At 44.4% G+C, this 144,179-nt stretch overlaps 1 protein-coding gene, 2 long non-coding RNA genes, 3 other non-coding genes and 1 pseudogene across 12 annotated transcripts; 1 reads left to right on the top strand and 6 right to left on the bottom strand.

Annotated features, from left to right (window-relative positions):
• Nucleotides 1-38,852: 38,852 nt before the first annotated feature.
• Nucleotides 38,853-46,771, bottom strand: LOC139277541 (uncharacterized). Its single transcript, XR_011596107.1, has 6 exons — nucleotides 45,993-46,771; nucleotides 39,718-39,770; nucleotides 39,486-39,530; nucleotides 39,283-39,351; nucleotides 39,142-39,195; nucleotides 38,853-38,958 (listed from the first exon to the last, which is right to left on the bottom strand). It is a non-coding gene; the product is annotated as an uncharacterized lncRNA (long non-coding RNA).
• LOC139277862 (small nucleolar SNORD12/SNORD106) lies at nucleotides 39,019-39,110 on the bottom strand. The gene has a single exon (XR_011596172.1). It is a non-coding gene; the product is annotated as a small nucleolar SNORD12/SNORD106 (small nucleolar RNA).
• On the bottom strand, nucleotides 39,595-39,682 carry LOC139277860 (small nucleolar SNORD12/SNORD106). The gene has a single exon (XR_011596170.1). It is a non-coding gene; the product is annotated as a small nucleolar SNORD12/SNORD106 (small nucleolar RNA).
• On the bottom strand, nucleotides 46,128-46,219 carry LOC139277861 (small nucleolar SNORD12/SNORD106). The gene has a single exon (XR_011596171.1). It is a non-coding gene; the product is annotated as a small nucleolar SNORD12/SNORD106 (small nucleolar RNA).
• A 2,899-nt stretch (nucleotides 46,772-49,670) lies between the features above and the next one.
• On the top strand, nucleotides 49,671-49,808 carry LOC139277743 (U2 spliceosomal RNA; annotated as a pseudogene).
• An 8,846-nt stretch (nucleotides 49,809-58,654) lies between these two features.
• Nucleotides 58,655-62,268, bottom strand: LOC139277041 (uncharacterized). Its single transcript, XR_011596023.1, has 4 exons — nucleotides 62,192-62,268; nucleotides 59,638-59,985; nucleotides 59,168-59,321; nucleotides 58,655-58,915 (listed from the first exon to the last, which is right to left on the bottom strand). It is a non-coding gene; the product is annotated as an uncharacterized lncRNA (long non-coding RNA).
• A 4,497-nt stretch (nucleotides 62,269-66,765) lies between these two features.
• stau1 (staufen double-stranded RNA binding protein 1) lies at nucleotides 66,766-115,852 on the bottom strand. 7 transcript variants are annotated; one of them, XM_070896121.1, is made up of 15 exons: nucleotides 115,665-115,849; nucleotides 104,162-104,449; nucleotides 99,942-100,066; nucleotides 97,492-97,648; nucleotides 97,046-97,181; nucleotides 91,867-92,038; nucleotides 89,996-90,094; nucleotides 86,194-86,406; nucleotides 82,656-82,799; nucleotides 82,422-82,568; nucleotides 82,247-82,346; nucleotides 73,996-74,327; nucleotides 71,452-71,574; nucleotides 71,184-71,269; nucleotides 66,766-69,083 (listed from the first exon to the last, which is right to left on the bottom strand). In XM_070896121.1, exons 2-15 carry the CDS (start codon nucleotides 104,367-104,369, stop codon nucleotides 68,996-68,998), a joined length of 2,130 nt encoding a protein of 709 aa, XP_070752222.1. In that variant the 5' UTR covers nucleotides 104,370-104,449; nucleotides 115,665-115,849; the 3' UTR covers nucleotides 66,766-68,995. The 7 variants fall into 7 exon arrangements, with proteins under 7 accessions (XP_070752222.1, XP_070752223.1, XP_070752221.1 ...); XM_070896122.1 differs by having other exon boundaries at nucleotides 82,247-82,325; nucleotides 115,665-115,848; XM_070896120.1 differs by lacking the exon at nucleotides 66,766-69,083 and adding an exon at nucleotides 69,125-70,385 and having other exon boundaries at nucleotides 97,513-97,648; nucleotides 115,665-115,852.
• Nucleotides 115,853-144,179: the final 28,327 nt, after the last annotated feature.

Here is a 144,179-nt window from a genome sequence, read left to right as displayed (position 1 = left end):
ATGGGCTGCCTTTAAAGAGGAGACAGTCGAGGCACATTCCCACTAGGGGGAAAGATAGGCCAACTAAAGTCAGAGCTCCCTGGATGATAAAAGAGATAGAGAGTAAGATGAAGCAGAAAAAGCAGATGTCAGGTCTATTTAAAAAATAGGGATTCCTATATGGTTATGCGAGGGAAACTTTGATGAAAATAATACTGTGTTTAAATGATTGTATGTTTCTGCTTGAGACAAGTAAGGGGTTAACTTGAACTGTGTAAGTTTAGTTTCCTGGTCATATTAGAATTTGAGACAAAATGATTTAATTACTTAGATTAGAGGATGCATAACATCCCACATAGGGGCCCATAGCTTGACCGGCCTTGCCAGGCTGAGCTGCCTGGTGCTTGCATGTTAGCTTTTGACTTTGTTTAATGTATTTTTAATTTGGCCAATGAAGGTCCAACCTATGTTTCTTCCAATATTTTTTTTTAATGTTTCTTCCAATATTACTAATAACCATATTATAATGCTGTGGTAGAATTTGGAGTTCGTTTAATAGAAATACTTGTGAAAAATATGTAGAAGTGAATTGGTGTAGGGACGTAAAAAGTGGATATCTTTGGGTATTTAATGATTCATTTCATGGTACAATCGTTTAATAATGAAATTAAATAGTTAGTTTGCATGGCCAGCTGCTTCAACATAAATAATTGATAACAAACAGTTTCAACAATGGGGCCTCTGAGTGAAGGAGTTTGAAGGCCAAACTTAATGTGTCTGGGCTGCTGACTCCAGGCCAGGGAGGACAAGACAGGATGAGATAAGAGTTTCTAGGACCGAAATTGCCCCACACTGGGTTTGCAGCGCATAATTTGAATTAAGTGAAAACTTAGCACTGGCCGAGATGGGCGGGAGGAAGATTGTAAATTCATGACTTTATTTCCCAAATCAGAGAGCTGCGTTGTTGGAGTGCTAAATGGCCTCCGCATGGCGGTAGAGGAGTGAAAGAGAGGCTGAAATGCGCCGATGTCACTTAACGCCAAGCTGACGCATCACAATGTCCTCCTCCTTCTCTTAAAGGGGAGGGCCGCTGCAAACTCTGCAGCCATTTCCGTGGCACCTCCTGGGCCACCAGGGTGGATTTCGGCCAGGCGCCGCCATTGTTGTGATAGCTGCAAAAAAAGATGGCAGCTGCGGACGGGGCACCCCAGCCACCGACAGCTTTGCGACTCGCAAAGCTATCGGTGGCATCGCCCAGCACCAACCTCGCTCTCGCAAGGTCATTTCCCCCACGGAGCGACGTCATCATTTTGCGTGCTGCCGCCCGGGTCGAAAACTATGGGGCGCGGTGCAAAGCCATTTTCGCCGCCGCCATCCTGGGGGCAATTCCGCGTGGGCCGCTTCCGCTGCCTGCCCTCAGCCGTAAAGTCCTAATCGCCCCGTTAGCACCTCCCGGAGGAGCTAACGGACTTTTCGGAATGTGGGTGTACAGGGCATAATTTGAAAATTTGCAGATGACACAAAACTTGGAATTATAGTGAACAGTGAGGAGGATAGTGATAGACTTCAAGAGGACATAGACAGGCTGGGGGAATGGGTGGACACGTGAGAGATGAAATTTAATGCAGAAAATGCAAAGTGATACATTTTGGTAGAAAGAATAGAGGAAATATCAATTAAAGAGTACAATCCTAAAGGGGGTGCATGAAGATAGAGACCTGGGGATATATGTGCACAAATTGTTGAAGGTGGCAGGGCAGGTTGAGAAAGCAGTTAAAAAAGCTTAGGGGATCCTGGGCATCATGGACAGAGGTATAGAGTACAAAAGTGTGGAAATGATAATGAGCCTGTATAAAACACTGGTTCGGCCTAAACTGGAGTATTGTGTCCAATTCTGGGCACCGCACTTTAGAAAGGATGTGAAGGCCTTGGAGAGGGTGCAGAAATGATTTACGAGAATGATCCAGGGATGAGGGACCTCAGTTACGTGGATAGACTAGAGAAACTGGGGCCGTTCTCCTTAGAGCAGAGACGATTGAGAGGAGAATTGATAGAGGTGTTCAAAATACTGAGGGGTCGAGACAGAGTAGATCGAGAGAAAATGTTCCCATTGGCGGAAGGATCAAAAACCAGAGGACACAGATTTAAGGTGATTAGCAAAAGAACCAAAGGTGACACAGTGAGTGGTTAGGATCTGGAATGCACTGCCTGAAAGGATGGTGCAGGCAGACTCAATCCCTGCTTTCAAAAAGGAGTTGGATAAGTATCTGAAAGAAATATATTTGCAGGGCTACAAGGAAAGGGCGGGGGAGTGGGACTAGCTGAGGTGATCTTGCAGGGAGCCAGCATGGGCTCGACAGTGCTATAACCATTTCTATGATTCCATGAAGCACCCAAAGTTGCTTTCTGCCTCACCCTGCTCTAGATCTGCCAAAACAATTACCAGGGGAAAGTTGCCAGAAAGCCCAGACCATGCTTGACAAATATTCTAGAGTTTTTTGAGGATGTAACTAGTAGAGTGGATAAGGGAGAATCAGTGGATGTGGTGTATTTGGACTTTCAAAAGGCTTTCAACAAGATCCCACACAAGAGATTAGTGCGCAAAATTAAGGCACATGGTATTGGGGGTAATGTATTGAAGTGGATAGAGAACTGGTTGGCAGACAGGAAGCAAAGGCCCCAAGTTTCCACATGATTTGCTCCTGATTTTTAGGAGCAACTGGCGTAGAACGGAGTATCTTAGAAATCGGAATTCTCGTCATTTAGTTTGCTCCAGTTCTAGTCAGTTAGAACAGTTTCACTTTGGAACAGAATTTTTTTTTCAAAAGGGGGCATGTCCGGCTACTTACGCCTGATTTCAAAGTTTCGTGAGTGAAAACTTACTCCAAACTAACTTAGAATGGAGTAAGTGAAGATTTTTGTACGCTCGAAAAAACCTTGTCTACACTTTAGAAAATCAGGCGTAGGTTACAAATCAGACGTAGGGAATGGGGAGGGGGTGTTTAAAGGGAAGTTTACAAACATTAAACACTTCAGTTTTACAAATAAAGAGCCATCATCAATAATAAATGATAAATACATCAATAAATCAACCAATAAATCAATTTTAAAAAATTAATAAGAAATAATTTTTTTTTTTAAATCAATAAATAAAACATTTTCTACTTACCGACTGCAGCACCGGGAGCCCTCCAACAGCGTGCTGGGATGCCCGCCTCAGTGTGTCTCTGTCAGTGTCTCTATCTCTCTGTCTGTCTGTGTCTGTGTTTCTGACAGCGAGGGGAGGGGGGAGAGAGAGGGGGGAGAGAGAGGGGGGGAGAGAGAGGGGGGGAGAGAGAGGGGGGGAGAGAGAGGGGGGGAAGGGGGGAGAGAGAGGGGGGAGAGAAAGGGGGAGGGAAGGGGGGAGGGATGGGGGAGAGAGGGGGGGAGGGAGGGATGGGGGAGAGAGGGGGAGAGAAGGGGGGAGAGAGGGGGGAGAGAGGGGGGAGAGAGGGGGGGAGAAGGGGGGAGAAGGGGGGAGAAGGGGGGAGAAGGGGGGGAAGGAGATTTGGGGTGGGGGGAAGGAGATTGGGGGCGGGGGGGAAGGAGATTGGGGGCGGGGGGGAAGGAGATTGGGGGCGGGGGGGAAGGAGATTGGGGGCGGGGGGAAGGAGATTGGGGGCGGGGGGGAAGGAGATTGGGGGCGGGGGGGAAGGAGATTGGGGGCGGGGGGGAAGGAGATTGGGGGCGGGGGGGAAGGAGATTGGGGGCGGGGGGAAAGGAGATTGGGGGCGGGGGGGAAGGAGATTGGGGGCGGGGGGGAAGGAGATTGGGGGCGGGGGGGAAGGAGATTGGGGGCGGGGGGAAGGAGATTGGGGGGGAAGGCTGAACGGGCCGTGCCCAAGACTTCGGGCAGGGCCCGTCCCCAGCACCAGCTTTACAGGTAGGTGGTGTTGGGTCGGGACGGGGGGGTGGTGGGAGGGAGGTCGGTTCGGGGGGAGGGAGGTCAGGTCAGATCCAGTCCTGAGGCGGGGGGAGGGCAGCGGGTGTTGGGTCCGCTCCGGGGGGCGGGGGGGGGGAGCGGGTGTCGGGTCCGCTCCGGGGGCCGGGGTGGGGGGGTGGAGGGGAGCGGGTGTCGGGTCCGGTCCAGTCCGGAGGAAGCAGGAGCTGGCCGTGGGAGGAGCCTTATTCACGCAGCCCCAGTGAGGCCATTCGGCCAGGGCTAGGGTCTGCGTGCTTCGGCCCCTCCCACACAGTTTTGGGCACCTGGAGCTGCTGCACATGCGTGCCCACTGTAGCGCGCATGTGCAGAGGTCCCGGCACTGTTTTCAGCGCAGGGACCTGGCTCCGCCCCCTACAGCTCGTGCTGCGCTGCGCCGAGCGCCAAAGGACCTGCAGGGAGGTGGAGAATACGGAGGGTTTTTTTAGGCGCACTTTGTGGCGTGAAAAACGGACGTCCAGGTCGGGACTGCGCCGTTCTAGGCGCAGCTCGAAACTTGGGCCCAAAGAGTGGGAATGAACGGGTCCTTTTCAGAATGGCAGGCAGTGACTAATGGGGTGCCGCAAGGTTCAGTGCTGGGACCCCAACTATTTACAATATACATAACTGATTTGGACAAAGGAATTGAATGTAACACCTCCAAGCTTGCAGATGACACTTAGCTGGGTGGCAGTGTGAGCTGTGAGGAGGATGCTAAGAGGCTGCAGAGCGTCTTGGACAGTTTAGTTGAATGGGCAAATGCATGGCAGATGCAGTACAATGTGGATAAATATGAGGTTATCCACTTTGGTGGCAAAAACAGGAAGGCAGATTATTATCTGAATGGTGACAGATTCGTAAAAGGGGAGGTGCAACGAGACCTGAGTGTCATGGTACATCAGTCACTGAAGGTAAGCATGCAGGTACAGCAGGCAGTAAAGAAAGCAAATGGCATGCTCGCTTTCATACCGAGAGGATTTGAGTATAGGAGCAGGGAGGTCTTATTGCAGTTGTACAGGGCCTTGGTGAGACCACACCTTGAGTATTATGTGCAGTTTTGGTCTCCTAATCTGAGGAAGGATGTGCTTGCTATTGAGGGAGTGCAGCGAAGATTCACCAGGCCTAACTCCCGGGATGGCAAGACTGACATATGAAGAAAGACTAGATCGGCTGAGCTTATATTTACTGGAATTTAGAAGAATGAGAGGGGATCTCATAGAAACATATAAAATTATGACAGGACTGGACAGGTTAGATGCAGGAAGAATGTTCCCAATGTTGGGGAAATCCAGAACTAGGGGACACAGACTAAGGATAAGGGGTAAGCCATATAGGACCGAGATGAGGAGAAACTTTTTCACCCAGAGAGTGGTGAACCTGTGGAATTCTCTACCACAGAAAATTGTTGAGTCCAGTTCGTTGGATATATTCAAGAGGGAGTTAAATGTGGCCCTTACAGCTAAGGGGATCAGGGGGTATGGAGAGAAGGCGGGAGTGGGGTACTGAAGTTGCATGATCAGCCATGATCATATTGAATGGCGGTGCAGGCTCGAAGGGCCGAATGGCCTGCTCCTGCACCTATTTTCTATGTTTCTATTAAGTTAGTGGTAATGGATACACTGATGGCCAGACAACACATCAATATTAGAAGCTCCCAACTGTAAACCCAGTCTTATATGACAATTGGACTTAGAATATCCCACGTAGAGTAAAACTTTCCATATCTCAGTTTATGTAAGAGTGAAAGGGTTCTCTCCAACACTATCCATGTGTTCTTCTAGACAGGTTGACCAAGAGGTGGTGTTAACAATGTTCAAGCAAATCTCTCTAGACTGTGCATTCTGTCTTCCTAGACAATGATTACGTAGAAATTACAGCACTGATAACAGGCTATTCGGCCCAACTGGTCTGTGCTGATGTTTATACTCCACATGCGTCTCCTCTCATTCCATTTACCTCATCTCAAACTTTCAGCGTGTCCTTCTATTCCCTTTTCTGTCGTGTACTCATCTAGTTTCCTTTAGAAACCATCTAAGACATTTGCCTCAACCACTTCCTGTGGTAGCAAGTGCCACATTCTAACCACTATTCCTGGTGAGCTCCCAGTTCTACTAGCATCCTCGATTAGTAAAGATATTTCTCCTTATTGAATGTATTAGCACCTATCTTGTATTTATAATTGAAGGCCCCTGTGGGCCACCAAGCCTAAGGGTTGCTGTGACCACAGCCCGGCACTAGGACGGAGTGCCGGCCTGCACAATCGCAGCCCGGACCCCGAGAAAGGAGCGGCGAATGGCTCAATTGGTAAAGGGGGGAAAAAACAATGATGGCGGCATGCAGCGCAGCCTTTGAGGTTCACCCTGCGATGGGTGACCGGCCCGGTTCACAACTCGCAAGGCTGGCGCAGGCATCCAATCAGGCAGGGTGTAAACTGACAGGCCAATCTAACCCGGACAGGTTCCCGTTGGTGAGTTAGGTTAAAATTGCCCCCAGAGTTTTTCAACAAGTCAGCATCACCTAGCAACAGGAATCGTTAACTATACAGATATAGACTGCAGAATGCTCGCAGGGAAATACGACTTTTCAGTCAAGAAACTGCAATTGTTCACAAAGAGCACCCCCTGCTGTAGATTTGGCCTCATCCTGCTCTGCACTGATAACATTGATGGACTGCTCCATAATCTAAAATAACTTGTTTTCACTATTTACTCCTGATATCCTCTCTACAATGTATCAGCTTTGCTCAATTGGCAACAATCTTACTTCTGCGTCAGAAGGCCGAGGATTCAAACCCTATTTCGGGACTTGAGCAAATAACCTACACTGGCACTTCAGCGCGATACTGAGGAATTGCTGTCTTTCAGGTGAGATGTGAAATCAAGGTTCTGCTTACTTGTTTAGGTGACGTAAAAGATCCCATGACACTATTTGAAGAGCAGAGTATTATCCTGCCAACGTTCCTCAATCAATTGGCCATGATTTTAACCTTACCCGCCCAGCGGGAATGATGCGGGGAAGCAGTTAATCGCACGAAAATAGCCTTAACGCCTCATTGCTGCCAGAAACCTGCTGGCCACCATTTTTACGGTGGAATTGACTCGGGTCACACAATGCACCCGCCGGAAAGAGGCAAGTGCTTCGTAAAGAAATTCAAATATGGGTCTCCTGACGTAATTTGGACCCTGACTCAATTTTAACTGGGTGAGTCAGAATCCCGCTCAGCAGCAAGCCCACTAAGTAAACGCTAGTGGGATTAGCTTCACACACCCATTGACATGGCTGGAAGCTGAATTTAAAAGGACACTCACCTGCAGGCATTTAGGTTATTATGACCTGTGTGACGTTGTAAGTGGTGCATTTCCACAGCAGTTCTCAGCTTCTAGTTTACGTTTTTCTGATCCCTCCCCCATTAAGAACTCATAGTTTACCATGGGTGATGTTTTTGCTTCACTCCTTTGGAAGAAGGAACAGGAGCAGCAACTGCAGTAGCCAGAAGAACCAGGACAAGCTGGAGGCGGACCTGTCAGATGAGGGGTGCTGCACAGAGTTACAATCAGGGCCATTAACCCCTAAAAAAAACAAATTAACTGTCCGTTCACTTGTTTCTGTTATCTCACCGTGTGCCAATTGACTGCTGTGTTTACCTATAGGACTTGTCTATTCGCAACACCAAAGTTCTGATTGGTCCCCTTGAATGACAAGACCTGATTGCTGATTGGTCCCCTTGGAGGACAAGACACACCCAGCATGTCTCTCTGGAAAGTGTAATTATAGCACTGACTGGACTTAAGTAATTAATTGAATGTGAAACATTCTAAGAAAGTGATACATATAAATGTAAGTTCTTTCTTTCAAACATTTCAATCACACAATGAATCGTTTTTATAAAATGCATTGTCGCACATAGCAAAATCCCACAAACAGCATCTAATTTGTTTTTGCTTGTTGAGGGAAAATGTTGGTGCCATGTCCACCCTCAACCACCAGAGGGCACCTTATTTTAATATCTTACACCAACAGTGCAGTACTGCACTGCTGTAAGCTTAAATGTTGCACAAGTGGTGCTGGAATGTACAACCTGATTCAGAAACAAGAGGCCCGAGTTTGGTCGACTTACCGTCGACTGGTCTCGATGGTTTTTGGGCGCTCTCCCCTCCGAGCGAGTTTGCTCAAGTCCCCACGCTGGCAGGGAGAGAAGACCGCTGGGTTCCGTCCGCTGGCGTGCGCCGGCGTGCAACACCCACAAGAGTCCTCCCGCCTGCTGCGTCCCCAATTTGGTCCAGGCGGTCCTCTGCTCCAGCAGCAGAAGAGACCACCACGTGGAGGGAGGTCTGACCTGAACGGTAAGTATGAAGACCTGCAAAAAAAGGTTAGTGCACGTCTTTTCTTTATTTCTTTTGCAGGGATCTAGGTGGATGGGGTCCCCTGAAGGATTTCTGGTGTTTTTTTTATTGGTTTGAAAATTTTTTATTTTACCAATTCCCCCCTCCCCGGGCCCGACTCTATCGGTACTTTGCCGAGGATTGCATTTACCGCCCAGAATGGGAGCTACCGCCCACTGCCACCCAGAATCTGCGTGCAAGGCCCATTTTTGCCGCCGGGTGGTCTGTGCCACATTTTGTCATGGAACTTCTGCCCAACGTAACGTCAGGATCTCAGCGGCCCTTTGGACGGTACTTGGGTGGAACTTAGCTTTCACCAAACTCGGGCCCTAGGAGGACTACCAGCTGAGCCAAACTGACATCTAAATAGACCAGACCACGAGGGGCAGCTTTGAGGGAGCAACATGTGATGCCGAGCAGCGAACCGGATTAGGATAAAGATTGCAAGGCCCTTTTAAAGGCAACCGGCATCCAGAACAATTAAAGGGACAGTTCCACTCTTTGTACAACGATGCTGGTGATACTAATGAAAAAGATGTAATTAACAAATGCAGGTATCTAAATGTAACCTCGCACAGAGCTGCTGATAGTACACAGGAAAGTGATGTAATTGACAAATGCGAAAGTGTAAAGACAAATAACAATGTCGAGTCGGCTGATTGCGGTTGGAACCAATGTATCATGAATGCTAATGATGAAAATGAGATGTGATGCCGGGTTCTACATGCACGCCGACAAAGCCAAGGGAAACCTCCCGTGGGAAGCACCCAGGTCCAGCGGGCTACCCAATCATGTAGCCTGTGCCTCCGGGACCAATGTGATGCCCCAGGGAGGGTGGCCACACACACAGGGGCAGCGATCAATGGATGGCACAGGCACCACCACTGGCATCCTGCCCCAGATCTGCCCTACCTCTCTGGCCACCAGGGCCAGCACTGGGAGCAAGAGGCCAGTACCCTGCAGCCCTCCCAACGGGACCTGGTATGACCAGACTCCCACCACCGCTGAAGGGCAGCAGGGAGTCCCTGCAGTCCTCAAAGGAGGACAGGGAGGCCACACATTCCTGTGGTTCTGCCCTCCACTAAGCAATGGCTAAGGCCGTGAGGCACAGCCAGGTGAGCAATCCATGCCCACCCTGCCGAAAGGGGGTACAGTCCGGTTGCTCCAGGACAAGCATCCTCACCCACCTGCACCCACACCCCAGAGGCAAGACTGTAATACCACGTATGTACCTTACCTGTAAAATGTACTTGTTCCACTACTGCTGAACCCAAAAACAGCGATATAACCAATCCGATTCTTTATCCTCTGTAAAGGTACGCCAATGCAGATGTCGAGCCACACACATGGTCTATATGCATGGTGGGGGGCATTGGGGGGGGGTGAAATTGATGTATATAGCCATGGACCACACCCAGAACCCATACAACCCTCACTACAACCTCCAACCGTCCACTGCTGACCATTTCCCAATATCATGGCAATAAGGACTTGGGGGTCCACAGGGAGAGAGCCATTCCCAAGTAAAGACAAAGTGCAAGGCCTTTGGGCACTCAAGTCAAGGGCCAGAGCACACAGTGCAAAAGCCAGTGGCACAAGACTTAGGGGGGGGGGAGTGTTGTTGTGTATGTATTATGTATGTACTGTAACACTAGACCACTGAATGTATCTTCACCAGTGGGTGCTACTGGTGGAGACCTAAGGGTCACCCGCACACTGCAGGTAACCAAGTATAAAAGGAAGCTCACCTCATTGTGTCCTCACTCAGGGAGCTACAATAATGGACTAAGGTCACAACAGTTCAAGTACAATACCCTACTCGTGGAGTCATTACTAGAGTGCTTGCATATACAACACTTTTCATTTACTGGTTTGCAGTCTGTGAGAATTCTTGAATATGATTGGCTGCTTAGACAGCATGCTGACATCACTGCAGCTCTTTGCTGGGGATTCCCATTACACAGCATATCAACTAAGACAAACTTCTCACCAGAGATCACAAGATCTCTGTGAGAATTTCTCTTCAAGGTTAGTGGTGAGCACCTTCGCTTCGCTGTTGACCGCAAATTACAGGCCATTATTTTTTCCATTACTATTTTTAAACTTTTTTAAAAATCCATTGGGTTTAAAATCCAGCAGGGAGTCCGGGGCCCAGCGTCGACGGCAGTCGGGAGCAGCGTCGAGGAGGTCCGTTGGTGAGGCCTATAAAAGGCACAGCAGGGAGTCCGGAGCCCAGCGTCGGCGGCAGTCGGGAGCAGCGTCGAGGAGGTCCGTTGGTGAGGCTTATAAAAGGCGTGACTTGTGCAGCTACAGGGAGAAGGCAAAAAAGAAGTAGAAAGAAACAGAAAGGTGATGTCACAGCCAAGGGGCTAAGTGATTGGCTGGTGATTGGTGAGTAGTTTTTCTTTTTTCTCTACTATAACAGTGAGTAAACTTTAGCATTGTTGTTGCTTATCTAAGGGTTAAGTCATGGCAGGACAGCTCAGTCACGTGTTATGCTCCTCCTGTACCATGTGGGAACTCAAGGACGACACCAGTGTTCCTGACGACGATGTGTGCGGGAAGTGTATCCGCCTCCAGCTCCTGACGGTCCGCGTTGCGGAGTTGGAGCTGAGGGTGGATTCACTCTGGAGCATCCACGATGCTGAGAATGACGTGAGTAGCACGTGTAGCGAGTTGGTCATACCGCAGGGAAACGGTCCACAGCCAGATAGGGAATGGAAGACCAGCATGAAGAGCAGTGCAAGGAAGGTAGTGCAGGGGTCCCCTGTGGTCATCCCCCTGCAAAACAGATACACTGCTTTGGGTACTGTTGGGGGGGATGACTCATCAGGGGAGTGCAGCAGCAGCCAAGTTCATGGCACAGTGGCTGGCTCTGTTGCACAGGAGGGCAGGAAAAATAGTGGGAGAGCAATAGTGATAGGGGATTCAATTGTAAGGGGAATAGATAGGCGTTTCTGCGGCCGCAACCGAGACTCCAGGATGGTATGTTACCTCCCTGGAGCAAGGGTCAAGGATGTCTCTGAGCGGGTGCAGGACATTCTAAAAAGGGAGGGAGAACAGCCAGTTGTCGTGGTGCACATTGGTACCAACGACATAGGTAAAAAAAGGGATGAGGTCCTACGAAACGAATTTAAGGAGCTAGGAGCTAAATTTAAAAAGTAGGACCTCAAAAGTAGTAATCTCGGGATTGCTACCAGTGCCACGTGCTAGTCAGAGTAGGAATCGCAGGATAGCGCAGATGAATACATGGCTTGAGCAGTGGTGCAGCAGGGAGGGATTCAAATTCCTGGGGCATTGGAACCGGTTTTGGTGGAGGTGGGACCAGTACAAACCGGACGGTCTGCACCTGGGCAGGACCGGAACCAATGTCCGAGGGGGAGTGTTTGCTAGTGCTGTTGGGGAGGAGTTAAACTAATATGGCAGGGGGATGGGAACCAATGCAGGGAGACAGAGGGAAACAAAAAGGAGACAAAAGCAAAAGACAAAAAGGAGATGAGGAAAAGTGGAGGGCAGAGAAACCCAAAGCAAAGAACAAAAAGGGCCACTGTACAGCAAAATTCTAAAAGGACAAAGGGTGTTAAAAAAAACAAGCCTGAAGGCTTTGTGTCTTAATGCAAGGAGTATCCGTAATAAGGTGGATGAATTAACTGTGCAAATAGATGTTAACAAATATAATGTGATTGGGATTACAGAGACGTGGCTCCAGGATGATCAAGCTGGGAACTCAGCATCCAGGGATATTCAACATTGAGGAAGGATAGAATAAAAGGAAAAGGAGGTGGGGTAGCATTGCTGGTTAAGGAGGAGATTAATGCAATAGTTAGGAAGGACATTAGCTTGGATGATGTGGAATCTATATGGGTAGAGCTGCAGAACAACAAAGGGCAAAAAACGTTAGTGGGAGTTGTGTACAGACCTCCAAACAGTAGTAGTGATGTTGGGGAGGGCATCAAACAGGAAATTAGGGGTGCATGCAATAAAGGTGCAGCAGTTATAATGGGTGACTTTAATATGCACATAGATTGGGCTCACCAAACTGGAAGCAATACGGTGGAGGAGGATTTCCTGGAGTGCATAAGGGATGGTTTTCTAGACCAATATGTCGAGGAACCAACTAGGGGGGAGGCCATCTTCGACTGGGTGTTGTGTAATGAGAGAGGATTAATTAGCAATCTCATTGTGCGAGGCCCCTTGGGGAAGAGTGACCATAATATGGTGGAATTCTGCATTAGGATGGAGAATGAAACAGTTAATTCAGAGACCATGGTCCAGAACTTAAAGAAGGCTAACTTTGAAGGTATGAGGCGTGAATTGGCAAGGATAGATTGGCGAATGATACTTAAGGGGTTGACTGTGGATGGGCAATGGCAGACATTTAGAGACCACATGGATGAACTACAACAATTGTACATTCCTGTCTGGCGTAAAAATAAAAAAGGGAAGGTGGCTCAACCGTGGCTATCAAGGGAAATCAGGGATAGTATTAAAGCCAAGGAAGTGGCATACAAATTGGCCAGAAATAGCAGCGAACCCGGAGACTGGGAGAAATTTAGAACTCAGCAGAGGAGGACAAAGGGTTTGATTAGGGCAGGGAAAATGGAGTACGAGAAGGAGCTTGCAGGGAACATTAAGACGGATTGCAAAAGTTTCTATAGGTATGTAAAGAGAAAAAGGTTAGTAAAGACAAACGTAGGTCCCCTGCAGTCAGAATCAGGGGAAGTCATAACGGGGAAGAAAGAAATGGCAGACCAATTGAACAAATACTTTGGTTCGGTATTCACTAAGGAGGACACAAACAACCTTCCGGATATAAAAGGGGTCAGAGGGTCTAGTAAGGAGGTGGAACTGAGGGAAATCCTTATTAGTCAGGAAATTGTGTTGGGGAAATTGATGGGATTGAAGGCCGATAAATCCCCAGGGCCTGATGGACTTCATCCCAGAGTACTTAAGGAGGTGTCCTTGGAAATAGCGGATGCATTGACAGTCATTTTCCAACATTCCATTGACTCTGGATCAGTTCCTATGGAGTGGAGGGTAGCCAATGTAACCCCACTTTTTAAAAAAGGAGGGAGAAAACAGGGAATTATAGACCGGTCAGCCTGACATCGGTAGTGGGTAAAATGATGGAATCAATTATTAAGGATGTCATAGCAGTGCATTTGGAAAGAGGTGAGATGATAGGTCCAAGTCAGCATGGATTTGTGAAAGGGAAATTATGCTTGACAAATCTTCTGGAATTTTTTGAGGATGTTTCCAGTAGAGTGGACAAGGGAGAACCAGTTGATGTGGTATATTTGGACTTTCAGAAGGCTTTCGACAAGGTCCCACACAAGAGATTAATGTGCAAAGTTAAAGCACATGGGATTGGGGGTAGTGTGCTGACATGGATTGAGAACTGGTTGGCAGACAGGAAGCAAAGAGTAGGAGTAAATGGGGACTTTTCAGAATGGCAGGCAGTGACTAGTGGGATACCGCAAGGTTCTATGCTGGGGCCCAGCTGTTTACACTGAACATTAATGATTTAGACGAGGGGATTAAATGTAGTATCTCCAAATTTGCGGATGACACTAAGTTGGGTGGTAGTGTGAGCTGCGAGGAGGATGCTATGAGGCTGCAGAGCAACTTGGATAGGTTAGGTGAGTGGGCAAATGCATGGCAGATGAAGTATAATGTGGATAAATGTGAGGTTATCCACTTTGGTGGTAAAAACAGAGACAGATGATTATCTGAATGGTGACAGATTAGGAAAAGGGGAGGTGCAACGATACCTGGGTATCATGGTACATCAGTCATTGAAGGTTGGCATGCAGGTACAGCAGGCGGTTAAGAAAGCAAATGGCATGTTGGCCTTCATAGCGAGGGGATTTGAGTACAGGGGCAGGGAGGTGTTGCTACAGTTGTACAGGGCATTGGTGAGGCCACACCTGGAGTATTGTGTACAGTTTTGGTCTCCTAACTTGAGGAAGGACATTCTTGCTATTGAGGGAGTGCAGCGAAGGTTCCCCAGACTGATTCCCGGGATGGCGGGACTGACCTATCAAGAAAGACTGGATCAACTGGGCTTGTATTCACTGGAGTTAAGAAGAATGAGAGGGGACCTGATAGAAACGTTTACAATTCTGACGGGGTTAGACAGGTTAGATGCAGGAAGAATTTCCCAATGTTGGGGAAGTCCAGAACCAGGAGACACATTCTAAGGATAAGGGGTAAGCCATTTAGGACCGAGATGAGGAGAAACTTCTTCACCCATAGAGTGGTGAACCTGTGGAATTCTCTACCACAGAAAGTTGTTGAGGCCAATTCACTAAATATATTCAAAAAGGAGTTCGATGTGGTCCTTACTACTAGGGGGATCAAGGGGTATGGCGAGAAAGCAGGAATGGGGTACTGAAGTTGCATGTTCAGCCATGAACTCATTGAATGGCAGTGTAGGCTAGAAGGACCGAATGGCCTACTCCTGCACCTAGTCTCTATGTTTCTATGGACCCAAGTTTCCACATGATTTGCGCCTGCTTTTTAGGAGCAACTGGTGGAGAACGGACTATCTTAGAAATCGCAATTCTCCACATTTTTTTTTTCTGCAGTTCTAGTCAGGTAGAACAGTTCCACTTTGGAACAGAATTTTTTCTTCAAAAGGGGGCGTGTCCGGCCACTGATGTCTGATTTGAAAGTTTCCACAGTGAAAACGTACTCCAAACTAACTTAGAAAGGAGCAAGTGAAGATTTTTGTAGAACTGAAAAAACCTGTTCTACACATTAAAAAATCAGGTGCAAGTTACAAATTAGGCGTCCAGAACGAGGTGGGGGGGGGGAAGGGAAGTCATTAAATTCTACAATAAATCCTTATTTATACTTCTACAAATATTATATAAATAAATCCAACCTGAATAAACATTTATAAGCAAAGAAAAGATTAAATAAACCATCTTCCTACCTGTGTGAAAGTGCTTCAGCCAGGGAGAATGCTGCAGCAAGCCTCACAAAACGAGAGAGCCGTTCCCGAACGTGCGGGGGGGGGAGGGGGGGGGGAAGGAAGCCATTCCAGATGGCGGGAGGGAACTGACCGCCGACCGAACGCGGCGGGGTGGGATGGGGGGGGGGAAGGAAGCCGTTCCAGATGGCGGGAGGGAGGGAGGGAACCGAACGCGGAGGGGTGGGATGGGGGGCAAGGAAGCCGTTCCAGATGGCGGGAGGGAGGGAGGGAACCGACCGCCGACCGAACGCGGCGGGGGGGGGGGGGTGGGGAAGGAAACCGTTCCAGATGGCGGGAGGGAGGGAACCGACCGACCGACCGACCGAACGCGGCGGTGGTGGGGGGGGGGGGTGGGGAAGGAAACCGTTCCAGACGGCGGGAGGGAGGGAACCAACCGACCGAACGCAGGGGAGGAAGCCGTTCCAGACGGCGGGGAGGGACCGAACGCAGGGGGGGGTGGGGGAGCCGTTGCGGGCGGGCGAGCGGGGGGAGGGGGGGGGAGTGTGGGACCGACCGACCGACCGAACGCAGCGGGGGGGGGGGGGGGGGAGGCGGGAGGAAGCCGTTCCAGACGGCGGGAGGGAGGGAGGGAAGGAGACAGAAGGCTGCAGGAAGCCTCAGAAATTGAGGAGCCATTACCCGACGGCAAAAGGGGGAGGTCGTCGGGAAACGGCTGCCTCAACTTTCTGAGGCTTCCTGCACCCTTCTCAGTGCTGATGGCAATGTGCTTTTATTAAAAAATGTTCAAAAACTAAACAGCTACAAAGAACTACAAAAATGGCCGAGTGCCAATGTTTCCATCATACTGCGCGTGCGCAAACGCTCCAACGCGCACGCGCAGCGTTGCCGGCAGGAAAAAAACTAATTTAAATAGTAACCGCCCCCTCCTACTTACAAAATCGGCGCGAGTGTAGGCTCCGCCCCCCTGGGCGACGCGCCAAACAGACAAGGAGCTGCAGGGCGCTCCAGAATCGCGCGTTTTTTTTCCGGCGCCGTTTTAGGCACGAATAACAGGCGCCCAGCTCGGAGGCGCGCCCGTTTTTTATCGTGTGGAAACTTGGGCCCTATGTTTCTGTGTTTCCCCTTGGAAGGAGGTAATGCGTGTCTGTCCAGCAGCCCCCACCTAGCTACTCGATGCTAGAATAAGTCCAGAGCTCTCCAGGACAGTAAATCCTTGGAACAAAACACTGCAATAAATATATATTCCAATTCCAGCCACCTTCCCCTCATTTTGTTGAGCAGCATCTGCAACTTATCAGTTGTGCAGACCATTTGTTCTCTTTATTCACAATCAAACACGTAGAGTAGTGGAAAACACATACGTATCTCATTGCTAATAAGGAATGCTCTCGGGCACCTAGATATAATTCCATACGACACTTTCTACTTAAAGGGGGAAACGGACCACAAATACAGATGAGTAAGTGTCACCTGGAAAATATCATCCAACTACCTCAGAACTTCCTGCCATTGTAGAAGTAGGACATGAACACCACCAAAGAGGCAAATGATAGTCATGTGCAGTAGAAGAGTAGAGATTTGTTTTTCTTGAAATATTAAGTTAGTGACAGGATATGTGCAAAATGATGAGGCAAGATGGGGGAATGCCTGCCAGAATATTTTCTAAATGGGAACCTTAGTGGTTGTGAACGTGAACTACTTAGCGACGGAGTTGAATTAATTGCCAAAGGGGCATGATGGCAGGGCTCATTTGATTATGGGCTTGGATCATATTTGGTGACATGTCGCCTTTGTGAGCTGCGCCTGGAAGTGGATACGACTCAGGCCTTGTGAAGTGACTCATCAGTTTGAATTGGCCTTGGCTGGAACTGTAGATATGGAAGCATGGGTACCAGCTGGTAGGAGCTAGGATACCTGTGCCTCCCTAGTGGTCCTCCTGATCCTCCAGAGGAACAAGGGCAGACCAAAGGGGATCCCCATAGTTTCCTATGTCTTGGGTCTAAGACAATCCTAATGTGGTAGGTGAGCCATGATAGTTCCATCCTTCCCCACCGGGCGACAGAGGAAAATGATCCCAGACATTTCTTGGGAGCACGATTCAGTGGTAGGCCGCCCTGCTTTTAATATTTTCCTTTACTATAATGTAATTAATTTTATCCGATAACTCCAATACTCTAATTTATTGTTCTTTATAGCATCACACTCCACCTCCAGAGATAATACATCTTTGTTTAACTGCAATTGGAGAAACACCAAAGGTAAATGTAAATAATTACTTCAAAATTTTCCAACAGTATAAGGACTGAATTAATATGTGCCACTATCACAAGTGAGATTTCTGTCTGTTGAGCTATGAGGTTCACCTGTGAGGAATACCGGAGGCAGGTTAGTGCCTTAAAAAGAGCGTGGAGGCATGCCACTACAGGTACAAGATAAAGTGCGTGCTGCTGCAGGACGACGTATGTGAAGAGGGCGACTGGATTTGATGTTACCCAAATCCAGGTCACTGACTAGAACACAGGCAGATAAAGCAGGAGCGGCGAGGTCAAGGCGAAGGAGTGGTGAGACTTCGTAGAGCGACGTGATCGGGACCCAGGAGAGGCGTGAGTTCAGGCCCAGAAGAGGCGAGGGCCCAGGGGCAACACGGGCCAGCCTACACTGCGATATCTGTGGCCACTAGGTCCGTGCAGCAGAGCTGGTCTCCAGTTGTCTTGGGTAATCCTTGCCACTGGAGCAAGACTTAGCTCTGTCAAAGCCGTATGGTGGCTGGTGTGCAACGGCCATCACATGTTAAAAAAATTCACGCATCTTGTGCCCTTCCAAGATGTAGTTCGGGACCTGGAATGTTAGGTTCTTCATTGAAACACCTGTGAACTCATCCCTTTTTGGCGTGAAAGCAAGTCATCCTCGATTCGAGGGACCGCCTATGATGATGTACTACAATTAGAATTCCAATAGGGTTGAAGTTTTCCTATATTCACTTAACCAGGTCTCGCACACCAGCACCAACCTCCTTCCCCAAACCCAATTAATAAAGGCAGTGACTGCTGCCAACAAAGTTTATATCGCTGCGCATGTGCAGTGTTTCTTTGGTTGTTTGTGTTTGATTATAATACAAACAATTCTGAGGGGTAGCACTGAAGGAGTTTTGTTTTTTGACAATTGTTTAATAAAGTGTTTTGGGCTTCACTCCGGAAACATATTTCACCTCTTGCTATAGATTTATTACCTCGTAAATAGTGAAAAATTACATTAGAAGTTATTGGGGACGGACGGAATGTTTTTTGGTCATATATTAAAAAAAAATTTTGTTTGTCATGGCAAGCTGCATCACCGAGCAAGTAGACATAGAAACATAGAAACAGAGAATATAGGTGTAGGAGCAGGCCATTCGGCCCTTCGAGTCTGCACCATCATTCAATATGATCATGGCTGATCATGCAACTTCAGTACCACACTCCTGCCTTCTCTCCAAACCCCCTGATCCCTTTAGCCGTAAGGGCCACATCTAAGTCCCTTTTGAATGTATCCAACAAACTGGCCTCAACAACTTTCTGTGGTAGAGAATTCCACAGGTTCACAATTCTCTGGGTGAAAAGTTTCTCCTCATCTCGGTCCTAGATGGCTTACCCCTTATCCTTAGACTGTGACCCCTGGTTCTGGACTTCCCCAACATCGGGAACGTTCTTCCTGCATCTAACCTGTCCAATCCCATCAGAATTTTATATGCTTCTATGAGATCCCCTCTCATTCTTCTAAATTCCAGTGAATATAACTCTAGTCGATCCAGTCTTTCTTCATATGTTAGTGCTGCCATCACGGGAATCAGTCTGGTGAACCTTCGTTGCATTCCCTCAATAGCAAAAATGTCCTTCCTCAGATTAGGAGACCAAAACTGCACACAATACTCAAGGTGTGGTCTCACCAAGGCCCTGTACAACTGTAGCAAGACCTCCCTGCTCCTATACTCAAATCCTTTCGCTATGAAAGCCAATTGCTTTCTTTACTGCCTGCTGTATCTGCATGCCTACTTTCAATGACTGATGTACCATGACACCCAGGTCTCATTGCACCTTCCCTTTTACTAATCTGTCACCATTCAGAAAATAATCTGCCTTCCTGCTTTTGCCACCAAAGTGGATAACCTCACACTTATCCACATTATACTGCATCTGCCATGCATTTGCCCACTCACCTAACCTGTCCAAGACACCCTGCAGCCTCTTAGCATCCTCCTCACAGCTCATACTACCACCCAGCTTAGTGTCATCTGAAAACTTGGGAGATATTACACTCAATTCCTTTGTCTAAATCATTAATGTATATTGTAAATAGCTGCGGTCCCAGCACTGAACCCTGCGGTACCCCACTAGTCACTCCTGCCATTCTGAAAAGGACCCGTTTATTCCCACTCTTTGCTTCCTGTCTGCCAACCAGTTCTCTATCCACATCAATACATCACCCCCAATACCATGTGCCTTAATTTTGCACACTAATCTCTTGTGTGGGACCCTGTCAAAAGCCTTTTGAAATTCCAAATAGATCACATCCACTGGTTTTCCCTTATCCACTCTACCAGTTACATCCTCAAAAAATTCTAGAAGATTTGTCAAGCATGATTTGACATAACCTATTGGTGCGGCGAAGTCAGGCCTCCGCTGTTCTAATTAGTTAGCAGCCTCAAGAACTGAGCGTTTTGGAGCCGCAATAGGCTGGTTCCGATGCCAATCATTGGATCTTGATAGCTGATTTAGTTGCAATGCACAGAACAATTCTGCGCAGCTTCTGGTTTGTTGGCAGCAGTCACTCTGATTAATAAATATGACTACCAGCAAGTCACTGAATCATGGCTTTTTCCCCAACAAGACAAACTTGTGTCTACGATTCTTTCACCATCATCATCATAGGCAGTCCCGCGGAATCGAAGAAGACTTGCTTCTATTCTTAAAATGAATCCTTAGGTGGCTGAACAGTCCAATACGAGAACCACAGTCCCTGTCACAGGTGGGACAGATAGTCATTGAGGGAAGGGGTGGGTGGGACTGGTTTGTTGCGCACTCTTTCCGCTGCCTGCGCTTGATTTCTGCATGCTCTCGACGATGAGACTCGAGGTGCTCAGGGCCCTCATGGATGCACTTCCTCCACTTAGGGCGGTCTTTGGCCAGGGACTCCCAGTGGGGATGTTGCACTTTATCAGGGTGGCTTTGAGGTGTCCTTGTAACATTTCCTCTGCCCATCTTTGGCTTATTTGCCATGAAGGAGTTCCGAGTAGAGTGCTTGCTTTGGGAGTCTCGTGTCTGGCATGCGAACAATGTGGCCTGCCCAGCGGAGCTGATCAAGTGTCAGTGCTCCAATGCTGGGGATGTTAGCCTGTTCGAGGACACTCATCATCATCATCATAGGCAGTCCCTCGGAATCGAGGAAGACTTGCTTCCACTCCTAAAGTGAGTCCTTTGCGGGCTGAACAGTTCAATATGAGAGCCACAGATCCTGTCACAGTGGGACAGACATTCGTCAGGGGAAGAGGTAGGTGGGACTGATTTGCCGCACGCTTCTTCCGCCTGACCTCTTCACGCTCGTGCTGTTGAGATTCAAAGAGCTCAATGCCCTCCTAGGGCGGTCTTCGGCCAGGGACTCCCAGGTGTCAGTGGTGATGTCACACTTTACCAGGGAGGCTTTGAGGGTGTCCTTGTAACGTTTCCGCTACCCACCTTTGGCTCGTTTGCCGTGAAGGAGCTACGCATAGAGCAATTACTTAGGGAGTCTCGTATCTGGCAAGTGAACTATGTGGCCTGCTCAGTGAAGTTGATCAAATGTGGTCAATGCTTCAGTGCTGGGAATATTAGCCTGGGCGAGGACGCTGATGTTGGTGCGCCCGTCCTCCCAGGGGATTTGCAGGATCTTGCGGAGACATTGTTGGTGATATATCTCCAGCGACTTGAGGTGTCTTCTGTACATCGTCCATGCCTCTGATCCATACAGGAGGGCGGGTATTACTACAGTCCTGTAGACCATGAGCTTGAAGGTCGATTTGAAGGCCTGGTCTTCGAACACACTTTTCCTCAGGTGGCCAAAGGCTGCACTGGTGCATTGAAGGCGATGTTGAATCTCCGCATCAATGTCTGCCTTTGTTGATAAGAGGCTCCCGAGGTATGGGAACTCGTCCATGTTGTTGAGGGCCGCGCCGTGAATCTTGATGACTGGGGGGCAATGCTGTGCGGTGAGGACAGGCTGATGGAGGACCTTTGCCTTACGGATGTTAAGTGTAAGGCCCATGCTTTCATATGCCTCAGTGAATACATCGACTATATCCTGTAGTTCAGCCTCAGAATATGCGCTGACGCAGGCGTCGTCCGCATACTGCAGCTCAACGACAGAGATTTGGGTGATCTTGGACCTGGTCTGGAGGCGGCGGAGGTTAAACAGCTTCCCACTGGTTCTGTAGTTTAGTTCCACTCCAGCGGGGAGCTTATTGACAGTGAGGTGGAGCATGGCAGTGAGGAAGATGAAGAAGAGAGTTGGAGCGATGACGCAGCCCTGTTTGACCCCAGTCCGGACGTGGATTGGGTCTGTAATGGAACCGCTGTGAAGGATCATGGCCTGCATGTCGTCGTGGAGCAGGCAAAGGATGTCGACAAACCTTTGGGGCCATCCAAAATGGAGGAGAACACTCCATTAGCCCTCACGGTTGACAGTGTCAAAGAGCTTTGTAAGATCGAAAAAGGCCATGTATAGGGGCTGGCGCTGCTCCCTGTATTTTTCCTGCAGCTGTCGCGCTGCAAAGATCATGTCCGTTGTGCCCCGTAGGGGGCGAAATCTGCACTGTGAGTCCAGGAGGAGCTCCTCGGCCACAAGGAGAAGACGGTTGAGGAGAACTCTAGCGACAATCTTCCCGGTGGCTGATAGCAGGGAGATTCCCCTGTAGTTGCTGCAGTCGGCCTTGTCCCTCTTCTTAAAGATGGTCACGATCATCTCTGAGATCTCCCGGCATGCTCTCCTCCCTCCAAATGAGAGAGATGAGGTCATGTATCCACGCTAACAGCGCCTCTCCGCCACACTTTAGCGCCTCAGCAGGAATTCCATCCGCACCTGTAGCCTTGTTATTCTTAAGCTGTTTTATGGTTTTGCCTACCTCGTGCAGTGTTGGGTTTTCACTGAGGTGGTGGCAGGTCGTATGCTGCGGGATGGAGTTGAGAACACCTGAGTCAAAGGCAGAGTCTCGATTGAGGAGATCTTCGAAGTGCTCCTTCCAGTAGGTCCTGACTGCCTCGGTGTTCTTGATGAGTGTTTCCCCGTTCTTGGCCAGGAGTGGGGTGGGGCCTTGGGAGTTTGGACTGTAGATGGCCTTGACTGCAATGAAGAATCCTCGCATATCGTGGCTGTCGGCCAGTTGTTGTGTCTCCTGTGCTTTCTCCATCCACCACCTGTTCCTTAGGTCCCGAGTTTTTTGTTGAACCTCAGCCTTGAGCCGTCTGTAACGTTGCTTTGCAGCTCTCGAGTTGGGTTGTTGCTTGAGGTTCAGAAATGCTCTGTGCTTACGATCTATTAGTTCTTGAATCCCCTGATCATTTTCATCAAACCAGTCCTGGTGTTTTCTGGTTGAGTGACCAAGTGTCTCTTCACAGGCACTGGTTATGAAGACCTGGAGGACAGACCAGGCGCTGTGAGCATTCAGCATCTCAGGGTCAACAAGGCACACCAGATTAGCTGTGAGGCACTGGCTGTATAGGGCTCTCTTAGCTGGGTCTTTAAGTGCCTTGGCATTAACTTTTTTAAGGCACTGCTTCTGCTGTCACCTCTGCTTTGGGGCCTATGTTTATATTGATGATGGATCGGATTAGGCAGTGGTCCGTCCAGAAGTCGTCAGCTCCTGTCATGGCACGGATGATGCGTACACATCCTTGCGATCCCTGGCTCGGACGATGACATAGTCGAGCAGATGCCATGTTTGGAGCGAGAGTGTTGCCACGATGCCTTGGCGAAACAGGGTGTTCTTGATGAGGAGTTCATGTTCTAGACATTTTGTCAGGAGTAGGGTACCGCTGGAGTTGGCTTTCCCTACCCCCTCTCTGCCAATCACGCTTCCCCAGAGGGCTGTGTCTTTGCCGACCCTGGCATTAAAGTCACCTCGGAGGGTCAATTTGTCACCCATGGGGACGCAGGACAGGAATGTCATGAGGTTGGAATAAAAACCCTCTTTAGCCTCATCTGTTGCATCGAGTGTTGGAGCGTACGCAGTGATGATTGTGGCGCATTGCTTCCGGGATAGGGTAAGGCGAAGAGTCATGAGGCGTTCGTTAACCCAGCAGGGGGAGTCTTTGAGGCGGTGGACCGGTTCATTTTTGATGGCGAAGCCGACTCCATGTAGGCGGCGTCTTCCTCTGGTTTTCCTTTCCAGAAAAAGGTGAAATCTCCACCATGTTCCTTGAGCTGGCCTTCCCCTGCCCGCCGGGTCTCGCTTTGGGCGGCGATGTCAATGTCAAAGCGTCTAAGTTCCCGGGCAACGATGGGGTGCGGCGTTCCGGCCTGTTTCTATTCAAATTGTCCATGAGGATCCTGACGTTCCAGGTCCCGAACTTCATATTAGCGAAGCGGAAGATGCCTGTGTGTGAGTTCTTTTAACGTGGGGTGGCAGCTGCACACCGGCAATCACATGGGCTTAGCTGAGCAAGGTCTTGGTCCAGTGGCAAGGAGGTCCAAGACAACTGGAGACCAAGCACTGCTGTATGAGCCTAATTGCCGACGGCGAGGTGTTGGCCGCAAGCTCAGTGCCGAGTAGCGCCATTGATGGAAGGTGGTCCGAGGCTTGGTTGGGGGGCAGGCATTAGGAAGGTCAGCTGTCTGCTGGGGTTCCGAGGGTTGTTTTGGAAAGTTTTTTCCAAGGTTAAAAATATCCCCAAAGGTTTCCAAGTTGTTTTAAAAGTTTAAGAATTTAAAAGTCTTTCCGAATTAATTTTTTTTAAGTTACACAGGAATGAAATGGAGCTGTTGGGGTGAATGCAGCTTTGAAATAGTGCATACTTGAGGGTGAACAGTACCCAGCCCGGGAGCGGAGGACAGACCCAGCCCGGGAGCGGAGGACAGACCTCGCCCCCTCGCCCAAGAGCGGAGGACAGACCCAGCCCGGGAGCTGGGGAGAGAGCAGGTGATTCCAGCCCCTGTGTCCTGCCCTGTACTACAGTCTCGTGACTTGGGCCTCCCGGCTGGACCTCCTGCGGCGACTATGAAATATTCTGTCCAAGGCCGGCATCAAACCGGTCAAAGGGACTTCGGGGCCAGCGCTGAACCGGCCAAAGGGACTCCGGGGCCGGCATCGAACCAGCTGAAGGGACTCAATTTTTTAAAACTTTTAATCAATTTTTAAACTTCCTAAACAATTCTGGAAAACGTTAAAATTTTTAATCAACTTGGAGAACTTTTTTTCTTTTTTTCTAACTTTTAAACAAGGTGATTTACATTTTAGACTTTTTTTTATCAACTTTATCAACTTTATCTATTTATTAAACGTTCAATAAACCTGTGGTTGAGGACGCTAACATTGGTGCATCTGCCCTCCCAGGGGATCTGTAGGATCTTGCGGAGACATCGTTGGTGGTATTTCTCCAGCGACTTGAGGTGTCTCCTGTACATGGTCCATGTCTCTGAGCCATACTGGAGGGCAGGTATTACTACAGCCCTGTAGACCATGAGCATGGTGGCAGATTTGAGGGCCTGGTCTTCCAACACTCGTTTCCTCAGTTGGCCAAAGGCTGCATTGGTGCACTGGAGGTGTTGAATCTCGTAGTCAATGTCTGCTCTTGTTGATAAGAGGCACCCGAGGTATGTGAAATGGTCCATGTTGACCAGGGCCAGGCCGTGGATCTTTACAGCGCAACAGCTGCAGGAAAAATGCAGGGAACAGCGCCAGCCCTTATACATGGCCTTCTTCGACCTTACAAAGGCCTTTGACACTGTCAACCGTGAGGGTCTATGGAGTGTCCTCCTCCGTTTCAGATGCGCCCAAAAGTTCGTCACCATCCTCCGCCTGCTCCACGACGACATGCAGGCCGTGCTCCTTACCAACGGATCCATTACAGACCCAATCCACATCTGGACTGGGGTCAAACAGGGCTGCGTCATCGCCCCAACCATCATCTCAATCTTCCTCACTGCCATGCTCCACCTCACAGTCAAGAAGCTCCCTGCTGGAGTGGAACTAAACTACAGAATCAGTGGGAACCTGTTCAAACTTCGCCGTCTCCAGGCCAGGTCCAAGACTACCCCAACCTCTGTCGTCGAGCTACAGTACGCGGACGATGCCTGTGTCTGCGCACATACAGAGGTTAACTCCAAGTCATAGTCAACATATTTACTTTCACCATCAACCTTGCATTTCTCAAACGTTTCCCCACCCACACAATGGAGGAGTGATGTTTATGTTCCATCAAGTGTTCTACTCGAAGCCTGAGCTAGCCACTATGGATTCATACTAGTTACTACAGTTGGTCTTTCCTAGTCATTATTTAAGACATTTTACAGCTTTAGTTATTTGCTTTATGGACCCGCACAAAGTCCCTTCCACCCACCACCCGTGCTCACTGAACTACATTGGCTCCTGATTCAGAAACACCTCAATTTTAATCTCATGTTTTCAAATCCTTCATTGCCTCACACCTCCCTATCTCTCACTTCCCCCAGCCTTGCAGAAAGCAGGAAACTATAGACCAGTTAGCCTAACATCTGTTGTTGGGGAAATGCTGCAGTCAATTATTAAGTAGGACATTTGGAAAAACATAATACAGTCAGTCAGCATAGTTTTATGAAAGGGAAATCATGTTTGACAAATTTGCAGATGACACAAAGATTAGTGGGAAAGCGGGTTGTGTAAAGGACACAGAGAGGCTGCAAAGAGATTTAGATAGGTTAAGCGAATGGGCTAAGGTTTGGCAGATGGAATACAATGTCGGAAAATGTGAGGTCATCCACCTTGGGAAAAAAAAAGTAAATGGAATATTATTTGAATGGGGAGAAATTACAACATGCTGCGGTGCAGAGGGACCTGGGGGTCCTTGTGCATGAATCCCAAAAAGTTAGTTTGCAGATGCAGCAGGTAATCAGGAAGGCGAATGGAATGTTGGCCTTCATTGCGAGAGGGATGGAGTACAAAAGCAGGGAGGTCCTGCTGCAACTGTATAGGGTATTGGTGAGGCCGCACCTGGAGTACTGCGTGCAGTTTTGGTCACCTTACTTAAGGAAGGATATACTAGCTTTGGAGGGGGTACAGAGACGATTCACTAGGCTGATTCCGGAGATGAGAGGGTTACCTTATGATGATAGATTGAGTAGACTGGGTCTTTACTCGTTGGAGTTCAGAAGGATGAGGGGTGATCTTATAGAAACATTTAAAATAATGAAAGGGATAGACAAGATAGAGGCAGAGAGGTTGTTTCCACTGGTCGGGGAGACTAGAACTAGGGGGCACAGCCTCAAAATACAGGGGAGCCAATTTAAAACCGAGTTGAGAAGGAATTTCTTCTCCCAGAGGGTTGTGAATCTGTGGAATTCTCTGCCCAAGGGAGCAGTTGAGGCTAGCTCATTGAATGTATTCAAATCACAGATAGATAGATTTTTAACCAATAAGGGAATTAAGGGTTACGGGGAGTGGGCGGGTAAGTGGAGCTGAGTCCACGGCCAGATCAGCCATGATCTTGTTAAATTGCGGAGCAGGCTCGAGGGGCTAGATGGCCTACTCCTGTTCCTAATTCTTATGTTCTTATGTTCTTATGCTGGAATTCTTTGAGGATGTAATGAGCAGGAAGGAACCAATGGATGTGGTGTGTTTGGATTTCCAGAAGGCATTCAATAAAGTGTCACATAAAAGGCACAAGATAAAAGCTCACGGGGTTGGGGGTAATATACTAGCATGGATAGCAGATTGGCTAACAGAAAACAGAGTCAGGATAAATGGAATGCCACAGGAATCGGTGCTGGGTCGTCAACTATTTACAATCCATTTTAATAACTTGGAACAAATAGAACAATGAAATTGAGAAAATGACAAGTTTCTTGGTTTAAAGCCCATTATATATAAGGGACAAAGTGTAATGTAGCCAAGTTTGCTGATGATACAAAAATGGATGGGAAAATAAGTTGTGAGGACACAAGTCTGCAAAGCGATATATAGACAGGCTAAGTGAGTGGGCAAACATTTGGCAGATGGAGTATAATGTGGGAAAGTGTGAGGTTATCCACTTTGGCAGGAAAAATAAAAAAGCAAATTATTTCAATGGAGAGAAATTACAAAATGCTGTCATACAAAGGAACCTGGGGATCCTTGTGCATGAAACACAAAAAGTTAGTATGCAGGTACAGCAAGTAATCAGGAAGGCAAATGGAATGTTGGCCTTTATTGCAAGGGGGATAGAGTTATAAAAGCAGGGTAGTCCTGTACAGGGTATTGGTGAGGCCACACCTAGAGTACTGCGTACAGTTTTGGTCTCCATATTTAAGGAGGGATATACTTGCATTGTCCCCAGAGTGAGAAAACGTTAAAGGACTTCCCATTTACCTCCATTTCCTATTGGATTTATAACAAAACATCACTAAATGCCAGTTTGACAAAAAACCATCTACCCTTCAAATAAAAAAAATCACTAACTGAATGGTGTAGTCTGAGCTTATTTTATGCCTTTGGGAAACTAAATGTTCCACCCACACAAAGACCAAAAGTAAAGACTTTATATTTCATTTCTCACTACAATTGGACACAACTGTCTGGAAGGGGCACCCCTGGGTTTCTGGTTTACAAAGCAAGAGTTCCCATGCACTCTGACACATGCCATAACTGCCTGCTGATTAAATATGGGGACTGCGATGAGCCAAAAAAGGCAGTTTATCCAAGGGAACCAATTGGAAATCTGGTGTTGCAAATAGCCATGACCATGTTATCTACCCAGTCGTAAGCCAGATTATCTGCAATGGCTTCAATTCCCACACGGGTTACCTCTGGTGACCCCAAGGATCTATCCTTAGCCCCCTCCCATTTCTCCTAATTTGCAACTAGTCCCATTTACCTATGCTCGCTCACCTAAATTGGCTCCTGGTTAAGCAATGCCATGTTTTAAAATATCTCATCTTTGATTTCAAATCCCTCCATGGGCTCACCCCTCCCCAGCTCTAACCTCTTCCAGCCCTATAACCCATATCTGTGCTGCTCCAACTCTGGCCTCTTGCACATCCAAATTTTATCGCTCCACAATTGGTGACTGCACCTTCAGCTGTCAAGGCCGTACGCTCTGGAATTCCCTCCCGAAACCTCTTTCCTCCTTTAAGATGTTCCTTAAGATCTTTCTCTGACCAAGCTTTTGGCCTTCCATCCCACTCCTTATTTGGCTCAGTGCTACATTTTGTAAATGCTCCTGTGAAATGCCTTGGGCTGTTTTACTACATTGAAAGGAACTAATATAAAGTAAAGTAGTTGCTCAAATCCTTAAGAGGATGTTACCTCCATTTTGGCTGGTTAGAAAGACCTTGATATGTACATTCTGAACCATAACAATTGACAATTACATTATAACCAAGTCACAGATTGTATTCTTTGGTTGAGAGTTTTGTGAAACTGAGGATCACACGAAGCAGTTTCAAAATGAAATGTATATATTGGCTTCAGCAAATGCAAGCAAAATGTAATCATAAGAACATAATAGGAGGAGGCCATTTGGCCTCTCGAGCCTACTCCGCCATTCAATAAGATCATGGACTAAGCTCCACTTCCCTGCCCGCTCCCCATAACCCTTGACTCCCTTATCGCTCAAAAATCTTGTCTATCTCCGACTTAAATATATTCAATGACACAGCCTCCACAGCTCTCTGGGGCAGAGAATTCCATAGATTTACAATCCTGAGAGAAAAAAAATTCTCATCTCAGTTTTAAATGGGCAGCCCCTTATTCTGAGACTATGTCCCTTAGTTTTAGTTTCCCCTATGAGTGGAAATATCCCCCTTGTCGAGCCCCCTCATTATTTTATGTTTCAATAAGATCACCTCTCATTCTTCTAAACTCCAATGTGTATAGGCCCAACTTACTCAACCTATCCTCATAAGTTAACCCCCTCATCTCCAGAATCAACCGAGTGAACCTTCTCTTAACAGCCTCCAATGCAAGTATATCCTTCCTTACATACGACACCAAAACTGTTGTGTATCTGTAAAGCATGCACTCCCATGTTCTGCCACCAGGGAGTGCATCCCCTGAAGGTCCAAGGGATCCCAGCATCCCTTGGGAGCACTGTATATAAGCCGGCCCCAAAGGCCTGTTCCTCATTCGGGAGTGTCTTAATAAAGACTGAGGTCACTGTTACTTTAACCTCCCTGTGTGCAGCCTCATCTGTGTTAGGAACACAATAACTGGCGACGAGTATACGAATCCAAAGCAAAGATGTAGCAAACTGTGGGCATCCTGGAGAAGTTCTCGCAGGGTGAGAACTGAGAAGCCTATGTCGAATGGCTAGACCAGTACTTTGTAGCCAACGAGCTGGACGGAGAAGGAAGCGCTGCAAAAAGGAGAGCGGTCCTCCTCACGGTCTGTGGGGCACCGACCTACAGCCTCATGAAGAATCTTCTGGCTCCGGTGAAACCCACAGATAAGTCATATGAGGAGTTGCGTACACTGGTTCGGGAGCATCTTAACCCGAGGGAGAGCGTGCTGATGGCGAGGTATCGGTTCTACACGTGCCAGTGATCTGAAGGTCAGGAAGTGGTGAGCTACGTCGCCGAACTAAGGCGACTTGCAGGACAATGTGAGTTTGATGGCTACCTGGAGCAAATGCTCAGAGAGTTTTTTGTACTGGGCATTGGCCACGAGACCATCCTACAAAAACTTTTGACTGTAGAGACACCAACCCTCAGTAAGGCCATTGCAATAGCACAGGCATTTATGTCCACCAGTGATAACACCAAACAAATCTCTCAGCACACAACTGCTAGCAATGTTCATAAATTAACTGCAACTGTGTTTGGGAGCAGAAATGTACAGGGCAGAAATCATGAGTCTGCAACTGCCAGCAGGCCTCAGGTGATCCAGAAGACTCAGAGTCCACAACAAAGGATGAATGCAAGGCAATTCACACCTTGTTGGCGTTGTGGAGGCTTCCATTCAGCCTATTCATGCCGCTTCAAAGGGTATGTTTGCAAGAGCTGTGGAACAATGGGGCACCTCCAACGAGCTGCAGACGAGCTGCAAGCTCTGCAAAACCTGCTAACCACCACGTGGCAGAGGAAGATCGGTCCATGGTGGATCAAAGCAATTTTGAGCCTCAGAGAGAGGAGGCAGATGCTGAAGTACACGGGGTGCACACATTTTCGACAAAATGTCCACCTATAATGCTAAATGTAAAATTGAATAGCTAACCCGTAGCCATGGAACTGGACACTGGCACTAGCCAATCCATCATGAGTAAAAAGATGTTTGAGAGACTGTGGTGCAACAAGGCACTCAGACCAGCCCTGAGCCCCATCCACACGAAACTGAGAATGTACACCAAAGAACTTATCACTGTCCTGGGCAGCGCCATGGTCAAGGTCACCTACGAGGGCACGGTGCACAAACTGCCACTCTGCATTGTCCTAGCCGATGGCCCCACACTGCTTGGAAGGAGCTGGCTGGGCAAAATCCGCTGGAACTGGGATGACATCTGAGCGCTATCACATGTTGATGAGGCCTCATGTACCCAGGTTCTTAATTTCCTTCCCTGTTTGAGCCTGGCATTGGAAACTTTTCCGGGACGAAGGTGCGGATCCATTTGGTCCCAGAGGCACGACCCATTCACCACAAGGTGCGAGCGGTACCTCACATGATGAGAGAGAGTGTGGAAATCGAGCTGGACAGGCTGCAACGTGAGGGCATCATCTCCCCAATGGAATTCAGCGAGTGGGCCAGCTTAATTGTTCCAGTACTCAAAAGTGATGACGCGGTCAGGATTTGCAGCGATTATAAAGTAACTATTAATCGTTTCTCACTACAGGACCAATACCCACTATCTAAGGCAGACGACCTATTTGCAACGCTGGCAGGAGGCAAGACGTTCACCAAGCTCGACCTGACTTCAGCCTACATGACACAGGAGCTGGAGGAGTCTTCGAAGGGCCTCACCTGCATCAACACGCACAAGGGACTGTTTATCTACAACAGATGCCTGTTTGGAATTCAGTCAGCTGCAGCGATCTTCCAGAGAAACATGGAGAGCCTACTCAAGTCGGTACCATGCACGGTGGTTTTTCAGGACGACATATTGGTCACGGGTCGGGACACCATCGAGCACCTACAAAACCTAGAGGAGGTCCTCCAGCGACTGGATCGCGTAGGGCTGCGGCTGAAGAGGTCGAAATGCGTCAACATGGCAACAGAGGTGGAGTTTTTGATGAGAAAGATCGCGGCGGACGGCATTCGGCCACAGACGCCAAGACAGAGGCTATCAGGAACGTGCCCAGGCCACAGAAAGTCACAGAGCTGCGGTCATTCCTGGGACTCCTCAACTATTTTGGTAACTTCCTACCGGGGTTAAGCACCCTCTTCGAGCCCATACATGTGTTATTGCGTAAAGGTGAGAACTGGATATGGGGAAAAAAACCAAATAATTGCTTTTGAGAAAGCCAGAAACATTTTATGCTCCAACAAGCTGCTTGTATTGTATAACCCGTGTAAAAGACTTGTGCTAGCATGTGATGCGTCGTCGTACGGAGTCGGGTGTGTATCACAACAAGCTAACGTTGCGGGGAAGTTGCAACCTGTCGCCTATGCCTCCAGGAGCTTGTCTAAGGCCGAGAGGGCCTACAGCATGATTGAGAAAGAGGCATTAGCGTGTGTGTTCGGGGTAAAGAAAATGCATCAGTACCTGTTTGGCCTCAAATTTGAGCTGGAAACCGATCACAAGCCCCTCATATCCCTGTTCGCTGAAAACAAGGGGATAAATATTAATGCTTCAGCCCGCATACAAAGGTGGGCACTCGCGCTATCAGCGTATAACTATACCATCCGCCATAGGCCAGGCTCCGAGAACTGTGCGGATGCTCTCAGTCGGCTACCATTACCCACCACGGCGGTGGAAATGGCACAGCCTGCAAACTTGTTGATGGTGGCGCAGCCCTCAGACTTGTTGATGGCCATGGAACTGTTTGAAAATGATAAATCACCTGTCACAGCCCGCCAGATTGGGACTTGGACCAGCCAAGATCCTCTGCTGTCCCTAGTAAAAAACTGTGTACTGCATGGGAGCTGGGGCAGAATCCCCGTTGAAATGCAAGAGCTAATCAAACCGTTCCAGCGGCGAAAGGATGAGCTGTCCATTTAGGCAGACTGCCTGTTGTGGGGTAACCGCATAGTGCTACCCAAAAAGGGCAGGGAGACGTTCATCTCGGATCTCCACAGCACACACCCGGGTATAGTAATGATGAAAGCGTTAGCCAGATCCCACGTGTGGTGACTGTGACTTAGAGTCCTGTGTACAGCAATGCCGCGTGTGTGCTCAGTTGAGCAATGCGCCCAGAGAGGCACCACTAAGTTTGTGGTCCTGGCCCTCCAGACATGGTCGAGGATCCATGTCGACTATGCAGGCCCGTTTCTCGGTAAAATGTTCCTGGTGGTGGTGGATGCTTTTTCAAAATGGATTGAATGTGAAATAATGTTGGGAAGCACCGCCACCGCCACCATTGAAAGCCTGAGAGCCATGTTTGCCACCCATACTGGTCAGTGACAACAGGCCATGTTTCACCAGTGCCGAATTTAAAGAATTCATGACCCGCAATGGGATCAAACATGTCACCTCGGCCCCGTTTAAACCAGCCTCCAATGGGCAGGCAGAGCGGGCAGTACAAACCATCAAACAGAGCCTTAATCGAGTCACAGAAGGCTCACTCCAAACCTGCCTGTCCCGAGTACTGCTCAACTACCGCACAAGACCCCACTCGCTCACAGTGGTGCCCCTGGCTGAGCTACTCATGAAAAGGACACTTAAAACCAGACTCTCACTGGTTCACCCCAATCTGCATGATCAGATAGAGAGCAGGCGGCAGCAACAAAATGTAAACGATGGTCGCGCCACTGTGTCATGGGAAATTGAACTGAATGACTCTGTGTATGTGCTAAACTATGGACATGGTCCCAAGTGGATTGCGGCACGGTGATAGCTGAAGAAGGGAGCAGGGTGTTTGTAGTCAAACTAGACAATGGACAAATTTTCAGAAAGCACTTGGACCAAACGAGGCTGCGGTTCACAGACTGCCCTGAATAACCCACAGCAGACACCACATTTTTCGAGCCCACAACACACACCCAAAGGATCAACGACATCACCCCGGACCAGTAAATCGAACCCATCACGCCCAACAGCCCAGCAAGGCCAGGCTCACCCAGCAGCCCTGCAGGGCCAACAACACGCCAGCCCAGCGAGGGCACAGCCAATACATCAGAACAGACATTTGTCCTGAGGTGGTCCACCAGGGAAAGAAAGGCTCCCGACCGCCTCACCTTGTAAATAGTTTTCACTTTGACTTTGGGGGGGGGTGGGGGAGTGATGTTGTGTATCTGTAAAGCATGCACTCCCATGTTCCGCCACCAGGGAGCTCATCCCCTGAAGTCCCAAAGGATCCCAGCATCCCTTGGGAACACTGTATATAAGCCGGCCCCGAAGGCCTGTTCCTCACTCTGGAGTGTCTTAATAAAGACTGAGGTCACTGTTACTTTAACCTCCTTGTGTGCAGTCTCATCTGTGTTAGGAACACAATAAAAACTGTACGTAGTACTCCAGGTGTGGCCTTACCAATACCCTGTACAATTGTAGCAGGACTTCTCTGTTTTTTTTCTCGCTCCCCCTTGCAATAAAGGCAAACAATCTATTTGCCTTCCTAATTACTTGCTGTACCTGCATACTAACTTTGTGTTTCGTGCACAAGCAGCCCCAGGTCCCTCTGTACTGCAGCACTTAGCAATTTTTCTCCATTTAAATTTTAATTTGCTTTTCTATTATTTCTGCCAAAGTGGATAACCTCACATTTTCCCACATTATATTCCATCTGCCAAATTTTTGCCCATTCACTTAGCCTGTCTATATCCCTTTGCAGGTTGTGTCCTCACAATTTGCTTTCCCACCCATCTTTGTATCAGAAAACTTAGCTACATTACACTCGGTCCTTTCATCCAAGTCATTAATATAGATTGCAAAACATACAAACATAGAAAATAGGTGCAGGAGTTGGCCATTCGGCCCTTCGAGCCTGCACCACCATTCAATATGATCATGGCTGATCATGCAACTGTAGTACCCCATTCCTGCTTTCTCTCCATACCCCATTGATCCCTTTAGCCATAAGGGCCGCATCTAACTTCCCTTTGAATATATCTAAAGAACTGGCCTCAACAACTTTCTGTGGTAGAGAATGCCACAGGCTCACAACTCTCTGAGTGAAGAAGTTTCTCCTCATCTCGGTCCTAAATGGCTTACCCCTTATCCTTAGACTGTGACCCCAGGTTCTGGACTTCTCCAACATCGGAAACATTCTTCCTGCATCTAACCTGTCCAATCCCGTCAGAATTTTATAGTTTCAATGAGATACCCTCGCATTCTTCTAAATTCCAGTGAATATAAGCCTAGTCGATCCAGTCTTTCTTCATATGTCAATCCTGCCATCCCTGGAATTTGTCTGGTGAACCTTCGCCACAAGTAACCTCTTATGTGGCACCTTATCGAATGCCTTCTGGAAATCCAAATACATTACATCCACTGGTTCCCCCTTATCCATTCCGCTTGTTACATCCTCAAAGAACTCCAGCAAATTTGTCAAATATGGTTTCTCCGCAGGTCAGGGCTATAAAAAGAGCTGGAGCAGGCCACTGCAGCTTCCAGCGCGAGCTGACACAAATGTGCGACGGCTTCGAGGTGGGTGACATAAGGACCCAGGTTGCCATTTAGAGTGTGGGCAGGAGCATCGGCGGGGCCCTGGTACAGCAGAGGAGCAGGAAGGTACGAATGTTTGGTGCGGAGGGAGATCGTGGCGGAGGTGTGGCGAGTGTTTTTGTGGTGGAGGAGCGGTGAGTGATCGTGGCGGAGATGCAGCGTACGGTGCCCAGAACAGCTAAGGACCTAGGGACAGCTCGGGCCTGCCCACACTGTGATGTGTGCGTGCACTAGGTCCATACAGCAGAGCAGGTCTCCAGTCGTCCTGGTTAACCCTGGCCACTGGATAATGGCCTAGCTTTGTCAGGCCCGTGTGGTGGCTAGTGTGCAATGGTCACCACCGTTAAAAAAAAAAATCCACGCACAGGCATCTTCCACCCCCTCAATTGGAGTTCAAGACTGGAACATTGGGTCCTTCATTGAAACATGTGAAAGCAAGTCATCCTTATTCGAGGGACCGTGCATTTGGAAAGCAGTGACAGGATCAGTCCAAGTTTACATAGATTTACGAAAGGGAAATCATGCTTGACAAATCTTCTGGAATTTTTTGAGGATGTAATTAGTAGAGTGGACAAGGGAGAACCAGTGGATGTGGTGTATTTGGACTTTCAAAAGGCTTTTGACAAGGTCCCACACAAGAGTTTGGTGTGCAAAATTAAAGCACATGATATTGGGGGTAATGTACTGATGCGGATAGAGAACTGGTTGGCAGACAGGAAGCAGAGATTAGGGATAAACGGGTCCTTTTCAGAATGGTAGGCAGTGACTAGTGTGGTGCCGAAGAGCTCAGTGCTGGGACCCAAGCTATTTACAATATACATTAAAGATTTGGATGAAGGCATTGAGTGTAATATCTCCAAGTTTGCAGATGACACTAAACTGGGTGGCAGTGTGAGCTGTGAGGAGAATGCTAAGATTGCAGGGTGACTTGGACAGGTTAGGTGAGTGGGCAAATGCATGACAGATGCAGTATAATGTGGATAAATGTGAGGTTATCCACTTTGGGGGCAAAAACACAAAGGCAGAATATTATCTGAATGGCGGCAAATTAGGAAAAGGGGAGGTGCAACGAGACCTGGGTGTCATGGTACATCAGTCATTGAAAGCTGGCATGCAGGTACAGCAGGCGGTGAAGGCAGCAAATGGTATGTTGGCCTTCATAGCTAGGGGATTTGAGTATAGGAGCTGAGAGGTCTTACTGCAGTTGTACAGAGCTTTGGTGAGGCCTCACCTGGAATATTGTGTTCAGTTTTGGTCTCCTAATCTGAAGAAGGCGTTCTTGCTATTGAGGGAGTGCAGCGAAGACTTACCAGACTAATTCCAGGGATGGCAGGACTGACATATGAGGAGACACTGGATCAACTGGGCCTTTATTCACTGGAGTTTAGAAGGTTGAGGGGATCTCATAGAAACATAAAATTCTGACCGGACTGTACAGGTTAGATGCAGGAATAATGTTCCCGATGTTGGGGAAGTCCAGAACCAGTGTAAGGATAAGGGGTAAGCCATTTAGGACCGAGATGAGGAAAAACTTCACTCAAGCGAGTTGTTAACCTGTGGAATTCCCTACCGCAAAGGAGTTGTTGCCAGTTCATTGGATATACTCAAAAGGGAGTTAAATATGGCCCTTACAGCTAAAGGGATCAAGGGGAATGGAGATAAAGCAGGAAAGGGGTACTGAGGTGAATGATCAGCCATGGTCTTATTGAATGGTGGTGCAGGCTCGAAGGGCCAAATGGCCTACTCCTGCACCTATTATCTATGTTTCTATGATGACTGCTTGATTGAATCAGGATTTTCCAAATGTCCTGCTACTGCTTCCTTAATAATTGATTCCAGCATTTTCCCCCAGGACAGTCGAGGCATATGAAGGCATGGGGCATTAGTAAACATTAAGACAAAGGTCCTCCACCAGCCAGTCCTCACCACACAGCACGATCCACGGCATGGCCCTGGACAACGTGGACCACTTCCCCTAACAAGGGCAGGCATTGACGAGATCCAACAGCGCCAGTGCAACCGCTTGAGAAAAAGAATGTTTGAAGACCAGTCCCTCAAAATTGTCACCAAGCGCATGGTCTACAGGGCCATAGTAATACCTACCCCACTGTATGGCTCAGACGTGGAACATGTACAGTAGACACCTCAAGTCGCTGTAGAAATACCACCAGCGATGTCTCCGCAAGATCCTGCAAATCCCCTGGGACAGAGACACAAACATAAGCGTCCTCATCCAGGCCAACATCCCCAGCATTGAAGCACTGACCACACTTGATCAGCTCCGCTGGGCAGGCCACAGTTCGCATGCCAGACAGGAGATTCCCAAAGCAAGCGCTCTACTCGGAACTCGTCTACGGCAAACAAGCCAAAGACGGGCAAAAGGAAACTCAAAGCCTCCCTGACAAGAGTGTGACATCCCCACTGACACCTGGGAGTCCCTGGCCATAGACCGTCCCAAGTGGAGGAAGTGCATTCAGGAGGGCGCCGAGCCCGAGTAGCGTCGCCGAGAGCGTGCAGAAACCAAGCGCGGGCAGCAGAAGGGGTGTGCGGCAAAATAGGCTCCCTGCCCACCCTTTCCCTCAATGACTATCTGTCCAACCTGTGACAGATACTGTGGCTCTCGCATTGGACTGTACAGTCACCCAAGAACTCATGCCAAGAGTGGAAGCAAGTCTTCCTCTGGCATTTTCCCCAATGACAGATGTTAGGCTAACTGGTCTAGTTTCCTGCTTTTAAAAAAAAAAATAGGGGCATTGCATTTGCAGTTTTCCAATCCGCTGGGACGACCCAGAATCCAAGGAATTTTGGTAGACTACAACCAACACAGCCACCATCTCTGCAGCCACTTTTAAAACCCCAAGATGTAATCCATCAGACTTGTCTGCTTTTAGTCCTGTTATTGTACAGAGTACTTAATTAGTGAGGGTGATTGTATTAAGTTCCTCCCTCCCTATAGCCCCTTGATTATCCACTATTGGGATGTTTTTAGTGTCTACCGTAAAGACCAATACAAAATATTTGTTCAACATCTCTGCCATTTCCCTGTTCATTAATTCCTCAGTCTCATGCTCCAGGGGACCACTATTTACTTTAGCCACTCTTCCTTTTTATGTACTTGTAGAAACTCTTGCTATCTGTTTTTATATTTCGTGCTAGTTTACTTTAGTCTCTTTCCTCATTTTTTTTTCCAAAAAAGTCATTCTTTGCTAGCTTTTAAAAGCTTTCCAATCTTCTGTCCTCCCAGTAGTTTTGACCACTTTGTATGCCCTTGTTTTTAATTGGATACCATCCTTTATTTCTTAGTCACAGATGGCTCTTTTCTTTCACACCCTTTCCTCCTCACTGGAATTAATTTTTCTTGAGTTATGAAATATCTCCTTTAATGTACACCACTGTTCAACCATCCTACACTTTAATCTATTTTCTCACTCCACCTTAGCCAAACTCTTCCCTCATATCTTTGTAGTCTCCTTTATTTAAACTTAGCACCCTGGTTTGAGAACCAATTTTTTCACCCTCCAACTGAATTTGAAATTCAACCATGTTATGGTCATTCATTCCTAGAGGATCTTTTACTACAAGATAATTTATTAATCCTGCCTCAACAGGACTGGATCCAAGATAGCTTTTGATATGCTTACTGGAAATATTTTGAAAAAACAAGTCACTTACATGAAATAAAATATTTATTAAAAGTACACTTTACAGCATCAAAATTAATAGAAGTTGCAATGTCTTGTTGATGGCAAAACTGTTACCAGACCTCTTCAAATCCTGCAAGTGGAAAAACACATCGTTAGTGCAGAACAAAAACCTCCTCCAAATTGCAGTTATCTGCTGATGTCAGACTGAAGTTAGCTTTATATCCTCATTCAGCACGATCGATATGATGGGGAAAAAAGTTTTGGTCATCATTCATCAAACAGCAGTAACTAATGCCACTTGTCATCCACGTACCTTCGTTGCACCTCATGTTCCATCACCATGCAGCTAGTGCATTGAGCCCAGGACCTGAAAAACACATTTATTTTAATGTTACAAAATATAGTATATGAAAGTCTTTCATTTTAATATTGAAATGGGTAATTGTTTACATACCTGACAATGGTACTTGCCACATTTTCAGCTATGGGCAGTAAATCATTTTGGGGCCCTTGATCTGGATGGCTAAAGAAAATACAAGATGGTTAGAATATTGCATCACACTGCACGTAATAGCAATTAAACTTGGCTTCAACCAATATTGGGGGAAGGGGGGGGGGGGAAGAAAGGAGGCATTTTATTGCTAAAATCACTCATACCTCAATCTGCAAGATTCTACAGTTGTTTCTTTGGGCTCATCTGACCTGGAAGAAAGAAAAAAATCACATTGAGCAATGCAAAATAAGGAATTTGTCCAAAGTCATTTCTATTCTAGTGTCAGAAGAATTTGGCTTATTTCTTAAATCACCATGTTCGATAAGATGGGGAAAAAAGTTTCAACATCATTCACAAGAATCAGTAACTATTTATAGAACCAAATTGTATACATACCCAAGTTGTGTGCATTGTCACACTGGATACAAATGCATGTTGCAACATCTGGCCTGGGGAGGAAGAAAAAATTAGTTCACTGAAGAGTTCTCAATGTTAGTTAGTTCCTCAATTTCCCATTAATTTTGAAATTCTGTATTGGTACCACCCTCAACCTTCTACAGAGAAAATAATTTACAAACATTTCAAAACCTCAGCACGCTATAGCATCAAGTTGTAGAAAGGACATATCCTCCCAAATCACTAAACCCAATCATATTCTTATTCCAAAATGAGAACAGCTCTCCACCAAGGTCTCGTGCTCATTACTAGTCTGAGTTAACAGAGAGCAGTGAAAACACCAAAAATGAGTTCAGTGACCTGACCATGGCAAGGAAGCAGTATCAAATAGGACTCTTGGCTGCTATCCCTGCCACATTTTAATCATACATGTCAAGGGGCAGGGATTAATAACAGCTTATCCTGCCTGTTGCCATCAAAGACAATTCTTGCCTGCTATCCAGGTTCATTAATCTGCAACATAGAAAATAGGTGCAGGAGTAGGCCATTCGGCCCTTCAAGCCTGCACTGCCGTTCAATAAGATCACCTCAGTACCCCCTTCCTGCTTTCTCTCCATACCCCTTGATCCCTTTGGCCGTAAGGGCCATATCCAACTCCCTCTTGAATATATCCAATGAACTGACATCAACAACTCTGCGGTAGGGGATTCCACAGGTTAACAACTCTTGAGTGAAGAAGTTTCTCCTCATCTCAGTCCTAAATGGCCTACCCCTTATCCTAAGACTATGTCTCCTGGTTCTGGACCCCCAACATTAGGAACATTCTTCCCGCATCTAACCTGTCCAGTCCCGTCAGAATCTTATACGTTTCTATGAGATTCCCTCTCATCCTTCTAAACTCCAGTCTCTCTCATATGACAGTCCAGCCATCCCTGGAATTAGTCTGGTGAACCTTTGCTGCACTCCCTTAATAGCAAGAATGTCCTTCCTCAGATTAGGAGCCCAAAACTGAGCACAATATTCCAGGTGAGGCCTCACTAAGGCCCTGTACAACTGCAGCAAGACCTCCCTGCTCCTATACTCAAATCCTCTAGCTAAGACCAACATACCATTTGCCTTCTTCACTGCCTGTTGTACCTGCATGCCAGCATTCAATGACTGATGAACCATGACACCCAGGTCTTGTTGCACCTCCCCTTTTACTAATCTGCCACCATTCAGATAATAATTCTGTCTTTATCTTTTGGCCCCCAAAATGGATAACCTCACATTTATCCACATTGTACTGTATCGGCCATGCATTTGCCCACTCCTCACCTGTTCAAGTCATCATGCAGCCTCTTAGCGTCCCCTTCACAGCTCACACCACCACCCAGTTTAGTGTAATCTGCAAACTTGGAAATATTGCACTCAATTCCTTCATCCAAATCGTTAATGCATATTGTAAATAGCTGGGGTCCCAGCACTGAGCCCTGCGGCACGCCACTCGTCACTGCCTGCCATTCTGAAAAGGACCAGTTTATCCTGACTCTCTGCTTCCTGTCTGCCAACCAGTTCTCTATCCACGTCAGTATATTACCCCCAATACCATGCACTTTCACTTTGCACACCAATCTCTTGTGCGGGACCTTGTCAAAAGCCTTTTGAAAGTCCAAATACACCACATCCACTGGTTCTCCCTTGTCCACTCTGCTAGTTACATCCTTAAAAAAATTCCAGAAGATTTGTCAAGCATGATTTCCCTTTCGTAAATCTAAATATCTCCCAATCCTCAGGTTTGTTGCTTTTTCTAGCCAATTTATGTCTCTATCCTTAATTTCCCTTGTTAGCCACGGTTGAGCCACCTTCCCAGTTTTATTTTTACTCCAGACAGGGATGTACAATTGCTGAAGTTCATCCATGTGATCTTTAAATGTTTGCCATTGCTTATCAACCATCAACCCTTTAAGTATCCTTTGTCAGTCTATTCTAGCCAATTCAAGCCTCATACCATCAAAGTTACATTTCCTCAAGTTCAAGACCCTAGTTTCCAAATTAACTGTCACTCTCCATCTAAAATGAAGAATTCTACCATATTATGGTCACTCTTTCCCAAGGGTCCTTGCACAACAAGATTGCTAATTAGTCCTTTCTCATTACACATCATCCAGTCTAGGATGGCCAGCTCTCTAGTTGGTTCCTCGACATATTGGTCAAGAAAACCATCCCTAATACACTCCAGGAAATCTACCTCCACCACATTACTACCAGTTTGGTTAGCCCAGTCAATATGTAGATTAAAGTCACCCATGATAACTGCTGTACCTTTATTACACACATCCCTTATTTCTTGTTTGATGCTGTCCCCAACCTCACTACTACTGTTTGGTGGTCTGTACACAACTCCCACTAGCATTTTCTGCTCTTTGGTATTTTGCAGCTCCACCCATACAGATTCCACATCATCCAGGCTAATTTCCCTCCTTACTATTGCTTTAATTTCCTCTTTAACCAGCAACGCCACCCCGCCTTTTTCCTCTCTGCATATCCTTAAATGTTGAATACCTCTGGATGTTCCCAGCTTTGGTCACCCTGGAGCCATGTCTCCGTGATGCCAATTACATCATATTCATTAACTGCTGTCTGTGCAGTTAATTCATCCACCTTATTCCAAATACTCCTCGCATTGAGGCAGAGCCTTCAGGCTTGTCTTTTTAACACACTTTGCCTCTAGAATTTTGCTGTAATGTGGCCCTTTGTTTTTTTGCCTTGGGTTTCTCTGCCCTCCATTTTTACTATTCTCCTTTCTATCTTTTGCTTCTGCCTCCATTTTATTTCCCTGTCTCCCTGCATAGGTTCCCATCCCCCTGCCATGTTAGTTTAACTCCTCCCCTATTTAAGGGACTGCTAACATACCAAAATGTACATGGGATCTAGAGTTTATCCACCTAAACCCAGCTTACTAGAGCATGGTATCAGTAAACTGCTCACTGCCAGAACCACCCATACTAGCTTGGTCATCAACTGCTTTTTAAACCCAGTGTTGATAAAGATGTGTTGTTACGAGGAATGGGTAGTCTTCAACTCCCTGCAATCACATTCTTTTTCATAGAATTGTAGAATGATACAGCACAGAATGAGCTATTTGACCCACCGTACCCACGTTGACTCTTTGAAAAAGCCATGGAAATGTTTCCTTTTTAAGTACTCATCCAATCTTTTAAGTTATTGTAAATTTGCTTCCACTAACCTCAGGCAGTGCATTCCAGATCTTAACACGCTGGCTAATGGTTCTCATGTCACCTCTGGCAATTACCTTAAATCTATGTCCACATTACTGATCCACCTACTAGTGAAACAGCTTCTCTTTACTGACTCTTATCAAAATCCTTCATGATTTGTCAAGACATGTCAAAGTCAAATCTCCCATTAACCTCTGCTGCAAAGGAGAACCCCAGTTTCTCAAGCCTTTCAATTCTCATACCATTCAAGCAAATAATCTCTGCAGTCTCCAACACCCTATCTTCCTTCCTAAAATGTGATACCCAGAATTGGCCACAATATTCCAGCTAGAAGCAAACCAGTATTTGGTGCAACTTCTCACTTTTGTACTCTATGCCTCAATTTACAAAGCCATGGATTTAATATGCCCTTTTAACAGCCTTCTCAACTTCAAAGACTTGATTCCTTACACCCCCAGGTCTGCACCCTCTAAAGTTGTTCCATTTAATTTACATTGACTCCTCACTCTTCACTGAAGCATTACATTTTATCTGCCATGTGTCTGCCCATTTGACCCAATCTATTTAGTCACCCTAGTCTGTTACTAACCTCAACAACCATTCACCACTGCTTTCTGCCTCAGCCAATTTCATATGCATACAGCCACTGCTCCTTTAAGCCCATGGACTTTAAAATTTAATGACTATTGCAGTACATCAAACAAAAGGATATAAACAAATCAACTGCACTACCTTCTCCAGTTATTTCAACAAACTCAAATCAAGTTAGTCAAACATGATCTGCCTTTAGCAAATGGATGCTGGCGGTCATCTATCAAGCTAGATTTTTCCAAATGCATTTATTTTTTCTGGATTATTGTCCCTCAAATTTTCCCACCAATGTTGGGCTGACTGGCCTGTAGTTGTTGGGTTAATCCTCCTTTTTGAACAGGTGTAACATTTGCAATCCTCTGGCACTACTCCAGTTATCAGCCAGATTGCAGCCAGCACATCTGCAACTTCCACCTTTGCTTCCTCACAATGCATCCCATCCACACCAGGCAACTTTGAACACTCCCACCTTTTTAAAAAGTACACCCTTGGTCCCGGATCTCATTTGGACAGGAGAAAGGAAGTCCTTCCAAGTGAGCAATTGCCAAATGTCCCTCAAATTTTACTTAAAAACTATCTCAATCTTTAGCAAAACTAGCACATCACCTTAGCTACCCCAGTGCCATATTAGACATTGACCCAGCAAGTACTACTTACTCTGGGGGTGGCATTGAGAGATAAATTACAACACCATGAACTTGTGGTTGACAATTAAAGGCTGCACGCTACCTTTAACAGCAAGTAGCTCTTCAGGTAACTACTTGCAACCAGAGACCTCTGCATCACACTATTTTGGGCAAAAAAACTACAGTTCAGATAAACCGTCTTCAGCTGTCTATGTCCTAAAGCTCTGGAATTTCCTCCCAAACCACCTCTAACCTAAAGACACTCCTTAAAATGTGATAACGCTCCTGTGTAGCATCTTGGGATGTTTCACTACATGAAAGGTGCCATATAATAAAAGTTGTTGTAAAATACATCCCAAAACAAAATGCTTTGCAAATATAAAAAACAGGTGGCATTGAGATTAGCAATATTCAGTCCAAAATTGGGATTCACTTTCCATCAGCCAGCCTAGTACGGTGTTCAGTTTTGGGTATACCTTAGAAAGGATATATTGGATTTGGAGTATAGCCTTTAAAAAGTTAAATTACAAGGGTTACAGAAACGAGGGCTGTATTCCCTGGAATTAAAGATTAAGGGGTGATTTGATCAAGTTTAAGATATTAAGGGGAACTGATCGGGGTAGAGAGAGACTGCTGGTTGGGGAATCTAGGACTAGGGGAGAGCCTGAAAGTTAGATCCAAGACTCTTAGTTAGAAAACACTTTTACATTCAACAAGTGGTAAAAGTTTAGAATACTCTTCTGCAAACAGTCAATTGTGAATGTTAAATTTCATTCATCAGTTATTAAGGAATATGGATGGGTCACAGATCAGCCATGATCTCATTGAATGGCAGAACAAAATGAATACTTTTGCATCTGCTTTCACAAGAGGGGCAATGCAGACACTGCAATCAGGGAGGAGTGAAAAATATTAAATTAAATGAACAGGCTCCGACTGCCATTTTCCAATCCTCCCTGTCGGAGGACCACTAACACTGTACCATTGCTTAAAAAAGGGAGAAAGGGATAGACCAAGCAATTACAGGCCAGTCAGCCTAACCTTGGTGGTGGGAAAATTGTGAAAGACACAGATCAATGAAGGACAATCAGCGTGGATTTGTTAAGGGAAGGTCATGTTTGACTAACGATTGAATATTGAGGAAGTAACAAGGAGGATCAATGCATTTGATGTAGTCTATATGGATTTTAGCAGTTTTTGAAAAGGTCCCACACAGCAGACTGGTCATGAAAGTAAAAGCCCATGGGATCCAAGACAAAATGGATCCAAAAAAGTGACTCAAGCATTTGTGACTGGAAGGCTATTTCCAGTAGAGTTCTGCAGGGCTTGTCCATTTCTTTGTGGTATATATATCAATGATTTAGACTTGAATGTAGGGGGTATAATTAAGAAGTTTGTCAAAAATTGACCATGTGGTTGAAGGAGAAAGCTATATACTGCAGGAAGATATCAATGGGCTGGTCAGGTGGGTAGAACAGTGGAACTCACTGCATGAAAACATAGTAGACAGAGGCAGAAACCCTCAACATTTAAAAAGTAATTGAAGTGCCATAACCTACAAGGATACAAACCAAGCACTGAAACATGGGATTAGGCTGGATAGCTTTATCAACCTGCATGGACACGATGGGGCAAATGGCCTCCTTCTGTGTTGTAAATTTCTATGATTCTATGAACAGGCTAAATGGCTCAACTCGTGTTCCCATGTGCAATTTACTATCTCCTATGCAAGGATTGATAAGGGAAAAAGCACAAACCATCTTTGTCAAATTGTCCCGAGAACCCAAAATGCAATGTACATATATAGAGAGGAGCAGTCGAATATTTTCTGACATACCTCAAATATTCCACACATTGAGGTATGGCACAGGAACCCGAGTATCGGCATCTGTCCAAACAGCCCTAGGAGGGAGAATAAATGCACATTATTCACTTGGGTAATTGTTATAAATCATCCTATCTTAAATTATTAGCTGGTTTTCAGACTAAATTCGGCTTAAAAGTCGACAATCAGCATCAACGATCTGATGGGGAAAAAAGTTTTAGTCATCATGAAACACCAGCAGAAACATTTGCGGAAAAGACTCAGATACCCAAGAATCCGGATTGCCTGGATTTATATCATGCTGGAAATAAACCAGAGCCAAGGAACGCAGATTTGGGAAGGTGGGATCAGCTTCCATGTGTAGAGCGATGGGACCCAGTGCTGCCCGCCTCCACTGCCCGCGGAGCCGACTCCCCATCGATAACCCTTCCAGAACTTGTGGCCCCTCAACTCCCCCCGCCATCAGTAATCGAGGCTGCCAGGCTCTGGGACTCGCTCCCTAAACCTCCAGGCCAAACCGCCAGCACTGGGGTAGCGGCACACGCAGAGAATCGCCTCAGTGAGACTTCTCTTTAAAACCAGCAATTACAGCATCCAGCCAGGCTGCACCGCCCGCAACTCGGGCACGGCTTCGAAGTTACCCTCCGTGAGGCGAGAGGGTCTGGGCCCAGCTCCAGGCCGGCCTCAGGAAGAGGCCTCCTGTAACTGGGAGGCCGGGCCTCGTGTGCCGCCTACTCCAACAGTGGATCACAAAGTTGTAAACCCGCACTAAAGTTGCTCAGCCCGCTTTAACGAACTACAAAAATCCACCTACAGCTCCGGCGCCAAAAAGAATGGCTACTTGCCGAGCCGCCGCTTATATAGCAACTATGCGCCTGATGCGCATGCGCCCGGCAACGGGGCGTTGTGACGTCTGACAATCACGAGGCACCGTCGCACCAATGACAACCTGCAGCCATCTGAGCAGCACGTGCTCCGGGCCAGCCAGTGAGGGACAAGGACAGAGTGACAGAAATGAGCAACCTAGTGTTCCTTCCCGCACAGACATACAACAAGAACTTGTACTTATATAGCGCCTTTAACGTACTCAGACGTCTCAAGGCGCTTCATAGCTGTGTTAAAAGACAAAACAGATACATTTTACACTGAGTCACATAAGAAATTATGGCAGATGACCAGAAGCTTAATTAAAGAGGTAGGTTTTAAGGGGTGTCTTAAAAGAAAGATAAGAGAGGTTTAGGGAGGGAGTTCCAGAGCTTAGGGCCCAGGCAGCTGAAGGTACGTCCACCGATGGTTGAGTAGTTATAATGAGGGATGTTCAATAGGCCAGAATTTGAGGACCGCAGACGTTTTATGGGATTGTGAGGCTAAAAAAGATTACAGAGATAGGGAGGGGCGAGTCCATGGAGTGATTTGTAAATAAGGATGAGAATTTTGAAATCGAAGATGATATCGCCAAGGGGCAGCATATAAATGAGAAGTAGGAGGGGGCCAAGGATAGATCCTTGGGGGACACCAGACGTAACGATGCGGGAATGTGAAGAGAAGCCATTGCAGGAGATTTTCTGGCTACGATTAGATAGATAAGAATAAGAACATAAGAAATAGGAGCAGGAGTAGGCCATTTGGCCTCTTGAGTTTGCTCCGCCATTCAGTAAGATCATTGACTCCGCTCCACCTCCCTGCCCGCTCCCCATAACCCTTTACTCTCTTATCGCTCAAAAATCTGTCTATCTCCACCTTAAATATATTCACTGACCCAGCCTCCACAGCTCTCTGGGGCAGAGAATTCCCTAGATTTAAAACCCTCTGAAAGAAGAAATTTCTCCATAGTTTTAAATGGACAGCCCCTTATTCTAAGACTATGTCCCCATTTTAGTTTGCCCTATGAGTGGAAATATCCTCTTTGCTTCCACTTTGTCGAGACCCCTCATTTTCTTATAAGTTTCAATAAGATCACCTCTCATTCTTCTAAATTCCAATGTGTATAGGCCCAACCTACTCAACATATCCTCATAAGTCAACCCCCTCATCTCCGGAATCAACCCAGTGAACCTTCTCTGAAAAGCTTCCAATGCAAGTATATCCTTCCTTAAATACGGAGACCAAAACTGCACACAGTACTCTAGGTGTGGCCTCACCAATATCCTGTACTGTTGTAGCAGAACTTCTCTGCTTTTATACTCCATTCCCATTGCAATAAAGGCCAACATTCCATTTGCCATCCTGATTACTTGCTGTATCTGCATACTAACTATTTGTATTTCATGCACAAGGACCCCCAGGTCCCTCTGTACTGCAGCACTTTGCAACTTTTCTCCATTTAAATTATAATTTGCTTTTCTATTTTTTCTGCCAAAGTGGATAACCTCACATTGTCCCACATTATACGCAATCCAAATTTTCACACACTCACTTAGTCTGTCTATATCCCTTTGCAGATTTTTTGTGTCCTCCTCATAATTTGTTTTCCCACCCATCTTGGTGTCATCAGCAAACTTGGCTACATTGCACTCGGTCCCTTCATCCAAGTCATTACTCTAGACTGTAAATAGCTGAGGACCCAGCACCGATGCCTGCGGCACCCCACTAGTCACTGTTTGCCAACCGGAAAATGACCCATTTATCCCGACCCTCTGTTTTCTGTTAGTTAACCAAGTCTCTATCCATGCTAATATATTACCCCCCACCCAGTGAGCTTTTATCTTGTGCAGTTACCTCTTATGGCACCTTATCAAATGCCTTCTGGAAATCCAAATACACCACATTCACTGGTTCCCCCTTATCCACCCTGCTCGTTACATCCTCAAAGAATTGCAACAAATTTGTCAAACATGATTTTCCTTTCATAAAACCAGGAAAGGAACCAGGCGAGTGCAGTACCACCCAGCCGGACGATGCTGGAGAGGCGTTGGAGGAGGATGGAGTGGTCAACTGTGTCAAAGGCTGCAGGCAGGTCCAGGAGGACGAGGAGTGATAGTTTACCTTTGTCACAGTCACAAAAGATGTCAGTTGCGACTTTGGTGAGAGCCGTTTCGGTACTGTGGTAGGGGCGAAAACCAGATTGAAGGGATTCCGGGAAACACAGTCACAGATTTGGGAGGTGACAATACATTCAAGGACTTTGGAGAGGAAAGTGAGATTGGAGATGGGGCGGTAACTAGCAAGCACAGTGAGGTCAAGGTTTTTTTTTAAAGAGGAATGTTGACCGCGGATTTGAAGGAGAGGGGGACAGTACCTGAGGAAAGAGAACCGTTAACAATGTTGGCTAACATGGGAGCCAAAAGAGAAAGTTGGGTGATCAGCAGTTTAGTGGCAATGGGATCAAGGGAGCAGGATGTGGGGCTCATGGACAAGATGAGCGCGGAGAGGTCGAGAGGGGAAATCAGAGAAACTAGAGAACGATGCGACAACATTGGAAAGTGTAATTGGCCACCAGTCACCCAGCATTCTGCCTGCAATGTGCAATTTGATACGGGCAGTACAGCCTTAAAGCTCTGTTTGACATGCACAGATAGTTACGAACGTGTACAGAGTAGTGGTACTCAACAATGCGCAGTACTAACACTCTCCACAGATCAGACAATGCGCAGTGCTACCACCCCGCACAGTTCAGACTGAGTTCGGAGTGCTGAGTGCTTTGAAGTGTTGCTGCTCAGTGGCACTCTCTGCTGGCTCTTTTCATGCATTCTCGCTTCTTGGCCTTTTGGCTAAGATCAAGTGTAGTATCTGCTAATTGGGCATTCATATGCAAATTGTCTGATTGCAGAAAACTTGTTTTTCCGGTTTTGCTGGCTCTGGCCCTTTGGCTTGGACCAAGCACCAATTGGAGAGAAGAGGAAAATCTGCATGTCGACCGACCATTGGGCGGGCCCAGAGGCCCGCCAAGGTGCCGGACTGGCACCACAACAGATTGAAGGCTTCGGCCAAAATACACATCGAAAGGAGGAATCTGCAACCCGGATGGCGGCCAACCGAGCGTCGAACCAGGGCGTCTGAAACACCATCCGAGTGACAGTGAAGAAAATGGAAGATAGGCAACGATCAACCGGGACCTGTTCGTGAAGAAAATCCTACTTGGAACATGCGGCATGAAAGTCTCCGACATCTTCGCCTTGCAGGACCTCCCGAAGAGAGGTTACTTTGATGTGACCTTCAGAACATAGAAACATAGAAAATAGGTGCAGGAGTAGGCCATTCGGCCCTTCTAGCCTGCACCGCCATTCAATGAGTTCATGGCTGAACATGCAACTTCAGTACCCCATTCCTGCTTTCTCGCCATACCCCTTGATCCCCCGAGTAGTAAGGACTTCATCTAACTCCTTTTTGAATATATTTAGTGAATTGGCCTCAACAACTTTGTGGTAGAGAATTCCACAGGTTCACCACTCTCTGGGTGAAGAAGTTTCTCCTCATCTCGGTCCTAAATGGCTTACCCCTTATCCTTAGACTGTGTCCCCTGGTTCTGGACTTCCCCAACATTGGGAACATTCTTTCTGCATCTAACCTGTCTAAACCCATCAGAATTTTAAACGTTTCTATGAGGTCCCCTCTCATTCTTCTGAACTCCAGTGAATACAAGCCCAGTTGATCCAGTCTTTCTTGATAGGTCAGTCCCGCCATCACGGGAATCAGTCTGGTGAACCTTCGCTGCACTCCCTCAATAGCAAGAATGTCCTTCCTCAGGTTAGGAGACCAAAACTGTACACAATACTCCAGGTGTGGCCTCACCAAGGCCCTGTATAACTGTAGCAACACCCTCCTGCCCCTGTACTCAAATCCCCTCGCTATGAAGGCCAACATGCCATTTGCTTTCTTAACCGCCTGCTGTACCTGCATGCCAACCTTCAATGACACCCAGGTCTCGTTGCACCTCCCCTTTTCCTAATCTGTCACCATTCAGATAATAGTCTGTCTCTCTGTTTTTACCACCAAAGTGGATAACCTCACATTTGTCCACATTATACTTCATCTGCCATGCATTTGCCCACTCAACTAACCTATCCAAGTCGCTCTGCAGCCTCATAGCATCCTCCTCGCAGCTCACACTGCCACCCAATTTAGTGTCATCCGCAAATTTGGAGATACTACATTTAATCCCCTTGTCTAAATCATTAATGTACAATGTAAACAGCTGGGGCCCCAGCACAGAACCTTGCGGTACCCCACTAGTCACTGCCTGCCATTCTGAAAAGTACCCATTTACTCCTACTCTTTGCTTCCTGTCTGACAACCAGTTCTCAATCCATGTCAGCACACTACCCCAAATCCCATGTGCCTTAACTTTGCACATTAATCTCTTGTGTGGGACCTTGTCGAAAGCCTTCTGAAAGTCCAAATATACCACATCAACTGGTTCTCCCTTGTCCACTCTACTGGAAACATCCTCAAAAAATTCCAGAAGATTTGTCAAGCATGATTTCCCTTTCACAAATCCATGCTGACTTGGACCTATCATCTCACTTCTTTCCAAATGCACTGCTATGACATCCTTAATAATTGATTCCATCATTTTACCCACTACCGATGTCAGGCTGACCGGTCTATAATTCCCTGTTTTCTCCCTCCTTTTTTAAAAAGTGGGGTTACATTGGCTACCCTCCACTCCATAGGAACTGATCCAGAGTCAATGGAATGTTGGAAAATGACTGTCAATGCATCCGCTATTTCCAAGGCCACTTCCTTAAGTACTCTGGGATGCAGTCCATCAGGCCCTGGGGATTTATCAGCCTTCAATCCCATCAATTTCCCCAACACAATTTCCCGACTAATAAGGATTTCCCTCAGTTCCTCCTCCTTACTAGACCCTCTGACCCCTTTTATATCCGGAACGTTGTTTGTGTCCTCCTTAGTGAATACCGAACCAAAGTACTTGTTCAATTGGTCTGCCATTTCTTTGTTCCCCGATATGACTTCCCCTGATTCTGACTGCAGGGGACCTATGTTTGTCTTTACTAACCTTTTTCTCTTTACATATCTATAGAAACTTTTGCAATCCGCCTTAATGTTCCCTGCAAGCTTCTTCTCGTACTCCATTTTCCCTGCCCGAATCAAACCCTTTGTCCTCCTCTGCTGAGTTCTAAATTTCTCCCAGTCCCCGGGTTCACTGCTATTTCTGGCCAATTTGTATGCCACTTCCTTGGCTTTAATACTATCCCTGATTTCCCTTGATAGCCACGGTTGAGCCACCTTCCCTTTTTTATTTTTACACCAGACAGGAATGTACAATTGTTGTAGTTCATCCATGCGGTCTCTAAATGTCTGCCATTGTCCATCCACAGTCAACCCCTTAAGTATCATTCGCCAATCTATCCTAGCCAATTCACGCCTCATACCTTCAAAGTTAGCCTTCTTTAAGTTCTGGACCATGGTCTCTGAATTAACTGTTTCATTCTCCATCCTAATGCAGAATTCCACCATATTATGGTCACTCTTCCCCAAGGGGCCTCGCACAACGAGATTGCTAATTAATCCTCTCTCATTACACAACACCCAGTCTAAGATGGCCTCCCCCCTAGTTGGTTCCTCGACATATTGGTCTAAAAAACCATCCCTTACGGTCACCCTATGCCTGAAGTTCCTGAAGGGACTGAAGGAGGCGAGTGAACCACTGTGCTCAGTGCTGACTTGGGAGCCACTGTTCACCCTCCCGTCGCAGAGAAAAAAAAATAATAAAAAAATTAATTAAAAATTAAAAATAAAAAGAAATTTAAAAAAAAATAAAAATAATTTAAAAAAGAGAAGACGCACTATCACAGTGCAGATGTACAACCCCTACATCCCCGTCATTGATGTGCTGACTTTCCTCGCCAGGTATGTCGATGGGGCAGGAAACAGCAGCGACTTGAAAGACTTGCACAGGATTTGGACCAGCAAGCTCCAGATCCAGGTCACCATGAAGGTGGACGCCAGCGGAACCATCCTGCACCCCCCCTCCAGCTTTGCCATCGGAGCAAGTCGGGGCTACATGGTGTACGCTGGCCAACCCAACGTCTGCCGCACCTGCGGGAAGGCAGGCCATGCGGCAGCAAGCTGCAAAACTGTCATCTGCCGAAACTGCAAGAACGAAGGCCACCAGACAATGGACTGTAAGGAGACCAAGTGCTGAAACCTCTGTGGTCTGGCTGGGCACCTTTACAAAAACTGCCCCAAACACAACTTCAGCAAATGCACGAGAGGAGGAGGAAACTGAGGAACACAATGCTCCAGAGGAGACCCACACCTTTCCCCCGACCAAAGCCCTGGGCAAAGAAACAACCGCCCTCGTGGACTCGAAACAAGTCGGTGAGGAAGAGAAGCCTGCTACGGCGAGCTGCGAGACACCAGCAGCCAGCAGTGAAGCTCTCCCCCAGCGCACCGAGTCCAGGAATGAGGAGACTGCAGACGATGAAGCGGGATGGGAGACCATCAAGAAAAAGGCCCGCAAGCGTAAGGAGAACAGGCAAGCAAGGGCCCCTGCGGAAACGACAGGGAAGAGGCGGCTAACAATCACGACAGACAGCAGCGACGGTAGCTCGTCTGATGAGGAAAGACGAGACAAAGCCCCTCACTACCGCCACCAGAAGAGGCAATACGCCAACCCACAGCCACAGGCAACCGGGAGCAGTGAAGTGACCAACACAGCCCCGCTCTGGGAACCCGGGAGCAGCGAAGCGCACACGAGCTCCGGAACACCGGGAGCGAAGAAGCGACCAACACAGACCAGCTCCAGGACAACGGGAGCAGTGAAGTGCCCAGCACACCCCACCTCCGGAATACCGGGAGCGAAGCAGCGATCGAAGCACACCAGCTCGAGATCGCTGCGACTGATGAAAAGAGGGAACCACCAACACCAAGCGATGACAGTGCAGAGGACATATCGGTCTTTCTGACAACATTGCGCCAGTCCCCTGGTCGAAACACTCCCACGGCAGAGGACAACCAGTATACCAGCCCAGGTGAAAATCTATGTATGCAGGAACCAGCCACTGGGCAGGTCTCCAACATAAAGGACAGTTTATTTGAAATGTAAATGTTTTGAACTGTACCCTGTAACTTAAACGTGGATTTAAAAATTGCATCTATTAACTTGCATAGCGTAAAATCCACTACATGATGTGTTTCCACCTTGGGGTATCTCGCCAAGGTCAAAGCAGACCTGCTGTTCTTGCAAGAGTGCGGGCTGCCGCACTTCAGCAGTTACTGGCAGTGGTCACGATGGTGGGCCCATGGACCATCCATATGGTCAGGAGGCAACGACTGTCGGTCTTCCGGCCTAGGCATTCTGCTGCGGGGAGGCCACTTCACCATCACCGAAGTTAAGGAGGTGGTGGGCGGCCGCCTCCTCGTAGCAGATGTAATGTACAAAAATTCCCCTCTAAGGCTAATTAACATGTATGCCTCGCCTCTCAGAAGCGAGCGGCTGGCCCTCTTCCAGCAGCTCCCACTGCTGCTGGCGACGTCCAAGCCGGTCATTCTGGGTGGTGACTTCAACTGCATCATCGATGCGGCTGGACAATCCAGCAGAGCCGACAGCAAGCTGGACGCCACGTCCAAACTCCTGATGGACGCGGTAAAAGACGCCAAGCTGTGCGACGTCTTCAGCAACCCTGCAGACGGAGCACCGCGCAGATACACCTGGTCGAGACCAGACGGGTCCGTCCGTTCCAGAATAGACTTCCTGTTTGTGTCCCACACGCTCAAGGTCACATCCACCGATGTCACGCCGGTGTTCTTCTCTGACCGCTGCCTCCTACTGGCCGACTGTCGCCCACAGGAAAACCAGAAAGTTGGCAGAGGGATATGGAAGTTGAACGTGAAACTGTTGACTCCAGAAAACGTGGAGGAACTCAAGAGGGATTACAAAGGTTGGAGAACCGTAAAACCCCTCTGCGATTCCCCGATGCACTGGTGGGAAACAATCAAGACAAACATCAAGAGGTTCTTCATCCTCAAAGGTGTTCAGGAGACGAAAGGGAGACAGAGGGACTTGTCCCAACTCCAGAAGAGCATGCAAAACCTGCTCCTGTTGCAGTCGATGAGGGTCGATGTCGCGGAGGAACTCGAAGAGGTGAAGGGCCAGCAAGCCTCACTCTTTGCCTCAGAGTCCTCCAAAATCATTTTCCGCTCCAGAGTCCACTCTGTGGAGCAGGATGAGACGTGTTCGCGCTTCTTCTTCCAAAAAGGTACACAGGGGGAGCTCTGTGATCACCAGCCTAAAGGAAGACGACGGTTCTGTGACGTTTTCGCAGCCTGACATGCTGAGGATCAGCAAATCCTTCTATGCCAGGCTGTATGACGTCAAGCCCACAGACCGCGCGGCCTCCCAGTCATTCCTGTCGTCTATCACGGAGGTCCTAGACGACAGCGAGCGGGAGAGCCTGGACCACCCGTTAACTCTGGACGAGATGACAAAGGCCGTCCGGTCCCTTGCGACGAGTAAAACTCCCGGAAGCGACGGCTTACCGGTCGAGTTGTATTCGGCTCTGTGGGACTGGATGGGCCCAGACCTGCTGGAAGTGTACGAGGGTATGTTTCTGGCTGGCAGTATGTCAGAATCGATGAAGAAAGGCATCTTCACCCTCATCTACAAGCAGAAGGGGGAAGAGGGAGGAAATCAAAAACTGGCGGCCCATTTCGCTGCTCAATGTGGACTACAAGATCCTGTCAAAGGTCATCGCCAACAGGGTCAAGTCTGCTCTTGAGCTGGTGATTCACCCGGACCAGATCTGCGTTGTCCCCGGCAGGAAGATCTCTGATAGCCTGGCACTACTCAGGGATACGATCGCCTACGTGCGGGACAGGGGGGTGGACACCTGCTTAATCAGCTTAGACCAGGAGAAGGCCTTTGACAGGATATCGCACACGTACCTGATGGACGTGCTCTCCAAAATGGGGTTTGGAGAGGATATCCGCAATTGGATCCAACTGCTCTACAGAGACATCAGTAGCGCAGTTCTAATCAACGGATGAGAAACTGAAAGCTTTCCGATCAGGTCTGGAGTCAGGCAAGGCTGTCCTCTCTCGTCTGTCTTGTTTGTGTGTTGTATCGAGCCCTTTGCCGGGTCCATCAGGAAGGATGCGGGCATTAGAGGGATGACGATCCCAGGCAGCGGAGGCGCTCAGGTCAAGACCTCCCTGTACATGGATGACGTAGCCATCTTTTGCTCGGATCCGCAGTCGGTCCGCAGATTGCTCACAATCTGCGACCAGTTTGAACTGGCCTCGGGAGCGAAGGTCAATCGCAGCAAAAGCGAGGCCATGTTCTTTGGCAACTGGGCCGACCGATCCTTTATTCCCTTCACCGTGAAGCCAGATTACCTGAAGGTGTTGGGAATATGGTTCGGAGCGGAAGGGGCGTGCGGCAAAAACAAAAACTTGGATGGTGGAAGCTGCTGGTCATCAGGAGTGAGGTGCTCTCGGGGTTGCTGCACGTAGCACAGGTCTGGCCCATCTCTCGCTCCTGTGCCGCGGCAGTCACCCGGGCCGTCTTCCACTTTGTCTGGAGGTCCAAAATGGACCGTGTCCACAGAGACACAATGTACAAATTTCTGGACAGTGGAGGAAAGGATGTTCCGAACGTGGCCCTCATCCTGACGGCCACCTTTGTGTGCGGCTGCATCAAGCTGTGCGCAGACCCCCGGTTCGCAAACACCAAGTGTCACTACGTGCTGAGGTTCTACTTGTCCCCGGTGTTGCGAAGGATGGGCCTGGCTATGTTGCCGCGAAACAGCCCCACCAGCTGGACCATGCCTGTCCACCTGTCCTTCGTGAAAAAGCTTTTCACAAAAAACCCGTTTGACCACAAAGCCATAAAACAGTGGTCAGCACGCAAGGCCCTGGACGCCCTACGAAAGAAGGAGAGGGTGGACCCTGTCGGGTGGTTCCTTGAACAGACTGTCGAACTCGTTTGGCAGAACGTCTCATCGCCAGAGCTTTCACACAAGCACCAAGATGTAGCTTGGTTGGCGGTGAGGAGGGCCCTACCCATCAGAGCGTTCATGCACAGCCGGCGACTCAGCAGCACGGCACCCCCGAATCGGCTACGGGGCGGACGAGACTGTCACCCACCTCCTTCAAGATTGCGCCTTTGCAAGGCAGGTCTGGAAAGAGATGCAGTGGTTGCTGTCGAGGTTCATCCCGAGCAGCTCCGTAACATGACTCTGTGCTCTACGGGCTGTTCCCAGGGACACACACCGAGACAGACATCACCTGCTGCTGGAGGGCACTTTGGTCTTGCCGAAACTTGCTGGTCTTCCAGAGCAAAGAGATGTCCATGTCTGCGTGTTGCAGACTGGCGCAATTCAAGATCCAGGACTACGTGCTGAGGGACGCACTAAAAATTGGTGCAGCCGCTGCAAAGGCACGGTGGGGAAGAGCCACAGTTTAAAGCCCTTCCACCACAGTAAACCCAGGGGATGGAATCAGTATAAAACTCCCCTCAGGCTGCAACCTTTTGTATACATAGAGCACCATGATCTGCAAACACCTATGTAGTGCCATGTATAATGCAAGTTCTGTTGCTTAATGCACGTTGGAAACAAATGTAACTGTACCCTCACTGTGTACCGTATGGTGACACATGTAATGTAACTTGATGAATGTACCACAATGTATCCTGGATTGTATGATCGTACCTTGAAATGTAAAGCAAAGAAATGTATTGAACGGAACTGCGGTCAGTTTTCAAATGTAATGTATGGAATTGCTGACCGCATCCAAATGTACTGAACTGCTTTCGAATGTATTGTGCAAATTTTTATATGAATAAAGTATATTTTGAAATTTAAAAAAAACCCGCACAGTTCAGACTATGTTCAGCACCAACAGCCCCCCAAGTGGTAATATTAGAGGTAGTAACGTGCAGTTTTAACAGAGGAGCCAACAATATGCTAATGCTAACACACAGATGGCCACAGAAAGATCATATCTAGCCTGGTGACTGGCACAGGCCAACATGGTTTCTTATTTCTTTTTCTGAAGAAGGAGCTGAGTAAGGTTATACAGAAGGATCACCCAGGTATGCCCTAGCCATAGAAAAACATGATCGCTTTAAACCGGTCACACACTCCCCTTGTCTTTGTTCTCATCACAGACTAAATCTTCACACTGAGTAGGATCACCCTTCCACCATACTCAACTCAAGCCCTGTTTATTCTGATTGTGCTGCAATCTGACCGCCAAGCAGGTAGAGGAGAGGCCTACGAGTAGCGGTGGGTAACGCACTAGATAAGTAGGAGAGGGGTGCCATCAACTGATATTTTATGGGACGCTTTGGGTTAGAAATTGGCCAGGTTTGTGCCTGTTTTACTGCCATTTTTTGCGGTAAAGGTGTCTTTTGGCACTATAAGAATTTACCATCATTTTTCAATATTGGCCAGCGGTTTACCGCTGGCGATAAAAAATACCGTCCGCCCTTATTTTGGACCATTTTAGTGACATCACTGGGCATCAAACGCTCCGATACCGCCGTTTATGGAAAATTGGCGGATATCGTCATTTTTTAATACCGCGGAAAAAAAGGCCCCAAAAATGCACATTTTATCAGGTCAGATTCACGCCGCAACCGGTGCTAACAGCGTCATCTTCAAAATCAGAGCTACAGTTCAGTGAATGAAAGCATTTGGAGGAAGGCTAAATTTTATACTTTTGCATTTTGTGAGTTTATATTTAGTTTTTAAGGACAGTTAAGTACATTGCAGCTTTGGCGACTCAGCCTCCGCACAGACGGCATACAGGCTTCTGCCCTGCGTGGACTTTGCTGCAACCCATTGGGATCCGGGGCCTCGGATGCAGAATAACCACAGAATGTGGTGTCCCACCACCCCAATGGCACTTTGTTTCTCCTCCTGCGCCTCCTCCTGTGGAGGTTCCTCAGCAGAGCTGAGGTCGGTGTCCTTGACCATGGCATCAGTCAAGCTGGGGACTCTGGTCATTGGATGACTCGGAATCCACATCTGCAAAATAGAAAACAACAGACGACTGGTTAGCAGCAAGGGAGGGGGCAGGGTGACATCAGTAGACTCACATAGCGCAGGCTCATTTGAAAGACCACCACTACTGCATTTGATGTCGACGACTGACAGTACATTGCATTAATTGAACCCTAGTCTGCCGATCAATACATCGCATAAACCGAAGCCTAGCCCACAGACAGTACATAATATTGAGCCAACCCAGACCATGGATTTAGCAGGACTTGCCCTTACTCTCCAACGTGGGGTCAGCACCCCCACAGGTAGTCGATCTCTGCGAGGCACATATCAGACCTGCCACGCAACTTTGAAGGTGGGTGAGTGGGACCAGTTCTGCTGGACCACCGCCTGTTTTCCGCTGCTCTTGGCAGTTGTGGGACAACTTTCCCTGGAAAGATGACAATACAAATTTGTAAACAGATGGCCCTTCTGCTCTTGTGGCACACACAGATAGTCATCAAAGCACTTATACCATACTATGTGCATTTAATACAGTGCTCTGTTTAATGGCCCTTGTAATTGCACGTGGTTCATCAGGAAAACATCGAAGTGCAGAAACATCTTTTAAGATGACAAAAAGCAGTCCTTATAATGTATGACTATCATTCATGGCAAATAAGGTGCAACACTAAGCCTAGCGATACCAACATGAGTTACATTTACAACTTAAGTAATTGGAGTGCATAAATAAAAATATGACTTACTCTGACGACCCTGCAATAGTCATTCCACCTCTTCCTGCACTGGACATGGTCCCTCTGGATAGAGTCCACTGAGGAAACCTGCTCAGCCACACTCTTCCGCATATGCATTATCGCAGATGGGTGTAGTTTTCCACGACCCTTCCTCGAGATCTTCCCCCATCTGCCTTCTACAGCAGTAATCAGGGCCTCATTTGCATCGAGTGAATTTCCTGGCCCTCTTGCTTGTTGAATCACCCTGCATTTTTAATTTTTGATTGACTGTTTCTGAACTGTGCTGAAGTCTACAGATCTTCAAATCTCCTCTCAAAAATGGCTGATTCACACCTGCAGGCACATCCTACAGGTGACCTGGAAGGTGGCAGAAGGATCGGGAGAAAAAAACGGATTTTTTTTTTTGCATATGTGCAGAATGGGTGTTTTTTTTTGACTGCCGAGAAATTGAGTTTCGGCGCCCAAAAAACAGCGCACTTTTACCGCTATAGCGATCGGCAAAAAGCATTTGGCCAATTTTGTGCATTTATTTTTTTATGCTATTTGAGCTTTTAAAAAAAAGTTATACGTGATTAGTGCCAAAAAAACATCGATAGCGCTATTTGGCCAATTTCTAGCCCCAAGGATGGATGTGTTTTCTTTCTGGGCAGTCCCCGAAGCATTCAGTGATGCTCAAGAGACCCCAGGGGAATGAAATGGGTCTTTGGCAGAAGTGCAAAACAGGCAGTGGCAGTAATGCCAACGCGAGACAACTTACAGCACAGATGGAGGCCATTTTAGCCCATTGTGTCCGCGCCAGCCGACAAAGAGCTATCCAGCCTAATCCTACTTTCCAGCTTTTGGTCCGTAGCCTTGTAGGTTATGGCACTTAACGTGTACATCCAAGTACTTTTTAAATGCTATGAGGGTTTCTGCCTCTACATTTCATCTGGGCCTGGGTATTTATCCATTTTTAAAGCTACTAAACCTCTTAATACTTCCTCTCCTTCTATGTTTATTTCATCTAATATTTCACGCTCCTCCTCCCTGATTGCAATGGCTGCATCGCTCCTCTCTTTTTTGAAAACAGACGCAATGTATTCATTAAGAACCAGACCCATGTCTTCCGCCTCCACACACAGATTACCTCTTTGGTCTCTGATAGGCTCTGCTCTTTCTTTAGTTATCCTCTTGCTATTCATGTATTTATAAAGCAGATTTGAGTTTTCCTTGATTTTACTTGCCAAAACGTTTTTATGCTCTATCTTAATGAAAATTTAGCTCAACTCATGATCTTGCGATTCAACTCTGAAAAGTCATGTTCTGATGTTAGTTCTGATGAAGGGTCATCGACCTGTAATAGTAACTCTCTTTCTCTCTCCTGAATATTTCTAGCATTTTGTGTTTTTATTTCCAAAAGTCATGATTTTTTTTCTACTTTATGAATCTTCATCATGCCTCCTGTGATTGGCTGCTGCCTGGATACGTGGGTCAGATCAGGGTTCTAAAGCGGGGGATGGGGTAAGGGTCCACAGGTTGGTTTATGCCATTACTAGTTTGTTTTTCTCATCAGTAGTCACCTCTGCTCCTGTGCATTAAAACGATTGGAATAATCTCACACACAGACTACGAATGCATAGTTCTCACTGTTGGACATCATTTATGATTTGCAACGTGGTTGGGCAAGGCCACTAGCGCATACGGATTTATTTTGCTAAATTTTATTTTGATTGCTTCTACGTTCATAGACAAAGCCCACTCACTGTTTTTAACTATTAAATAAAATAGAGGAAGTTGGAACTTCTTGAAAACGGAGTTGAGGGCATGAAAATCAGTGATGTTAATGCGGCAGTGTGTGGGCTGAGGTCGCAAGCCTTCCTTTCAACCCTTCTTTTCCCTCGTAGGGAGCCGCCCTGTGACGTTTGGAAACCAATCGTGATTACACTGCTAGAGACCATTCTCCCCCCCCCCCCATTAATTGGTGGCTGAGATGGAGAGTGGGCTTAAAGAGGGTGGGGGGGGGGGGGGGGAGGGGAGAGAAAGAGAGGAGAGCAGAAAGAGAGACTTGCCAGTCTCTGGTTCTACAGCAAGGCCATAACCCATGTTGGGGTTTGGTATTGAGAGAAGAGGAAACGGGATTAGAGACGGCCACCTTATTTCAGATCTGGTAGTTGAGCATAGGCCAAGGATCGAACCCATTTTCAGTTACGGCAATATATTTTTTGTAAAAAGCTGTAGCCTATTAGATTAAATAAACCACTAATGAGATTTCTAAACAAACTGTCAATCTATATTGGTTTATGTTTGAAAAAATAGCATCTCAATTTCTGTATCAAATCTCATGATTTTTAAGAGTTTGCCTCGATTGATGAGATGGCGTGCTGCCGACTCACAACTGCAGTATCACATTGAAATCAATGGAAAGGAAAATTGGGCTGATTCACAAGCACCCATTTTGCTCTACCGCCACACACCTCGTATATTCAAGGCATCACTTTAAAGGGAAAGGAGATGGGATTTGCATGCAGTGATTACCACTATGTAGCCACTACAGGTTTTTGCGCCCTTTGAAAATGTCACTTACTGTGCAAATGTGAACAGACCAGACCATCACTTCACCTATGAAGTTCAATCTTCCAGGAGCTCCATGTCTTGATGCCTGAAATTGTTAATTGAAAATAACCAATACTGCTAAATTAAGGATTTGCGGGATCGTTGTACTTTTCTTTGTAAGGATTTATTAATGTTAATAGTTGCTTTTGGTGAGCTGATTGCTAGCACACTCAGTACTACAAGTGTGTGTATATAATGGTGGCGGTATTATTCTCAATCTCAGAAGTGATATCAGTAGCTTATGGATCCTAGCAGTTGCATGAGATGGTGTTATGCCCCATGTGAGCTCAATGCTATAATTGATCATCTGAGTAAGTACTTTAGTTGGAAATTGCAGTGCTATTAACCTCAGCAGTGATTTGTGGCAGGATCACCAATGACTACATTAATCATAGAAGTGACTCTTGATCTCCTGGGAGTTACATGAGGTGCTCCATGCAACCACACTTTTCCTGGTTGTACTAGCCCATGAGAGTATATTTTAATGCTAAATTCATATTGGGAACTCCTCCATGCTTTCACTGGGTGAAAGTTCATGGTAGTCATTGTCACTGAGTGAAATTCTGAGATTATAGTCCACCAAATAGCACATGTTGAGCCCAGTGAGGCCTTCTGCATTCTTTGTTTGGTGCCCTTTTGTCGAGTGAGTACTTATTTCTTTTTCTCGTGGAGCAAAGCTATAAGGAAGGGAATGGTGAAATCTTCAATAATGTTCTTAAATCAACTTTTAGTAAGTTTTTTTCCAATGGGGCTTTTAGTACAGATGGAAATTTGGGTACAGTAGGCTTGTGCTAACAATCCAGAGGTTGAGTTCAGATCCCACAACATCAAGTTATAATCGTAGAATCATACAGCAGAGGGGGTCGATTATTCAGCCAATCATGCCTGTGGCAGGTCTTTGAAAAAGCTATCCACTTAGTCCCATCTCCCTGCTCTTTCCCCATAGCCCTGCAAAATTGCAACACTGAATTCAGCAAATCTGGACATTGAGAGAATAGCACCAGAAAAATAAATATGGCCAGTAATGACACAGGCATCATACGAGTTAGAAAATGCTAGCCCAGTTAACCCTACAAATTCCTTCTCACTAAGAGTAAAAGGACTGGTATTCAAATTAGGAGACTAATCAAATCATAGTCTGTCAAAAGAGGAAGACTTGCTTCCACTCCAAAAAAAAAGTAGTTCTTAAGTGACTGAACAGCCCAATACATCGTCATACTCTCAGAATCATTACTATCCGCCAACCTCCCAGCTTCCTCCATCGACCCATCACTGGGTATTTCCTGTTCCATCAGAAGGATAGATTACCCATTCAATTAAGGAATCAGTACTCCAAGTTGAACATCACTTGGAAGAAGTTCCAAGGGGACCAATGGCACAGAATATACTATGGTTATGGGACTTAAATATCAACTACTAAATGTAGCTTAGTAATACCAAAGATTGGACTAGAGTCCTGAAGCACATAGTTGCCAGACTGGGCCCACATCAATTGATGAGGCAACCAATACATACTTGACCTCATACTCACAATCCTATCTGTTGCAGAAATGTCAGTCCACAATAGCATTAGTAGGAATGACCACCGCGCAGACCTTGAAGACAGTCTCATGTTCACATTGAAAACAATCTCCATTGTCCAGTACGGGACTACCGCCATGCAAAGTGAACAGACTAAGGATCCAGCAGCCCATAATTTAAACATCCACAAGATGTTGTGGGGAAGCGGCAGAATTGTATTCCATCACACTTTGTAACCTCATGGCCTGGAACATTTCTCACTCCTTGGTTCAATGGGGACTATAGAAAGGCGTGCCAGAAGCATTCCTTAGGAGGTACTAATGTAGTGAAGCTACAACACAGGCCAACATACATACTAAACTTTGAAAGCAGCAGGCTATTAACATTGCTAAGTGGTCCCATAACTAATGGATGAGAGGAAAGCTTTGTAGCCCGATCACATCCAGTCAAGAACACAATCACCTCCAAGTCATATATTATCTTGATTTGGACCTATAAATCTCAGTTCCTTTGTTGTCACTGGGTCACTTTCTGGAATTTCTCACCCAGCACCGTTCAAGGTACACCATCACTACAAGGACTGCAGCAGTTCAGGAAGGTACCCACTACAACCTTCGCAAGGCAACAGGGGATAGGCACTAAATGCAGCTGTGTCAGTGTCAACTACATTTCAAGAACACATTTTTAAAAATTATCTGCTGATGAGATTTATTTATAACATGAATGGCAAACATAATAGAAATACATATGGTCAATGCAAACATGACTATTCACATAATTACATTCTACTCATCAGAAAATATGCCAGTTTCCCCAAACAGGTTGAACATAAATGGTCAGCGAGACATGGAAAATCTCAATTTCTCCAAGTTCTTTGGGTCAAGTGGTTCCATATGCCTACAGTCCAAAGTTAGAAGCGCTGTATTAATCATTATCCTGGGAGGGGTTGGTGGGAGAGGAGAAGAAAGAGAAAGGAAAGAGGGGGTCATCATTGACCAGAAATTCACCTGGACCAGCCACATAAATGCCATGGCTACTAGAGCAAGTCATAGGCTGGGTATTCTGCGGCACGTGACTCACCTGGCTCTCCACCACTTACAAGGCACACGTCAGGAACATGATCGAATACTCTCCACTTGCCTGGTTGAGTGCAACTGGAACAGGAAGCTCAACACTATCCAGTAGTCTGCTTGATTAGCACTCCATCCACCACCTTAAACATCCACTCCCATCACCACCGACACATCTACAGATGCACTGAAACAATTAGCCAGGCTTCTTCAGCAGCACCTCCCAATCCCATAACCTCTACCACCTAGAAGGACATGGGCAGCAGGTGCATGGCAATCCACCATCTCCAAGTTCCCCTCCCAGTCACACACCATCCCAACTTGGAAATATATTGCCTTTCCTTCATCGTTGCTGGGTCAAAATCCTGACTCTTAACAGCATGGTGGGAGTACGGTCACCTTATAGGCTGCAGCATTTCAAGAAGGAGGTGCACCACCATGTTCTCAAAAGGCAAATAGGGATGGGCAATGAAAAAAACAAATTAGCCACGTTTGCCTACAAAACAATAGTGACTATACTTCAAAGTAATCATTGGCAATAAAACACTATGGATGTTATAAGGTTATACAAGGTGCTAGATAAAGGTCATTTGTTTCTTTATTAAAATAGAGAGCTCCATTTGGTTGTTCAAAAAAAAAAGCGCCATTGGAGCCAGTTTTTGGCAGGTCATGGCCCACCTTTGGACCTCGGAAGCCCATTCATTCAATGTTTTGACTTCAATATTCAATAAAAAGCTGAGTATAAAGCAAACATAAATTCCTTGGAGGCGCCAGCAGTCTATTAGAGTTAGAATATTGAGAAAGCTAGGTAGCAGTGTATCCCATTAGTTGTGGCAGGTATGGGAGTACTGTGGACAGTTGCCATCAGAATTCACAGAGGCAATAAAAGTTCCTGGTTGTCAACCAAGGTACGGAAATTAAATCAATATACAACCACGCTCCTCTCCAATGTCGTGAGCTCAGTATCAACATTAATTTAAGAAATTCAAAAAGGCAGCTAATTTATAGAACACATTCAATGAATGCTACCATAGAATCATATTTAAGCAATTAGTACATAATTTCACAGGGCATTTAAAAATGAGAAAGATGGATCAAGTAAGTTTCTTGCTGTTAAATGGAGGTAATACAACTTGCTTTCCTCAACAGTATCCTATTGTCAAATGGCTCATGTATATTACCTGCAACGTCCATAATGAGAACATTGGGAATAACCATCTCAGTTCCAAAAGCTAACCAGTTACCATTCCTGCAATATGTGTGAGATGAAGCTGCAGATCAGGCAGGGAAAGAAAAAAAACTTGTCGGTACTTAGTAGGCTCCTTCAAACAAGGTTGATTCTGAATAGTGTACATGAGGGAGTATTTCAGGGAGTCATTGTACAGGTTTCAAATCAGGTAAAATTGTCATTTTGAAGTGTTTTACAAATGTCACAAGATAGCTATACTACCATCTGTCCCAAGCCTCATATATAAACTCAAGCTAAGATTGTTTTCAGATGAGTATCGATGTCCTTATATTGGTTGGTATACTGGAATCTATTGAACAACCACCCTTGAAAGCAATTACATTTATTTTACTGTTATTTTTTTATAAAGAAATCATCCAATAAATGCTGTCCATGGGGAATACTAAAATGAATCTTCCATTACATCAGGACATACTCTAGGCTGACACTTTAGCTGCAGCAGCAGAGATGACATACTTTGGATGAGATGTGAAACTGACATCCGATCGGTCTTCAAAATACATTAACTGGTCATGCATCTCATCGGAGTTGCAGATTTTGCAATGCCTACATATCTGCTGTACTTGCCTACATAAAGTCAGTGTACTTCAGAAGCAATTCATTGTATGTGAAGAACTGGAAATATTTCAGAAACATGATAAATGCAAGTCCGAGAAACAGCAATATTTTTGCTCCACTTATTTTAAAGCCTTGATCATACAACAGTTTTGACAAACTTCATTAGCATTTACTGTGGTGAAATTCAATCCTACAATCTGTACAGTTTTGCAGGCACATCTGAAACTTTTGATTGGATGTTAAAGTTGGAGATCTTGTCAATGAGACTGAGGTGGGTTTGAGTCAGCTTACTTCTGTTTTATGCCCATTTAGTCTTAAAATAGCAACATATAACTGTAGATTCAGAACTGCAGTAATTCTCATTCATGAGCTACAGATGTAAATTGCTCACATTACTAAAGATTAATTCATGAAAATAGAATGTACATTGCATCTCAGTAAAGTCAAATTTATGAAACAACAGTACAACTACCCAGATCTGAAATAGGGTGCAAAAGTAGTTGTTCCAGCAAAAATAGATGTCAAAGCTCCAAATCATCAAAGTGCAATAGCACTGTCCTTTAGGTGGGGAAGAAACTCTGGCTGTACTAAATGCAATTTTCAGCTAGTCTTTCTTCTCTCTTCCCACTCCACTCCCAAATTTTACGTGTTTTCGCAGAAGTGGTTTGTGGGCATCATGGTTATTTTTAGAACTTTTAACCACAATTTCAAAACCAGAATTGCTTTGTACTTAGTTAGTTCCATTTGGTGTCAAACTCCTCTGTACCAACATTTGAATCAAAACAGTTTTTAAACAATTAAGTTTTAGTCAAAAGAACTTTTAATACAGTAAAGCTCCATAGTTCCCATCTGAATAATTTTTCAGAGCTTCAATCTAAACCACTCTGAACACCTGCTGTAGACGCCCAAAGTCATCCAAGTCTAACTTTGAAGTACGATGTTATTTTTCAGACCAATGCTGTTAGGTAAAAAATCCTTTATATTTAAAGGTTAACTATTCTACCACACACAATGGGGAAAAGCTTGTGTAGCATGACTTAAAGGAGTTAAATGCTTTCTTTAAGACCAAAAAGCTTGTTAAATTTAAAGTTGATTACTGGGATATTTACAGCATTTTCCAACAACTTTACAAGCTAACTTTTTTCCTTCTACATTTGTAAAGAAGGGTATTGTGATACACAAATAAGTCCTGGAATAGCCTATCTGTTTGAAAACAAGATTCCAAAAAATAGTGTTGGGAGAAAAATCATAACTAATACAATTTCTTATCTTCAAAAAATTTTTTAAAATTGTTGAAGCAGATTGTAAATCAAAGTTAACATTTTGACTGGTTTACAACTCCTTTAACTCAGCTTCACATGGATAAAATGTGTTATGCCAAAAAAAGCCACCAGTACTTTTGCACAAACACCAATTTTTACTTCTCCATTCCATAGGTACAGTACATGGGGAGGGAAAAAAAAAAGTCCAAAAGTAAAGTAACAATTTTATGACGTAGTTGGCAAGGGTTTCGTGCTTTACTTGGACGATAAGCAAAATGTTTACTGTACACACTTTGTGTACATCACATGGAACATTACATCAAAGCATTAAAGTACAACACAACAGCTTACATTTTACCCTACACCGAGATGTACAGTAATCTGCAATTTCTGCTATTAGCTATGTAACAGATCATATCCAACAATATAATTCGTGCACCGTTGAAAATTACTCATTTATGTTTTGTATAAACCAAGTTTAATATAAAAACAAAAGCGAATTTCTTCACAATTACCAAATTAAAAAAGTCTTTCAGATTAAGAAAAATGCAAACTTAATCTAGAAGACTGAGCATTCTACTTGATACCATCTTTCAAGGGTGAAAAATAACAAAGTCTTTATAACCTATTCAAACTGGACTCAATTTGGAGTTTCAAATTACATTTTTGAATATACAATTATGAAAATGCAGACACTACTTTTTAAATTAGCACCAAGTTTTGTCAAACCAAAACGGTTTATGTTACTAATGGCCAATTCAAACAGGTACCAAATCACGAACTACATATGTTGGATATGACCCTGATTTTGTTTAACAATCTTTCAATCATCATGTAATGTACTATTGGAGAGGCATCAACAGAAATTCTAACTTTTTGCTGCTGGATGTTGGTGTGAACAAGGTTCCAATGAAAAATTAGGAACAAATTTCCTTCATCAAAAAAAAACGGAATTAATGTTGAAATGCATCACTATTTTAAAAAGTTAAGTAACTTACTGATTTAGATACTACAAGATTTAAACTGTAGTTGTCTAAAACAGAAGTTACAATGTCACAGAACAGGAAGCATCCGATTTTCTCTGGTGCTTGGAGCTTTGGGTCAATAAAAGGCTTTCAGTCAGTGACATCCAGTGTTTGTCCTAAAGTGTTTGAGTTAGCCGGTTTGATGAGAGAATCGCCATCAATTTCTTGTTTCACACATCTGAAAACAAGAATCAGTTGGTTTTTAATTAAAATGCTTCTGCAAAATAAGATTTTTTTTCTACCATAAAACTAAATGCAGATTTAAAGTTGTAGAACTTAAATTTAGAAATTACAAATTTTGAGGCTGAAGATGCTTATGGGATTACAATTTATGTTTACGTAACTGATCATATAGAATCCAAAATTTCAGTATAGGTGGTGGCCAATTAGCCCAACATGCGTCTGCTACGTCCATCTTGGACTTATCTACTCTACTTCCCCACTCTTCCCATATTCAGTACATGCAATGGAGATTAAGGTTGTTTTGCAAAAAAAATAATTGTAGCCAGAGGTCTAGTTTTAGTAACACAAATCAAGTAAAAACTATTTGTTTTGTGCTTAAAGCATTCTCCAGTCAGGTTTAATACAGATTAAAAAAGGAAAAACATGTATATCAACAGATTGCTCCTGGTGTATGATGTATCCATCCCTTAAACTATCCATGCAACCTCTGAGCAAGTTTATTACCGTAATTAGTATACAGTTCTGGGGTTTGGATGCTCAACTTTTAAGAGCTGGATTCAGATTGCCCAAAGAGAAACATAGCAATGGGGTAGACTATTCAGCTCCTCAAGCTTGTTCCACCATTCAATTAGATCATGGCTGATCCGTAACTCATCTCCATTTACCAGTTTTTGCTCCATGTCTCGATACCCTTACCCAACAAAAATCTATATCTGTCTTGAACATTTCAATGGGCTTTTAAAGGGAGAGTTCAAGATTTGTGAAAAAGTGCTAACTGATTTCACTCCTAAATGGCCAGGCTGTAATTTTTAAATTATGCCTTCCTGTTCTGGATTTTCCCCACCAGAGAAAATACTTTCCCTGTACCCATCCTATCAAATCGTATCATTATTTTAAACACTTCTATTAGATCACCCCTCAAACCATCTAAAATTAAGGAAATACAAGCCAAGTTTATGCAAACAGTCTTCATATTCCAACTCTAAGCCCTGGCATAATTCTGATGAATTTGTGTTGTATCCCCTCCAAGTCTAGTATAGGATAGGTCACATCTGACCAAGTTGAATTGTTTGAGGTTGTCACTAGCATGGCAGATGGGAGAGTGTCTATGGTTATTGTCTATATGGCATTTGATAAGGTTCCACATTCGCAGCAAAAATAAGAGTGCATTGAATTGGCGGTAATCTTGTGACATGGGTCAGTAATTGGTTGGGAGGTAGGAGGCAAGAGTGATAAAGGAATGTTCTCGGATTGGTGGTATGCAGCAAGTGGTGTTACCCAGGGATCTGTACTGGAGCTGTGGAGGAACAAAAGGATTTAGGTATCCATGTACACAAATCAAAAAGGCTATTGGAATGGTGGCATTTAAAAGTAAGGAAATGATGCTTCAGTTGTACATAGCATTGGCCAGATCCCATCTGGAGTACTATGTTCAGTTGTGGACAGTTTTATGGCCAGAAGAGGCCCAATGTAACTGCTCAATTAAAAATACATATATTTTTAAGTTTCTTTGTGGGACAGAAGGAGCAGGAATGCTCCTCCAGAACCCACAAGGAAACCATCAGCCTCTCCTGCCCCTGCATTACCCACTCCCCCAGCCGAACAGGATTCCACGACCGGAGCACTTTGTGCCAGAAAATTCCCATGGGTCTTTGGCAGCTGCTTTCTGCCAACTGCCCAGCTGTTTTAGTTGGGTATTCAACTAAGCGAAACACTAATGAGGCCTGACTGTTTCAACATTGGCTGGTCGTCCTCATTTTACTACATTTGAGGACCGATTTCACTAACCACCACAATTGATGTTAAACTGACAGGTCTGTAGTTACCTGGTTTCCCCATTCCACCTTAATAATGGAGTGACATTTGCAACTTCACAATCCCTGAATCTAGAGCGCTTTGGAAATTTCCTCAATTATTTTAACAACATGGGAGTAGAAACCATGAGGTCCTAGAGATTTGACTTTCACAAGTCCTATTCTTTTCTCCATTACCATTTATATACCAGAGCAACAAAAGAAGCTTCCCCTTTCATCTCACTTTAATCCCTATGCCACAATCTCAAATCAGAAAGACGAGCAGCACAGCTTATACTTACACAGCAATTGGTCCATTTCCTGTTCTTGATATTTCTACATTTTGTTGGTCCAGCTCAGACAACAATTTTAAGATATTAAGAGCAGCCTGGAAAGGGAAAAGAAAAATATTTACTGCCTCAGTAAAATAAAAAGTAGACTTTCCTTATATTGGTCTTAGAAAAGAAGTCTGACAGGCAATTCCTAATTTGGCTGAAAGATCACTCAACTAAATAAGCAGTGGAATATTACACAAAACCAAGGTTCTGAAAATCATGAAATATCCTTTACCATATCATGACAGGACTCAACATCTTTTCCGATTCCATGACTGATCAGAGGAGGTTGGGATGAACAGTTTATCAGCGACACATACTCATTTTTATTGTTTTTTGGAAAGTCTTTATATTCAACCTGGAAAGAGATGAATCACATGGCTAACTCTTACAAAAGTGACAAGCAGTCACATTCAAATTATCTTTTAGGAGTTTCAAGATACAAAGGCTGCACACTGGGTTGGGCCAAGCCAAAATGTCAGTGATTGAATGGTGCAGAAGTCAAATTTGAAGCAGCTATTAAATAAATTGAGCAGACTTGAATAAACAAACATTGCAGAATACAAGCAAATCTCAAAACTTTAAAAGTCAGAAGTACTTACAAAGGGCTTTCCACAATGATTGAGAAAGTTAATGCACAGCCTGATGTGCGACTGAGCTAGATTCAAAAAGCCTGAAGCGTAATGCTGTGTCGATCTCGGGCATCCTAGCAGGGGCATGGAGTTTTTTTGGGGGGGGGGGGGGGGGGAAGGAAGAAAGCATCTCCTTGCTGCTGGTAGCTAGCCAATGAACTATACATGTAAAACGTCTGAAATACGGAATCCTTGGAGCCAAATCCATGTCGGTTTTTGGGTTTCCCCAAATTTCAGACAAGAAAATCAATAGTCTGCAATGTGGAATCCTCGACCAAACCCGTGCTAGGTTTTGAGCCTCGAGATCAGAAATCTGGCGAAACTGGAAATCTGACACAGATTCAGTCAAGGATTCCGGATTTCAGACTTGATTTTGTCTGAAATCCAGAAACCCAAAAATCGGCCAGAATCCTCAAAAATGTCCAGTTGTCAGCCAATACTTCCGGACGACTATCAGCTATGCGCAAAATGTCTGGTTTTCGGACAATTTTGGAGTTCTGGATTTGGGACGTTGCACCTGTACTGGACAGGATTTGAGACATATTGACTTGACATTCACCACCTCATATAGTCGATTCAAAGGAGGGGTCAGGTCTTGGTTCAGCATCTAGGATTGCATGTTATCACCATTTGGATGAGATATCAGAAGGCTGCTGGTACCAGTGAAAATTGTACCACTGCATAAGTCAACACCTTTAAAGGAAGGAGTGCTGTTCATTTGTCTTATTTCAAATACTTTAATTTTTGCTAGCAAAATCACAAGATGTAATGGTGCTTATAATGTTAGCTGTGCTTCAAACTACACTTGCAAAGTTTGATAACCACCACAAAACAAATGCAGAAGTACTTGATAAGAGAATTCACTACATCCTTTTGCATGGCCAAGTTCAACATTACTCACCTAAAGATGAACTGTGTTAGTACTACACTATTTTGAATTATACCAGTAATAAAGCCACCTAATGATATAGCAGAGAAAGCAATGTTTTGGCGAGATACATGCACTTCTCATCTCAATTACAAAAATGACAAATTTTATGGTGCTTTTATTTATTTTTTTTAAATTGCTATTTCTGGAGTCTAGCAAACATTGCTGGAGTTCAGAAGGATGAGAAGTGATCGTATCGAAACATACAAGATAATGAAGGGGCTCGACAAGGTGGATGCAGAGATGATATTTTCACTCATGGCGGCAAGTAGAACTAGAGGGCATAGTCTCAGAATAAGGGGCCAACCATTTAAAACTGATGAGGAGGAATTTCTTCTCTGAGCATTGTAAATCTGTAGAATTCTCTGCCCCAGAGACCTGTGGAGACTGGGTCATTGAATATATTTAAGGTGGAGATAGACAGATTTGAATGATAAGGGAATAATCATCATAGGCAGCCCCTCGGAATCAAGGAAGACTTGCTTCCACTCTAAAAATGAGTTCTTAGGTGACTGAACAGTCCAATACGAGACCCACAGTCCCCGTCACAGGTGGGACAGACAGTCGTTGAGGGAAAGGGTAGGTGGGACTAGTTTGTCGCACACTCTTTCCACTGCCTGCACTTGATTTCTGCATGCTCTCGGCGATGAGACTTGGTGCTCAGCGCCCTCCCGGATGCACTTCCTCCAATTGGGGCAGTCTTTGGCCAGGAACTCCCAGGTGTCGGTGGGGATGTTGCATTTTATCAAGGAGGCTTTGAGGGTGTCCTTGAAACGTTTCCTCTACCCAACTTTGGTTCGTTTCCCATGAAGAAGTTCAGAGTAGAGAGCTTGCTTTCTTTGGGAATCTGCGTCAGGTATGCGAACAATGTGGCCTGCCCAGCGGAGCTGATCGAGTGTGGTCAGTGCTTCAATGCTGGGGATGTTGGCCTGGTGGAGGACACCAACGTTGATGCATCTGTCCTCCCAGGGGATTTGCAGGATCTTGCGGAAAGATCATTGGTGGTATTTTCCCAGCGATTTGAGAAAGGGTTATGGGGAGCGGACAGGGAAGTGGAGCGGAGTCCATGATCAGATCAGTCATGATCTTATTAAATGGCGGAGCATGCTCGAGGGGCCAAATGGTCTACTCCTGCTCCTATTTCTTATGTTCTTAAACTGTTCACCGTTAAATACTTGGATAACTTTTCAGACTATCCAAGACAGATTCATTATTATACCTGTAATCCTTGAACACTAGCCAGAAAATCCAACTGTTCTGAAGGTCTGGTAAGGGTGCTTTGTGGCTTGCGGGCTGCAGGGTTATTTTTCAAAATAGTTTCAGCAGTTAAGGATGTTCCGCCATATAGGAGTTCTCTTGCGATCATTGCAGTGACTGTGGCCATGGCCGGATTTGGGACGGGCCTGTTGAAATCTTTGGTATGATGCCCTTGATTGACTCCAACAGCCTGTGCTACCTCAGGAACCATGGGAAGGATTCCAGCAGGCAGTTGCTGGTGGCTGGGATAAGGCATCCGAAACTCATCTTCTAGACGTACGTTCCCATCTTTAACTGAAAAGTAGTACAATTAAATTAAAATTTGTTTTATTACTTGAAAATACTGCAACTATAGCACAAAAGCAGTTTGTTACAGAATCCTCAGACATACACACAATTCTTTTCAGTTGAATCTTTGGAATCTTGCACAACTTATTGTTGACATAATAAAGAACGCTTGCCCAACTGGAGTCTGTTCCTTTCATATTACATGTGCAAACTACTGTCATCACAGACTCTGATCCACACGTGCTTTTTTTTTTAAAAAAAAACAGAAACTTTACACACCACCAATCCCCAACATTACTCGATATCAATTCCTCCACAATTGAATCTGAGCCCATAGCACTACACTGATCATTCCATTCCCTTCGCCTCCCCACCCACCTCCCCCCCGACCCCAGGCAGCATGGAACCCATTGGATCCCATGCAATATTAATTCAAATCAGTCTGCTCTTTCCCTATAACATACCAGTTCAGACTACTGCTTTAAAAAAAAAAAGTTCCAATTTCTCAGTCAGTGAATTGCAGATAAAGTAATCATCTTCCTCAAACTGCAGCAAATTAAAAACACCTCAGCTTAGCTTAGTCATGTTCAATGTCAAATTTAATAGTCAAGAATTAAGTGAGCATTTACCCCTGTACAAAAGAAATTAAATGCTGCTGCTTCTATCAATATATCCTGGAATCACAGAATGATACAGCGCAGAAAGAGGCTTGAGTGGGCTCTTTGAAAGCTATCCAATTAATCCCACTCTCCTGCTCTACCCCCCACAGCCCTATTATTTCCCACCTTCAAATATTTATCCAATTCCCTTTTGAAAGTTATTATTGAATCTGCATTCACCACACTTTCAGGCAGTACATTACAATTCTGTCTGAACAAATTTCTTCTCGTGTCACCTCTGGTTCTTTTGCCAATTGCTTTAAATATATGTCCTCTGGTTATTCACCCTTATGCCACTAGAAACAGTTTCTCTTTACTCTACCATAACCCTTCATGATTTTGAACACCTCTATCAATTCTCCTCTTAACCTACTCTGCTCCAAGGAGACCACCGGTTTCTCCAATCTCTCCACAATGACAAGTCCTTCAACGCTGGTACGATTCTAATAAATCTCCTCTGCACCCTCTCCAATGCTTCGACATCGTTCCTAAAGTGTGGAGCCCAGAATTATTCACAATTCTCCAGCTGGGACATAACCAGTGTTTTATAAAGGTTTAGCACAACTTCCTTGCTTTTGTACTCTTTCCCTCTATTTACAAGGCCAAGGATCCAGGTCTTTAACAGCCATCTCAACTTGTCCTGCCACCTTCAAAGACTTGTGTATATACACCCAGAGGTGTCTGTTCCTGCACCCCCTTTAAAATTGTACCAATAGCTCTTATTGCCTCTCCACATTCTACCTTGGAAAATGAATCACTTCATGTGTTAAATTTCATCTGCCATGTGTCTGCCCATTTTACCATTATTTATGTTCTCCTAAAGTCTGTTACGACCCTGCTCACTGTTTCACATGAGTTTTGTGTCATCTGCAAACTTTAATTATGCCCTGTATACCAAAGTCATTTATATACAAAGAGTCATACCCCCCAACACCAACCCCTGAGGGACACCACTATATACTTCCTTCCAGTCTGAGAAACAATTGCTCATCACTACTCTCTGCTTTCTGTGCCATAGCCAATTTTTTATCCACGCAGCTACTGCTCCTTTAATAGTTGACTTCAATTTTGGCAACAACTCTTGTGGCACTTTATCAAATGCCTATTGAAAGTCTGTATACACATCAACCGCACTACCCTCATTAACGCTCTCCGATACTTCAAAGAACTTTGAAGGTATGAGGCGTGAATTGGCTGGGATTGATTGGCGAATGATAGTGAAGGGGTTGACTGTGGATGGGCAATGGCAGACATTTAGAGACCGAACTACAACAATTGTACATTCCTGTCTGGCGTAAAAATAAAAAAGGGAAGGTGGCTCAACCATGGCTATCAAGGGAAATCAGGGATAGTATTAAAGCCAAGGAAGTGGCATACAAATTGGCCAGAAATAGCAAGCCCAGGGACTGGGAGAAATTTAGAACTCAGCAGAGGACGACAAAGGGTTTGATTAGCGCAGGGAAAATGGAGTACGAGAAGAAGCTTGCAGGGAACATTAAGACGGATTGCAAAAGTTTCTATAGATATGTAAAAAGAAAAAGGTTAGTAAAGACAAACGTAGGTCCCCTGCAGTCAGAATGAGGGGAAGTCATAACGGGGAACAAAGAAATGGCAGACCAATTGAACAAGTACTTTGAATCAGTATTCACTAAGGAGGACACTAACAACCTTCTGGATACAAGAGGGGTCAGAGGGTCTAGTAAGGAGGAGGAACTGAGGGAAATCCTTATTAGTCGGCAAATTGTGTTGGGGAAATTAATGGGATTGAAGGCCGATAAATCCCCAGGGCCTGATGGACTGCATCCCAGAGTACTTAAGGAGGTGGCTTTGGAAATAGCGGATGCATTGACAGTCATTTTTCAACATTCCATTGACTCTGGATCAGTTCCTATCGAGTGGAGGGTAGCCAATGTAACCCCACTTTTTAAAAAAGGAGGGAGAGAAAAAAAACAGGGAATTATAGACCGGTCAGCCTGACATCGGTAGTGGGTAAGATGATGGAATCAATTATTAAGGATGTCATAGCAGTACATTTGGAAAGAGGTGACATGATAGGTCGAAGTCAGCATGGATTTGTGAAAGGGAAATCATGCTTGACAAATCTTCTGGAATTTTTTGAGGATGTTTCCAGTAGAGTGGACAAGGGAGAACCAGTTGATATGGTATATTTGGACTTTCAGAAGGCTTTCGACAAGGTCCCACAAAAGAGATTAATGTGCAAAGTTAAAGCACATGGGATTGGGGGTAGTGTGCTGACATGGATTGAGAACTGGTTGTCAGACAGGAAGCAGAGTAGGAGTAAATGGATACTTTTCAGAATGGCAGGCGGTGACTAGTGGGGGCCCCAGCTGTTTAAACTGTACATTAATGATTTAGACGAGGGGATTAAATGTAGTATCTCCAAATTTGCAGATGACACTAAGTTAGGTGGCAGTGTGAGCTGCAAGGAGGATGCTATGAGGCTGCAGAGCAACTTGGATAGGTTAGGCGAGTGGGAAAATGCATGGCAGATGAAGTATAATGTGGATGTGTGTGAGGTTGTCCACTTTGGTGGTAAAAACAGAGACACAGACTATTATCTGAATGGTGACAGATTAGGAAAAGGGGAGGTGCAACGAGACCTGGGTGTCATGGTACATCAGTCATTGAAGGTTGGCATGCAAGTACAGCAGGCGGTTAAGAAAGCAAATGGCATGTTGGCCTTCATAGTGAGGGGATTTGAGTACAGGGGCAGGGAGGTGTTGCTACAGTTGTACAGGGCATTGGTGAGGCCACACCTGGAGTATTGTGTACAGTTTTGGTCTCCTAACCTAAGGAAGGACATTCTTGCTATTGAGAGAGTGCAGCGAAGGTTCACTAGACTGATTCCCGGGATGGCGGGACTGACCTATCAAGAAAGACTGGATCAACTGGGCTTGTATTCACTGGAGTTCAGAAGAATGAGGGGACCTCATAGAAACGTTTAAAATTCTGCTGGGTTTAGACAGGTTAGATGCAGGAAGAATGTTCCCAATGTTGGCGAAGTCCAGAACCAGGGGTCACAGTCTAAGGATAAGGGGTAAGCCATTTAAGACCGAGATGAGGAGGAACTTCTTCACCCAGAGTGGTGAACCTGTGGAATTCTCTACCACAGAAAGTTGTTGAGGCCAATTCACTAAATATATTCAAAAAGGAGTTCGATGTAGTCCTTACTACTAAGGGGATCAAGGGGTATGGTGAGAAAGCAGGAATGGGGTACTGAAGTTGCATGTTCAGCCATGAACTCATTGAATGGCGGTGCAGGCTAGAAGGGCCGAATGGCCTACTCCTGCACCTATTTTCTATGTTTCTAACTCAATCAAGTTGGTCGAACACTACTTGCCTTTAACAAATCTCTGCTGGCTTTCATTTATGAACCAATATTTTTCCAAGTGTCAATTAATTTTATCTTGGATTAGTCTCAAAGTATCCCCACCACTGAATTTTGGCTGACTGACCTATAGTTGCCAGGTTTATCCCTCTTTTTTTTTGAACAGGGGTGTAACATTTTCAATCCACTAGTCTGCACCATTCCCATAACCAAGGAGGATTCGAAGATGGTGGCCAAAGCCTATGCAATTTCCACCCTTACTTTCTTCAACCCTATTCTTCAAATAGGATGCATCCCATCCAGAACAGGTGATTTTTCTACTTTGTACATCCTCCATCTATTTTTATCCCATCTAATTTCTCTGCTATCTCCACCTGTGACATTGGCAACATCTTTTTCTTTAGTGAAGACAGATGCAAAGTACTTATTTAGCTCCTCAACCATACACTCTGCTTCCACAAGATTGGTCCCTATTGAGCCCCACTATTACTATTTAGAGATTTATAAATTAATTTTGGGTTCTCCTTTAAGTTACCAGCTAATCTAACTTCACACTCTTTGACCCCCTTATTTCCTTTTACAGTTCTCCGCTGTTCTTTCTGTATTCTGCTTGGTTCTCTGCTGAATAATGAACATGCCATTTATCATAAGCCTCCTTTTTGTGTTTCATTTTAATCTCATCGGGCCAGATTTTGTGGTCAGTTGCAAACAAACAGCATTAGCCATTCATTACCCTTACCCACGACTGTGGGCTTTTGAACTGGAACTTGCAGTTATTAGTGAGGCAAAACAGCGTGGCGCCCTCTACAGGGGATCTGGGACCTGTGTGAACAGGGCAAGCAATGGTGTCTCCTTCAGCAGATTGAAGAATCCTTACAAAGACTTGCAGAGTCTTAACCAGGAAGTGCAAGTTAGAATATTTAATGCAATGTCAAATCATGTACAGAAAGATAGGAAAAGAAAAATGGGATTGAGAGATGAGACAAACTAAAAAGTAAAAAAAAGTTTCAAAAATCTCCAATCATGTTTAAAATCTGAAGGAATAAGACTCCACCACTTGTAAAAGTTAATTTTCAGTACCAGAGAGGTTGTTTAGCAAGAATTAAGACTTAACTCAGTTAAAAATGCACAAACACTTGAACAAGCCCAACTTTTTTTTGCCGTGTTTCGTGGGCATCTATCATGTAAGTACTGCAAATTTACCCCCTTCCATGTATTTGAATGCAGAGTCACTCGGCGAGATACTGTTATCACGAAGCTTCCGGAGAAGCAGGGCAACTCCTGACGGCAACTTCCTGATTTCCTTATTTAACTGTGCATGTGCGGAAATCAGGAAGTTGCCGCCCAATTTACTTCTTAATGGTGAGTGCCGATAGCCTCACCGTTATTGCTACCATATCTTTAGTCATCCACAGAGTTCAAGCTTTGGATGCCCTTCCTTTCCCCTTTGTGGGAATGTGTCTAATCAGTACCCAAACTATTGCCTTTGAAGGTCTGCTGTTGCTCATTTACTGTTTTAGCTGCCCACCATTGATTCCAATTCAGCTGGGCCACATTCCATTTCAATTCAATGAAATTAGAGCCTTGCCAGTATCTTTTACATTTGGTTGTTCCTTGTTTTTTTTCCATAATTATTCTAAAACCCAACATGTTGATCACTAATCCCCACTGAAACATACTCCATTTCATTCCCCAGAACTAGAACCAGCACCGCTTCTTTCCACATTGGGCTGGAAACATACTGATCAAGAACATTCTTACATTTCAGGAATTCCTTCCCCTCTTTGTCCTTTACACTGTTATTTTTCCAATCTATATTAGGATAGTGAAGTTCCCAATTAGCACGACTTTATAGTTCTTGCATCTTGCAATTTGCTCCTCCATCTCCTTCCTACTATTTGGTGGCCTATAATATACACCCAGCAGCATAATAGTTTAATTCTACCAAATAGATTCTGTCTTTGAACCTTCAAGTACATTATCCCTTTCTAGTGCTGTAACAGTATCTTTTGATCAATATTGCCACCCCCTCTCTTCCCTTTTCCATCTTTCCTGAATGCTTCGTGGCCAGGAATATCAAATGTCCATTCTTCTCCTGGTTTGAGCCAGGTCTCAGTTATTGCCACAGCCATAATCCCACATGGCTACTTGTGCCTGTAGCTCACCAACCTTATTTACCACGCTCTGTGCATTTATGCACATGCACTCTAAACCCACCTTAGGCTACCTTGCATTTTCCCCCCCCCATCCGATCCCTCCTACTTTTGAACTATTTATTCTAATGTGTTAGTCTCTCCCAGTCCTCTGTGCAGCTTGCATCTCCAAATGCTTCATCCTGCTGCCTGCCCCCTCTGCCAATTTTTGGTTTTTCCTCAGAGGCAGCTGTGAAACGATTAAATGCAGGGAGTTTCAATTTAACATTCACTTATGATATATTTATCGGGAATGACTTTGACCTCCTGCATTTATCACAGAAAAATGACCCAATACATTTTGCAAAGGTGCAAGAAAATAAAACAGACCCCAGGCAAAGAGATTAGGAGGGATAATGAAAAAACAAAATTAGAAGTGAGTTTTAAGGAGTGTCTTAAAGTAGGAAAGAAATGTTTAGAAAAGGAATTCCAGAGCATGGAGCCTAGGCAACTGAAGGGTGGGGTAAATGCACAAGCTGGAGTAGAAGGAATGGAGGGTTGGCAGTGGGAGCTAGACACAAGTGGTACAATAGCTTGCAAGGTTGGGGATTATTAAGAGATATTCAGGGGCAAATCCATGGAGGGATTTATAAAAGAAAATTAAGTGAAGCAATGGGGGAGGGGGCGGGGTGGACATCAGCAAACTAATTTTCCCTTTAAGCTGCGCGGCCGCACAATGCTCTACAGCACCCGTGCAGCCGGCTCACTGATTTTTAAATAGGAAAAACCGTGCATGCATGATATTCTGAATGGGTTGTGCAGCTCCTTAAAAAGGGCCACCCAGTCCCCTCAAACATTAAAGGAAACACAGCAGGCAACATCGGCAAGAATACAGATTAATCAAAGAAATCAAAACTTATAAAACATTTCCCATTATACAGAAATGCTGAGTCATCAATTCCTAATGTTAACTACCGTATTTCACCTTAGCAAGCAGATTTGAGAAATCTAAAAATCAGTAAAAATATAGTAACTATTCAAGTCCATTAATAGTTCCATAATTTGTATTTAGAGATCTTGATTTATCCTTCTACCCACGATTTATCCATTTGCAGAAGATGATTTACTCTCTTGTTATGGCTGCTATCTTTGTAAAATCAGTTGTTAATTCCTTCAGAACAGACAGGATAATGCACTTTTATGAGAGATCTCTGCACATGGGTGCAACATACACAAATCCAAATTCTACCCCTCTACACCATCTCAAATGTAACATTTCATATTCATCTGCATTGGCATCAGAAATCAGCTGTGGCACAATTAGTTTTAAAAATATTGATTTGAGAAGTAAAAGTTGAAAAGCTCAATTCACAGTTCATCTCTGAAAATCAGCAGTTCTTCAAATGGTGAACAATGATCTTTTCAGTGGGGAAGGGAGGAAAAAGAGGATGCAAGAGAATTGAAAGATTTAACTGGTTAACTGTACAGCTGTTAAATACCCACACTAAAGCATTTGAAGTCTTATTTCTACATTTGCATGGCATATTAATCTGGTTTTTACACTTTTTGTGGAACTTGCTACCACACGAGTAGTTGAAGCGAACAGCATAAATATCTTTAAGGGGAAGCTAGATAAGTATATAAGGGAGAAAGGAATAGAAGGATATGCAGACAAGATTACATGAAATATGGTGGGTGAAGGCTCGTGTGGAGCATAAACACTGGCATAGATCAGTTGGGCCGAATGGCCTGTTTGTGCTGTAAATTCTATGTGCTGTAACATACCTGCTGCCATATCGTCTACAGAGGAACCAGGCTCGAAAAAGGTCACTTTCCGCCCTTTAACAGATTCTTTCACAGTTGGCTTAAAAGAAAATGAAAATTCCTTCAGAACAGACCTTGGAACTCGCAATTTATTAAAATTAGTTTGTTTTAAAATGGAGATGTGAAAAAATTTTACCTTTTCTTCAGTTTTCAAAGCTGGTTTAGGTGGCTGAGGCTGAGGAACTTTAAATCCTAAAAGCTCCAACATTTTCTCAGCTGCATTTCGCTTAGCAACTTTCTTATTTGGGCCCATTCCCTCTGCTACTTGACCACCAACTTTAACCTAGATAATAGAATACAATTCAGATTATTTGGGATTGTACATTTCAGAATCTGTAGATATTCAAATAAATTATGTAACAGTTCTCACCCGCATAACAAACTCTCTGAGGCGAGGAAGGCCTCGTTCTACCATTAATGTATATTCAGGCTCCTTTTCCTTTTTTGCTTGCTGAATTTGAGCTAGACGGCTGATTGGATTCATTCCTTGCCCATACTCTGGACTTGTCTGTAGCTTAAAAATAAAAAAGATGCAAGCTCAGCATTTCAGCACTATTCAAATTAAATTAACGGGTGAGAAGATGAGTAAAGTTGGTTTAATTTTTGCAGCCAAATCCGAAAAGCCAGATTCTGTTTTGGTTCTAGACACAGAAGTGACCCATTGTTAAATTTTTTTTTTTTTAAATTTACAATGCTGAACCTTGCAGATTTTCTAGACACCAAAAGTGGCTCTACTTTCCCTCAAGTTCTTTTTTCAAACTTTCCACCTTTGTATAAGGCAGAAAGAGCCTGTTCCCAACCCTCCACTGATATCACTTTACTGTCAGATGCTAGAAAATGTGGTCTGGAGAAATGGTCCCAGAATTTGTGAAAAACTCCCCCATTAGCTCAGCTAAAACAGAGTTCATCGCTGTCCTCCAAATATCTCAAAGGAATAATCAAGAGTTCACAAGAATGTCACTTTTGCTCTCAACCAAGAAACTCAACTCATGATAACAATTATACTGGCCCAAGACTGGTCATTTGTTAGGCAAGAATCAGTATATATATGTCAACAGCCTAAAACTAAGATGCTGATTCAGATTCTGTTAATTGTAGCCAAAATATTCAAGAAAAGGACACAAGAATAAAGTTTGATGCAACAGCATGTTACCCAAAGGTGAAATCAAATCCAACTCGAGTAAAAATATCTAGCTTTTCTGGCTACAAGAATCATTGGCGAACTTTAAGCCATCGGGTATTAGTGGAGGAGAATCCACTTCACAAACTACTGATTTGTGCACATTATTTCTTTGCAGACCATAGGATAATTGGTGTGGGAAAAGAAACTACAGGTAGGGAGAATGTATATTGGCTGCACCTGGCCGACATGCAATTGGTACCAAGAGTGGTGAAAGTAGAGAAGGATTCCAATCCCCACTACAGACATTCCCCACCTTGGACATTTCATTTTTTCCTCCAATGAAAAAGGAAGAGAGCAGAAAGTGTTCAGTGAATAATAAGTAAGATTCAGGAACTGGATTAAGTGCTGAAGACAGACTCAGAACTTATTGGTTTTCATTAGAGACAAGACAGAAGCTATTATCTAGGTCTTTGAGAGGTGGAGATAAGCAGGCTATTTAATTTGGATAGTGGACAGAGAATTAGAAAATACAAATACAAGCTTCACAAGACTGAAAATTAGAATTTTCTTCCTGCACAGAGAAATTCCAACGGCAATAATTACATGGGGATCAATTCTTAAAAAGAGAGATAAATACAGGATTAGTAATGTGATGGAAAGTTGTGGAGGTAAGTATAAACAGAGCACAAATATTCCACAGAAACATCTTTGTTGAAAGTAATGACCAGGTTTGAATGTGGAGATGTAATTACATATTTATTCAAATCTTTTGGAGAAAACTTTGCATAACTCATTAGATAACTGGGGTACAATCCACAATTGGGTAGATTGTGGAGGGAACATGAAATACACCAGATATTTAAGTAAAACAAGTTTTAGATTACAGTACCTTGATGACTGACCATGCATTGAAAACAGATCATGGGGTTTCACCTGGTGACTCCTGAAGCTGCTAAATCACCCACCAAATTGTTGTTCTATGATCCATAGTACCTTACCCAAGTGCCCACAATTCATGCAGGGATCTTGATAGCATGTGAGCAGGATTGCCAACTGGATGTCAAAACTCGACCCGATCCCGTCACCAGATGGTATCCAGATACTTGCACTTCCACGAAGGATCAATGCAGAGCAGTCAAGTACAAGAAATATGGCCAATGTTCCTTTCCTTAACCCAGGACACAGTGACTTCACTATTGGCAGTGCTCAGCCAGTTCAGCACTAGAATCAAACCTAGAAATTTGTCATCTCTAGCTCATCTACATGTTGCCCCTCAGCAACATCGTCCAACAGCACGTCCGGTTACACATGTACATTGACGACACTAAGCTCTACCTCACTACCACCTCTCCCTCAATCCCTCCACTGCCTCGGATTGGTCACACTGCTCGTCAAACATCGTCTTCGGTCCCTGCACAAACTCTGGTCCCTAGCCACCAACTCCATCACTCTCCCTGGTCACTGTCAAAGGCTGAATCAGACTGCATCCTTCAACCTTGGCATCCTGTGACCCCGAGATGAACTTCTGACCATATATTCACCAAAACTGCCCACTTCCACCTACGTATCAACACCCCATCTCTTCCCCTGCCCCAGCTCATTGGTTACAAAACCCTCATTCATGACTTTGTTACCTCTAGACTTGACAATCCAACGCCCTCCTGGCTGGCCTCCCATCTTCCACTCTCTAATCTTGAACTCATCCAAACCTCTTCTGCCCATATATTAACTCGCATCAAGTCCTGTTCACCAAGCACCCTGCTCGCTGACCTACGTTGGCTCCCGGTCCCGCAACAGCTGAATTTTAAAACTCTCATCCTTGTTTTCAAATCCCTCCACGGCCTTGCCCCTCCATATCTCTGCAACCTCCTCCAGCCCTACAACCCTCCAAGAACGGTGTTCCTCTAATACTTGGCTCTTCATTTCACATCACTCCACCACTGACAGCTGTGCTTTTAGCTGCCTGTGCCTCAAGTTCTGGAATTCCCTCCCAAAGCCTCCCCGCGCTCTACCTCTCCTTTAAGATGCTCCTTAAAACCTACCTCTATCTGTTCTAATATCTCCTTATCTTTGGGGCTATATAATTATGGTATAGGGCAGGAAAGTGGAGTTGATGTAGAAGTTCAGCCATGACCTTATTGAAGGGCAGAGCAGGGTCAAGTGCCATCTAGCCTACTCCTGCTCCTATTTCTGATGTGGCTCAGTTTGTTTGACAACACTCATGTGAAGTGTCTTGGGATGTTTCACTATGTTAAAGGTGCCATATAAATACAAAAACCAACAAAATCCCTTAAAATAAATGGCTATGCATCTTTAACACTTTGAAAAAACTTGCATTTCTCATCATTTTATTGGGATGTGGTTTCTGGTATATCAGCAAACTTGGCAGCCATTCTACATCAGCAACATCTCAAGCAGCAAAAGACGAATGATTAAAGATATTTTTTTGTGGCGCATTGAATTTCATGTTGTTCCAATAGCACCAATGAGAATTTCAACATCCACTTGAAAAGATAACAAGTCTTTGGTTCATCTTGTCCAAAGGCCTGCCCTCCGACAATGTTGCACTGAAGTCTCAGCCAAGCATGAGTGCAAGCACTATGGCAGAGCTCAATCAAGTCACTTAGAAGGAAATGCCACCAACTGAATGGAGCTGGAGCTCGAACTAGTGAAGCGGAAACTTGTGCTTCTGCTTCAATAATAGCTACAAAATGATTTTCCAGTTAGCACCCAGGTATTTTTCCCCCAAATAATGTTTCTTTTCATACAGAAAATATACACACACCTTTACTATTGACTTGGTTTTCTTTTTTATGCGTGGTTTCACTTTTTCTACTGTGGGCAGCTGTGGAAGTTTCTTCAGTTCCTCCAGAACAGCTATTGCAGCAGCTTTCTTGGAAATTTTCTTACTCTTCCCTTCTCCTTCAGCTGAAAATTCTCCAACCATTACTTTAGTTACAAAACTCTTCATGTGAGGAGGGCCACTTTCTTTTATTACCTGTGAAGCCAAAAAAAGGAACTTAAAATAGGCGATGGCTAATTTACTTGTTTCACAGATAACCTAGGGATGCACATTAGTTTGAGGTTTTTAGTAGCAATCTCCCTTGAAATTTCTCCCACCCATATATCATTTAAAACATTTTTTCAAGGCATCATAGTGACAATAAGCAGATTTTAGCTAGAGATAAGTTCCCTTTATTATTCGTCTTTGACAACTAGTGTCAATTGTCTTGAAGAACTATCATGTGAATGGCAGTAATTTGCATATTAGCAATGGGGGTGGGGGGGCGAGAGAGATGAGCTCCACGAGCACGGTCGAGTGACAGCCTATAGATTTGTGCCCACAATTCTGTGTTTATTGCCAGGGGTCACACTTCAGGCTGCTCTCATGCTGATGAGAAACAAAGGAGCTATTTGTTGGCCCATCCTATTGATCTGAGAGTGTTGGACAAAATGATGAGGACAAAAAACCTCCCAGATCCTCACTCAGCATCCAACAAGGGCAGCACGTGGCAGACAGCCTGCTCCCACATCTATCAATATTGCTCAAGATAGCCATTATGATTTTTTTTTTAACAAGAGCAACATAGGGTTGACTACCCAACCAATATAGAAAGTCACCTATACATATTAACAGAGAATGACAAGTACAAACTCACAACCCCAATCATTCAGCACCACTGCAGTCACTCTCACATCGGTCTTTCTTTACTTGTCCAGTTTACTTCCTGGCTATTTTGTGCACCACAGATGATTTTATGCAATTAGCGAAAATATCTTTCTTCTTTGGTGGTATTCTAATCAGCTTCATAAAGTATTTTCTGCAGCTTACCTCATCGCAAGTATTTGCTCACTTTGCGCTGCTAATATGCAAATTACTGATATCCACAATGTTTCTTAAAGGCAGACTAATTTGCATTAGTTGCCATAAATATGAATAATGCACAATACAGGAACCTTGTCTCCATAGTTAATGAATTACAGAATCCTGTGAGAGCAAAGCTCTGCAAATCTCAGTGAATTAAAAACATGGCCTTCCACTTCACTGCAGAGAAAATGTCTTTTCTCCCCCATAAGAAAAAGAACCACCACAGATCCTGCTGGATAAGAAAATTGTCCCTTGATCTTAATACCCCATGTATAATGTCACTGGAAATCGACTAATTATCTATTAAAAACTCAGTACACAGGGCAAACATTTCATTGTAAATTCCTCTGTACCTGGAGTACCTACTATTGTAAATGATGCTAGAATAGATATTTTTGATGTTAAAGATGTCACACTATGACACACAACAGCTGCCAGTTTAGAGTACATCACCTTGTGATTGTGACCCTGGTGGCCAGACTGTACAAATTGCTCAAAATGTTCGATGAAATAATTATTTTTTTTTTGCTTAGTAACTAGAATTTCTAATGCCTAAAATAAAATATCATAACCCTAGTCAATCTCCTGTGGCATTGCAAACAGCAAGTTGCATTATATGGTCATTCTCTTTCTTGTAAATTACTAGTGCTTCTTTGCTGCTTATGTGCTCTCTCTTCTCCCTCCCTACCCCACCCAGCTTCTGTCTTTTTCTTTGTTTGGGTAGGAGTTGGTGGGTGGTATGGAAAAGGAACCACCAACAGCAGCAGGCTGAATTTAGGGCGGGGTTTGCAGGGGAAATGTGGTCCTCAGCACTCTAATCCCATCCTATACCCATTCTCCTTTTGGCTACCCACTTATCTCATTGCTGCCCCAACCTTTTCAAATGACCCGACTCAGCCCATATCCTTCCCTGCCATGCATTCTTCTCCTTCCATTCACTTAACCCCACTTTCACAATGCCAAGAGTGAGTGCCAATAGACTGGCCCCCTTTCCCTCAGTTTCCCTCCTCTTCCCCCTAACTTATCCTCCAAGAGGAGTGTTGGCTTTCAAAACGTATCCTTAAAAAAAAAAATTCAGTTGGAACGAGCAAGAAAAGTGCCCATCTCTCAGTCTCAGAATTTGTCACACTGACATAAATAATTAACATTGACCTTTGTCCAATCGTCAGTTGAGATGTGTGCCTCTTTCTTCCCCTCGGTGTAATATACTTTTTACTGAAGACAAAATAAAAGATCAGTGTGTAATTAGAACACTCCCTTGCACACAGATTTGGTGGATGTTTTTTTGAAAAACACCAAACATAAATTCTACCCGAGTAAAGCTTTTAAAATGTCTCTTGTTTTTCAAATTATTTGATGGTAAGCTTCCTGGCAAAAAGTACAAGGTGAAGAAATTATCCCATCACCAGAGCTGACTGGAGAGCCCCATTGCATCCTGGGACATTAAGTACATTGAACATGCTCAATACAAAAATGTCAAACTCTGGCATATGAGCAAGACCGAGGTCTTCAAAGTAAAAACTAATGAAGACATTAAAATGCAATTCAAATTGATACATTTATCATCTTTTGTGGAATATGTAATTTTAAAAACTTGTAAATCCTTATTTTGGATATTAGAAATTTAGATTAAGATTTTAAAAAATAAAGCATCGAGGGAACCCAGGGGCCAGATTACACAACCTCGGTAATACATCCTCACAGTGAGGCACCACTAACATTGAAAATACTTATTAGAGTGGCACCTTTAGGAGTAACAATGCTGCAGGTACTTGAGTTTTCAATAACCATGTAGCCCACATTCCAAACTGAATATATAATAAATGATAAAAAAGAAAATTCAATGGATAAATCGAATGTCCAAAGTGGTGACTCGGGAAGCTGAATTTGGATTTTGGAACTTGAAATGCACTTAATTTTCCAGGATGCATCAATACTGTTCAATCAGATTTATCGACAGGATATATTTCTTTACCTCCTAGCACTTTCTGTCCAATAGCTTTAGTTTTATGTTCTATAAGATTCAAAATGTCTTAAGCAGTGGCAGGGAGTGCAAGAGAGGGAGAAAGAAAGAGGCTCACAGTGCAGCACACTTGTGCATACATGCCAGTCAGAGGCAGCCCACAGCCATTAAATTAGATAATTTTTAAATTGCATGTACATAGCCGTTTCCTCTTTGCCACTGAAATCTACTCGTAAAAATGGGCAAAATTTCAGAGTACTAGCAGCCTCAGCACAAATACCAACCTGCTATTTATATCAATATTTGTATCCTGACCAATAACTGGGAAAGTTCTTTAGAGTAGGGCCATCAGGACTTCAGACATTCAGCATGCCAGAAGCAGTGTTTCTGGCACCCTCCTTGCTGTCATTTCTATGGTTGACCAGGAAGGCAAGTGATTTGGCACCTTGTGACATGTACTTCTGCCCAAGTGCCAGTTTCGTGTGAAAAATTCCAAAAGGCAGTTGAAACAAATTTTGAGCTAACCAAAGCATTAAAACAGTTGCTCTAACCATGAAGCCTTTGTATTGCTTCCTCAACTACCATTCTAAGTCATCTACACTACAAGTTCCTCTACAGCATCTCAAAAAAACATTGCAAGGAGAAACTGCTCATTCCAACATCAACATGGTAATGGTTTAATACAGCTGGGTTTTGCCAATAACCAGACAGTTTAACCCAGTTGCAAATTGATCAGACATTTTATGAAAACCTTACTTCAAAGTTCACAGGCATATTTCTTTTCAGTGCAATCTCAAAAACTTGGCTTATTTCAGATTTATTGAGATCATCGTCATCTGGTTCTTTTCCATTAATCTGCAAGGAAATGTACATGTCGTTACCAATCATAAAATGTCAAAGTTTTCAAATTGAGTCAGTAGAATGCATTACTTTCATAAAACTAGTTCAATTTTAAAAGATACACACTTTGAAAAAGATATCTTGAAAACATTGGTATGTTTAAACTACTTTAGCTGATTCTGAGCTTGTAGCATAGCACAAACAGGCTACTCATATCATATCAGTGATGTTTTTATCCACAAGCCACCTAGTCGAATCCCACTTGGTTGCTTGTTTTTAATGAGAAAATGGGAATGGAGGGCTGGGAAGAAAGAGGTGGCAGGGCTCGATTAGGTTAGAGATAGGACGGTTAATGCAATGAAGCATCCAAATACAAGGACGAGAATTTTAAATTGGAGTCATTGGGGTCTGGTAGCCAATGGATGTCAGCAAAAACAGGGGTGATAAGTAGTGGGACTTTGCGTGGAATGTTATGGGCAGCAGAGTTTTGGATGAACCAAAAAGTTTAGACAGTGAAAAATGAAAGGCCACCCAGGAGAGCATTGGAATGGTCAAGTCTGGAGGTGACGAAGGCATAGATGAGGGTTTCAGTGACAGAAAGGGCAAAGCAGGGGAAGAGATGGACAGAGTGGAAATAGGCATTCTTTGTGAAAGAATAGAGTCAGAAGCTTAGCTCAGGGATTGAATAGGACGTAGAGACAGCAGAGTTTTGATCAGTCCAAGACAACAGCCAGGGAGAGGGATGGATTGGCAATGAGGATACAGAATTGTAATGGGGACCAAAGACAATGGCTTCACTCTTCCCATTATTTAACTAGGTGAAAGCAGTGGAAGGGTCCAAAGAGGTAGAGCTGGGTATTGTCAACATACATATGGAAGCTGACCCCACATCTTCAGATAAAGGGACCAAGGATAGATCCTGAGGACAGCAGAAGTAAAAATGAGGGGCTGCAAGAGAAGTCATTCCTGAAGATGCTCTGGTACGGTCAGATAGTTAAGAGTGGAACCAAGTGAGGAGGATCACACCGAGCTGGATTTTTTCTAAACACTCCTTTAATTCTTTAGTGGTTATTGTAGATCATTTCCACTGTTCAACAAAAGGACACACATTTATCACTATTTACTGGATCATAACTTTGTCATCCTGACGGTGCTGCCCATCAGGTCAACGTAAGCACTCACCCTGGTAACATCCTAGTGAATCTAAGCTACACCTTTTCCATTGCTTCTATACACTTCCTATAATGGAAAACTGTACACAATACTCCAACTGCAGTCCAGGATCCTGAACAAGTTCAACATTATCTCCTTGTTGTATTTTGTCCCTCTATATACAAAAACAAAGATTCAGTTTGCTTTTTTATGGTCCTATCCACGAGTGATCTCCAGTAGCCAATAGCAAATGTGTCCAACGCACCTGGATTTCATTGCTCATTTAAAATTTCACCATTAAAAGCTGCATTTATTTTCCTATTCTTACCTTAGTAGTGTAGCTAGGTCTCTCAGTCACTTTTTAAATAAACCTAGCTGCAGTTAATTGAAATGTTTAGTGTACAGACGCTGCCATCCACACCCGCTAAACATTTAAAGTTTTAACCAGGAGGTAGTCTCCTGGGCAGGTAATTTAGAATTCCAGCTAAATAGTGTAACGGCTGCAACCTGTACAGCAACTATGATCGGAGACCAGTTTCTATAAGTGTAAATGTAGCACTACATTCAACAATATAGTCCACTTGGTTCGATTTTTAAAACCAAGCTAAACTGCAATCAAACATGAAAATACTCACAGTTGGTAACTTGGATGGCAGGGTTTCATTTTGCAAGGCTTTGAGTGCTTTGGCAGCTGCGTCATGTTTAGCAGCCTGCCTTGATCTTCCTTTTCCCTGGAATTGCTGGTTTCCAATTACAAGTTCAACTTGGTAAGTGACTGGTCCAACAGGAGGGAAAGGGTAAAAGTACCTTGGGGAAAAGCAAAAACATTATTTACAAAATCTCAATTCACAAGAACAATATGTTGAAATGTTTTAGTTATACATTCATATCAATTATGAAGGTATGCACTTAAGGTTACAAAAGTAGCAACACAGTTTTAAAAGGGACATTAAAAAAAACAAAGCACTGGGTACAGAGTGAAAGAATTGAAAAACAGAGAATTAATGTTAAACTTGTAAAGAACCTTGGTCAGTCCACACTTAGGGAGTACTGTGAACAATTCTGGTCCCCATATTATAAGGATAGAAAGGCACTGGAGAAGGTGCAAAAAAGATTTACTAGAATACCACCAGAACTGAGGTTATACTCATCAGGAAAGATTAAAAAGGCTGGGGCTCTTTTCTCTAGAAAAAAGACTGAGGGATGACTGGATAGGGTTTGACACGGTAAATATAAAGATGTATCCACTTGCGGGCAAGACAAGAGACCAGAAATATAAGATAGTCACGATTAAATCCAGTAGGCAATTCAGGAGAAACTTCTTTAACCAGAGAGGTTAGAATATGGAACTTGCTACCACTGTTGAGGCAAATAGCATAGATGCATTTGAGGGTAAGCTAGATCGGCACACGAGGTGGGAGGAGGCTCGTGTGGAGCATAAACACTGGCATGGACCTGTTGGGTTGCAATGACCATGTCATGATACATGTATACATTGCACCGTGCTCTCTTCCCATGCGCCAGGCCCCCAGTAGTGTCTGCTTGAATCAGCTGCCTTAGTTAGCTGGTTTTGGGTTGAATTCCCATTCCAGAATTTGAGCACATTGGCCCTGAAACTGCAGTTAACGACGTAGCTAAGGAATATGCCTCCGACCTCAAAGAAATCCGCACTTACCTGGTGAGAGGCCCCATTCGAAATCTTACGTCATTTCACTGCAACGTTGCCCACAGATCCCAGTGGTGCAACGTGTGCATACGCGTATGTGGGATCACATGGGGCAGTGCCCCAATAAAGAAACAGAAATCTCCGATGCACATTAATGATTTTTAGTCTCATTCACTCCAGTGATATTAAATAAATAAATCAGTGTCTCATTGTTGGTAGATTGTTTTCACCTTTTGCTATTTGTCTCCGCAAGTTGTGGATCTGGAGATAGTTAGGTGGATAGAGATATTTATTTAAGATTTATCATGACGGGTGCATATACAAGCAGCTATATATCCGTCCCCCCATCCCTCCCCTTACGCTGTGCAAACAGACTCCTGCGCATGTTTACACCAGCCGTAAAATTATCTTGCATAATTCCTGGGCAATGAGCCCAGCTCCACAGCAACAATAAAGATTTCACAGTCGCAGCGGATGATCTGCCAAGTCGAAACGTGACAGCTTGCAAGCTCGGGACATGCACAAGTTGTGGAAATCTTGAATTTGCGGTCAATTTCAAAGGTGGTATGACAGTGTACTCATGCCGATCACAAATTCTGTCCCAATATCTAGGCTGCCACTGCAGTGCAGTAGAGGGAATACTCCATTATCATAAGGTGACACCTTTTGGATGAGATGTTAAACTGAGCACTGTCTAACTGTTCAGGCGGACAAAAGATCTCAGTACTATTCAAACAGGAGCAGGGAACTTTTCCGACGTCCAGTCCAACACAAAAAAATCTGTTTTTGGGATCTTCCTGTATGCAAATGGACCTTTGTATCTTCTGGCATGAAAATAAAGATTATATTTCAAAAACTGTTGGCTGTGAAACACTTCAGGATGTAGGACATGAAAATATGCTATATAAACGCACATGTTTTTTCACCATCTCCACTGCACAACTGTAGATGTACTTTTCTTCGAGATGTATGCTCCCCCACCATTGCAGTGCATTCACCAACCTTCCAAAGTCATGCACCAACTAGAATATATTAGCAGGACTACACGTTTTTTCTGAAGACCACTTGCTCAATAGAGTTGGATTTTCAGGAGCACATGCTCACTTTCTAGCAGACATCCATGAAGTGATCAAAAGCAGAAAGCAAAGCTGATTTTTTCCCAATCAAAGTCCAAATGTAGCACTTAACTGCACCTTGACCGAAGACAGCACAGAACAGGAATTGAACATTTAAATGTTTAGTCTATGTTTTTTTTTTAATACCCACTAGTCTACCAGAAGAGCGCTCTCTAGATATCGCATATATTCCACCACAGTTCTTGAAGTAGCAGAGGGGTTGGGGACAGCATCAAACAAGAAATTAGGGACACGTGCAATAAAGGTACAGCAGTTATCATGGGCGACTTTAATCTACATATAGATTGGGCTAACCAAACTGGTAGCAATACGATGGAGGAGGATTTTCTGGAGTGTATTAGGGATGGTTTTTATAGACCAATATCTCGAGGAATCAACTAGAGGGCTGGCCATCCTAGACTGGGTGATGTGTAATGAGAAAGGACTAATTAGCAATCTTGTTGTGCGAGGCCCCTTGGGGAAGAGTGACCATAATATGGTAGAATTTGTTATTAAGATGGAGAGTGACACAGTTAATTCAGAGACTAGGGTCCTGAACTTAAGGAAAGGTAACTTCGATGCTACGAGACATGAATTGGCTAGAATACACTGGCGAATGATACTTGAAGGGTTGACGGTGGATAGGCAATGGCAAACATTTAAAGATCACATGGATGAACTTCAATAATTGTACATCCCTGTCTGGAGTAAAAATAAAATGGTGAAGGTGGCTCTACCGTGGCCAACAAGGGAAATTAGGGATAGCGTTAAATCCAAGGAAGAGACATAAAAATTGGCCAGAAAAAGCAGCAAACCTGAGGACTGGGAGAAACTTAGAATTCAGCAGAGGAGGACAAAGGGTTTAATTAGGAGGGGGAAAATAGAGTATGAGAGGAAGCTTGCTGGGAACATAAAAACTGACTGCAAAAGCTTCTATAGATATGTGAAGACAAACGTAGGTCCCTTGCAGTCAGATTCAGATGAATTTATAATGGGGAACAAAGAAATGGCAAACCAATTGAACAAATACTTTGGTTCTGCCTTCACGAAGGAAGACACAAAAACCTTCCGGAAATACTAGGGAACCGAGAGTCTACCGAGAAGGAGGAACTGAAGGAAATCCTGATTAATCAGGAAATTGTGTCAGGGAAATTGATGGGATTGAAGGCCAATAAATCCCCAGGGCCTGATAGTCTGCATCCCAGAGTACTTAAGGAAGTAGCCCTAGAAATAGTGGATGCATTTGTGATCATTTTGCAACAGTCTATCGACTCTGGATCAGTTCCTATGGACAGGAGGGTAGCTAATGTAACATCACTTTTAAAAAAAAAAAAGGAGGGAGAGCAAATAGGGAATTATAGACCGGTTAGCCTGACATCAGTAGTGGGGAACATGTTGTTATCAATTATTAAAGATGAAATAGCAGCACATTTGGAAAGCAGTGACAGAATCGGTCCAAATCAACAAGGATTTATGAAAGAGAAATCATGCTTGACAAATCTTCTAGAATTTTTTGAGGATGTAACTAGTAGAGTGAACAAAGGAGAACCAGTAGGTGTGGTGTATTTGGACTTTCAAAAGGCTTTTGACAAGGTCCCACACAAGAGATTGGTGTGCAAAATTAAAACATATGGTATTGCGGGGTAATGTATTGACGTGGATAGAGAACTGGTTGGCAGCCAGAAAGCAGAGAGTTGGGATTAATGGGTCCTTCTCAGAATGGCAGGCAGTGAGTAGTGGGGTGCCACAGTGCTCAGTGCTGGGACCCCAGCTATTTATAATATACATCAATGATTTAGATGAAGGAATTGAGTGCAATATCTCCAAGTTTTCAGATGACACTAAGCTGGGTGGCAGTGTGAGCTGTGAGGAGGATGCTAAGAGGCTGCAGGGTGACTTGGACAGGTTAGGTGAGTGGGCAAATGCATGGCAGATGCAGTATAATGTGGATAAATGTGAGGTTATCCACTTTGGTGGCAAAAATATGGAGGCATAATATTATCTGAATGGTGACAGATTAGCAACGAGACCTGGGTGTCATGGTACATCAGTCATTGAAAGTTGGCATGCAGGTATAGCAGGCAGTGAAGGCAGCAAATGGCATGCTGGCCTTCATAGCTCAGGGATTTGAGCAGGGAGGTCTTAATGCAGTAGTACAGGGCCTTGGTGAGGCCTCACCTGGAATAGTGTGTTCAGTTTTGGTCTCCTAATCTGAAGGACGTTCTTGCTATTGAGGGAGTGCAACGAAGATTCACCAGACTGATTCCTGGGATGACAGGACTGACATGAGGAGACTGGATCGACTGGGCCTGTATTCACTGGAGTTTAGATGAATGACAGGGGATCTCAGAAACATAAAATTCTGACGGGACTGAACAGGTTAAATGCAGGAAGAATGTTCCCGATGTTGGGGAAGTCCAGAACTAGGGGTCACAGTGTAAGGATAAAGGGTAAGCCATTTAGGACCGAGATGAGGAGAAACTTCTTCACTCAGAATTGTTAGCCTGTGGAATTCTCTACCGCGGACAGTTGTTGAAGCCAGTTTGTTAGATATACTCAAGAGGGAGTTGGATATGGCCCTGACGGCTAAAGGGATCAAGGGGTATGGAGAGAAAGCAGGAAAGGGGAACTGAGGTGAATGATCAGCCATGATCATATTGAATGGTGGTGCAGGTTCAAAAGGGCAGAATGGCCCACTCCTGCACCTATTTTCTATGTTTCAAATCCATCACCACTTCTTCAGAACCAAGGAGGCACTGAAACATGAAGAAACTGAACAAGAACTGTGGCGGAATCTGTGGAATATCTAGAGAGCGCTCTTCTGGTAGCAGAGTAGTATATAATTTAAAAGACATCGTATAGACTAAACATTCCAATGATGTAATAAATCCACAGCTGCTTCTCTTTCTTTCCAAAACCTCTTCAAAAAAAAGTGAAATGCACTATATTATACAAGTAGCTAAGAATGGATAAATTATCATAGCTGTGATAGACAGAGTAGAACAAAATATAGCCCGGTGATAAAATAAATACCTTTGAGGATAAGCATTGTTTCTCAGCATATTGTAGCTTGGCCTTAACCCAGGATAAGGATCAATTGGTCTGTAGGTCGGTTTCTTTCCCATTTTCATACACAAGGCATTCAGCTCTACCGTTGGAGTAACACTGTCTAAAAACACAAATAAAATTTGTTTAATTTTATGTCATTCCAAAGTTCAAAATTGTGCATACATTGTACAATAGCTAACTTAGGAATTGCATAGTTATGTGAACTAGCAAGAACAGTGAAAATAATCCACCAAATGAAGCTCACTATTTTACTTTTTAAAAAAAAAACAAGTCCCTGTACTTTTACTTTTGACCTTGTATTTTCAGATGCCACTCTACTGATGGTTTTAACCTTTACTTTTGTCAGAGTTTGACAAACAGTGATCAAAGTTGCTTCTTTGAGTGACTGTTCTACTAAAACTAATTTTTACCAGGATTTTTTGAATCATTACGTGGGGGACGAGGCGGTGGTTTTGGGAGACTGGTTTCCACTAAGGCCTTTGCGGCTGCTGCATGCTGAGCCTTTTTAATGCTGCTTCCTTCAGCTTCCCAGTGCTGGTCGCCAAGTGTCAGCTGCACTGTAAAAACCTAAAGGCAAAATTTACAAGACGTCAAAGTTCAGTGCAAACCATTCTAGGATTTAACTTTAATTTCCATTTAGCGTATAGACTGCATTTAGGTTGTATACTAAAATTAAATCAGTTAAACATTACCACTAAACCTCCCCAACTGCACTTAAAATAATTATACTATGGGTGCAGATATAGATATTTGAAAAATTCAAAACTGCTATGTTATTTCTATAAGGAATAGTGCTGTAAGTATTAGAATGTCTAAGTTTATCTTTCAGATATTGCTCACCAACTTTATCAAAAAGCCATTATGGCGTTCAGGTACAATATGCTTTACAATATTTAATAAATGCCACTTCTGACATACAAGACAGATAGATGCTGTGTACTGATTGAAGTAGGCTCATGCCAAGGTCAGATTACATTATTTAACATGGCATAAACTGATTTCTTGCAATTCAAATAAAAAATATTCCTTCTTAATATCTCTCCTTTTTCTCCCTTCCTTTCCAGAAACCAAGGAATCTTGCTGAATAATGGGAGACAGATGCCTTCAAGATCATACCCATTTGGCAATTCTTCACATAAATCTAGATAGCGAGCGTCAGCTGGCAATTCAACCACAGACCATCATAGCCCTCAACTGACAACTGTATATGCACTTTTCAGCAGGAATCACTAGACAGGGAACATCAGGAACTGAAAGGAGGCACCTCTTGGCCTGCTCAGCTGAGTGCAAATTCCCCACCATGCCGTGATAGAACATTAGTACTCCTTTTATGTAACTGAATGTATATTGTTAGCTTTATTCTTCTCTCCCCTTATAGCCAGAGCACAGAACAGTATTGCACATGAACATCTCCCAAGCAATCATTATTCTGCCTTTGGTACCCACCCAGAAAGTGATGTTTCAAAGTACATAATATAGGAACATTTTAAATTTTCTTATGGTTTGGAATTTCAGATTGACCTAGCAGATGCATCAGTTGAGAATTAAAACCTGCATCAAGCTTTCAAGTTTCGTATTAAAAGGTGTAGTCCGTAGTCCTCCCAATATAGCCATGGTTGGGAATGGAGATTCGGGCCTCCCGCCCAGCTATATTTGCTGTACAGGGTCCTCCCTCCTCCCTCCTCCCTCCTCCCTCCTCCCTCCTCCCTCCTCCCTCCTCCCTCCTCCCTCCTCCCTCCTCCCTCCTCCCTCCTCCCTCCTCCCTCCTCCCTCCTCCCTCCTCCCTCCTCCCTCCTCCGCTGAGCAATCAATTGCTGATGGGAAAGTGGAAAACTCAATCTACATTTTTTATAAAAAAGCTTAGACTGGCTTTGAAAAAAATGGCCCACCCCTCCTCCAGACAGAGCTGAAATGGGCCATTCCAAATGGAAGCAATATAAATGGCACAGGCACCTAACACTATGCCAATGACCCATTCCAAGAATTTAGGGCAGGATTAACGTTCGAGCTGACAGATAAGTCTCACCCCCTCACAGCTCTGGCAGTGGAGGGGAACTCCAACCATTTTAGGCCCATTAAGTTCTAACTTACTGAGGTCACTGTCATATGCTTATAATATAAGCAACTGTGGTTCCAAGAGCAATGCAAATTCTGAGAAGGGAAAGTTGCAGTTTGGCAAAGTCTGCGACATGCTCGTTTGGAGTCCAAATGAAAGTCTATGGTGTGTAATGGTCCAAATTCCTAAACCAATTGGAAACTTCAACTCGCATGTAGACAGGAGATATTTTAAAATTTCACTTTTGTAGCGAAAAGCCGTCTAGCCAGTCACTTCTACATCACCAACTGCAATTGTGGCAAACATTAGTGTGCGCATAGAAATTAATAACCTACCTCTACTTAAGAAAAATTGGTTCTCTCGCCAACACCAAGGTCACTGTACTGCAAATCTACATTTCATTCAACCTCACCTAGTAATGAGAATGTACAGGTTCATTTAGATACTCGAGAACATGTACTAAATACTTAAAACTTTGTAAGTACATCTCCCAAGGTCCCAAGTTACATTAAGTTATTAGGGAGATTTAAAAGAAAAGCGCACTCTACAACATGCCCTAATATCCAGACTGAACTGATACTTGGATAAAATAAATGAGCAACTGAACCAAAACTAAATTTAGGGCATCGTTGCCACAAAGCCTTTGCATTGCTCTTACCCCAAAATCTCCGTAGAAATTCCAGCACTTTCAACTTAAAAGTTGCAGAACACACACATCAATTTGAAATAACCTATTCAAAACTTGGGTATTGGACTCCAATCAAAGCACAAGGAAAGAAATATCAATTAATGTTTTCTACTTACCTTGGCATGAGCTGGACCAAGTTCATTTAAAAGTTTGTATTCTGGCTGAATCTTGTTGAAACGGGCTAACTCATTCACAAGACACATAGGGGTTTTCTCTTTGGGGTTTGCCATGTTTGAAGGAACTGAAAAATAAATTATGTTGCATCAACCAACACATTTATTTCTGTGTCGCAACCAAATATTACCAACAACCAGCCATGATTGCCAGTACTGATTAATTTCACCAATAAGAACTTCATGAGGTAATGAATTTAAGACACATGCTGATATTTCCTGATTAACTCAAGATAAATAGTTAACACCTTATCAAAAGGTTATGGTTTTCACTGGAATAATGTTTGAATCCCCAAATCATTATCATAGGCAGTCCCTCGAAACGAGGATTACTTGCTTCCATGCCAAAGAAGGAGTTCACAGGTGTTTCAATGAAGGAACCAATATTCCAGGTCCTGAACTGCATATTGAAGAGTGGAGGATGCCTGTGCGTGGATTTGTTTAACGTGTGGTGGCCATTGCACACCAGCCACCATATGGGCTTGACAGAGCCAGGTCTTGGTCCAGTGGCAAGGGTTAACCGAGACGACTGGAGATCAGCTTTGCTGCACAGGCCTAGTGCACACACATCGCCCACACCTCTTCTGGCCCCGAACTTGCGCCTCTCCTGGCCCCGATCATGTCCCTCTACAATCTCTCGCCGCTCCTTCACTCCGACCTCTCCGCTCCTGCTGTACCTCCTCATGTTTCAATCACCGACCTGGACCTTGGTGACATCACTCTTTGCTGCCGCTGCCCTCCTGCATCAGCTCACGCTGTACCTTATAGTGGTACGCCACCACGCTGCCCATGGTTGCCACTACTTTTATGGCCCGACCTGCCGCTGATGGTCTCTTGCAGGTCGGGCTCCAAATAACTGTCTGTTAAGAGCACCATTTAGGCACGTGGATTATATACTTTTGTCACCAATTTTGACAACGACAGCCAGTACTGCTCTGGTTCAACTAATCAGAGAAATGGTTGGAATAGGATGAATCGCCCATTAAGATTTAGCACACTGTTATAAGTCAGCAGCACCTGCCCCTCACAGACAGACAGATAAAATATATGGGTAACAAGTTTCCACAAATAGATTAAGTTTCTTATGAACGGAATGAAACTTGCACTTGAATTTCAGCTATATTTAGGTGAGCATAGCCTACATTTACTAATTAACCCTGATGACAATAAAATGCTTATTGGAGAATACACAGCAATTTTTTAGTCATCGGACTCAGACAAACAAATACACAGTCAGATCGCTTCAACCACTTTTGTTTCATCTGTAAAATGAGTGCAGTAGTACAAAGAAAGCCAAGATATTATGCAGCAGGGCTGTACAAGCATGTGCAGCATTACCTCCCCAGCCAGCAACAGTCACCCCCCCAAAGCTTGCTCCCCACTTGGGGCGTTGCAGGAGGCTTGACGGATGCTTTTGGTTGGTCAGTGGTGTTGGACGCATGCACAGAAAAGGGGTAGTAGGAATTGTGCTGGGGCGGGGGGGGCGGAGTCGGTGATATTTGTCCCAATTCTCGCTTATGCGCATGCGTTGGAAGACGCATGCGCAGAAGGGAGACTTAGTACAAATAGTTACTCCATATTCATATAGCGCCGTTATCTGAGTAAAACATCCCATGGTGTTTCATAGGAACGCTAGAAAACAAAATTTGTCATGGAGGCATACAAGGAGATATTAAGGCAGATGGCCAAAAGCTGGTTAGAGGTAGGCTTTAAGGACAGTTTTAAAGGAGGAAAGAAATGTAGAGCAGCGGAGAGGTTTAGGAAAGGAATTCCAGAGGCTAGGGCCAACACAGCTGAAGACACAGCCACTAATGGTGGAGCAACTGAAACAGGGGATGCTCACGAGGCCAGAATTAGAGGAAAGCAGATATTGCAGGGTTTGGGAGCTGTAGGAAATTAGAGATAGGGAGGAGGCAGGGCCATGGAGGGATTTGAAAACAAGGATGATTTTTTTTTTTAAATAAAATTTTTTTTTTTTTAAATCGAGGCGTTGGTTAACCAGGAGCCAATGTAGGTCAGTCAGCGAGCAGAGGCGACGGGACTTATTGCAAGTTAGGACAAGGGCAGCAGAGTTTTGGATGACCTTGCTGATTGCTGTCAATTGCCCTGCTTAAAACTATAAGACAGACCAAAAAAATCCTACTTCAGTCACATTTCATTCAGATTTTACCTCAAACACAAGTGACCCTAAAATTAATTTTGCATATATTCTACATTAACAACAAATTGTATCAACCAAAGTTATTTTAATTCAATACATTTCTACAGCACCCCAACAGACATTTCAAAAGCACCGGAGCAATGGTGGAGAGAACAGAATTAGCTGAGCCTTAGCACAGGCTACAACATTTTAGATGAACTCTGCTTGGAAGAGGTCAGCAAGGAGATCATTGGAGAAATCTAGACTTAAGTAAATACAAGGGTGATTAAAGATTTCAGCTGCAGAAGAGGAAAAGGTGTGAGGAATAGCTATGTTACAGAGGTGAAAGAAAGCAGTCTTGGTGGCAAGTTGGATGAAGAAAGGAAGTTGAGCTTAGTGTTAAGCAGGTTCCATACTCCTGGTCTTCATGGTGGCACATGAACGTTTGCAGAATCTGAAGGTAGCAACTTCAGTTTTGCTTAACGTCAGTTAGACATTGGCAACAGCGCTGGGGTCAGTGGAAGAGGAAGAGCTGAAAAATAGCTCTGTTTTTTTTTTTTAATTCAAGGCCAGCATTTATTGCCCATCCTTAATTTCCCTCGAGAAGGTGGCAGTGTTCTTGAATAGTGGCATTTCAGAGGGCAGTTAAGAGTCAACCACATTGCTCTGGGTCTGGAGTCACAACTAGGCCAGACCGGGTAAAAATAGCAGATTTCCTTCTCTAAAAAGGATATTAGTCCTGATGGGTTTTTACAATAGTCTGGTAGTTCATTACTGATACTATCTTTTTATTCCAGATTTATTTAATTAAATTTAAATTCCCCAGCTGCTGTGACAGGATTTAAACTCCTGTCTCTGGATCTATGGATTACTAATCCAGTAACATTTCCACTATGCTACCATACCCTTGAAACAAATTCTATGTTTTCAGATGATGTCACCAACGGATAGCAATCATGGAGGATGGGAGGGAACAATTATGACAACCAAGCAAGCATAGAAGGGAGAAACTTCTTAAGGAAATATAACAGTTACAAGACAAGTCAGAGTGGAACCAAGAAAGTAGACTGTGCAAGAGATGCCCAAGGAGATTCTGTGTTTGACAGTGTTAAGACAGTGTACAAATCGAATGCCTAAAGTTTAAGAAACCTAAAATTCATGCTTAGCTCACCACTGTTGTACAACTAGATAAACAAGATTTCTACCCATTTAAGCATTATAAATATATGTAACAAACATGACTTCACCATACAAGATATCAAAGTTGTTTATGTGCTTACTCAGCAGTGAGATAGCTATGTCAGTTATGTGCTCCATTGGTTAGTGCATTAGCCTTTCCAGAGGAACAATGCTTACAAGATCAAAAGTGAATTTCCTATAGCATCTGAGATAAACTGCAACAGCCTTTACAAAGAATTTTCCAAAACTTGATCTGGAAAACCAAGGATTTACAGTGAAGAAAGTGGACAGAGGATCGTATCCTAGCATTCTATTGGGAGGCAAATATAAGCAACCCAAGGAACTTGGGGAAGTGGCTGGTCCTATCCAGCAACACTCCTGCAAAGTCAGAAATGTGGCAAATCGAGTGCATAGTGTATAGTATAGAATATTATGGCTCACCACCACCTTCTCAAGTGCAACTATGGATGGGCAATAAATACTGGCCTCGCCAGCGATGCTCACATTCCATAAATGAAAAACGTGTGCTACACCATTAATGCAGTCTATTAAGCGGCTGAAAGAGTGGAATACAATTCAATAAATTATGAGAGGGGCTGCAATGTAAAGATTAAAATGCTAAATTGTTTCAGAAACACCTTATGTGAATGATAACTACTCATTCAAATAACATTTAGTTGGGTTTTGAATAGCTCCCATCTAGATATTTAATACAAACAATTCCTCACAAGAGCAAACAATATCTTGTTCATCACCCCTACCCTAAAAAATGTCAAAAAACAGCAGACAAGAATTCTTATCAGTAATTCACAAAACATTTTCTCTATTGTTCAACCATACATACCTGCAGCTGCGGTGGTGGAAGTGGCAGACACGGAGGGTAAAGCTGAGCTTTGAACGGGCCTACTTGCACTTTCTGATGGCAGAGGACCAATACCAGAAGGAATGCTCTGACCAACAGTGCTACCCATAAGAGGCTGCGATAGAGGCTGCGATAGACTGGAGGATGAGTTATGAACCTGAATCTGAGCCATTTCACACTTCCAACTCATTAATGTTAAGAAGATTACGTTTATAGGATTATTTCCAGAGGTGCTGGTTAAGATCAGAAATATGCAGTAGCAGGATCTATCTGAAAAAAAAATACAATTCAGTACAATTACATTAACCAGCCACAAACCATAATCTCAGTACTTCACTATTTCAGCAATAATTAGATTCCGAAAGAGCATTTTAATTTTATATTTATTCTACAGAAACTGAAGTGCAATGTTAAATTGGCCTCCAATGCCCATACTGTTATAAAATGTTAGAGTACAACTAATGCAAAAATTAATTAACTTCCATGCAGTCCGCAACAGCATATGTACTTTCCAGGAGCACTGGACAGCTAACAAAGCAGATAATGGGTTGAAGCAGAGATGTTCTTGGTATGCTCAGCAATATGTGGCAAAATAAAGTTTGGAAAAAGAATAGGCCACCATTTTGTTAGCCATGGCAGTTCAGATGAGTCTAATCTTGCCCTCTCTCTATATCCCTTGTTTCCCAATTAAGTATCTATCTCCCTTCAAACACGTCAATTGATTCACCTTCAGCAAATATAACCGAGGTGCCATCATAACCATATCCTTTCATTCTAGGCAACATCCTGGTAACTCATGGTTGGATTTTCTCCAATGCCAGTATATTGGAACTGGGGTAGGTCATTCACCCCATCAAGACTGTTGGATTAGATCCCAGAATGTTACAGCACAGAAGGATGCCATTTGCCCATCGTAGCTGTGCCAGCTCTTTGGTTGAGCTGTCCAATTAAATTTCACTCCCCCACTCTTCCCATAGCCCTGTAATTTTTTTCCCTTCAAGTATTTATCGAATTCCCTTTTGAATGTTATTATTGAATCTGCTTCCACTATCCTTTCAGGCTTTGTTTTCCAGATAACAATTTGCTGTATTAAAAAAAAGTTTCCTCACATCACCTCTGGTTCTTTTGCCAATCACCTTAAAACTGTATTATCGGATTACCGACGTTTATGCCATTGGATAGCTTCTCTCCTTATTTACTATAGCAAAACCACTTATGATTTTGAACACTTCTATCAAATCACCACTTAATCTTCGCTGCTTTAAAGAGAAAACCCCCGCTTCTCCACATAACTGAAGTCCCTCATCCCTAGTGTCATTCTAGTAAATCTCTTCTGCAGACTCTCCAAAGACTTGACATCCTTCTTAAAAAGTGCGAACACAGTACTCCAGCTGAGGACGAAAGTGTTTTATGAAGGTTTCGTATAACTTCCTTGCTTTTGTATTCTATTCCTTTGTCAATAAAGCCAAGGATTCCGTACTTTTTGTTTTTAAAAACAGCCTTCTCAACTTATCCTGCCACCTAAGATTTGTCTAGACACCCTGGGTGTCCTTGCACCCCCTTTAAAATTGTACCATTTAGTTCATATTGCCTCTCCTCATTCTTCCTATGACAATGCATCACTTCACACTTCTCTGCGTTAAGTTTCATTTGCCATGTGTCTGCCCATCTCACAGGTGTCTGTCTGTCTAAGCCTTCCTGAAGTCTGTTATTTTCACTGTAAAAAGAAATTGTTCACTACATTTAGTAAATAAGGACACACTGTTTCCAGTGGCATGAAAGGTTGGTAACTAAAAGATACAGATTTAAAGTGTTGGCTAACTCCATTAGCCTTTGTGACTACTTTTTGTACCTGTGTTTGCCTGGCTAAGATCCACAGTGAATGACCTCACACCCCCCACCTTGAACTCCAACTGCATAGTTTTGCCCCACTCAATGTCCCTTTGTAACTTCCTGCTCCCATTCAACTTACTTAATGTAGGAAGCCTAACTTCCTTAAACTAAACAATACATCAAATGAGATATAGGGGTCAAGTTTCGGGCTGCGCCGTTCCTGGACGCCCGTTTTTCGCACCTAAAAGTGCGACAGAAAAATACCTCAATTCTCCGGCTCCTTGCTGGTCCCTGGGAGCTCGGCGCGGTGCACACAGCGCAGCGGGGGGTGGAAGGGGGTGGGCGGAACCACAGAGTCGCGCCGATTCTGCAAGTGGAGGGGTGGGGGGGTCAAGTTAAATGCAGCAACATCGTGCCAGCAGCACTCGGCCATTTTTAAAGGGACTTAAAGAAAAGTGTTGATTTGTCTCGTGGACCCCTGGAAAGGCTTGGGATTGAATTTTGTTGGTGTGTGTCTGGAGTGTTTTTAGCAGCACTGTTGAATAAATCACCTGTTGAAATCAGAGAGTGCTGCTTTTCACTGCTAAACTTCCAGAACAGGTGCTGCATTAGTGCATGCAAATTAAGGACTGTGTTTTGAAAAATAAGTGTGTCAATTCAATGCAGCAATGGAACAACGTCCACCAAGAACAAAGAATTTCTTGCATGAGGAAGTGGAGATATTAGTCAACGTCATTGAGCAGAGATGGCAGGAGCTAGATACCAGAACAGAGGTCGCATAAAAGTGCCACTAAAGAAATGAAGAAACGCTGGAACCAAGTTGCAGAAGATTACTGCGCAGTGGTGCATACCATGAGATCTGGAAGCCAGTGTAAAAAGAAATGGCATGACATTGGTCAAGTAGTTAGTGTAAGTAATATTTTCCATTTTTAATGTAATCGTAATTGTAATGTGACTATCGGTATGTCCCACCCTGCAGAAAGACACACTGTAAAAAGTTATATTTTACTCTTTGCAGAAGAAATTGGCCCACAACAAAAGGGAAGCAACACGCCCAATCTGCATCCACTGACACCCTTGGAACAGAGGGTAGCTGCTATGATGAGTCGTACATGGAGAAAAGCAATCAGTACATCAAAAGCTGGGCCCGCACGCGAGGAAGAGGACAAGTACTGAAAATGCACCATGGCCCTTCAAATCAACCTGCTGCCTGGCCTGCTATGTGCGAGAGTACTCATGCCACCCATTCGGCCCCCTTCCTTGCTGTTAAACATTTGACTGTTCTGATGTATTTTGCAGAACATGATGATGATGCTGCTGCTACCAACCCTGAGGATCCTGAAGATACTGAACAAGAACCAGGACAACCAGATGCGGACGATCCAGACTGATGATGGCGGCGGCGGCGATGACTGAAATGTCTACAGAGGAGAGCTTCCAATTAATGTTTATGAGCCCCCATTAAGGGGAATCAGAGTTTCAACCCCTTGCATAGGTTCTGGTTCTACCTTCCATGGTCTTGATTCCAATGTTGTGGGTCCCAGTGGTGCTGCTGGTGTAATGCAGCAGTTTACAGCCATTGCACTACTGTCCGAGCCTGCGCCTCCCACTCGCATAGGCTCTGGTTCCACCTTCCATGGTTTTGATTCCGACATTGTGGGTCCCAGTGGTGCTGGAGATATAATGGAGCAGTTTACACCCATTCACCCACCATCCCAGCCCGCGCCTCTCTCTAGTGCTGCCGTCTGGAGCACAGAGCGTCCCAGCCCGCGCCTCCCTGTGTAGTGGTGCTATTTGGAACACTGAGCGTCCCACCGTCCGTGCCCACACCTCCCAGTGTAGTGGTGCCACGAGGCAGACCCAGGCAGAGGAAAAGAAGATTGGAGACATGCTCTCCTGAGATGCAGCATGCAACAGATGCGATTCAGGTTGTGGCATTGGTTATGGAGACCAATGAGCTTACCCGATCACTCATCGGTAGAGTCAGTGCAGTGGGTGAAGGTGAGACGGTCCTGACGGGAGAAATAGCAGTAATGACACAGGAACTTAGGGATGGAATGTCCGAGGGAGTGCAATCGACGGCACAGGCCGTCAGGGAGGTAGCTGCTGCAATAAGGGCACACAGCCCCGCCAATCAAATGACACCACCATGAAGAAGTGAACATTCACGGAGATGTGAATGAGAGATGGTTGCAGCCTTTCTTTGCTGCTTTTGTTCTTGTTCTTGATTTAGCTCTAGTAACGTTTTTCAAATTGAAATTGTTTTGTAAGTTTTGTAAGTTTACAACATAAGTGATTTTAGGGTTTTTAAAGTGCTCATAGTGTAAATGCTCTCACATTTTGTATCTTATTTAATTTTGCATCTAAAAAGTGATCTTGAAGTTTATAAGTAATCTTCAAGAGTCATATTAAAAAGTAACGTTTGATACAAATATATTAGTGACGTTAACTTTTCAATAAAATATTTTTTCATTAAAACTGAATCATCTTCCATTAACACAACACAACGTAGGAACAACTGCAAAGAATAAACATGTCCATGTGCAACAGTGGTCGCAGAGCTCTCAGGCATCAGTAATGAAGTGTTCACGGATGAGCTGCTGGCGCAGGGCTCGAGCAATCGTTAAAGGAGCACGATTGACTGCCCTCCTCCGACCTCGTGCTCTGGCATCAGTCACTTGCATGCTTTCCTAATCGTCGTCATCATCTATATCCTGCTCTTCTGTAATACTATCATGCACTGGACCCTCACATGGGTCTTCTGGTTCAACTACCAGCTCCTGCTGCCTCATGATGGCTAAGTTATGGAGCATGCAGCACACAACAGTGAAGTGACCGACAATCTGAGGAGAGTATTGCAAGGGGCCTCCGGAATGGTCCAGGCATCGGAAATGCTGTTTCAAGATGCCAATGGTCCTCTCAATGATGTATTGACGGTCAGCTTCTGTCTGTGTCACACGTGGGGGCGTCATGAGCCAGGTGGTCAGGCCGTACCCTTTGTCCCCCAGTAGCCAGCTCTGCCCTTCTGGCTGCTGCTCAAACATGTCAGATATAATGCTGTCGCGCAAGATAAACACATCATGGGTGCTACCAGGGTATCGCGCATCGACTGACATGATGCGCTGCTTGTCATCACACATGAGCTTCACATTGATGGAGTGGAAACCTTTTCTAGTCCTGTACTGCTCAGAATCCTCCACAGGTGCTCGCAGGGCTATGTGGGTACAATCAATGCAGCCCTGTACCTTTGAGAAGCCAGCAATCCTGAAGAAGCCCACAGCCCACATGGATCGCTTGTGCGGTCATTGAGAAATTGATGGTCATTCCTCCACACATACAGTGCAGCCGTGACCTGGTAAACACAGACATGTATTGCACGTTGAGATGGCGCACACATCTCCAGTTGTAGCCTGAAACGATCGAGGCATAGAAGGCAAGTGCAGCTGTTACCTTCACTTCAACAGACAAGGCAGTTGGCATTCCACTTCTGGGCTGCAAATCTGCTCTCAGCATATCACAGATCTCAGCGACAACTTCTCTGCAGAAATGCAGCCTTTTGACACAATCAGCCTCGCTCATGTCCAGGTACGAGCACCTGGCTCGATATCGCCAACGTGGGCACGGTCTCCTGCCCATCAGCCTACGGGCTATGACGTTCCTGGTGCGGTGAGCTCTAATCAATTCCCTCCTATGCAGTGAATTGCTGGAGAACCATTGCATAATCCGTGGTGTTGACAATGCAGCACCCATTCTGCAAATTTAAGTTTCAAACTGGCTATCTGGCTGCCTCTACCTGTCCCTGGCCGAATGGCCTCAGTCTCCCTCGCAGCTTGAAGGCTGCTTGCTTGCTGTGTCTTCGGCTGCCGTCGAGCCACTGACGCCGCCCCTGTCTCCAACATGGAAGGCCTGCCTGAAGCACTGCAGCTCGAAGGCTGCTGCTGCTTCTCACATGTAGAAATATTCAATATTTTGTCTTTGCTTTGTTTATAATTTTTTTGAGTCAGGATGGCTCTTTATTTGCATAAGTAAGACTGTTGAATGCTTGTAGAATTTAATTACTTTCTCCACCCCCCCCCCCCCACCACCCCCTCTCATTCCCTATGCCTGATTTGTAACCTACGCCTGATTTGTAAAGTGTAGGCAAGGTTTTTCTGAGCGTACAAAAATCTACACTTACTCCATTCTAAGTTAGTTTGGGGTAAGTTTTCACTGCCTAAACTTTCAAAACAGGCGCAAGTGGCTGGACACGCCCCCTTTTGAAAAAAAATCTGTTCCAAAATGAAACTGTTCAAATTGACTAGAACTGGAGCAAACTAAATGCCGAGAATTGCAATTTCTAAGATACTCCATTCTAAACAAGCTGCTCCAAAAAAATAGGAGCAACTCAGGCCAAAACTTGACCCCATAACTTGCACTCTGTATAGCTGTAATAGTACTTTCCAGGGCCAATATATCCTTTCTTAAAAGGAGTACAGGTCAGATCTATCAGAATGTTACCAGGGCTCCAAGGGTTGAATTATGAGATTACATGAACTTGGTTTATATTGGAATACAGATGGTTAAGGGTAAGAGAGAGAGAGAGAGAGGAAGAGAGAGAGAGAGAGAGAGGAAGAGAGAGAGAGAGAGAGAGGAAGAGAGAGAGAGAGAGAGAGAGGAAGAGAGAGAGAGAGAGAGAGAGGAAGAGAGAGAGAGAGAGAGAGAGAGGAAGAGAGAGAGAGAGAGAGAGAGAGGAAGAGAGAGAGAGAGAGAGAGAGGAAGAGAGAGAGAGAGAGAGAGAGGAAGGAGAGAGAGAGAGAGAGAGGAAGAGAGAGAGAGAGAGAGAGGAAGAGAGAGAGAGAGAGAGAGGAAGAGAGAGAGAGAGAGAGAGGAGAGAGAGAGAGAGAGAGAGAGGAAGAGAGAGAGAGAGAGAGAGAGGGAGAATTTTTTCCGTAAGTGGCGAGTCTAGGACATGGGAGTATAACGATAAAATCAGAGTCTGGCTATTCAGGAGAGAAGTTAGGAAATACTTCCAAACTTCTACCACCCTCTGCGTGAAGAACCCTCACAAAAAGCAGTAGATGCTAGCTCAATTAATAATAGAACAAAAGTTTTTCTAGCCAAGAGTATTAAAGGATACGGAGCCGGGGGGGGGGGTAAATGGAGTTAGGATACAGGTCAGCCATGATCTGTGAATTGCAGAACAGACTCGAGGGGCTGAATAGCCTACTCCTGTTCCTAAACTAAATAACAAACGAGGTAAAACAACCATGTATAACTGCAATAGTATATTCTTGCTTTTATAACATGATAAAACCTTACAATTCATTGGCCTTTTTGATCACTTTATGTACCCTTAAACTAGCTTTTAATGGCTTACGTACCTTGATCTTTAGATTTATTTGCTCATTTACACCCCCTTGAATCTCAATTTAGATTTTCTACCCATTCGCCATTCTTTTGCCCAACTTTACTACTTAACACTTCCATTCTATTAAGCTGTTTTTGCCTTTGTTGCCCCATTCACTATCTATGTTGTTCTGCCATTTCTGCTCAACAATTTGCTATACCTCAGTTAATAATATATCTGGATATATTGCCTTCTATTACAAATCATTTATATTTATTGAAAAGCTCTCGCTTTTGTTACAAACACAAAACACTTTCAGCTGTGAAGTTAAAGCAATTTGTCTCCTCAAAGCATTGAATCTCCCAGGAGATGGAACACTCACTGTGTCCTGACCAACATTCCTCAACCAGAAATACCAATACTAAATTTGGTCATTCGTCCGATATGCATGGAAGTTTCCTGTAAATAAAATTTTCTGCTAACTGGTTTTAAAGCACTTTGGGATGACCCAAGGATGTTATAATTGCATGTTCTTTCTTTCCAAGAGATAATCCTACATGGATGGCTACTATGGAAGGGGATGAGGAGATCAATGATTCTGAAATTGGTGGGGTTATATGGCTCATTGCTATGGCAGAGCTGGAATAGCATCATTCTGATGACCCTTGTTCACCTGATTGAGCATGCAACACTCACTCAATTCTTTGAAAAGTGGTACTGGACACCCTACGCAGTATATAATTGACACTGGATGGAAGAAATTGGGATCAGCAAACAATTTACTGTGCCTAAACAGTTAAAAACAATTTGCAACCACGACAAAGATGGAATGGTATTGTGAAAAATGGAGGTTAGCAGGACCACCGTTGTCTCCATGACTAAGTCAAATTCAGCTTTTATTATGGAAATCCAGGATTTTTGCCATTGTTTTGGGGGTCACGTCCAGCCAATTTCAAATGAGGAAAATCTTAGACTGGAAAGGCCAAATTCTATTAGTACACAAGATTACAGGACTCTTTCCTGCCCTAGCCAGAGTTTGGGGGATTATATTCAAGATGCCATCCATTTTTTAATACATGAAAACCAAACATTAACAGCCTTGACAGCGATTAACTTTGAACCTACAGCACATGAACAGACCATTCAGGCCAACTGGTCTGTGCTGGCATTTATGGGTCACATAAGCCTCCGCCCACCCCTCTTCATCTAACCCCATCAGCATATTCTTTGATTCCTTTTTCCCTCATATGCTTATCTTAATGCATCTTAAAATGCCCCTTAAATGCATCTCTTCTACTCACCTCAATTTAAGAGTCTCTTCTCATAACTATAGTTTTCCATCCCTGGCATCCTCCTGGTGAATCTGCACTATGCTCTCTATGGTTTAATGTTCTTTCTATAATGGGGTGCCAAAAACTGCAGAATATTCTAACTGTGGCTTAACCAGTGTTTTATATAAATTGATCATTACTTCTTTTCACTTATAAAACCCCCAACTGTTGTCTTTTTAATGGGTTTAATCATCCATTCAGGGAATTATGGTCCTGAATTTGATGTCGGAGGTTTCCCATGGGCAAATGCTTCCGTTCCGCAAATAAAATTCCCGTGTACCTGGTGGTCTGGAGATTTGCCCATGTAGAGGCAAAGTAGAGACCCATATATCCCACCGGCGCATGGGGTTCACAAGCACCCCCGGGATCAGGTGGACTCACCCAACCAATAAAAGGGAATACCCATTCATGCTTATATGTATGAATGGGATTCCGTATGAATGGGAATACCCCCAAAAATACAGCTACACATTAAATACATTTTTTTTAAATTATATTTAAAAATTAAAATGCCATTTAAATATTTGAAACAAGCATTTTTGAGAAATTTACATTTTTAACAGAGCTAAAAATAACCTTACATTATACAAGGTTTTTAATGTTTAAATAATTGAAAAAAATTATAGGCATTCGCTAGGCAGAAGTTGGGCAAATAGCCCAACACTCCGGCCAAGGATGCCCTTTTCCCAGGGATGTGTTGGATCTGTCAAGATGATTCTTCACAGATCACATACGTGGCCGTAGGGGACCGCAAATTACAGGCCATTGTATTTGAACCCCTGCACCTATTCATCCACACCCTTCAGTGTCTGTCCATTCACTGTACACTCATTCCTTGTTTTCCCCCTCGCAAAATGTAGGAACTCATAATTCTCCACATTAAACTGCACCTGCCCCATCTTCACAACTGCCTATGTCTCCTGAAGTCTTTCCATTTGCTGCCTTAACAAAACTAGGTTAAGCGAACCATGAAAGATTATCTTCCCTATACCCAAGTTGAAGACATCAATAGAGAACAAAAGTTGAGCCAGTAATGTCCACTGGGGGACACCACTGCAATCCTTACCCAATCTGAGCAACACCTATTTACCCCAACTCGGTTTCCTCTGTCTATCAACCAGGATCCTGTGCCGACTGGGGAGCTGCACCGAGATCCCGTGCCGACTTAACAAAATTGATCCTAACCTTCTGGGACCCTCACTCATGCTGTGGTCATTTCCAGATTTGACTATTCAAATACTCTCCCATCCAAGAACTTCAGCTCATCCAAAATTCTTGTTGTCCATATCCTATATCACTCATTCACATATCGCACTGTCCTCACTGACCTAAATAGACTCCTAGTTACCCCAACTTAAAGTTCTTATCGCAGTGTTCAAAGCCCTTTGTGGCTTTGCCCGTCCCTATTCCCGGGACCTCTTCCAGCCCTACAACGCCACCCCCTCCCCCAACCCAGAACTCTCCATTCCTCAGACTCTGGCCACTTTTGCCTTGCCCCATCCCTTTAACCATCTAAGCCTTCGCTCTGGAATTCTCTCCCTGTAACTTTCCTGCCTCTCCACCTCCTTCAAGACTAGGTTAAGTCTTTTAGTTAGCCCATCCCAGTATCACCTCAACTTTGGTATATATTTTTGTCCAATGCAACTTTGCAAAGTACCTTCAGAAGTTCAGAATACATCAAAACTTCTATAATTTTCCATCTAGTATTTGCCCCACTCACCTTTGCCAATCCACTGACAAATTCCCACACCTGACCTTCTGTTGATCTGCAATAGGTATGCACCAGCAACTTAGGGTAACTTGTTCTCTGATTAGATATTTTTCAATTTCCACTAGAGCTCCCCAACCCCCTAAATTGTATTAGTGAAATATATGAGAAATACTAAGAAACTGGATGCATTACAAGCAGAAAATCATAGTCTGGGCAGCACAGAAGCAGAAAATCTCCAAGTTTAAATCAATTTTACCAACAATTTAGATACATCCCAACCTTCTGATAACAGAATGAGTGGTTCAGTTTAGGATTTTTCCACCGACAAAGAAACCGTACCAAAGACAGTTCTTTCCAGCCCACCAAGCTGATAATTTAAATTAAAAGTCCAGCAAATAAGAAAATCAAGGTTGTTTGGGCTTTGGGCATATCAGAGGGTCAGGATTTGCATATAGCTTTAGAGTTATAGGTTGGATATCCAATGGTCCAAAGAACAGTTAAAAACAAGCAACTATGTTCTAAACTAATCACGAATTGCTATATTTGCATACACGTGAAAATATCCAAAAAAGCAACTTCTTGGTGCAAAAACTTTTGCTAATGACATTTGGTACGTGGGCAGATTTACACGGGAAATCATGACTTCTCAGCCTCCCCAAACCAACAGCAAATCACAGGGTATTTTCAGCTGTAGTATATTTAATACAATGTCAGTACTGTGCGATTTTCCGTTGGGTAGGTGACATTACCTTTCGGAAGTTAGGGCAGAGGATCCTCAGCAGTGTCAACATATGCAGAGGGTTTGAAAAGTTTGAAAGCCTGCGTTTTGCGGAATTGGGCAGTGCAGGCACTGCGGCCAGGACAGGTTTCCCTCCGCCCCCCAAAGATCGGGTTATAGGTGGTTCGTGGACTCGCAACATGGACAGACTGACGGAGGGCTGGGCCAAGGATAAATCATCCGGTAGCTGCCGCCCCCCCAGGACAGCTTGGATGGGGTTTATTTTATTACAGGGCCTGAACCGACACCCACCCCCCCCCAAAGCAGCTCACACAACCCCGCAGATGAAGCTGGGGTGACGCGGCCTAGTCAGGCTCCAGCCGCTCACAACTAAAACTGGCGAGCGCGGCAGCCCAGGCCGCTCCCCGGAGCCCCGCACGGTCTCACGCCACAAACGGCGCCTCGGGTCTCTGGGCGAGCCGGCGAGTGGAAGTTGTGATAACGGCACCCCCACCTCCCCCCGGGCCGCTGCCCCTGCAGCCACGGCCTTCCCCACTCAAATTTACCTCCTTTCTTCAAAAAGCGAACTTGAAGCCGGATTTCTGAAGAAACGAATCAATCCATTCGCTCCCGAAGCAGGAAAATGAGACGCTTCCCCGCTGCCGACACACGGCAAACACTAAAGAGAATCGGACGAACCGGCGGCGGAACCGACCTTAACCGCTTCACCTTCCCAGAGCGCCACGCGCCACCGGACCTGACGTCGCCGCGTTACCCCAGAAACTGCGCCCGCGCCGCCAGCGGCTCTTTAAACCGGGCGCGTAGTGCGCATGTGCACCCCTGGAGCCACTCGCTCAGTGTCAGGTCACTCACACACACTCAGACTGTGCTCACTCTCATCTGGGAATGTCATTCACTCCTTCTGGGGCCACTTTGAAGTGACTCACACACATTCAGCCTGTGCTCACTCTCATCTGGGAGTGTCATTCACTCCTTCTGGGGCCACTCACTCTGAAGTGACTAACACACGCTCAGACTGTGCTCACTCTCATCTTGGAGTTTATTCACTCCTTCTGGAGTCACTCACACACACACTCAGATTGTGGTCACTCTCATCTGGGAGTTTATTCACTCTTTCTGGAGCCACTGACCTGTACATTGATATCTTCCTGCAGTCCGCAGCTTTTTTCTTCATTATCAACCACCCAGCCTATTTTACTGTCATCTGCAAACTTCTTAATCATACCCACAACATAGAAACATAGAAAATAGGTGCAGGAGTAGGCCATTCGGCCATGGCTGAACATGCAACTTCAGTACCCCATTCCTGCTTTCTCACCATACCCCTTGATTCCCCTAGTAGTAAGGACTTCATCTAACTCCCTTTTGAATATATTTAGTGAATTGGCCTCAACAACTTTCTGTGGTAGAGAATTCCACAGGTTCACCACTCTCTGGGTGAAGAAATTCCTCCTCATCTCGGTCCTAAATGGCTTCCCCCTTATCCTTAGACTGTGTCCCCTGGTTCTGGACTTCCCCAACATTGGGAACATTCTTCCTGCATCTAACCTGTCTAACCCCGTCAGAATTTTAAACGTTTCTATGAGGTCCCCTCTCATTCTTCTGAACTCCAGTGAATACAAGCCCAGTTGATCCAGTCTTTCTTGATAGGTCAGTCCCGCCATCCCGGGAATCAGTCTGGTGAACCTTCGCTGGTGAACATTCAAGTTCAAGTCATTGATATATACCACAAAAGCAAGGGACCCAGCACTGAGCCCTGCAGAACCTCACTGAATACATCCTTCCAGTCACAAAAACACTCATCAATCATTCCTGCATCCGAGCCAATTTTGGATCCAACTTGCCACTTTGCCCTGGATCCCATGGTTTTACTTTTGTGACCAGTCTGCCATGTGGAACCTTATCAAAAGCTTTGCTAAAATCCATATACACTACATCATACACACTGCCCTCATCGAACCTCCTGGTTACCTCCTCGAAAAATTCAATTAAGTTGGTCAGACATGAATAAAAACAGAAAATGCTGAAAATCTCAATGGGTCAGGCAGCATCTATGGAGAGAAAGCAGAGTTAACATTTTGGGTCAATGACCCTTCGACAGAACTGGAGAGTGTTTGGAAAGAACACATTCTTAAGAAGCACTGAAAGGGGGAGGAAAAGAAAGAGCAAAAAGGAAGGTCTGTGATAGGGTGGATGGCAAGAGAAATTTGAGAGATAAAAGGGATGATGGGCCAAAAAGAAATGGTAATGCCAGGAGTTAGAAAAACATTAGTCAAGATAGGGTGTGAATGGCTGGATAATGATCAGCTGTCATTAGAGACAAGGAGAAAAAAAGAAACAGGCTCGGGGCGGGGGGAAGAGAGCCAAAGATTGGCAGCAGTTACATTCTGAAATTGTTGAACTCGATGTTGAGTCCAGAAGGCTGTAAAGTGCCTAAATGAAAGATGAGATGCTGTTCCTCGAGCTTGTGCTGAGCTTCGTTGGAACAGTGTAGGAGACCGAGGACGGACCGGTCAGAGTGGGAATGAAGGGAACAGTTTCCACTTTCCCGGCCCCAACCGTCTCCTTTTCACCATGGACGGCCGATCTCTCTACACTTCCATCCCCCACCAGGATGGCCTGAGGGCGCTCCTCTTCTTCCTCGAGCAGAGGCCCAACCAGTCCCCATCCACCACCACCCTCCTCTGCCTGGCTGAACTTGTTCTCACATTGAACAACTTCTCCTTTAACTCCACTCACTTCCTCCAAATTAAAGGTGTTGTTATGGAAACTCACATGGGTCCGAGCTATGCCTGCCTTTTCATGGGATATGTGGAACATTCTTTGTTCCAGTCTTACTCGGGTCCCCTCCTTCAGCTCTTTTTCCAGTACTTTGATGACTGTACCGGTGCCGTTTCCTGCTCTCACCCCGAACTTGAACATTTCATTCACTTCGCATCCAATTTCCTTCCCTCATCTTCACATGGTCCATCTCCAACTCTTCCCTTCCCTTCCTCGACTTCTCTGTCTCCATCTCTGGTGATAGGCTTTCGACCAGTATCCACTATAAGCCCACAGCTACCTGGACTACACTTCTTCCCACCCTGCATCCTGTAAAGATTCCATTCCATTCTCCCAGTTTCTCCATCTCCGTCGCATCTGCTCTAACGGTGCCACCTTTCACACTAGTGCCTCTGACATATCTTACTTTTTCCTCAACAGAGGATTCCCCTCCGCCGTGGTTAACATACCCTCGACCGTGTCCGTTCTAATTTCCCGCACCTCTGCCCTCACCCCTTCCTCTCCCTCTCAGAACCATGGCAGAAAAAAATCAAAGAGCAAGTTATTATTTAAATGGAGAAAGATTGCTAAGTGCCGCAGTACAGCGGGACCTGGGGGTACTTGTGCATGAAACACAAAAGGATAGTATGCAGATACAGCAAGTGATCAGGAAGGGCAATGGTATCTTGGCCTTTATTGCAAAGGGGATGGATTATAAAAGCAAGAAATCTTGTTACAGCTATACAAGGTATTGGTGAGTCCACACCAGGAATACTGCGTGCAGTTTTGGTTTCCATATTTACGAAAGGATATACTTGCTTTGGAGGCAGTTCAGAAAAGGTTCACTAGGTTGATTCCGGGGATGAGGGGGTTGACTTATGAGGAAAGGTTGAGTAGGTTGGGCCGGTATTCATTGGAGTTCAGAAGAATGAGAGGTGATCTTATTGAAATGTATAAGATTATGAGGGGGCTTGACAAGGTGGATGCAGAAAGGATGTTTCCACTGATGGGGGAGACTAGAACTAGAAGCATTATCTTAGAATAAGGGGCCGTCCATTTAAAACAGAGATGAGGAGAAATTTCTTCTCTCAGAGGGTTGTAAATCTGTGGAATTTGCTGCCTCGGAGAGCTGTGGAAGCTGGGACATTGAATAAATTTAAGACAGAAAAAGACAGTTTCTTGAGCGATAAGGGGATAAGGGGTTATGGGGAGCGGGCAGGGAAGTGGAGCTGAATCCATGATCAGATCAGCCATGATCTTATTGAATGGCAGAGCAGGCTCGAGGGGCCGTATGGCCTGCTCCTGTTCCTATTTCTTATTGTGATATCTTCACAGAGCACAGCACACACAGCTTCCTAACATGGCAGGCAGCTCTCTCAGAAGTCTCTGGAAATCTGCCTGGGCTGTTTATTATTAACCCTGCACTTGCAGTACACAATACGTCCACATCCACAGTGTGGAGCTACAAATATTACAAGCTTACAGACATTACACTTCTCCCTCCTTAATGAAGAAGCCATCATAACAAACATCATACATAACTTTCATGTTTATACATAACAGGATATAAACGTTTTTTTTCCATATTTACAAATTTAACTTTACCACTTGTTTTCTGTTTTGAAGAGGATACCTTCGCTCTCGAACAGAACCTTCCAAACATGGTGTCGATTTCACACTCATTCGAGGCTCATCCTGAGGAACGTTTTCCTCCATGGAATTTCCTTGATTTTCATTTGAAATCACATCAACTTCAGGCTCTTTGTTTTCCTGACTCGGACTCAGACTTTCATTCTGATTCTCTCCTGGATTTTTTTCCAGTACATTGGATTTAGAATTTGCTACTGGTATATCAAAACTATCTGATGAGTCAGAAATAATTGAATCATTCCCACCTTCAACTCCTTCCATGTCTGCAGGTAAAATATGATCAATATGAACAAACCTAACCTGCCCATTATCAAACATCTTTACCAGATATGTGCGAGGACCACATATCTTCACCACACTTCCTGGTAACCACTTTAGCCACTTATGGTGATGGTTCTTCACACTCACCTTCTGGTTTAATTTCACACTTTTCTCTTTTACTCTACCTCTATCATGATTCTCTTTCTGTCTTAATTGTGTCTCTTCTACGGACTGTGCCAAATTTGGCTTTAACAATGAGAATCTGGTTCGTGGCTGTCGCTTGAGAAACAACTCTGCTGGTGTTCTACCAGTAGATGTATGAGGAGTATTTCGATATGTAATCAAAAAATTAGCCAATTTGTGATCCAATGACAACTGTCGTTTCCTTGGATTTGGATCTAACATTTGTTTTATGAGGGAACATTTTACAATTTGTACAGTGCGCTCTGCTGCACCATTCGAAGCAGGATGGTATGGTGGAACCTTGGTATGTTTCACACTATTTTTGCTCGTGAATTGTGCAAATTCTTCTGAACGAAATTGTGGTCCATTATCCGAAACAATCTCTTCAGGGAGGCCAAATGAAGAAAATAATTTTCGTAAAATGTCCAATGTTTTACTTGTTGTTATTTTCCACATTGGAAACACCTCAACCCACTTCGAATGGCTATCAATCACAATGAACAATTGTTATCCTTCTAACTCAGCAAAATCAATATGTAGCCTTTGCCACGCCCTTGGAGGCCATTTCCATGGCTGTAATGGTACTAGTGGTGGTTGCTTGCTTACCGATTAACATAAGAACATAAGAATTAGGAACAGGAGTAGGCCATCTAGCCCCTCGAGCCTGCTCCGCCATTCAACAAGATCATGGCTGATCTGGCCGTGGACTCAGCTCCACTTACCCGCCCACTCCCCATAACCCTTAATTCCCTTATTAGTTAAAAATCTATCTATCTTTGACTTGAATACATTCAATGAGCGAATCTCAACTGCTTCCTTGCGCAGAGAATTCCACAGATTCACAACCCTCTGGGAGAAGAAATTCCTTCTCAACTCGGTTTTAAATTGGCTCCCCCGTGTTTTGAGGCTGTGCCCCCTAGTTCTAGTCTCCCCGACCAGTGGAAACAACCTCTCTGCCTCTATCTTGTCTATCCCTTTCATTATTTTAAATGTTTCTATAAGATCACCCCTCATCCTTCTGAACTCCAACGAGTAAAGACCCAGTCTACTCAATCTATCATCATAAGGTAACCCCCTCATCTCCGGAATCAACCTAGTGAATCGTCTCTGTACCCCCTCCAAAGCCAGTATATTCTTCCTTAAGTAAAGCGACCAAAACTGCACGCAGTATTCCAGGTGCGGCCTCACCAATACCCTATACAGTTGCAGAAGGACCTCCCTGCTTTTGTACTCCATCCCTCTTGCAATCAAGGTCAACATTCCATTCGCCTTCCTGATTACCTGCTGCACCTGCAAACAAACTTTTTGGGATTCATGCACAAGGATCCAAAAAGAGTTTCATGCACAAGGACCCCCAGGTCCCTCTGCACCGCAGCATATTGTAATTTCTCCCCATTCAAATAGTATTCCCTTTTTTTGTTTTTTTTCCCAAGGTGGATGACCTCACACTTTCCGAGATTGTATTCCATCTGCCAAACCTTAGCCCATTCGCTTAACCTATCTAAATCTCTTTGCAGCCTCTCTGTGTCCTCTACACAACCCGCTTTCCCACTAATCTTTGTGTCATCTGCAAATTTTGTTACACTACACTCTGTCCTCTCTTCCAGGTCATCTATGTATATTGTAAACAGTTGTGGTCCCAGCACCGATCCCTGTGGCACACCACTAACCACCGATTTCCAACCCGAAAAGGACCCATTTATCCCGACTCTCTGCTTTCTGTTAGCCAGCCAATTCTCTATTCATGCTAATAGATTTCCACTGACCCCGCGTACCTTTATCTTTTGCAGTAACCTTTTGTGTGGCACCTTATCGAATGCCTTTTGAAAATCTAAATACACTACATCCATCGGTACACCTCTATCCACCATGCTCGTTATATCCTCAAAGAATTCCAGTAAATTAGTTCAACATGATTTCCCCTTCATGAATCCATGCTGCGTCTGCTTGATTGCACTATTCCTATCTAGATGCCCCGCTATTTCTTCCTTAATGATAGTTTCAAGCATTTTCCCCACTACAGATGTTAAATTAACCAGCCTATAGTTACCTGCCTTTTGTCTGCCCCCTTTTTTAAACAGAGGCATTACATTAGCTGCTTTCCAATCCGCTGGTACCTCCCCAGAGTCCAGAGAATTTTGGTAGATTATAACGAATGCATCTGCTATAACTTCCGCCATCTCTTTTAATACCCTGGGATGCATTTCATCAGGACCAGGGGACTTGTCTACCTTGAGTCCCATTAGCCTGTCCAGCACTACCCCCCTAGTGACACTGATTGTCTCCAGGTCCACCCTTCCCACTTTCCTGTGACCAGCAATTTCTTTCATGGTTTCTGTGTCTTCCACTGTGAAGACCGAAGCAAAATAATTGTTTAAGATCTCAGCCATTTCCACATTTCCCATTATTAAATCCCCCTTCTCATCTTCTAAGGGATCAACATTTACTTTAGTCACTCTTTTCCGTTTTATATATCTGTAAAAGCTTTTACTATCCGTTTTTATGTTTTGCGCAAGTTTACCTTCGTAATCTATCTTTCCTTTCTTTATTGCTTTCTTAGTCATTCTTTGCTGTCGTTTAAAATTTTCCCAATCTTCTATTTTCCCACTAACCTTGGCCACCTTATACGCATTGGTTTTTAATTTGATACTCTCCTTAATTTCCCTGGTTATCCACTGCTGGTTATCCCTTCTCTTACCGCCCTTCTTTTTCATTGGAATATATTTTTGTTGAGCACTATGAAAGAGCTCCTTAAAAGTCCTCCACTGTTCCTCAATTGTGCCATCGTTTAGTCTGTGTTTCCAGTCTACTTTAGCCAACTCTGCCCTCATCCCACTGTAGTCCTCTTTGTTTAAGCATAGTATGCTCGTTTGAGACTCTACTTCCTCACCCTCAATCTGTATTACAAATTCAACCATACTGTGATCACTCATTCCGAGAGGATCTTTTACTAGGAGATTGTTTATTATTCCTGTTTCATTACACAGGACCAGATCTAAGATAGCTTGCTCCCTTGTAAGTTCTGTAACATACTGTTCTAAGAAACAATCCCGTATGCATTCTATGAATTCCTCCTCCAGACTACCCCGTGCGATTTGAGTTGACCAATCAATATGTAGGTTAAAATCCCCCGTGATTACTGCCGTTCCTTTTTCACATGCCTCCATTATTTCCTTGATTATTGCCCGCTCCACCGTGAAGTTATTATTTGGGGGCCTATAAACTAAGCCCACCAGTGACTTTTTCCCCTTACTATCTCTAATCTCCACCCACAATGATTCAACATTTTGTTCATTAGAGCCAATATCATCTCTCACAACTGCCCTGATATCATCCTTTATTAACAGAGCTACCCCACCTCCTTTCCCTTCTTGTCTATCTTTCTGAATCGTCAGATACCCCTGTATATTTAATTCCCAGTCTTGGCCACCCTGCAACCACGTTTCTGTAATGGCCACCAAATCATACCCATTTGTAATGATTTGTGCCGTCAACTCATTTACTTTATTTCGAATGCTGCGTGCGTTTAGGTAGAGTGTTTTAATACTAGTTTTTAATCCATGATTTTTACTTTTTACCCCTCCTGCAGCCCCTTTACATTCAGTAGCCCTTTTTGTTTTTTGCCTTGGGTTTCTCTGCCCTCCACTTTTACTCATCTCCTTTCTGTCTTTTGCTTTTGTCTCCTTTTTGTTTCCCTCTGTCTCCCTGCATTGATTCCCATCCCCCTGCCATATTAGTTTAACTCCTCCCCAACAGCACTAGCAAACACTCCCCCTAGGACATTGGTTCCGGTCCTGCCTAGGTACAGACTGTCCGGTTTGTACTGGTCTGTCGTGACATGTTGTACACTGATTCACGATGTACTCTATATCTTTATCAAGACCTGGCCACCATAAATAACTGCATGCAAAACTTTTGGTCAAGCACATTCCCAAGTGCTGGTCATGGAGGTCTCCTAATAATTTGGACCTGAATTTATTTGGTATAACCACTCTTGCACCCCACATGATACAATCTTTATCGACTGATAATTCATTCCTACGAATGAAGAATGGATGTGTATCTTTATCTGTTACCTGGTTTGGCCATCCATTTGCAATATACTCATACACCTTTGACATCACTGGGTCACGTTTGGTTGCTCTACCAATCTCTTCAACTGTGACTGGCAGTTCATCAATGTATGAAAAATAAAACACTTCTTCCCTATCGGGTGTAACTTGTGATGGGGAAGGCAATCTAGACATTGCATCAGCATTACTGTGATCAGCTGATCATCTGTATTCAATATCATTTGTATATGCTGATAAAATCAAAGCCCATCTCTGCATTCGGGCTACAGCTAATTTTGGAACTGGGGACTTTGGATGGAGGATTGCTGTTAAGGGCTTTTGGTCCATAACAATGGTAAATTTACGACCATACATGTATTTGTGAAACTTCTTGACCCCAAAAATTAATGCCAAAGCTTCCCTTTCAATTTGCGCATAATTACTATCACTGGCACTGAGAGTGCGTGAAGCAAAAGCAATTGGTCTCTCTTCCCCATTACTTAATACATGTGAGATTACTGCCCCAACTCCAATAGGAGAGACATCATATGTCATAGTGAACTAACATGGTGCTCTCTACCAATTTGCTTTTACACTCCTTGAATGCTGTATCGCATTCTTTTGACCACTTCCAATGGACCTGTTTTTTCAAAAGTTCATTCAGTGGATGTAATTGTCGAGGAAATTTTAGCTTAAGTTAACTCAGGCGGAGACTTTCAGAGTCGTGCTTCGAGAGAATTTTATTTTACAAGCGAGATATCTCAGAGAGCTTGCTCAGTCCGCACCGAGGCAAAAACTCTGAGTTTTACAAGCAAAATCCGCTCTATATTTATACAGTCAAAACAGGAATTTTATCTAAAACACACCACACATGAACATTAATCATACATTCTGTAAATGCAATCAAAGCAGGAACTTTATCTAAAACACCACACATGAACATTAATCATACATCCTGTAAATACAAAGGTCATTCCAAGAGGTACACTTTATCTGTTCTTGCATAGTTTCTCCCTGTCCGTATCCTGATAAGCAGGGTATCTGGAAACGCATACACATACCAGATAGTCATGTATTTACAACATTATTTGTTTCAAGGCAGAGAAGTGTGGGTGTTTTTTCTAGCTCCACTAATTCTACAAAATCAGCAAAAAGTGAATTTAACCCTTTCCTTTAAAATAGGACATAGATCGTTTTCTTCCACAATTCCCTCCTTGTTGATCTTCTACTAGATCAACACAGTGTTTTATATTTTCCTTCTATGCGACTTAACCTTCCTTTCACGAACACACTTTTCCTTTCTACTTGGGATACCAGGCCCATTACTTGACTAATTAATTTTTTCAACTTTATCCACATTCCACAAATGATTATTAACAGTATAAGCATAACCACACCTAAGATTACTATGGGGTGTATGACAAGCTTCAGTACTGCTGAAGCTTTTGGGGACCATCCGAAAAACACATCCCACCAGTGGTGTACTGTCAAAGAGGTGACTTCATCTGCGATTCTTACTAGTTGCCCCTTCTTGTAACTCATTTCGACTCTAAATTGGTGGATGTCTCTGCCTCGTTTTGACAGAGCTTCCTCAATTTGCTTGTCAATACGTATCAAATTGTGCAGTCTGGTACACCAAATTTATTTTCTCGTCTTATTTACTATTTCCATAGTTATGTTACATCCTTTTGAATCACAACTGGTATATCTTTCTTGGGGTTTAATGGTTAAATTAAGAAGCTTATCCTTCTGATTGATTTTCAGCAACCTTTCCCATGTGTCAGCATGGAAGGATAATATTGTCCTTTCTAGCTCGGCTCTCAACAACTGTCTGATCATTTCTTTAAACATACAATGGGTGTACCTGTTTCTTCAAGTAATTCTTCTTCCTGTCTGACTTTCTTTACTGCTAAAATGATCAGAATGCCCAATGTCCGCTTATAGTTTTTCCAAGAGTCCTGCCTCATCTTCCCTTTTCTGTTTATTTCTATAATACTCTTGAACTAATTCGTTACAATAACAACACGCAAGCACGATAGTAACAGTAACCCAAATAATAAAGGCCCAAACTGGCATACAAATGAGCTCTGACATTCGTCCCTGGACTTTTGGGTAACTATCGATACTTTTAAGTCCAAAATACACAATGAGTGAACACAAAATAAGAGCAGGTACAATTCTTCAGCGAGAAGATGGCTGTTTTCTTAGTCGGGCAACCGTAGCACGTCCTGGTTCAATGCCTTTTCTTTCAGCTGTAATTTGTCGGGGAAATAATATTTACAGCGGGTTGCATGCACCCAGTTCGGGTGCTTTTCCAACTTCAAAGCGGTTCGTGTTGTGAGAATTATCTGATACAGTCCTTTCCACCTAGGAGAAAAGGATTCTTTATTTAATGTTTTTACTAACACTTGATCTCCAGGCCTGAAAGGGTGCATATTTCCTTCCGATGGGGGCACCTGTGTTTGCTTTATTTGTTCGTGCAGACTCCTCGCTATTTCACACATGGCTTGAGCATTCTTTAGTGATTTTTCATCATTCCAAATTAATGCTATTTTTTCAGCCACCAGTGGTGGTTTTACGCCGGTAGGCATTGGTCGTCCCAACAAGGCTTCATGTGGGTGTCAAACCAGTGTTTCGGTTTTTTTTGGTTTCTAATTGTATACAGTACCAATGGTAAGGCATCTGGCCACTTTAGTCCTGTCTCCTGACATACCTTGGTGAGGGTAGATTTTATTATCCCATTTACTCTCTCTACCATTCCCGAGGACTGTGGTTGATATGGTATATGTAACTTCCACTGGAAACCTAATGCTTCTGCAAGATTTTGCACTATTTTTCCTGTGAAGTATGTTCCCCTGTCACTGTTGATTCCCATAGGTATCCCATATCTTGATACTATTTCTTTAAATAGAATTTTTACTACTGTTCGGGCATCGTCTCTCCTAGTGGCGTACGCTTCTACCCACCTTGTGAACATATCTACTATGACTAATAGTACTTAAGACCTGATACTGGAGGCATGTGGACAAAATCAATTTGCAAATTTTCAAAGGGCATACTTGGCTGGGGGAGATGATCATATTCGGCAGGTGTTTTACCTCTGTTATTTTGTTGACAAATTTGGCATGTTCTAGCAACTTTTTCAATTACTACTGTTATTCCTGGTGCATACCACTGTGCATTAATAGCATGTATCATCCCTCCTTTGCCCATGTGAGCCTGACCGTGTGCTAGGCGAGACAGGGGCAAAAATAGAGACCTAGGGCAAACAGTTCGCCCATCAGGGTGACACCAAATGTTGTTTTTGAGAAAACAACCTTGGTGTTCCCAAGTCCTTCTTTCTTGTATAGTAACTTGTTGTTGGGCTGTTTTAAGTTGTTGGATGTCTAGTATCTGTGGAGGGGAGACTGCGACTGCTTGAAGGCAATCTACTTGCGCCGAAGCGGCCTGTTTGGCTGCTTCTTCAGCCCTCCTATTTCCTACTGATACCTCATCCTCATCGGTTGTGTGAGCTGCACATTTGATAACGGCTACCTTACTTGGCAACTGAATGGCGTCTAATAGATTAAGCACCAGTTGAGAGTGCTTAATATGCTTTCCACCAGAGGTGATAAAGCCTCTGTTTTTCCACAGTTGTCCAAAATCATGGACCACACCGAATGCATATCTAGAATCAGTATAGATATTAGCAGTTTGATCTTTAGCTATTATACAAGCTCTAGTGAGGGCAAACAATTCAGCAGCCTGAGCCAAGGTTCCGGGAGGCAGGGCAAATGCTTCAACAGTTTCGTGAGGGTTTACAATAGCATAGCCTGCCAAAAGCAAATCATCCGACGGCCTGTACGATGATCCATCCGTATAGAGAATAAGATCAGGATTGTCCATTGGCTCTGTGAGCAAATCTGGTCTTGGTAAGGTGGCTATTTCCACTGTTAACAGACAATCATGCTGGTCTGGATCCTCTACTTCTCTAGTAGGAACAAAGGTGGCTGGGTTTACTACCGGTGCACGTCGAAAGGTATCGTTAGGGTGTGACAGCAGTAATACTTCATAACCTGTTCTTCTAGACGCTGTAAAGTGTTGTGTGGCAGCTGAATTCAAAAGTAATAACACAGCATGGGCTGTAATGACAGTACATGGATAGTCCAAAACAATAGATACCGACTTCTCCACCATGACCGCAGTAGCAGCTACAGCACGTAGACATGCTGGCATTCCCCTTACTACTGGAAGCAGCAAAACCGAATAATAAGCAACTGGTCTATTTCCCCCACCATGTTCTTGGGTTAGTACTGCTGTTGCAAATCCTTCTTTCTCATTCACATACATCTGAAAAGGTTTACCATAATTCGGAAGTCCCAACGCCGGAGCATTAGTGATGGCTTTCTTTAACTGTTTAAATGCCTCCTCTCTCTCTGGGGTCCACTCCACCTTGGGTGGGGCATTATTCAGGGCAGCTGATCTTAGGACCGCATCCCATTCTCGATAATCAGGGATCCATTGTCTACAGTACCCAACTATCCCCAAAAATGACAAGATATCCTTCTTTGTCTTTGATATGGTAGTACTTTGAATTCTTTCTGGTCCTAGCTGCCTCTGCCCTTGAGATATGTGAAAACACAGGTACTGGACTTGAGTCTGACAAAATTGTAACTTTTGTAACGACACTCGGTGCCCTCTTTCACATAGGTGCTGTAACAGTTTCAGGGAATCTTGCATGCGCCTGTATCCGTGGCTAGAAGCCACAAGCAAATTGTCCGCATACTGCAACAGCACAGACTGGTCCGATAATGAACAGTCTTCGAGGTCTCTTTTTACTGCTGCTGCATATACTGCGGGGCTTTCGGTGTATCCTTGGGGCAACCTGGTCCATGTGTACTGCTGTTTCTTGTAGGTGAAAGCAAACAGATACTGACTCTCTTGTTTTAATGGGATGGAGAAAAAGGCTGAACACAGATCTACCACAGTAAAGACAGTTGCTGTTGGTGGGATAGCAGATAGTATAATGTTGGTGTCCAGTACCACAGGGGTGATAGGGACTACTATCTTATTAATAGCTCTCAGATCTTGCACAAATCTCCACTCATTCGGCCTATTAACCTTTGGTATGGGCAGTATTGGAGTGTTACACGGGCTCTGTGTCTTTTCTAGAACTCCTTGTTCCAACAATGCAGAAATGACTGGCTCTATCCCATCTTCTGCCTCTGGAGGCAGTCTGTACTGCCTAATGCTTGGTAACACGGCGTTCTTTATCAATTGTACCCGATGGGGTACTGCAGAATGTACTTGCCCAACATGATTCTTATGTTTTGCCCAAAGTTCCGAAGATACTTGATTCAATGCCATTGGCAGCTTAGGGCTTGATTGTCCAGGGGGTTGCTGTTTTTCAAAACTGGAGGCATGACTTTTACCTTTCCACTGGAGAATCCCCCTGTTGTGGGTGACAAATTCTATCTGAACATTCTGCAATTCTATTACTGCCCAAGGTTGATAGCCTTATTGCTGTTTTTCCTTTTCTATTTCTACAATCATCGGACCCATATCTTTGGGTTTCGCTGGCGGTTTTACAGCCAATGTCAGATGGGGTGTCAAGTTCTCTTCTCTATACCGCTGCTGCTGTAAGGGTGTCAAATCCATGGCTACCCCCAATCCTTCTGGTCCAAAATAAATGCGGGGCGTAGCTTCTACTATTTCTTCTTTATTTAAAAAGGATTGTACCAAACACTGGTAAGTTTCAGCTTTTTGTCGAGTGTACCAGGCTGTACAGTGAAGCTGAACTGCCTCAAAGCTTGTCAAAATTATATACATCAATTCTTCAGTATTAGAGTCAAATTTAGTTTTTAAGTTTTGTATAACTTCATGTATCAAGGGGGAATAGAAGTTGCCCTTCAATTGCCAACAATAGAGGGTAGCCTTTTCTGTGTTATCTTCCCTTTTCTCTTCTTCAATCCCATTAAAGAACTGATGGATTTTATTTGGAGGGAGCTCCATGAACATCCCTTCCTTTGTGCAATAAATTGTGGCTCCTAGTTTGCACAAAGTCTGTCTTCCCAATAAAGGGAGAGGTGTTGTTTTAGAGACCATCAAAGTCTCATTATTAACTTGTTGTCCTTCAACTATCAATTTGGTAGGTTCCGATAAAAATTCTTTCATGGGGATACCGGCCACGCCCAAACTTAAGACGGTGGTGTTGCTTACAGGTAGTCCCACAGAGGATGGTACAGAAGACATAGTAGCACCGGTATCCACCAGGAATTTCACATAAGTGTCTCCCACTTTTACTACTGCTAAAGGGTTTTCTTCTATGTCTGCTGATAAGCGGAGGGCTGCCACCTGTACCACTAAGCCTCTTGTGTGGTAGATTGGGGTTAGAGAACGAGAATTGAGGGGCCAACGAAGGTGGAGGTTCGGGGAAATCCCCTTGTAATCCTCCGAGCTGTTTAGGTGGGCATCTGCAATCTCGAGCCCAATGCCCTTTCCTTCCGCAATTTCTACACTCATCTTGGGAGCGATCTCGTTGGGGCCACTGTCCTCTTCCTTTTCCTCGTCCTCCAAACCCTCCTCTATTATTCTGTGCTTGTCCTCTTCCCTTTTGCTGATAGTATTGACCTGTTATTTTAGCCTTGTTGTCTTTATAAGTGAATAGTCCCTCCCTATCCATATTAGCCAGTACTGTAATTGTCTCTTTCCAACTTTTTCCTTGCCAATCCAAAACCTTTATTTTATATGTTCTTGCTTGTTGTGGCAACATACAATTTAACAAGGTTTGTACTGCCAAAGGTTCATTTTGACCCATCGGTATTCCTGCATGTTCGTCCCAACTATTTTTCCATCTGCCTGCAAAATCTATCATTGATTCTTCTGCTTTCTGCAAGCAGCGGGTGACTTCCCCTATATCCCCATGCTTTTTAGCCCCTTGCAGAATTGCGTTCTTTCCTTGGTTTTTCAGCCAATGGGTTAATGACTCATTGCCGTCATTCAGCAAGTCATCATTAACTCTCCAGTCTCCATTTTCCCCTGGTGGGATGGGGAACATATCTTTTACTCCCTGCCAGGAAGATCCATAGGCCGCTTGCAATAATAATTTAACATCTCCTGGGAGCGGATTGTAAATTGTACACGTTTGCTCAAGCCAGTTATGAAATGCTACCGGTTTCTTTACCGGATTTGGGGCGGCTGAGATCATATCTCTGGCTTCTCCAGGGGACCAGGGTTTCAGAACTGCCGTAGTTCCTATCATTACCCTAGGATTTTGGTGGACGGTAGAGTCGGCTGCTTCTTTTGCCGTTTGTCGCCTTGTTTGGTGAGGACCTCTTTTCCCTGTGTCCTGGTTTGTTACCCCTCCCTCTACTGCTTCGGCTTCCCCTGATCCTGATGCTCCCGGATCTCCTCCACCGGCTCCTCCATTAGATGGCTGATCCGGAAGGGCTGCTAGTTCCCTCGGAACTTGATTTCTATGGGCAGCGATTATTTCTATAATTTCCTACCAACTATCTTGTTTTGGGGGTTCTATGCGGGGATAGAGTCCTACTGCTGGTGCTGAGGGGATAGGAAGACCCGGAGGACTATAAGAGGGAGGTTTTTCATTTTCCCTTTTTTCCTTTTCTTCTGATTTAATCTTAGGGGGTTGGTGCCTCTTAGCAACCTCTGTCCATTTTTTAAAACAGTTTTCCATATAGTCCCTATCCCAAGTGGGGTCTCCCCCTCCTTCCTTGGTTGTTTTTCTCCATTCCTCAATCAAAGATAACTTAAAACTTCCTCCATATGGCCAATCCCCATCAGACCAACCATACAAATCGCTGCTAAACGTTACCGCATATCTGTCATCTCCTGTTTCCTTAATTACAGTGTCCGCTGGCGAGCCGGGCGGCACAATGGGATCTCCTACCTTCTCTCATTGCTTTACTACCTTACGGATTCTTTTCTCGGTCTTAGGATGTACTTTCATTCTTTCAGTCAAGAGGTCGTCTTTCTTTCCTTTTCTAGGAGCTGGGCGCGAGCGCCCTGCTCGACTAGAGCCGTTTCCCATTCTTCCGGGTGCAACATCTCGCGATCTTTTCTGAAATGAGAGTTAGGACAATCCTACAAAATATACAGTAATTTACAAAGCGCTCACCAGTGTTCTCTTTCCGCTCAGCTCGGGGTCTCCTTTTGCCTTTTTGTTATTTTAGCTTCTTTGCGGTAGCTACCTTAAATGCCTCACCCCCCAGGGGATCTCGGCGGCTCATCCCCCTTTTAGCTAGGATGGCCTAGGCACCTTCCCCCTTTCAGCTAGGAAGGTCCTTAAAATTCCTCTTTTCTCTTTAAAAGTTAAATTTAGTTCTTTTGGATCTCGTTTTTTAGAGATCCTGCCTGACTACGCCAGAATCTGTCGAGGAAATTTTAGCTTAAATTAACTCAGGCGGAGGCTTTCAGAGTCGTGCTTCGAGAGAATTTTATTTTACAAGCGAGATATCTCGGAGAGCTTGCTCAGTCCACACCGAGCCAAAAACTCTGAGTTTTACAAGCAAACCCACTCTATATTTATACAGTCAAAACAGGAATTTTATCTAAAACACACCACACATGAACATTAATCATACATTCTGTAAATGCAATCAAAGCAGGAACTTTATCTAAAACACCACACATGAACATTAATCATACATCCTGTAAATACAAAGGTAATTCCAGGAGGCACACTTTATCTGTTCTTGCATAGTTTCTCCCTGTCCGTATCCTGATAAGCAGGGTATCTGGAAACTCATACATACCAGATAGTCATGTATTTACAACATTCTTTGTTTCAAGGCAGAGAAGTGTGGGTGTTTTTTCTAGCTCCACTAATTCTACAAAATCAGCAAAAAGGGAACTTAACCCTTTCCTTTAAAATAGGACATAGATCGTTTTCTTCCACAATAATACTGTAGCCAAATTTGGTAGGAACTTCCCATAATAGTTCAAAAGACCCAAGAATGAACGAAGATCAGTGACATTCCTGGGAGTGGGTGCATTTCTGATTGCATCTAGTTTTTTCTTGGTCGGATGTAAACCATCTTTGTCTACTCTGTACCCTAAGTACTCCACTGAATTTTTAAATAGCTCACACTTATGAGCACACACTCGTACTCTGTGCTCCTCTAGGCATTTGAGGACTTCATTCAATATGTTATTATGAATTTGCCTATTTGGTATGTCATCCAAATAACATACTACCCCTTCAATACCTTGCGAAATCTAGTTCATCACCCCTTGGAATACGGCAGGGGCGGAAGACACTCCAAACGGTAACCTATTACATTGATATAGGCCTAGATGAGTATTTCTAGTCAAACATGACTTGGTCTCCTCATCTAGTTCAAGCTGTAAGTAGGCATTCGTAAGATCCAGTTTTGAGAAGATCTGACCACCTGTCCGTGTTGTGAACAAATCTTCTATATTCAGCAATGTATTGGGGACATTACCCTCTAGAACCTGGTTTACGGTTACCTTATAATCACCACACAATCTTACCTTACCATCGGACTTAGGCACAACAACAATGGGTGTAGCCCAATTACTTCGATCTATCTTACATATAATGTTCTCAGTCTCTAGTCTTTTGAGTTCTTGCTTAACTTTCTCCTTGAGTGCATATGGTATGGAACGTGGCTTGTAGTAAACCGATCTAGCGTTCTTCTGTACCCTGATACTCGCCTTGAAGCCTTGGATCGGACTGCCGGTTTCGCAGGACACCTTTGGATACTTCTTGATAACCTCATCCGTTGATGAAAATCTCGCTTCCACACAGAAAATCTTACTCCAATCCAGCTTCAGTGAGCTCAACCAATTTCTTCATAGTAAGGCAGGTGATAAAGAATTCAAGCTCTGCAGCCCGGCTGCAGTTTTGAAAAAACACAGACCACATTGCATTAAGTCATCAATCAACTTGACATTTTAGGCCTTTGGGTAGCGAGCCAATTAAAGGTTAAAAGACTATCAATTGAGCCAATAAGGTCAAAGAAGGCGAGTTCTTTTCTGTAAATTGAACCAGGTATAAAAACAGCCATTTTGGCCATGTGGTCTCAGAAGGACAAAGGCCTGGCTTAAAGCCAGAAGCTTGTTGCTGCTGCCAGAATAAAGTTACATTAAAACTACAACCGGAGTTCATATTTCATTGGAAATTAAGAGATCTAACAATTTTGGCGTCACGAACACGATCGCTCAGGGAAGAAACTGAATTTTGGACATCGGACCTACATACTGAGGTAAGGACTCCTCTTTATAAAAGTCCTTGGTCAAAAGTCTAAATTTGCCTCTCCTTCTACGCGATTCCGAAAGCCTCCGGTTTGCGAACCCTCCGGTTGGTAGTCAGCTCGAGGTCCCATAGACGTCTAACTTCGGCGGTGTGTTAGTTAATTAATCACCGACCCACTGATCGGCTGGAAAGCCTACGACTCGAGACCCCAGTAATGAAATCAGTATTATGGCAGCAAGAGATAAGAGCAAAGAATTGCCTACAACTGTAAAAGGTGGGTAGGCACCACCTGAGGTTTTGATAGATGAAATCCTCGAACAATTGAAAGAATACATCGAGCAACAATTCAACTTATCTAAAATCTGTATTAAGATCGAACAAAAATACGGTACCTCCAAAGGACAATGGTCCTTGGACGAGATTAAAAGGGTCTGGGGAAAAACGACCCATATGAAAAATAAAGAGCGAACTAGATGGTCCCTAGCCGTTATGGGACAGATCCGAAAGCGGACTGAAATTATAATGCGTTCCCAACATGATAGAGAACTGATCAGTACAAAGGACCAATTGCAAGCTGTTTGTGCGCAGCTGCAACAGAAAAAACTTGAATTTGAAAAGTCGGAAGCGAAAGTTAAAGATCTTAAAGGTGAAATTAAAGAATGGAAAAAATCATTAGGTTAAGAGACAGTAATAAGAAAAGGAAAATGTATCGTCAATTCCCAGGGTACCCATGTTTGGATAAATTAAAAGCGCAAACCCGAAGACACGACCAAGGAATAGATACGGTTTCTGAATCCTCTGACAATACAGGGTCGGAGGATGAAGAATTAGGGGTGCGCTTTGCCCCGTTTAAAAAAAGACGAGTTGTAGTCAAATCAGAAGAGACTGCGGATGAGGGCGGAACCAAAAAAACGAGGAAAAGGGTGTATGCAGAATATTTAGTTCATGATCCGGCAGACCCAGAGAAAATTGATGAATGGTTCAAGGAATTGCCCAATCCAAAGAAAGGGGGAGTAAAAACGTGGGACCAATTGGACCGCTTAAGAAATATATATCAACTTCATCCCTGGGACGGAGTGCAAATTTTGACCATAATGGTGCCAAAAACACAAGGAAGAAAATTGCACGACAAGGTAGAAGAAGCTTTGGGGCAGGCTGAGCAAGAATTAAACGCTGGATGGGAGGCGATTAAACACTGGCTGCAAGCCTTCAGTCCAGCTAAGACAGACTGGGGAAAAATTGCAGCCTGCCAACAGAAAGGAACAGAGGAGGTCCTGGAGTATGACGAGCGGTTTAGATGCACGTGACTAGAACATTTGGGTATGAATAATACGGATGAGGAAATGGATAAACAAGTGTTTGGACTCCTGAAAGCAGCTTTTGTGGCAGGTCTAAAGCCAGAACTGTCCAAAATGCTTAAGGTAGTGTTACCGGACTGGGAAGGTAGAGGAACTACCTTTGCAGCATTGGTGGATCGATGTAACCAATTAGATCGGGATATGGGAGCTAAAGTCCGAGCTGTACAGGCTATGGGATGGAAATCCCAGGATTCCGATAAACAGTTATTCGGAAAATTACTCGGAAAATGTCATTATTGTGGGAAAGAAGGTCACTGGGCCAAGACGTGCAGGGCAAAACAGCAAGGTCATGGCCGGGGAAGAGGACGCAGCCAGGGATACAATTCAGCCAACAAACCAGGCTTGTCACAAGATAACGACCTCATAGAAGCATTTAAGCGACTGACAATACAACAACAGAAGGAGTTACTTGGGATAGCAAAAAACGATTAGAGCCCACCCTGGCCTCCCTCCTCGCACTAATACAACAAAGGGGAGATGGGCTATATATAACTGTGAGGGTGGGCGATAAGGATGTGGACTGTCTTTTAGACACAGGGGCGGAATTAACATGCTTACCCCTACAATATGGAGACTTTTTGCCGTTGGATGGTAAGGCACGTATAGCCTATGGAGTTGGGGGCCATAAAATGGAAATTAAAAGGACAACACTGGTACTTATAGGGCTGGGTCCACATGAACTAACCACGCCAGTCTGGATAGGCTCAGTAGATCAACCCCTTTTGGGAATGGACGTTCTAATCCAGTTAGATTCATCGTTGCATTTCGAGGATGGTCGGGTGACATGGTCAATTAGAACTTTGAAGAAAGAAGAATTGAAGGAACACCCGATATGGGCTAAAGATAAGAACGATTGTGGCCTACTCCAGATGGAACCTGCGTCATTTACCGGGACCAAGCCTCCATGCACTAAACAGTATCCCATCAGTCCAACTGCCATCGCGGGAATCTTACCGGTTATTCAGCAATTGAAGAAACAAGGGCTGCTTATTAAAATGCATAGCTCCTCCAATAGCCCCGTGTGGCTGGTACAGAAATCTAATGAGGCTTGGCGTTTGACAGTCGATTATAGGAAAGCTAACCAGTGTATTGATCAAAAAGCTCCTTTGGTCGCAGATCCCTCCACCATTTTTAATGCCCTCAAACCGGAACATAAATATTTCTTGGTTATAGATATGGCCAACGGATTTTGGTCAGTGCCTCTGGCACCGGAGGTTCGACAGTGGTTTGCTTTCACTGTCCAAGGACAACAGTATACTTGGACCTGGTTACCGCAAGGTTTCCACAACTGCCCTATGGTATTCCACATGGCTTTCCAAAGCCATTTGCGAGAATTACCTCCCCTGTCATCCACAGTCATCCAATATGTAGACGATATCCTGCTAGCTTCAAACACGGAAGAACAGCATGAACAAGATTTACGAGCTTTGCTGGACCACCTTTGGCTGAAAGGACATAAAGCCAGCATCGACAAAGCACAAATATCCCAGGAAGAGGTTGTATACCTGGGACAAAAGATTTCACAAGGAAAGAGAGAACTTACCCAGGATAGAACTGCAGCCATTCGGGCTGCTAAAAAAACCACCACTATTCAGGAACTAAGGTCTTTTTTGGGATTGTGTAACTTTAACAGAAATTGGATTGACTCCTTCACACAGCTTGCTCAGCCATTGAATGATATCTTAAAGGGGAAACGTGCCTCTAAGGAACAGCAAGAGACCTTCCTGAGTTTGAAAAAGGCTTTGTGTTCGGCACCGGCTCTGGGAATCCCTGACAGTGGTAAGCCATTTACCCTGTTTGTCCATGAGAAAGAAGGATATATGACAGCTATACTAACACAAGAACATGGAGATCGGCAAAGACCTATTGGCTATTATTCGGCAAAACTGAATGCGGTAGCCCTCGGATGGGGAAGTTGCCTAAGGGCCATGGAAGCTACATGTCGAGCGGTAATGATCACTGCGGGTCTAGTCCTCGACCAAAAGCTGATTGTCAAGTGTCCCCACACCGTACATGCTTTGCTGTCTATGAATAGAATGTCTCAGGTGACGGCAGCAGATGGATCCGCTGGACAGCAGTTTTGGAAGCTCCTAATCTCCATATCGTCCGGGCCAGCCTGGTTAATCCCACAACTATGCTCCTGATGTCAGAATCGAGGGAGCAAGAGGGGGGAGAATGTGAAGAGCATGACTGCGTGGAGATTTTAAAAGAAACAGAAGAAGCAGCCTTAGCAGCAGAGGAGCCTCTGCACAACCCAGACCTCATCCTTTTTACAGATGTTTCCTCCTTTATTGACAATGGTACCAGAAAAGCAGGATGGGCAGTTACAACCTTATATGAGGTAGTGGCAAAAGGATGTTTACCCTCAGGAACGTCAGCACAACAGGCCGAGTTACGGGCCCTGTCAGGAGCATGTCGAATAGCAGAAGGATAGACAGCTAATGTCTACACAGATTCGCGTTATGCTTTTGGAGTCGCTCACGACTTTGGTCTGTTATGGCGGAAAAGAGGATTCCTCACTGCTGCTGGTACACCTATCCGAAATGGAAAAGAAGTCCGAGACTTACTAGAGGCCATACAATTACCTCAGGAAGTGTCCATCCTGAAGTGTAAGGCCCATACCAAGGAAAATACCACGGAAGCACAGGGAAATGCCCTAGCCGACCAGGCAGCTAAAGATGCCGCCTCACAGGGTGTTCCCCCAGAAGAACCAACACAGATGTGCAGATTGAAAGCACTCAGGACTCTGACATGAGACCTTCAAACAATGCAAGGTGAGTGCTCCCGAGAGGAAAAATGGACATGGATTGAGGCAGCAATTAAGCTATGTGAAGATGGTGTCTGGAGACAAAGAGTTACCGACAAGCCAGTCGCGCCACAAGCGCTTCTGCCTTTTTTAGCCCAACAGATCCACTCGTGGGGACACTTGGCCTCACAACAGATGACAGCACGGTTCCAGAAAAGCTGGTGGGGTCGGGGATTTAAAAAACATGCCCAGCTGGTAGCAGACCGCTGTGTGGTCTGCCAGAAAAATAATTCTGGACCCATCACAGTAATGCCCCAACTGAGGCCCCCTGCCCCTGTCGGACCATTCCAGCATCTGCAGGTTGATTATATATCTCTTCCTTCATGCCAAGGATACACTAACATTCTTGTCATGGTCGATAGATTCTCGAGATGGGTTGAAGCTGTCCCAACTAAAAGAGCCACAGCCAATCACACTGCAAAGGTCTTGTGTAAGGATTACATTCCCTGATGGGGAGTCCCGAGTAGCATTGACTCAGATCAGGGAACACACTTCACAGGTGCTGTCTGCCAAGAAGTCTGTAGGTTACTGAACATTACGTGGGATTTACACTGTCCTTATCACCCACAATCATCAGGACAAGTCGAGCGAATGAATCGAACTCTGAAACAACGGCTTGCCAAATATCACCAAGAAGGAACACCATGGCCCCAGGCACTACCAATAGTGCTATGTAGCATTAGGGCAACCCCAAACAGAACTACAGGTCTAAGCCCATTTGAAATTATAACAGGAAGACCCATGTCGCTGCCAGGAACTATTGATTTAAGGAAAGCTGATGTTCACTTAATGAGTGACACTTTGTTATCATACTGTCAGAACCTAACCAATGCTATTAGTTCTGTTTCCCGATAGGTATCGGCAGCTTGGGGTAATCCACCCGAAGGAGGACACAACATTATCCCGGGAGTCTGGGTATATGTGAAAAAGTTGCATAAAGAACCTTTGGGTGCCAAGTGGGAGGGATCTTATCAAGTGTTGTTGACCACCCAGGCAGCTGTTGAAGTCCAAGGAAAGAAAGTCTGGATCCATGCTTCACACGTTAAACGAGCACCCGTAACTGAAGCTGAAATCTAATAAGGACAATTACTTTTTGCCAAAATGTATAAATTTACTGTATTACTGATTGTAGGTATTCTAGGCATAGGCCTACTTCTTACTAGCCGACCCTCTGCACCAAAGGGAAATAGTAGAGTACCAAGGGAATTACATGTAAATACCTTTTTATATATGTCATACATTTATGCCAAACAAGGTAACATTTCTAGTTGTTGGGTGTGTGCGCATATTCCTATTCACTCAAAGGAAAGGATTCCCTTGAGGCCAGTTCCCTTGAATATCTCGGAAATGGCTGAGTGGATAATTAATCAAAACAAAACAGGCAACGTGTTTCAGGATACGGAAAACTGGGCACGTAAATGGAAGTCAACAGGTTACAATCTGACTCCCTTTGAAGGGGGATACTAACCATGCTACAATAATTCCAAACGGCCCCCATTTTTTGTTATCACTAATACAACGGGAAAAGGAAGACCGGGGGAATCGGTCTGTCTGATTAGAAACATCAAAGGAGGCCAAAATATGGGGTATAGTAACTGCTCCCGGAATTATAATATAATCAAGCCACGGAACCGTCCAAACTGGGCCGATGTGGGAATTTTTAACGTAACGGGGATTCTGAATAAAACAGATGGAAAAGCCTGGACAGGCCCCGGAGTGTTGCTGACAAAGAAACAGCTAACATTCATTGCCTATAATGGCACTTATTGGGTGTGTGGCCACAAGGCCTACCCTTGGCTGCCCCAGAATTGGACGGGATCCTGCTATTTAGCCTACAATGTGCCTTATATGTATCATATAAAGTCACTGTCGGAACATTTACACCATCCTAAGAGAGCTATCACAGAAACAGAGAGGTTCTTTGCCATTCTGATCCCCAGGTATGGGACCGCCAGACTGACAAGGGAATCCATTAACATGGCATCCGTTGTGGAACGGGTAGCCAATGATACCTCAGAGGTCCTAGTTAAAATCAATGCAGAAATGGTAGCAATCCGCACAGTAGCCCTACAGAATAGAATGGCCCTTGACTACATCCTGGCTGAAAAGGGAGGTACTTGCGCCCTACTCGGAACTGAGTGTTGCACATATATCCCAGATAGCTCTGAAGAAATTACCCACTTAGCGGAGCATATCCAAAAGGAGGTAGAAAAACTTAAGCAACCTCCATCGTTCACTTTGTGGAGTGGAGCCACTGAATGGCTAGGTTCAATAGGAACTTCATTGGTGGAAGGTTTAATTCTAGTCGTTGTAATTATTTTACTTTTATATTGTTTGTTGATGTTGATTAAATGTTGTTGCGACCAGGCGGTTGTAGCTGCTGTCCCGCATGTGAGACACCTTGCAGGTCCCAGCAGACCGTCTGTATGTGGCATAGGGGTATGTTATGCTTAAGGGAAGGTTGTTTACTGGTTGAATTAAGATATTGATTTGGATTAAATTGGAATAAGGTTAATTAACCTACTAAAACCAGAATTCCACTGTGGCCACGATGGAACTCGGGTTGGTGTAAATTTGTGTGGAAGCTACTAGTCCGGACATGTGGCGAAACACATCAACAAATTTTAGAAGGAAACTCTATTAACATGTATGAAATTATTTTGTAGAATGTTTAACCAGTGATACCTAATGTTTTATGATTCAGTTTGTGAAAGAATCAAAGGGGGGATTGATAGAGAATTCAAGCTCTGCAGCCCGGCTGCAGTTTTGAAAAAACACAGACCACATTGCATTAAGTCATCAAACAACTTGACATTTTAGGACCTTGGGTAGCGAGCCAATTAAAGGTTAAAAGACTATCAATTGAGCCAATAAGGTCAAAGAAGGCGAGTTCTTTTCTGTAATTTGTACCAAGTATAAAAACAGCCATTTTGGCCATGTGGTCTCAGAAGGACAAAGGCCTGGCTTAAAGCCAGAAGCTTGTTGCTGCTGCCAGAATAAAGTTACATTAAAACTACAACCGGAGTTCGTATTTCATTGGAAATTAAGAGATCTAACAGCAGGCTTGTCTCCTTTCACTACTATTAAAGGCACGTTCTGAAATTGATCTTTATATTTCACCGGTACGGTGATACGACCTACCACAGGAATTTTCTCTCCCGAGTAGCCTCACGGCTCTATCTTGGATTTCTCCAGTTGAAAATCATGCAATTTGTCGCGGTATAGTGACTCCGATACTACACTCACGGATGCACTCATGTCAATTTCCATTGGTATCTTGAATCCCGCAACATCTATGTGGATTTTGATGCTTTCCAAATTGCTGTCTGTTAACCTCATGCTCCTGATGATGTGTAACTCTAACATCTCCTCGTTCTGTTGTTGTTCTTCCATGCTATGTAGTCTCTTTGGATCTCTACTCATAGCTTTGAACGCTGGACTCATAGCTTTGAAAATTCGTTTACCCTTCAGTCGGCATGCCTTCGCAAGATGCCCAGTCTTTCTGCAGAAGAAACACTCTGCCTTCACGTATGGACAACTTTGAGCAATGTGTTGTCCCAGGCACCTGTAGCACGACTTCGACGCTCTGGTTGAATTTTCAGTTTCTGAGACTTTCGGCCATGCCCGTCTTTTACTTTGAACCTGCAGGTGATTTACCTCGTTTGACTGATGACCATACTTATTATTTAATTCTCGGGAATATTGTTTGGCCATGCTCATCGACCTTGATGTCTGACAAGCAATCCCAAAAGTCAAGTCATCCGTCGTCAATAACTTCCTTCTGATTGCATAATTTTTCACCCCACAAACAAAACGATCCTGTAATGCTCGGTTTTGAAAGTTTCCAAAATGACAGTGCCTCGATAGCTTTTTTAATGCAATGATGTAATCACTGATACCTTCATCAGCCTTTTGATTCCGACTCCCGAAACGATAGCTTTCAGCAATTTCTAATGGTTTGGGGTTATCGTGCTGCTCCAGCTTCATTAGAATCTCTTTAAGCATTGTATCCTTTGGCTCGTCAGGCACAAGCCGATTTACAAGGGTTTCGTATAATGCCGGACCTGCCTCCGATAAGAAGATCGCTTTCTTACGTTCCAACACAGCCCAGTTCTGGAATGCATTGTCTGGAAATTCGATTATGTCATTTGCAATGAAATACATTTCCAGCCGATCCATTTACGCTTTAAAACGTTCCCGGTCTATATTCACCCAAATATCCGAATACACCTGCCATTTTAATCTCTAGCTGTTCACACCATGAGCTGTATTTTACCTCGGATTTTTGTAGCTTTTTTCAAAGACAGAATCTTCCAAAGTCTCTCTGTCAGCTGGCTGAATCCTTCACCAACAAAAATTAAGCTTTAAATCATCCGAAAAATCCCATCTTCCGTCGCCAGATGTGATATCTTCACAGAGCATAGCACACACAGCTTCCTAACATGGCAGGAAGCTCTCTCGGAAATCTCCGGAAATCTGCCTGTGCTGTTTATTATTAACCCTGCACTTGCAGTACACAATACGTCCACATCCACACTGTGGAGCTACAAACATTACAAGCTTACAGACATTACACTTATGTTCTTATGTTCTCCTTGTCCTCACCTTTCACCCCACCAGCCTCCAAGTTCAATGGATCATTCTCTGCCATTTCTGGTACCTCCAACGCCATCCCACCACCAATCACATCTTCCCCTCCCCTCCCCCTCAGCATTCCGAAGGGACTGCTCCCTCCGTGACACCCTAGTACATTCCGCAGTCACCCCCAGCAGCCCCTCCCCTTTCCACAGCACCTTTCCGTGCAAGTGCAGGAGATGCAACACCTGCCCTTTTACCTCCTCCCTTCTCACTATCCAGGGACCCAAATACTCCTTCCAGGTGAAACAGCGATTTACTTGTACTTCTTTCAATTTATTATACTGTATTCGCTGCTCACGTTGGGGTCTCCTCTACACTGGGGAGACCAAGCGTAGATTGGGTGACCGCTTTGCGGAGCACCTCCGTTCAGTCCGCAAGTGTGACCCTGAGGTTCCCGTCGCCTGTCACTTTAATTCTCCACAACATTCCCACTCTGACCTCTCTGTCCTCGGTCTCCTGCACTGTTCCAACGAAGCTCAACGCAAGCTCATGGAACAGCACCTCATCTTTCGTTTAGGCGCTTTACAGTCTTCTGGACTCAACATCGAGTTCAACAATTTTAGAGGGCTGCCAATCTTTGGCTCCCTTTCCCCCGCCCCGAGCCTGTTTCTTTTTTTCTCCTTGTCTCTAATGGCAGCTGGTCATTATCCCGCCATTTACACCCTATCTCGACTAATGTTTTTCTAACTCTTGGCATTACCATTTGAATTTGGGCCATCATCCCTTTTGTCTCTCTAATCTCTCTAGGTCTTCCACCCTATCAAAGACCTTCCCTTTTGTTCTTTCTTCCACTCCCTCTTTCAGTGCTCGTTAAGAATCTGTTCTTTCCGAACACTCTCCAGTTTTGATGAAGGATCATTGATCCGAAACGTTAACTTTGCTTTCTCTCCACAGATGCTGCCTGACCCGCTGAGATTTCCAGCATTTTCTGATTTTATTCCAGATTCCAGCATCTGCGGTATTTTGTTTTTGTATTAATCAGACATGACCTTCCCTTAACAAATCCACGCTGACTGTCCTTAATTAATCCATGCCTTTCCAATTGAAGATTTATCTGTCCCTCGGATTTTTCCCAATAATTTTCCCACCACTGAGGTTAGGTTGACTGGCCTGTAATTACTCGGTCTATCCCTTTT

Source organism: Pristiophorus japonicus, chromosome 12 (assembly GCF_044704955.1).
Source record: "Pristiophorus japonicus isolate sPriJap1 chromosome 12, sPriJap1.hap1, whole genome shotgun sequence".
Lineage (NCBI taxonomy): Eukaryota > Metazoa > Chordata > Chondrichthyes > Pristiophoridae > Pristiophorus > Pristiophorus japonicus.
Note: the sequence above shows the minus strand (reverse complement) of the source record. Positions and strands in the feature narration are given on the sequence as shown.

Coding starts and splice junctions, on each gene's coding strand:
- stau1 (XM_070896117.1), bottom strand. CDS start 104,369: ATGAGTTGGAAGTGTGAAATGGCTCAGATTCAGGTTCATAACTCATCC. Junction 100,067..104,161: donor TTCCACCACCGCAGCTGCAG/GTATGTATGGTT, acceptor TTTATTTTTCAG/TTCCTTCAAACATGGCAAAC. Junction 70,386..71,183: donor GGAAATGGACCAATTGCTGT/GTAAGTATAAGC, acceptor GTTCCTCCACAG/CTCCAGTACAGATCCCTGGG.